The sequence below is a fragment of the Brachyistius frenatus genome, unplaced genomic scaffold (genome assembly GCF_029030835.1).
Source record: "Brachyistius frenatus isolate BFR_SWC_R1_liver_20210118 unplaced genomic scaffold, ASM2903083v1 Contig_22, whole genome shotgun sequence".
Taxonomy (NCBI): domain Eukaryota; kingdom Metazoa; phylum Chordata; class Actinopteri; family Embiotocidae; genus Brachyistius; species Brachyistius frenatus.
The window spans coordinates 2,419,418-2,556,787 of NW_027210621.1; the positions used below are offsets into that span (position 1 = coordinate 2,419,418).

Genomic DNA, 137,370 nt, shown 5'->3' on the forward strand with positions numbered 1-137,370 from the left:
AGGAATTATAAAAATGTCACGCCGAACCCACAAGTGAGGCCGGTGTTGATGCATATTAAGCGATTTAGTCAGTGAAGGAGTGGAGCAAAAATATGATGGTTAATTTAAGAGTCATTAAAATTGTATGAATGTGCATTGCGCTTGCTTAGAGTGGGATTTTCTCTGATCGGTAACGAAGAGAGAGAAAGAACAATACAAGCTGCCACACATTGTGGTCTATAAACTCACTGATTGATCATGGGAGAGGCAAGCAAACCTGAGAGAGAGGCCCAATCAATGTTTCCGACACTGGGGAGTGTGTGTGTGTGTGGGGGGGGGCATGTATGGGTGCAAGTATAAGTGTGTTTATGTGTACATGCAAGTGTGCACTATTTATATGTTTACAACCTTGTGTGTTTCATGCATATTGAAGTGCATGTGTGTGTGTGTGTGTGTGTGTGTGTGTGTGTGTGTGTGTGTGTGTGTGTGTGTGTGTGTGTGTGTGTGTGTGTGTGTGTGTGTGTGTGTGTGTGTGTGTGTGTGTGTGAGAGGTTGTGTGCCTCCCTCATTTGAGGAAAGACAATGTTCTACATTCCACAGGGGAACGGAGTCATTACCGAAGCAGGAACTCAAGCCTGGAGGCCACGGCTCTGCATGTAGTGTGAATAGATCGAGCTAGTTTCTTGCTGAGACGTGCTGTAGAACACTCGCTCCACCATTACCAGTGCCCTGCAGTTCAAACCTCACTCCCACCTTATTTCAACTGGGAAAAATAGGAAAAGTTGACAAACAAGTATCTCAGCATGGCAGTGCTCAGGTGAAGCCACCATTGCTCAATATGCAAAAACCTCAACTACCTAAATAAGTTTTACGGAGAGGGAGTGTTGAGTCAACATTTTTGAGGTGACATGCAGATCTACATGGTGTGGTTCTCTGGGAGTCCAAAGCAGAGCCTCTCGGTCTGGCCTCTGAGGGACCGTGTGAGCTCTGAAGCCCTCTGCTGCCCTCTGTTGGTGACTGAAATTGATCCACCGTTCCCACACTGCAGGTATGGACATATGGCAGCTGTCTATCACTAAATAGCAGGTGTGTGAACGATTCCTCCTTCTCCTACTCTCCTTTTGTCAGTTTCCCTCCTGGCATAAAGCAGACTGACTACAGCTTGGGTTAATTTCCCCTGTTGCTGATACACACATGTCGTTAGCATGACCCACAGGAAACTATTGTTCCATCATAATAGACGGCAATCAAAGGTGAGGTCTGATAACACCTGCTGTCACCTGATGCGCCGTCTGTTTGTTTGTCTCTTTCTGATTCTCTGTCACTACAGCTCTCCTTCCCTCTCAGTTTTCTCATGTGTTAAAGCACAAGTACACCTGCCGTGAGATGTACTCATACTTGCAGATATATCGTACATTTCACAGTAATTTGTACTTTTTTCTCCCCTTTTTCTCTTGTACTCTTAGCCACTAAATTAAGCGTGACATATCTGGGTTGCGATAGCCCTATAACACAATAGTTAATGCTTCTATAGAGCGCTGAATCTCTTTGATAACACAAATGCACACATATTGCGCGCGCACACACACACACACACACACACACACACACACACACACACACACACACACACACACACACACACACACACACACACACACACACACACACACACTAGCCACCAGCCCAAACCCAGCTACTTTCTTTTATAACATCCACGTGTGCGCCTTTTAAACAAAATCTCTCTTTCCTTCTGCAAACATCCATGAACTTTTCTTCATTCCATACAGTCAGTTTCGAGACTCTTTTATTCTTGGTCCAGATTTCTTTTTGCATTTCCTGAAATCCTTCTAGTACCAACAAAAGGTTTCCAGGACCTGCAGTCATAAACATTGTTACAGACTTCCAGCGTGCTCACAGTATGGCACAATATCGGTGATTTTGATTGACACCATGGGTGATGTGCAAAAAAATATGAATATTTACAGTATTAGTATTAGTCATGGTAAAAATTCCAGTCACATCACATACATACGCTTAAACCACCCTTGATCTATAAACAGACTGAGAATGAGGGACCTTGATTGGCTGAGAGAATGACTGACAGTTGAACGAGTGGAACCTTTGAGTGTGAAACTCAAAGGAAAGATGGGAAGCGTGTTTGTGCAGGTCCCAAGGGGGGAAAAGCCTGGGTTTCACACACACACACACACACACACACACACACACACACACACACACACACACACACACACACACACACACACACACACACACACACACACACACACACAGGCATACACGCACATTCACACACACGCAACACACACATTGTGATCTTGCTCTACTTTGGGCTGTGCTCCACATGAAAGCGTCGATGCTTCCTGCTGTTTGAGACGAGCTGTGTGTTGCACTGCAAAAGAACATACAGGTTGGTATATACATGTGCGGACAGGTCTGTGTGGAAACCAGAGCAGGTGAGATTGTGCCCATCGTGGCCTTTGTGGAATATCTCTCTCTTTCTTCGCCTCTTTGCCTCATTTCCTCTTTCTGCCATCCTATTTTTGTATCGTTCTCTTCTGTCTTTTTTTTTTAGTTTTTATTCTTTCTCTTTTCCTATCTCTTCCTCTTTTTCTTTTTCTTCTTGTCCCCAGAGCAAAATGAATGAATTTCATTCACAACTCACAGCAAAATAGCACTTTTACAGTTAGGGTTTCTAAAGGATTTCTTTTTAATCATTCAAACAAAAATGTGTCATGTGTTATCAGCACATTTAAATGACAGAAATATACTAAATTCCAAGCTTAATTACAATCATATTTCTTCATGTCAGCGAGCTCCTGACTCATCATTCCTTCAAAATGATATTTAATATAGAAAGTGAACGTATCATCGTGTTCTACAAATGAAACTCCACAAATGTGGAGGCACGGTGCCCTTGACTATCCCCCTGCTGAAAGTAAGTCTTAGCCAATTAACAACGTCTTCCACTAGGTCCACATGCACACACGCAAACACACATGCACATGCACTCACACACAAGCAAACCTCACAGCTCATGGGACTAAACCTCATTAACTGCTCTGAGACAGACACTCTCTCTTTAATCAATCCTTTTCTAAGACTGCGCGCACATGGAGGAACGTTGACAATACAACGCCGGTACACACACACACACACACACACACACACACACACACATATATGGGGAGAGTGAGAGAGGCTTAGATACATTCACACACCGGTCTCCCAGAGAGAAAAACATGGTCATTTGCCAGGGTGATTCAACTCTAAAACACCCTAATTACATCGACAAAGCCACTTTGTTTTGGTGCTGGATAAAATGTGAATGATTTAGCATATTATTATTATGCCTCTGAAATATTAACCAACCCCGAGGGACTTTATCTGCTCTTTTAAATATATGCAAATTACTTTATTTTGGTTTGGTTTGTTTCCAATGACTTTTGTGAATTGTGTTTGGATAATTAAATGAGTGCGTGCAGATGTAGAATCGCAGGCAGTACCTACATGATATGATGATCTGCCAGATTAGCATACAAATTAGGAATGTTGCACCTCGACTGCTAATCGACTAACTTTTGTTTTCACTTCAACCTTGACCTATTTGAAACATCCACCCAGTGTTTCGCCATGGAGTGTAAACACTGTTCCCTGGCTTTTAATTGATAAGGCTCATTTGATATTGTCCTTCGTTCCGAACACTTCTCATTTCGCCTGTGTCAGGCTCTTTCAATTACGGCTGTCGTCCTATCTCAGCCTGTGCTTATCCAGACAGTTCCACTGGATTGACGTCGCATTGGAGATTTAACACGGCCACCGGTACCGTGGTTCTGCATTGACATAGCTTTCAGATTGGATGAAACACTAACACAAACATTTCTGTGTGAACCAGGTGGACCTCTGTCCAAGGTTGAGAAGTTCTTTCAAATGACGTAGTGGACCTGGAAGAGTTGATGTGCAGAGCGCCAACATTTCAGCTCTGTCTTACTTCACTGATTGCCTTGTGAATCTCTGATGGGTTCCGCTTCGTACATAATCATTTCCCTAACATGGGATAATTTGATTCTATTACTCTAACAACAGCACAAACAAATTGCCTACGTAATTTATTGTGCCAATAATAGCAAAAACAGATGTGGTAATGGTGCTGTGGCTTTCCAGCCTCACATGTTTGTGGATTTAAACCAAAGTGGATGTAATTGTTAATATTCATTTATGAACACTAACCTAGCATTTTTAGTGTCCAAACATGCCTAATTATGGTTTGGCAAAGTGGTGATCTTCAGCCTTTATTTAATTCTTGCACTTGCACAGCTCTAGATCTTTTTTTTTCCAAAACCCCCTAGGTCTTTTTTCACAACTTCCCCTCAGCTTTTCCACAGCTTTCGCTCTGCTTATCGGGGTGATTTCCTGTGAGGATGTCCAGGACACAAACAGCACATATCTCTTCAGCTGTATTATCTTTACGAATACTGCATTTCACTCCTCTACAGTAGGCTATCTCTCTGGCTCTGCTGTGCTCTCCCCTGTGCGCTCTACCTCTCCGTTCACTGGTGTTCTTTATGCCCTCTAAAGCCCTCTGCTCTGTCCCATTTCTCCCATTGCCTCAGGTCCTTTTTGACACCCCTGGCATGTTAATGGGCCAATCAGAGACACTGTCCTTGAGAATCTCACTTTGGCTCATTTTCATACCCCCCTCCACCCCTCTCAGATTTATAACCTCTGCTGCTTACAGCTCCAGATGTTTTGTTCTGGTTTTTTACTCTCTGTAATTGCTAATTCAATCTGGCTGTAAAGGAGCAGATGCTCTCAGGACTTGAGCGTACCTGTGTGGGTTTCCCTGTGTGCATGTGAATCCTTTCTTTGCCCGTGTATAACGCAACAGGATTTGCTGTAACACCCTGGCTCATAAACATAACCCGTCACAATTACTCCAAGCTCACCTCCTCATGCAGGGGAATCAGACAACAGCGGGTGTAACTTGCAAAGTATTGCACGCTGGCATCAACTTCCATTATACACTGCATTACTGTCACTCTTAAATCACCACCCCCTGAGATTTGCTGGTTTAGCAGGACTGGCAGTTGGCTTTGGAGGTTTAAACTGTGGTAGAAGCCTTCTCATCAGCTTCCTCACTATTTTTTTTTTTTTATCATCTTCCATCCTTTTTCTCACCAGGGAAAAAGTGGCAATCCACTCTGGTTTAGAGAGCAAAACAAACAGACTGGTTATCCACAGGAATGTGAATGCTACTTTAGTCCCATTAGGAACATCTGTGTGTGTGGCTTGAGATCACAGCGGGTTGTCTGTGAGACTTTGAACATGTGACAAGTGGCCTCATTGTTTCAGCATATTCAATACCTACATACTGTGCCAGATATGCTCTGTACACTTGCACACGTATTTACAACACATTTACATGAAAGCAAACACACGCATAAAAGCACACGCCCATCGCTCCTTGCTTACGCGCACGCGCACATGCACACACACACACGCACACACACACACACACACACACACACACACACACACACACACACCAACCACAGTGGACCTGTCATGTGTCATACGGACAGGGGTCAGATACTGTGTGATGTGTGTGGGGGTTATATCGCTTGGGAAAAGGACTAAAGATCTTACCGGGGCTGCAAGAGGGCCAACAATAACAGCCTGAAATATAACAGCAGTGAAAGAACCCTCGTACTGACAGGAGGGAATCTGGGCCCCAGCGAGTGACTCCACACAAACTCCTCCATGGGCACAAAGATGGGCGGGTTTGCTAATTCATAGCTAATGTGCAAAACAAAGAACATTGTTTTGTAATGACATTGTAAAACGGCAAAGAGAAAGAGCACTGAGTGTTTGGAGATTGGAAGCACATGTTTGCAAAGAAAGAATAATAGCGGAGCTGTAGCAGCGCCGTCTTTTTTATGTGTGCACATTCCCAAATCGAGATGATGTTCTGACCACATTTGTCATGGGAACTTCAGCCATGTAAACACACATCTTTGACTCCCTGTGGTCTCTCAGACACACACACACACATGCGGACACACACACACACACACACACACACACACACACACGCACACACACACACACACACACACACGCACACACACACACACACACACACACACACACACACACACACACACACACACACACACACACACACACACACATGTACAGATGCTGAACACACTCACCCCTGCTTAACACTCAGCAGTCTCCAGTACCGGAGAAGTCAGAGTGCCCCCTAGTGCTGCCTGTGTTACCACTACATCATGTTTATCTTCACTATTTCATCTCCTGCTTCTGAAAAGTTGTTACTGACAACTTGGTCTCAGTAGACCAAATTGATGATCAACCGAAGAGCAAGATGATGAATGCAGAGCAGTTATAAAATATGAAATATCAAGGAAATGACTGACATTTTTTTTTTCCGAATCTAAAGAGAGAATGTGGGTCTACATGAATTCTTACGGAGAATGTTTTTGCCTTTTTCTTTTTGAAAATTAAATCTCTCCCAAGCTGGCTTTGACAGCATAATTTAACTGCATGAATATTGTTTGAGATCAGATTTCTACAATTAAACCTTCTGCCAGTTCACTTTTTCTTCCCCCGGACTGTATTTGAAACAAAACACGCAAACGTTCCGACACACATGTTCATCCTAAACATCAGTGTAGAATTCTGATCTTTAAGGACACAAGGGTTTTTCAATCAAAGCTTTGATTGAATACTTTGCCATCCTCAGCACTCACCCACTCACAAATACACACACGTTGTTGGCAGAGAGTGTCTTGAGCAACATCATTTACCACTTAGGCCCCTCCCCGAGGACCGTGCCATTGCTAATGCGTGGCAGATAGGTTGATAGCTCTGGTTTCTGTCGAGAAGTGCATGTCAATCAACAGCTCGTGTCAACGTCACTGAAGCAAAGTGTTTGTGAAAGATCTTTTTACTGAGTGCCTTTCTATCCATCCTCTTCCAACCCACACACACACACAAAAACACATCCACCCATGCACAAACACACACACAGCCATTTCCATCTCAGCAATCACTTCTCCTAGACTTCTCCTTTTCGGACGTGTAACAGTAATTGAGGTTGCTCCCTTGGGTGCAGTGCATTCTGGGCCGTTAAGTGCTGTTTCTTGTTGTTTTTTTCTCAAATGGGTTGTATTTTGGCTATTGTGTTGTTTCTTCCTGCCCTCCTATAGAAGTGTAAGCAATGGGCCGTATTTACATGTATCATTAGAGAATAGAAACCCTGTCGAATGTAGGGCATCTGACGGGTTATATTGCCCCCTGGAATATCAATCAATACGACAAAGAGTCTTAATACTTTTAGCACACGCCCAGTCACAGGAGAATCAAAGAAATGTTTCAAGGTGGATGAAATGACTTCTGCCGATCATTCACTTCATCTGTTACAAAAATTAACCATGAAGTACCAATTCATCTATATTTAAGGTGACACTCACTCAGTCAGTCAGTCAAGGGTGTTCACTTGCAACGCTGACCTCCCCGCTCGCCACATCAGGCCTGGCTTGAGTACACCCTGTGACCTTTCAGCGCGTTGATGACGTTGTCCGTCCAGAAGAGGGAGTGATTGATCTGGATTGACACAAACAGCCAGTGCCCTGCCTGGCCTGTCACACAGCATCACCGGGTCATTGTAGCATGCCTGAATGCCAGATGAGGAGGGATGGTGAACACACAGGGTGGCGACCTGCTGACTATGATGTAGACCAGAGTTTTGGGGAAGCTGGACACAGTTTGACAAAAAGGACAGGTTTTACAACAGTGCAAAAGTCTGTGTGAGGTGAAAGCCAAAGTAGGATATCACTTGGAATGAAATAATAAATTGAGAGTAAAATGTAATGGTGGTATTTCATATGATGGCCACTGATACTCCATTTTAAAGCACATAGGAATATCAACAAAAATAGCTGACATGATACATTTAAGGATCTCTAACATTTGTTTGTTTTCTAAGGAAGTGTTGCAGTTTGGAACGTAAACTTTGTCAGTGCTCTCTGATATAAAATATTGTGTCACTGCCATTTCAACACGAGGTCTCTTGCATTTCTTTACTGGATTGCCTTGTTACTGATCAGCTGTCATTTACACTACACTCATACACAGACCATATCAGACAATGGCCGAAATCCTACTGCAAATGGTCACCTATGTGCTCACAAACCTGGTGCTGGTTTACTGTCAAGGCCTATACCAGGGGTGTCAAACTCATTTTAGTTAAGGGGCCACATACTGCCCACTTTCACCTCAAGTGGGCCAGACCAGTAAATTCATAGCATAATAACGCATTCATAACGACAATATTTCTCTATGTTTAAATCATTGGTGAAGGTTTTTGGATGATAAATCCTATTTTAAGGTCTTTCTAGAATAAACTAGAAACATAAAGACCAAAAACTCAGACATCAGCCCACTGTTCATCTGCCTGGGCTCTCCTCTGCAGATTCCCTAGCAGCAAGCGCTGCTGCCTGTGGCAATGAGCGCTGCTGCCTCCGGAGCAGAAATCGCATTTACGCTGTTTTTGAAGCAATTACTGGATCGATTAAAAAAAAAAAAAAAAAATTCAAAATGTTTGTACTCATAAACCTCCATATTCTCATAGAAATGGAATTTATGTCTTTCTGTAATTTTCACACTTAGCAAAGTCATCCGGGGGGCCGAGCTGAGCTGGACCCCCTGGCGGGCCGGATCCGGCCCGCGGGCCGTATGTTTGACACCCCTGGCCTATACAAAACCACATTTTCGCTGTCTTGGCCTAAGTAGGCCACAGATACATTAAATGCTGCTCGACTATGTTTTCACCACCAGAGTCCACGGGATTAATTTTATTACAGCAGATTTTGTCATCGGGTCTCGGGAATATTTCACTTTTATTTTTATTTTTTTTATTATTAAAGTTTACCTTACGTGTTGTCTAAATTCAGTCAACCCCCCCCCCTCCCCCCAGAGGTCATTGATGAGATCCCAGCGGGTCCTAAGAAAAAAATGAATTACAATTTAATATCATTATTCCTCAGTCAGCTGGTTTCCTCTGTTGTTTTGATATTAAAAAAAAAAAAAAAAAAAAAAAAAAAAAAAGGTCAACGTACTTAAACAGGGCCACAGACACGGATTAGAAACTACAACTCCAATGCTGCTTCCGCGGTGTCGGTGACGTCACAGAGGCATTTCCCGTAGCAACCTTTCCGGTCGGCCCGGTGGTGCGCGCGCGCCTCCTGTCTTGAGAGGTGAACAACACTTCACTTTCCCGAGTTCAAGGATCGGTGTCGGTGTTCGTCCGGAGAGTTGAGGGGCTGTTGTTGGGTTGTTGTTTGTTTGTTTTTGTTGTTGTTGTCGCCGAGGCATTAAAGCCCCCCCTCCACTTTTTTTTTTTTTTTTTTTTTTTTCTTTCTTCCCGCAGAGCTCAAGATGCTGAACATGTGGAAGGTCAGAGAGTTGGTTGACAAAGCGTGAGTATGTCGGAGTACCTGGTTGTTGTTGGACTTCACCTGTTTCAGAGAGACACGTACCCAAAACTTTGACGTCACGTCGCTCCAACAAGTTAGCTCAAGCCCGTAAATGCTACTAGCGAGTTAGTTAGCTGACTTTTACACACACACACACACACACACAAAACACCGTTTGTCTTCGCTACGAGTGTCCCCGTCCTTGTCCCAGTTGTGTCCCCTGGTCGGTCTTTCACGGCCGTTTGCAAATGTTACGGATTAAACCGAGCGTGTCTCCCGACAGCACCGAGCTAACGAGCTAATTACGTAGCCTGTGTAGCTCGCTCGCTGAGCTAGCCAGCTCGGCTAGTTTGACAGCTCGTCGGCTGAACGATCAACCGGGAATGTTTAAGACTTTCTAACTTTAAAAGTTCCCAACATGTCTGGTTTACATCGGCCTTCACAGACAACTCACCTGTTGTGCTTTTCGTACGTCATAGCCTGCTTTTCTTTTCTTTTTTTCCCAAGCGCAGCTAACAAACATGACAACGACTCCAAAGTTTCCAAAAAAGTCTCAATATTATATCTTAATAGTACAAAATCATTAATATATTGAAGTAGTTCCTGACGTAGGTATCAACACGATAATCCTATTTTACATAACGCGCACTGTTAATAGTCGTGTTTATCACGTCACATTATAACACGTCACTGGATTATAATCCAGCAGAGTATTTATTAATCGGTGACCAGCCGTCTGCAGTGTTTTGCAACTTGTTGGTGGATGTCCAGCTGCGAGGGTGAAGAGCAGGACTTTGTTGATTTAAAGTTAAACCAGACGTGACCAGCTGCTGTTTATCCCTCCAAAGGTTTTTTTTACTTTAACTGATAATGATGTAAGTGTTGGGAAAACTGTACAGGAAGTAATAAAAAGAAAAAAAGCAAGCACCATAGGCACACTAAATCCTTGGCTGTTGTACTCCTCTGGAGAGTCTTTGTATAGTTTGATGGGTGTGGATGTTCGAGCTTGCACGGGGCGGTAATTTAGTACCTGAAATGATCCAGCAGCTTGAACTGAACTTGGGCAACACCTCGGCTGTGATGCACCATTTGATCCGTCTCAGACGACGGTTGACTTTCAGCTGCTGACGAAATGTCGGCACGCTGTCCTGCACTGTCGGGCTGTGTTTGGCAAATTGCACAATTTTTTTTTTGTTTGTTTTTCCTCCCTTCAAAGGTTTTAGTGGCTAAGTTTGCAAACCCAGACGAACGCTTGTTCTGAAGTCTGCCCAAAACTGCAATCCCGTGCGTGCACTTGTCTCCCTGAAGTGTGACCTCTTGTAACATCGGTTGTTTGTTAGAGAGTCAGAGGCAGACCAAGAGAGAAAACATTAAAGGTGTGATTTTTTTTTTTTTTTCTTCTTCTTCTGAATATAGGAAAGGAAGTTCCCATTGCCATTTGTCTCTGGGTGTATCTGCATTTGTGGGTAATGAAAGAGCTGGTGTTTTGAGATATTCAGAAACTGTCACCTTTTTGTGAAATAGATTAAAAAAAAAAAAATGAATTAAGTGGCTTCAAACTTTGAGTCGTTTACACTGACACTGAAGGTGGCATTATGCAACAATCTTGTGCAATTACACTGTGTTTTTTTTGCTAAGGTAGGAAATGCATGCAAAAATTTAGAAGGAATGACGCAACATAAGTTGTATGAAAAATATAATGCAGTTAGATTCATGAGAAACTGCAAGGGGAATGATTTGTAAGCACTAGCACGGCTAATCTGAGAGAATCGTCACTTCCGTTTTATCTGGTTGATATCTAGGACAGCAGCCACTTCTGTGAGCAGATAAGATGTTGCATCACTACATCATGTCCTCTTTTGTTTTGCTGTAATGTATCAACTAAGCAGCATCCTTAACACAGTTAGAGAAACTCAGGAGATATGTTAGTAGGATAGCATAAAAAAAATTGAGGCTCCTCGAAACTAAATACCTCGAAATGAATCTCGAACTAAAACTTATATTAACTCTTGGGGCTAAACCGAGTGTTATATGAAGATTGTTTCCATGACAATTGAGTTTGAGTTTTAACTCCATCTTGGACCCGTCTGGACCTGAAGTTCCTGTGAATCACTGTCCAGCGGATTTTCATCAGTTGGCATGGTTATAATTCAAATACTTTTCTTGGCATAGATCAAATTTTACAAAAGCGAGTAGGCTGTGTTGCCAGAGTGGTAAACATACCCTGCAGCTTCTCGTAGTTATACAGCCTGCCTGTCGAGCCACAGACAGGGTGTATCTCCGTTAACCCGACCATCAAATCAATGCAGCTCTTTCAGGCCCTTTACATTTTATTGCTGATGTGGCAGGAGAGAGGGGTGAGGCGGTGCAAGTTTCAAATTCCTTGTTTTCCTCGGCATGCTTTGGCCTAAGCTGTGACACGGCTTGCTTAATTATCTGAAATAAGATGCCTGTTTGCATATTGATTATACTTCTGTATTTCTCTAGGAAGCCATTCTTACGTAAGCTAATAGACGAAAAAATAAACATGTACCGAGGCCAGGGAAAGTGGCTTGGCTATATGTTACACCTACTTTTAGGACAAAGCATTGGAAGTTGATGCACTGCTCCATGTGCAGCAGACAAAGCTGACGGCGATAACCAGTATATCCAGTTATTGCTAAATAGATAACTTATTGATTAAATATCTATTCACAAATTCAGAATAGTGAAATTGGGATTGAAAAATTCTTCTACAGAAGGTGTCCTTGCCAAATAATGTAAAATAGTTGATGTAAACAGACAACAATGCAGCAATTTTTTTTTTTTTCTAGAATATTCTTTCCTTGTAAAAGCGCTTGTTTTACTCAACATCATGGCACACCTGTATAAACTGGGCATTTGATGCGTATTGATTTTCTGTCTTACTGGTCGTCACGGCGTTTATGAGCACATATTGTCGACCAATAAAAGAAAGTACAAAACTTTTTTTTTTGCAGTCGGATAGAACAGAAATAAGCCAACGCTCGATTCTTAGTTTGTTGAGTAATCATCACAATTCTGAATATATCTGCGCAGGCCGTATTGAGTACATGTTACACACATCGCTGCTGATTCTGGCAAGATTTGTGTTTTGCCATGAAACCCTATGAAATAAAGAATCCTATCAGTTTAGAAAACAGGCTCTCGGTTAGTCTGAAAGTATTAAAGAGCCACTGTTTGTTTTGTTGCTTTCTTCTCATTTAAGTTCCTTTTTTCTTGCGTACTTAGTTTTTAGTTTCTCCGAATGTCAGCAAGCAAAAGCTCACACATAGTACAATCCTGTTTTATTTTGGGCTTCATTCATGGGTTAATGTTGATGCAGATTTGCATTTGCCTATTTCGTACCCTGTCTTTGGATTTAACAAGCCTTTAGGTTCAGAGTGCACACACAAGCACTCCCTGTTGCCCTTTTAGCCTCTAAAAGGACAAGTGGGCGGGCGTGGCTGTCATGAGAGCACTATTTATCAATTATTTTCCATTTTGTTGGTCTAAATAGGCTGCGTATTTTGAACTGAAATACTAAATGCTTTGCAGAATATTGATTTGTGCAATGAAAATGGTCATGTTGCTGTTGTTGTTGTTGTATAGGACCAACGTGGTCATGAACTACTCAGAGGTGGAGTCTAAAGTCAGAGAGGCCACCAATGATGACCCTTGGGGACCATCAGGACAGCTGATGACTGAAATTTCCAGGTAAGTTTCTACAACCTGTCCTTCTGACAGGAACCAAGGGTACTCGTAGATTAAAAGCAAACCACTGAAAGATTAAAGCTGTTACCAGCTGCATTTAATGAAACCTTTTCTTTTTTTTGTATTATTATTATTATTATTAATTTTGAGCTTGGAAAACCTGCCTCCATTTTGACCACAGAAACCTATTTTAGGTTTTGGGCCATTCCCACAAAAGTCCCTGTTTCCCAGGTAGTATTGCCAGAAACTACTGTTCTACTTTTGGCTGAACTCATGACTGCTACATCATTCAAAATGCTACAAAAACTGGTTGCAATATCAGTATTCGGCCACAGACGGTCATTTTAAATAGTTGTGTTATTGATATTTTAAATATACATGTAGCTGACCACAGACAGAAAGACAGAAACTAAACAGATACTCAAATTTAACGTGATAATTGTTTCAATGTGAATTAATACTAAAAGTAAAACAGTAACTCGACAAAACACTGAGAATGTCGGTGCTATTTCTGAAGTACAGTTTTCCTGGGGAAATCCTCGTAAAGCGCACTTAAGGGCACATATTTTTAATTGAGAGCACAAATCATACAATAATTGGGCAGTTCTATAGCAGCAATTTAACCGAAAAATCCAACAATGATCCAGAAACCAGCTTGATTCACCGAAAAAAAATTGGTGTTGCTTTACATTTTGTAAACTGTCAGCTTAACAGTTTGATAAACCTTGATATCCAATGTTACTGGATTATTTTAACTTGTTTGTAAACCAGAGGATTTTTTTTTTAATGAACTATACATAAATTTAAAACTTTTCCTTCATAGTTGATTATTTCTGTATTTTTCCACAAAGCTTGCATCAGAATGCACGTTACCTGCAGTTTTTGACAGCAGCAATAAAGCGTAAACAAGAAAGTTACCTGAACCTCCCAAATTTGCAGTGAGGTACATAGTGACATCAGTAGAGATCATTGTTTCAGCCTGTATTGCTCTGATGAGCCTGATCCTTTCTGTTCCTGGTTTGCAGTGGATACACTTAAAGGAACCTGTATATCCTGAAATACTTGAGTTTGTCCGTGGAGCTCCACAGTTCAAGAGTGTGAGGCCAAAGGCTGTTAAAGGAAGAACCAGCTCTGTTGTTAGTTGTCATACATTGGAAATTACAACTTTTTCCAGTAAAAAGACAATCTCCCTCTTTTCTTTTTTTTTTCCTTTTGGGAAATGTTTTTGTAAACAGAGCCACCTTTATGTATGAGCAGTTCCCAGAAGTGATGAACATGCTGTGGGCCCGCATGCTGAGGGACAATAAGAAGAACTGGAGGAGAGTCTACAAGGTCTGCCACAGTACTGTTGCAACATCCCACAAACACACATGCTCTATTGTGATACAAGGCTGGAAGGCTTAAAATGCTGAGTACAGTTTTGATTAGGTCTAAAGCTTCTGACCTCAAATTAACATGGATTTATTTCTAATTTGGTTTTAACTTCAAAATTCCTGCTCTTTACTTAAAGACAAGAATCAGGTATCAGCAACAAACCTTAATATTTGGTGAGGTTATGCATTTTAAAGGAAAGGTTTTTTGTTCTGCTAATAAAACAACAAGGTTTTTTTTTCCACACACAAAAAAAACCCCAACCTTTAGAAGCCTCATGTTGTTTAACTTGCTCTGAATTAAGAGACAAAAATATTCCTCTCAGTGGGACAGAAATTACAGCTTGAGCAGGTTGGATTGTCTCCAACAAAATTCAAGTTAAGAATACAATCTTAGGCACTTTTCAGCCGTGACCAGAAGTATGAAGTTATTTGTCCGTCTGTCTGTCCTGTTGTCATGAACACAATATGGCAGAAATGCTTTGAAGGAATTTCTTCAAATGTGGCACGTTCACTCTGCCTTTAGAATTAACTCATTAGAAATTTGCCGTCAAAGGTCATCTCACAAAACACGTTTGTGGCCATAGAAGTCATTGACTTATTATGACAAAATTTCAAACAAACGTCTTAACAGGATGAAATAGTGAGGTGATGATATTGTATGTCCAAAAGGTCCAAGGTCACCTTCCCTGTGACATCATAATGTTCTGCAAAAACACTTTTCCGGCCTTTACACAATACCAAAACTCAAGAGCAGCTGCGGGGTTGAAGATGTGTGGATCTTCCACCTTTTAGAATCTGTGGCTTCTTTGCAGCAACATCCATATTTGAAGCTTTGTCTACTATCGTGGCAACAACTCTTCGTTCAATGAGTATCGGCTTTATTGGAGAAATTCCTTCAAAGTCTTCACTACGTATATAATAGGAGTCTGGCAACACACACGGTTGACATGGTTACTGTGTTTTTTCCTCAGTCCTTGCTACTGCTGGCCCATCTAATCAGGAATGGATCAGAGAGGGTTGTAACCAGTGCCAGAGAACATCTGTATGACCTGAGATCATTAGAAAGCTACCACTTTGTAGGTAAGGAATCATTCTGGTCTTTTTTTTCACCCTCTTTTAAACAGACTTGCTGAACAACTTTCTTTTAAAATTTTTACTTTGATTGGGTGAAGGTCTCTCTGCACATCAGGATTATAATGTTTAGTGTTTATTAACAATAGCTTTAGTGTGAGCTGTGATGAAAGGTCGGAAGCTCTAAGCTCTGCTTAGTCCACAAACCCTTACACACCACACACACACACACACACACACACACACACACACACACACACACACACACACACACACACACACACACTCTACCCTAAAGCTGCTTTCCCTCCTCCCAGCTAAGTGTGTATTCATGGTGTTGTTTAGAAGCAAGGACACTCAGTGTTCCCTGTATCCAGATGTTCGTATTTTATCTCCTGTGTATGCATGAGTGTGTGTTCAATATATTACAGTTCCTAATTAATGAATGATAAGAATTTGAGTTTTTCTGTCTTCTAATCTCTGTCCGTAGATGAGAATGGGAAGGACCAAGGTGTGAATGTGCGTCAGAAAGTGAAAGAGACGGTGGACTTTGTTCAGGACGATGACAGGCTGAGGGAAGAGCGGAAAAAGGCAAAGAAGAACAAAGACAAATACATTGGCGTTTCCTCTGACAGCATGGGATACCGAAGTTACAGTAAGTCCTCAGTTTAGCAAGTAATATAAACACACTGTTAATTAATTTAACAAAAACTTCTGATTTGTATTTAAGTTCATATCCCTGCACAATTCTGACTGCCCTGTTTGTAAATGTGTTGTCAATGAGGTGATGTTAAAAACAAGCAACTGTGTATTATATGCCCATATATTAATTCCCCATATATCTTGTTTCTATCTCCTTGTCCACCTAATTTGATTTGTCCTCGCTAGCGGGGGACAGGTACGACTCCGGTGACAGCCGGGGGAAGTGGGACGACGACTGGGACAGGAATAAAGGGCCATTCCCCTTCAGTGAAAAGTTGGGGGAGATCAGCGACAAAATCGGCAACACCATTGACGACACTATCAGCAGATTTAGGAAGAAGGAAAGAGACGATTCACCTGACCGATTCAGGTAGGAGAGAGCTGCCATATTATGTGTCTTCATATTAAACTTATATGTACTTTACCGAATCGGTTAAAGCTTCTTACATCATCACTTCTTATGATCACCTAGAACAACACAACAACATTTCAAGAACAGTGATTTACTTGTGTACCTTGATAGATTCAGTATCAGATTCTTTCTGTATCTTCACACAACTTGTCGTCTTACCCGACACGTTATTTTCTCTGCAGTGACAACGAGGAGGACCGAGGTCGCACGTCTCACAACGGCCAGCAGGGGAAAGAGTTCAAAGATGAAGAGGAGACTGTTACCACCAAGAGTGTACACATTGTCCAAGCAACAGAGACGACAGCCACCCGGAAGAGAGGAGTACCGTCCAAGAAAGTAGACCTGGGGGCCGCAGCCCACTACATAGGAGACAAGAGCCCGGATACCAGCACCAAACAGGTACCAAGACCACGATGAGCATAGAACATAACATGAGACTTTATTGATATGGGTCTGCTTATGTTTGAACTGTGTCCTGATGGATTCTTTGTTTCAGCCCCAGCCAGCAGCAGCAGCAGCAGCCCCTCAGCCCTCCAGTACTGCTCTAGCTGACCTACTGATGGTGGACACAACACCTCGTCAGCCTGCTGCTACAGGTATAATGGAACTAACTCGAAATAATACCCTGACATGTAGTGAGACGCATTTGTTAGCTGCCTCACCAGGAATTAGATGAGAAGATGGATCAGTTCCATTTCTCCGGATACTGAGAGAAACCACTGGTCTCTGGTCAAAAGGGAAAATGGACCTACCAGGAGCTGCAAATGTGCCAGACACCTGTAAATCCAGGAATAGCATATTCTAGTTCAGGGTCACAGTATCACAAACAAGAAGCTCCACAGTGGCTACAGGCAGATACTGGACTCTGCTGGAAGTGACGGTGCCCAGCTGCTGATACGAGCTTCAGATTTTGGGGACAGCATAGGGAGGGAGTTGATGTATAGGAACTAAGTGCACCAGATGTTTTTGGAAGAGTCCCCAGTGAACGGAGAGGGCGGGAGCGCTGAACAGATGTTTGGTCTCCTCCACCTATCCACTGCCTCCCCCTCCCCCCCATCCCTCCCTCCCACCCTCCCACACTTCTAACACTGAGGGAATGCTAACTATGGCAGAACGACACCTGGAGCTCACTTGTTTAAAACTGACGGGTTTATTTCTGTTCTTTCTCAATGCAGACCTGATCGCAGGATTCGCTGACTTCTCCTCGTCTGCTGCTTCTGCTGGACTGTCCTCTGCTTCTGGTTGGTTTTAAGAGCTTTTTTTTGTTAGTGTGTGCATGTGTATGCTGTCCTGTTGCAGCCGTACTGCTAGAATATTCAGAGGGATGCTGGGAGGGAGCCCTGGCCATATGGAGCCTGCTACCTGTTCTGCATAATAAGAACAGACACACATCAACTCCTGTTATGGATGACAAGGAGACAGGGACAGAGGAAGACGTCGGTGGGGGCGGAGGAAGCTGAGAGAGACTGAGAGAACAAGCCGGGCTGCTTCAATGAAAATTTAAAACGTGGCACTAGTGGTCACTGGATGAGTTAAACCAGCCTCACTGAAGATTCAGCTGTTTATTCTTTGTTGCTTTTACAGGTTCAAATGTTGCCCTTTTGTGCAATTATTTACACAGCTCAGTACAAATATCAGTGTTTGGATGTTGACTGCAGACATTCACGCGTCTCTTCTACCGTTCTTGTCGCAGCAGCACCAGCCTCGAACACCAATGGAGACTTTGGAAATTGGAACGCCTTTCCTGGAGGTCAGATGCCAGCATCTGCTCAGACTGTCGACATCGGTGGAAATGACCTCTTTGGAACGATGACAGCAGGTGCTGCCGCCGCCCCGGCCCCGGCCCCCGCCCCGGTCTCAGCTCTTAGCTCGGGTCCCGCCTCGGCAGACCTGTTTGACCTGATGGGGCCGACTCAGTCCCTCACCTCCTCTCAGAGCCTCAACTTTAGCATGAGCAGCACACAGAGCATGAGCAGCACAGTCCTGCCACAGTCTAGATCACAGGTATGCATGATCGCACTCATGCACACACGCATCCTTTTTAAATAATTCATTGATATACATGCACAACTAGCATACAGGTGGAAGCAAAATATCTGCTGATAATTAGTCAAACACTTTCAGGGTTCACTGACACAGTTTGACTGATGCATTTTCTAAAGCCACAGATAAATGTGTTATAAGTTGAACTGTATATGTAAAATACAAAATTTAGTTTAAATAATTTAAAAGGACTTCATGTAAAAAAATGATCTTACCTTATGAGTTGCTTTTACTATATTGTAGAGATCCTGCTAAATGATCATAATTAGCGGGTTCATTTGAATTTGCCCGTTTATAACTAGAAAAATGAGGTATTGCCAGATTTGTGTGTATTGTGAGTTACAATGCAAACATGATTTTCAAAGTGCTTATTATTATTATTATTATTATTATTATTATTTTGAATGGACTTAACTGATATTGTCAATCACGACAATAGTGACCCAAAAAGCCACGACAAGCCAGTGAATATAACTCCGTGGAAAATATACCAGTTTGTGTACCAGATGGTTTATTTATTATTTATTAGTAAAAAAAAAAACACACATCATGGTTCGGGGCTTTAGACATCAATCCTCTCTGCACTGTTTGAAGCTTACATGTTACGCCCAAATAACAGTATTTACCAAAGCAATGAGTGAAGTTTATATATATATGGATTTTCTTGCCATTTTCTTTTTGAGATGTTGTTAATGCCAACAGAAATGAGCGCGGTCGCAGACATTTGAATTTGTTTCTATTCTTCCAATCACACGCTTGCTTGCTCTCGGCCTTCATAGATAAATGCTATGCAGAATATTCGGGCACGTCAACTTGATGCTTATGTGTGAAGCGTGAAATAGTCGTGAAACAGCAATCGAATGCCAAACGGATGTGAAAAAGTACATAACTGACGTCAGTTACAAATGTTTTGACTCATTTATCCACTTGCTCACAGTTTACACTGCTCGTTGACCACATCAGTCAGTATTCCTGTGTGAGAGAGACATACCCTGCGCGACTGAAAGACGGGAGGACGAGCATGATGGTGGAGAGTTAACACGCAGCGGCCTCACCAGATGCTCCTCTCCCCCAGAGACCACCCGCTAACCACCCACTCCTCCTGTCACCGTCACAGAATGAGAAGAATGAGATTTGAGTTACAAAACCATTAAAAAGCCAACAAAAGCTCGCATATGTCGACTGTATTTCCATGTTAAAAGATTGTTGACCTACTTAAAAAAAAAAAAAAAAATGCATTCTTTGTTTCACTGAGAAGACACCTACATCTCCCTTTTTACGCGACTTACTTTATGTTTTTAATGAGTTCAGAAAGAGGCACCAGCAGATTCTTCTGACAGTATCAGGGTAAAGTGGGTCAGGTTAAAGGTTTGGGGTCTTGAATTATGATTTAAAACAAAAAAGCTTTTCATTGTGTTTTCCACTGTTTGGGCTTTTATTTGTCTTACTGTATATATCTGTAGAGTTTGGTTTGAATGCGCTCTCCCTCGTAACGCTGTCTGTGCACGTGTGCCTCGTCTTTCCCCAGCCCCTCCAGAACATGGGGGGTCCTCTACAACCGCAGGCTGTGCAGCAGGGAGCGGCCTCTCAAGGTGTAGGACCCAAAGCAGCCCTCCCATCCACCTGGTCAGATCACGCGGTTAACATCAGCCTGGACTTCCTGGGTCCTGGCATGCAGCCCCCCAAGCCTAGCCAGCCCACTCTCAACACCCTCCAACACGGTGAGATGATTAGAAGATTAGACACAGATGGCAGCCACCCTGTAAAGAAGTTTTCTTTTAAAAGCATCCTGTCCGTCAATTGTGACTTAAAACCCCGTTACTTTTATTCACCGAGTTTGTCGTGTTATTTTCAGGCAACCAGGCGCCGGCCAACATGCTCTCCCAGGGATTTTCCAGTATGAATCTTGGACCTTCAGCAGTCAGACCGCCTGCCCCTCCTATGATGCACCCCGGTGCAGGCATGGGCATGGCCCCCAACCAGGGCATGATGGGCATGGGGATGAACATGGGGATGCCACAGGGAGGTATGACCATGGGGATGCCCGGTGCTATGGGGATGGGGATGAACCCTGCCATGGTCCAGCAGCCCAAACATGATGCCTTCGCCGACTTCGGCAACTTTGGAAAGTGACGGAAGCGGCCGAGCGACGATGATCAGGAGGAGTGGCGGCAGTCTCTCTCTCCGTCCGCTGGCGAAGGATTATTATGAGCTGCAAACAAAGAGTACTTGAATAATGTCAACTATCATGATACCAACACCCTAAAATCTCCCCGTTTTTCAAATGGATCTAAATGAATGTGTGTGTTTGAACCAATGAACTGTCTGGCCTGGGATGGGATGGGATGGCGGTCAGACGGACACACTGATGAGAGTGTTCCTTGTTGGTTATGAATCAGTGAGAAGAAGGAAGAGAGTGACCGAGAGAATGTCGAGATTTGCTGTGTAACCTCAATCAATTGAAATCACCAGAATAGCAAAAAAACAAAAAAACAAAAACAAAACATATATCAGTAGCTGCATAATTTCTTTTGAGCTGTTTTCTCAATAACTTTACTGAATGATGAGTTTGGATAACGTGATCAGCCATTTAAACTTTCTAACGTACATTGAAGAATGTCAAGTTACCTCTTTATTTTTCTATTTTTCTCGTCCTCGCTCTTCCTTTGGTCTGTAAATAGAAATCTGGAGCCCATACAATAAGTTATGAAGAACATACGAGAGGCAGTGACGATGTGAAGAGTCCTATCATGCAGGCCAAATCTGATATGAATTAAGACCTATAAGAAAGCACATGCAAACCTTCTCTTTGTACATAAGTGTCCACAGTCCAGACTGTGAGCGTTGGAGTCATGGATTGTTTGCAGTGAAAGCTGTTGATTGATTTGAGGGATTTCTCCCGTCAGCATCATTTGTGGCCTTTCTTATTGCTATATATCTATATATTTTACTTATGAAGAATATTCTAATCTGTTTGCATCCAAATGAGATAATCAGTAGGTAGAAAGAGGCTCATCCAGGGTTGTGGGTTCTTCATTACCGCACAGAGTGCCTGAAAGACCTTTTGCCTTTTGTCTTCAGTTTAACCTCTTCAAGGGAGACAACGTGACTGTGCAGTGTTGAATCGAGCTGCCAGAATGGAGCTTCTGTACTATGTACAAACATAACGTACTGTGTGTTTGTACTTGTGCCTCAAGCCAAGCTTGCTGTCTGTACAGATATCGGATGCAATTATTATTTTGTTTGTCCCATGCACTTCTTCTTCTTCTTCTTCTTTTGTTTCCAACGTCTTCAGGCCAGTGACACCTTCAGAGCTCCAAAAACATCCAGATGAAAGACCATTTGAATTCAGCACCTCGTGTTGATTCAGACTGTTATTAGGATTGTGAAATGCATCCGTCTGTTCAGTGTTCGTCAGTGCATCTCGCTAAACGCTGCCTTCCATCTTCACTGTCATTGTTGTAACCGTCATCGGTCCAAGTCCGTGTGTTTTGTAACTTATCAGGTACAGAGGATTGTGTGAGAGGAAGCACTTTTACCAGCTCGGATGCAGTGAGGTTGTGTTGGATGAAGAGGAGTTGCGTGACAGCACTGCATGAACTGTCCCATTCAGCTGCGCACCAGCTACGTCATGCGCGTGATGTGCACGACGTTGCTCTTCAGTGGTTCAAGTGCCTGCCGATGGTTGCTTCCTGACCCATGTAAAAAGTGATTGATAATCAGGATTGAATGATGGCTGCCTGACACATTTGGTATGTCAACGATCAGATGAATAATTCACTGGCTTAGAGAAGGCAGTTTATTCTGCAGCCTCGCGAGGATTGAAGTTGGGCTCAAGAGGCTGAGCACACTAACACAGAGTAGCCTTGCATCGGTGTCAGAACCATTCAAATGACCAAAATCTGTTTGCTGTTTTGTTTTTCTAATATATATATCAGTAGGTTATTTTATGCATTTTGTTTTCTACTTAAATCATGTTGGTCTTCTCTGAAATGGGATTGTTACTGCAACACTAGTATATGCAAATGTCAACAACAACAACAAAAAATCCTTTGAGAAAATGAAATTTTGCATTATTCCCATTTTGATTTCCACATCGAGATTCTTTATCTACAACATTAAACAGTTGATTGAAATTTGCTAATGGGGTGTGTTATTTGGTGTGCTGTGTCATTAGCCTCATTCAAAAGTGCTTCAAGCAGCAGAAGTGAAGCCACTTGGCTTTGAAATGACATTTACTCGACGTGCGTTTAACTTCACTGTTCCCGGTAATAAAGGAGAGGCCCTCAATAAATCTACATGAAATCCGTGGATTCAAAGTTCTTCAAAGAGCAGGGAACATGCAGGACCTGAAACTAAATCAAATAAGCGAAGTTCAAGTGAAAAGAAACGGCACTACTTTAACAAGCAAGTGTCTGACAGCTACAGAACCTGAACGCAACCGAGGTTTCAAAATCTCAACTCAACAAATTTTCACTTAGCAAGCATAAGCTTGTGTGAATGCTTAAAAAGCGTCTGTTGGTACAGTTAAAGAAGTGTTGACACTTTGTTCAATAATTGTTGAAAAAGTTTCTCTTGGTGAGAGGGTTGGCCTGATTTCGGAGGTATAATACACACAAGAGACAGATTGTTTTAGTCTTTATAATCAGCGCTGTGCCCTTCTCTGATTGTATCAAGGTTTGTTGGAACACACTCGTGTGACAAACACGACTAAAACACAGCTTGCATTAAACACTTGACCCCGTTTTCCCTCTCTGGAGACGACTGTTAAATGGGCTATACTAATAATATTCTCATACATTATATGAAAAGTAACAGTATATACAGTAGATGGAGAAAAGCTCAGCTGCTGATAGGATATGCCCCACTTAGGACATCAAATGTATAAAAACAGGGTCAATTAATCTCTGCAGTCAAATTAAGACAAACTAAAATAAGAAAATAAAACTCTTGACGCAGACCTGGAGACATTGTTCTGTGGCTCACATCATCCAAAACTAACCTTTGTCATTTAAAAAAAAACAAAAACACATCTTTACAAGTTCCATAAGATGCAGTAAATTGTGCTTTTATGGGTAATGTGCCCATTAAAGAGTAAAAGCAATCTGAGACGTCAAGACAAATGACAGCTTTTGAGTGCCATCTGCAATCTCGAGCTTCACAAATTCAATTATTCATAATGCATTTATGAAGCCCGCTGAGACTGCGCTGTCAGTCTCGCTCAAACTAACGGGGAAATGCAACATAAAGGGACAAGCTCTGTGGGATGACAATAGCCTGGCAGATGGCTTTCATGTGTTTGTGCTGCCACCTGCTGGCCAATAACCAGAACACAGACTTCTCCTTCCGCTGGGTGACAAAAAGGGAAATCAAAACAACAAATTACAATAACTAGAAGCTTTTATTCCTCAACAGCAAACTAGAGAGAAGCCTCCATATCAATATGATATAACAGTTGCCTGTGTCTGATTCATCTGAATCTAATTAAACCATAGCGATGGCCGTTTCACAGCAGTCATTACAGATGCTCGGTATCACAGAAAATGTCAGACGGAAAACAGCAATCAGAGAGGCTGAGGGTTGACCAGGACCACGTTCTCACCGCGGATAAAAAGCTGGTTGACGTGGCGTGTGCAGACTCTGCCGTACGTCTGGGAGTCTTTCCTCTGATTGGCCCGCGGGCCCCGGGCCGTCAGCGGGCCTTTGTGTTTATCCCGCTTGGCTTCAACGGCCTCCGACAGCTCGGCCTCTGCTGCGCTGCTCCGCCCTGTCGCACCACCGGGCCGAGCAGGGTGGCTTTTTGGGGCGGTTTGAGGGTCTGCAGGCTGCTGCTCGCTGGCTTCCTGCTTCTTTAATGGCTCATCGCCTCCTGAGCTTTTCTGGAGATCGAGCTTCTCAAAGAGCTGCAGGAAGATTTCAATCAGATTAATATTTGAGCATAAAATTATCATCCTTTAGATTTGCATGTCATCAAACCCCATTTATGATACTACAGCAGATATGGTTTGCATTTTTCAGCAATTGCCATTCATTAATTACCTTTCCACATAGGTATTATTAATGCCCAATCCAAACTGGATTTTTTTTTTGGGGGAGGTTACCAATATTACGAAGTCAAAAAAAATAGGCACACATTGCAGGGAAAGAAAAGGTGCATTAATGACTACTCAGTTCCTTAAAGTGATCCATGAAGCCATGACGGTGGACTACGATCATCATTAATACACCCGAGCTCCCCCACAATGACAAGTCAAAATGTGTGCTGTGAAAAAGCTTTATTTGGATCGCGATAAATGAAGCAATATGTGGTTACCGAACACTTGTGACAAAGGCAGTCTACGTAATGAAGGCAGAATGTTTTTCAGCTTAAAGAAATCGGTCGGGATCGTTGTTACTGGTGGGGTCCAGCAATTCAGCACAGGATCCAAACGACTTTCCTACGCAGGAAAGATTCAAGGAGGCCGTGTATGCATGTAACCCAGAAATCCTGCTTCTTCAGACGCCCGATCGGAGCTGTATTTACAACTGCTGCTGCTCACATTCAAAATGCAAAAAGGAGAAAGTGTGACTTTTATTGTGAAACGGTCTCAGGAAATGCAATGTATTAGTTTGGTTTTTGCGCCGACAGAGATCCTTCATCAAAAATGCATCGACATAACAGACAGCAGCCCGGCGGCGCACCTCTAACCCATCAGCAAGGTAAACAACAGCTTTCACTGTGGCCTGCTAAAATCTAGCTGTGCTCCGTGCAGCGTAAACACCATCAAGCTTGTGATTACCTCGCACAAAAATCAACCAGATTTGATGTTCAAAGGATTGCAGCTATAATTATAAATCAGTAGGAAATATATTTTAGGTAAATATTCAATAAAAAAAAAAAAAACTGGTACGTACCCGTGAAATGGTCAGAGCTTTCTCGTGGTACAATGCCATCCCAAATAGAGGCTCCCTGTACGTCTCATCGACGTCCACCATCGCCTGCCACAGACAAATAAGAAACGACGGTGAAAGGTCAATAAAAAGGTATGAAGCTCATTCAGTATGTTATGGATCATTTGAGATTCCAAACACGTCACCTGTCAAAAGGAAAAGTACACTGAATAAAAAAATAAGAGTTGGATGCGTCACCATGTTCCAGAACTTGTCGAAGGCCACGACGAAGCCGGAGCAAACTCCCCTCAGTCCCTTAAAGGTCCGGATGTGAACTTTGACCCTTATCCTCTCCTGGACGCAGCGGTACAGCTCCCCCAAAGGACTGCCTTTACATACTGAAGACACATTGACGGGCAGGTTACGTAACTGTCTCCACAGCGGATGAATCACCTCAAACACAAAGATTTATTTATAAAGAGGAAAACCATTAAATAAATACAAAATGACAAACATAACACGCGTTGATGCTTCCGTTGGAGGCAAACTGGGTCATTGTTTTGATTTCCACATAAATGATCTGAATCACATTTACAATCACAACCTTGATATATCGCCCGGTGCAAGTTTCTTTCCTTGACCTTGCCGAACACTGCAGGTCACAGATTATTATGTGGCAGGTTTCAGTTTCACACCAGGCTGCAGGTCTCCAACTCACGTGATTCACCCTCTGAGAAACTCCCAACCTCTAATTAAGTACAGTTACTCAGAGTACAATTCAGAAGTACTTTTACTTAAGTATTTCCAGTTTCTGCTACTTCCCGACACAGGAGATCATTCCTGCCGACCGCAATAAGACTTTACAATAACTCACCTCTGGCAAAATAATACTGTTGACTGTGTTTCTTGGTTGTTTGTATATAATATATATAGATATATATTGTACTGTATAAACTGTGCATTTTATATTTTTACTGCTATTTTATTGCTTTTCTATTGTTCTATTGTTATCTTATTGCTTCTGTATGCTGCTGTAGCGAAAAACTTTCCCCTCGGGGATTAATAAAGTAACTACCCTAACCTAAGTCACTTTTCAGATTGATATCTTACAGTAAAATAAATGAGTTTGCTATATATGGATTGATATACCCAGATGAAACCATTGCACAGTATCAGGTGTTGAAATGAGCTCGACCATGATAACGTTAAAACGATGCTCACACGTCCAAACATAATGATATTCCAATCGTTCATAAGTGACAAATATAAAACTCGAAATTTGGGCCATTTTGCATGAGGAGTATGATTTACTTTCCATGCTTTAAGTACGTTATGCTGACAGTGCTTACGTCGTTTTACTTAGGTTAACATTTTGAATGCAGGACTTTTGTGCTATTGCTATTTTGTAAAAAAAAAAAAAAAAAAAAAAAAAACAAAGATCAGAGTGCCTCTTCTACCGGCGATCTATCAAAGCGTGAGAGAGTCGCGGTGAGTGTTGGACCTACGGGGCATCCTGGTCAGGACATTTTTCTGGGGCTTCTGCCTCCTTCTCCGGCGCGCTGCCCCGCTGCTCTCCCCCTCCTCGGTGTCCGTCACCGGGTTGTTCACCATGAGCTTCTTCAGCCTGTCGATGCGCTCCGGGTCCGCCGCCCCTTTCATCGCCTTCCGCTGCTTCCTCTCCACGTTGTGCGGCTTGGCTCGGCCCCGGCCGCCCTTCAGGAAGCTCTCGTACTCCGCCACGTTGTTGAAGCCCTTGATGTTCGGGAAAGGGAGCGACACGGCCGGCGAGTACAAGGCCAGAAGGGGGTCAAATCTCTCGGAGCAGACGTTTGTTGTCTCTGCGTCACCGTCGCCAGATTCACCGCGCGCCTCCGGTGTCTGCTCCGGTACCGATGCCCTGCTCGAACCGGGTACCGCTGCGGTCTCTTTACTGCCGGACTTTACACGTTTTCTTTCCCTCTCCTCCATGTTTGAAACAACCACCGAAGAAGAAGCGGGTGAAGCGAGGGATCATGGGGGGAGGTCTCCCTCCGACCGAACTACAAGCTCCAGAACCTCCGAGTTACCCACGAACTTTGGCTGCAGTCTAACTTTCCACCGGAAGATGGCGCTAACACGAATGGTGTTTGATAGATTCTGTAAAAAAAAAAAAAAAAATCAGCTTGCCATATATCGTGATAAAAAAAATTAAAAAAAAATTGCGCACGGGATGCTGGAGTTCTAACGAGGGCTGAGAATAAACTAGGAATAAATATCTGTATGTTTTAAATTAATTATGTCTCGCTCGTGCTACGGAACTTTTGTTCGGTGTGTCTGAGGTACCACTACGACAGAATTCGTTGACGGACTGTACACAGTCGAACGGGTGTGAGTCGGTCAGCCGGGAAGAACCTCTGGATAAATGTAGATATTCATTTCTCAATATTACGTTTTAATGCACTGGAGAGCATGTCGCTGCTTGTGTAACTAAATAGAGCGAAATCAGCACTCGCCAAGTACAAGGGCTTCCAACAAGATGGGTTGTTGATTATCGTGACATCCACAACTCGTGTTAACAGCGGACCGACGATATTGTGACACCGATTATTCCCCCAACGAGCCCCGTCATGACCTCGATTTATGTTTTAAATCTGACCTCACATGTTGGTTAATCACATTAAATCACATTGGTTAAACACAGTGTGTTTGTTTACACGTGTGTGTTTATTTCTCTCTTCAGGAGCATCTTCATGCTGATTGGAGACACCTGCAGATTCGGTCCCGGCCTCAGGTCTGGTGTCGTCCCACCGCTGGCCCGTCTTTTTGCAGCTTCCGGCAACAACATGGCCAAGAGCAAGTTTGAGTACGTGCGCACCTTTGAGACCGATGACACCTGTCTCAGGAACTGCTACATCGTTGTGAGACTGGACGGTCGCAACTTCCACAAGTGAGCTTCTTTTCCCGCCCGTCATTCCGCGTTTCTTTGCAGACAGCAGCAAACCAACGCGGTCGGCGCATCTTGTTTTGAGTTTCTTCTCGGCGTCTCGCTGTGTTTCAGGTTTGCAGAGCAGCACGAGTTCACAAAGCCCAACGACGACCGGGCGTTGGGACTGATGACCAGGAGTGCGCGCTGCGTCATGGAAGAACTGGAGGATGTTGCCATCGCGTATGGCCAAAGCGACGAGTTCAGCTTTGTTTTCAAGAGGACGTCCACCTGGTTCAAAAGACGAGCGAGGTACGGAGGTCGCTCCAGACAAACACGCTTCTGTCTTCGTCTGACTAAACGTCCTCCTCTGCTTTCCCGGCAGTAAACTCATGACCCACGTGGCCTCCCAGTTCTCCTCCTCGTACGTGTTTTACTGGAAGGAGTTCTTCGGGGAGCAGCCCCTCCTGTACCCCCCGGGATTTGATGGACGCGTGGTCTTGTATCCCAGCAACCGTAACCTGAGGGACTACCTCAGCTGGAGGCAGGCAGACTGTACGTACATACTGTCCTCTAACGGAGGTATAAATCACGCATTTGTCCCGGGGTAAAAGACATCAGACTGAATGTGTTTGTGCTTTTTTTTTTTTTTTTCAGGTCACATTAATAATTTGTACAACACAGTGTTTTGGACGTTAGTACAAAAAGGAGGACTCACCACAGCACAGGCAGAGGATCGCTTAAAGGTCAGAGCAAAACACAATTTCAAGTTGACCAGCATGTTTGTGTGCACAGTGGCAGATGCATTTGGTTACATAGATATGTTGTACAAGCGGTAATACTGCTACTTTTTTTTTTTACCTTTTAAATTTGTATAAATATCAGAATAAAGACAGGAGAAAAATAATAAAGATGTCAAAACACAGAAGACCCGTACGTTTAGAGATTATCAGGGGAAATTGAAGACTTCTTACTGTTAACAGCAGATACTGTGTGATGTTGCCAGTGAGTCTCCTACACAACACTGTCCAAATTATTTATAGCACATTATACGTTTGATTGTATTATTTATAAATTAAGACAGGTTTGTGCAGTTGGCCTCATCTGGAGAGCAATTCTCCACATAAATCCACCTGATGGTCATATTTGTTTAATATTTTGGATTTGGATTTTTAAAGTTACAAAACTATTACTCTGCGCACTGTGATTTTACTTACAAGCAACATAAAGGGTTTGAAGGATTGACATTTCCTCTCAAAGTTTCATGGTACTGATTGATCTGTCTCAGTTACTGATGAACAAATCAGTTGATTCATCAGTCAGACAATTTCTTTAATTTCAAGGAAATTAATCAGCGATAGGTGTTAATCACCGTCAATCGATTAAATGTCAGAGGCGTTCGTCACGTAAACAAACCACACATTTTCTGTTACAGCAACAAATATAAATTTAGAATATAAGCTTTTCTCCATTTCTTAACATTCAGCACTTTTAAGATACAACTTTCAGGTCCGATATGTTCTTCTGGACACTTTATTATTTGTGAAATTTCGGCAGAATGAACAATGTGGTTATTAATGGCAATACAGAGCAAAAAAATGTATTCCAGGTTTCACCTGGCTCTGTATGCATTATTTATTGTTGTGTATTAAAATAGTCGTATAGTTCATCAGGTCTGTCACTATTTGTAGCAGCTGCCTGCTGCAGCTGTTCTCTGGCAGTCACTTCGGTCTCCAGCGGGCTGCGAGGGAAACGGGCGACGAGTTGTGGAAATGTTCATTCAGGCTGGATGTTTGGGCAACATGAGTCATTCACAGCTCATAAACCTCTTATGGTTTCAAGTGCCATTATCGTGTTTAAAGAAAACATACAAAGTGAACAGCCAGAAACGGGGTTTCTATTTCTGTTTTATCCTTAGAATGATATCACTTTCCTTTTAGTTTTAAGTCTGAAATAAACAAAACGCAGCAGCAGTAATAGAAGCAGTGGGCAGTGTTGTCTTTTCAGTGATGTTGGTGGTGGAATGAACAATGAAGTGACTTTTAGAAAGTTGTACTCTCGACACCCGATAATATTATTTTTCATATTTGCATGCATATATCTTAACTATGTCTCTCTCTTTCCAGGGAACATTAGCTGCAGATAAGAACGAGATCCTGTTCTCTGAGTTTGACATTAACTACAACAATGAATCTGCCCTCCAAAGGAAAGGCACCACCCTCGTTTGGGAAAAGGTAAGTTCCTAAAAAGAGGTTAGCTTCGCACAACTGATCTGGAGGACTTCCTTTTGACATTCCTGCTCGATGTTAGAGTTTCAGGAAGTCATAATTGTTTTAAATCCTTCAAACTTTACTTCTGATTTTGTCTGTGATGTCATGCATTTTTCCGACATCGCTTACGTGCCCTGTAGGATATTAGAATGTTTTCCAGTTGTGTGAGATATATGGCCTGTTTGAAATTTGGGCTGCTATCTGTGGAGAAATGATCTCTCCGTCTGTGTACAGGTGTCGTTCTGTATGATTGGAAAATGTTCCGTCGAAAACAGTTTTGGGCACTTTATTCTTAACGGTTTCATTTTGGCCGTCACCAAAACTTATTAATCCCACAGTGGGGGAATTTAGTCGTCACAGGAGCATAGAAACGCAAAAAGGTGCACACAATAAGAAAACATTTACAAATACATATACACACAATAATAAATATAATTATAAAATAATTATTTTAGAAAAAAATAAGAGCAATAAATAAATAAACACACACACAAACTATATACACGAAAAAATAAAATAAAATAAATAAATATAGCTTGGGATGGATGGAAAGTGTCAGGTGCTATGAAATTAAATACAGTGCAACATTATTTACTGGGACTGTGTGTGTGTGTGTGTGTGTGTGTGTGTGTGTGTGTGTGTGTGTGTGTGTGTGTGTGTGTGTGTGTGTGTGTGTGTGTGTGTGTGTGTGTGTGTGTGTGTGTGTGTGTTTTATTACTCCAAAACTGCTGTTTCTTATGTGATTTTGCATGTCGGGCAACCATACATGGAGAGAAACAGTTTTAAAACAAGATTTAAGCATCTTTTATAACATTTTATAGAGGAGCAGTTTGTTGTGAGCTGTCAGGCTCTGTATTTACCAGCAGCTCTAAATTTCATTAACACTTTATAGCTTGTTTGTTCAGACTATTGTAAAGTTCTGTTGTGTGCTGAGCTTTTTCTTTCTCCAGTGGCGTATCCATATAAAAGTGGTCATAGTGCCATAACTTGCAATACCACTGAGGACTGCCACGAGCTTGCTCAAAAACACTCTGGCTCCCTCGACTCCCGTTCAACTTTTCCAACTCGAGGCCTCAGAATGGCAGTTTACAAACTAATGAGTGACGTCAGTGTTGGGTGGTGCTCGATCCAGATAGATAATTGTAGTGTTTCCCAAAATGTTGGTTGAACTATTCCTTTAAATTACCTTTAACCGTATTCATTTTATTTCTTTAATCCAGCGAGATGAGACTGTCACAAAGCGCATGAAGGTACAAAACGAAGAGGAGAAGAAGGTGTCTGTTACACGCAGCAGGAGGAGGGTGGAAGCCTTCCACTGTGACATCATAGGAGACCAGTTCTGGGAGGAACATCGAAACATCCTGGAAGATGACAACTGCTAACAGCTCCTCTCCTGCTGTTGGGGAACGACTCTGAACTCATCTGACCAAAAGTGGATTGATTTAAGCCGTGATTCTGTGCACAGGCACAGCTTGACATTGACTTTGTGTCATACAACATGTTACCAGGGAAGATAAATGCCTGTGAAAGACGTTTTTCTGACACTGCAGCCTTTGATGATTGACTCTGTACGATAACTCTCTCACAGCTGGAACAGACACTTTGATGTATTTAACGTCTGTCATAACGTTCCCACCAAGTAGGAACTTCTCTGCTCCAATTGCATGATGATGTCTGTCATGTTCAAAAGGAAACAGATCACTTCATAATGTTTTGTAGCAATGGGTATTGGACATGCGCATGCAGTGTGATTAGTTTATAGACCGACCCAGGAATCTGCTCACTCCTCTCTGGCCTCATCCGGTGCATCTAACTCTCCTGAGGTTGCTTTTCCAAAAATATATCCTCATTTGATATCATGAATAGCATTCAGAATACTACCAACACCTGATCTTTCATCTTGGCCACTGCTTTCTTTGCTGAGGAGTTTTCGACAATTATATTTTGAATCTCACCCATTCTCATTTCAGACTTCCAAATGCTTAAAATTAAATTTTGAAGGAAGTGTTTCTGCAAAGTGTTCGATAACTCTGGCAGTGTGTAGTAAGAAATACTTTATCCGAACAGCAGAACCCAACACCTCGACAGGAACGAGTGGCCTTGACGTGCAGCCAGGACACCATTTAGAGATGTGAATGGATTGGCCGGCCTGTACTGTCATCAACGCTAAGAATACCTCACACACCCTGCATACACGCTATCCTTCTGACATGTGCTCTGCAGCATATTTATCATCACACTTGGAAATGACCGGCCCAGTATGAATGGCTGCTAGAAGCTTGGAGCGGTCGAAGCCTTCTGTATTTTGTTACTTTACTGGGCTCGGTTACTGTCGGGTGTTACGGCTGTATTTTTGGTCCTGTGACCTTGTTAAAGGCATGCAGCTACTGTACTGTACTTTATGTAACCACAGGGTGACTCTCCTTTTACTCATTTATCTTTCACTGATGAATGCTATAATTACATTCCAGTAATTCTCTATAACGAGCAAATCAACAATTATACACTGATTAGATCGATAGATAGATAGATACTTTATTAATCCTCAAGGGGAAATAAAAAACAAAAAAAATGTCCCCTATATATTAATATAGTAATATAGTTTTTTTTTCTCTTAATAACAAAGTAGCTGAGTGCTCGTTTGTCATCCATTCATTTGGGTCATTGACTATCGTTGCATACAGTGACTCAACATGTCGCCTCATAGAAGAGTGGAAATCCTAGAAACCTGAACGTGTTGAGGCAAGCAGTGCAGCTATTTAAAGACGGTATATATTTACATGCTGGGCTTAAACATACTGGAAAAAAAAAAAAAAGAAACACTGAGGAGAGAGTACACAAATTAAAAGTTGTGGATCTTTTGAAAAATGTCCTTCTCTTAGTTCTTAGCCAGACTGCAATTTTACTTCACATAAGCCTGGAAGATGACACGACATTTCGACAGCAACAATATCAGTAGTAAAAAACAAACTGGTGAGAACATGCAAAAGCATCCCTTGTTTAAAATTACAGTAAAAAATGTGTAATATATCTGATTCGGCTAATTTAAAAGATGATATGCTCGCTGTTGGTATCTGTTTTCACATTTTAATGGGGGCTTCAAGTACTGAACACAATAATAGTAGCTAATTAAAACAGTTTATTGGTGTGACTACAATATCTTCAGCTGGGATAACCATCTCGGAAAAATGCATGCAAAAATTTAAAGATGAAAGTTTCCCTGTTTCTGCCAACATTGTGAACGCAGCATCACCGTTTATTAAGTGTGTACAGTTTTACTCATAAAGAAGGATCAGAAGTCATGTTTGTGAAAAGTAGCCCAATTAAACATCTCCAGTGGCTCTTGAGGAGCTTGAATGTTGAGATATTAACCCTGATGGCGTTACAAAGATGTCATCAGTTACCTCAACCTGAGTTTCAAGAGTATGAATGTATAACAGACAGCCTTACAAATAGATTGCTGTGTGCATTTAAGGTTGGGACTATCTTACTAGAACAAAATATATTCATTGCATGATGGGACTTGTAGGATTTTCCAACTGCTTAAATATCTGTTGCTTGTGAGTTCCCCTTACATTATGTCCAGCACCAAATTAGATTGCCGGAGTATCCCTTTAAGAAATTACCCTGAACCACCCACTCTATGTAACTGATTCATTTTACAACGAATAATCTACAGTGATTTACACAACATCCTAATTAGGAATTCAATTTTGATTACAGTTCGGTGCACACCACGAGTTTACGTTTACATTTCGCATTTAACAGACTGCTGTAATGGTGATGTCGGTGTCTTGTTGCTCACTCGTACATCTTTTCATCATATCCCGGCTTGCTTCAACTCGGTGTCGCGCTCTGTGTATGTAACGACGGGGAGGGGTTGGTAATGAAAGAGCTTTGCGGTCTGAAAGCATCTCATTCCGACTAACGGCAGCGGGAAGGATGCCACACCGGCGGCGGTCTGTCCATCCCATCTGAACCCCCTCCAGGCTGCTTCGCTGCACATTTATGTCTCACTTCAGCGCGTTCATTTGGAGCCGTGTGTTTTTAGAATGCGTCCTGGAGCGCGTCTTCCTCCCCGCGATGCTGTGCAGTCCTCTCTGTGCCTCTGTCTCCTAGTTTTCCTCCGCTGTGTTCAGGCTGCTGCTCTCTCCGAGGAAGGTGCTTACGATGGTGAGTCTGATTGTTTCTCGGAGCGATGACTAAAACGGCATGTCTGCTTGGAACTGATCAATATTGCGTTGCACCGGAATGCATTTTCTGTTCAAAATGCAGTGTTACACCACGTGGTTGTTGGCCACGCTTGGTTCCAATATCTGTATTTATCTATTTTAAAAGATGATAAAGTCACTGATGTAACCTACATCGTGAGGTATTTTGCCACGTTCTCCTCCATTTCTTCTTTTATTATCAGGAGAAAACACACAGAGTTCACTGAAGAGCATCCTTGACCAGGTACAGAGTTATGAGATTATTTCTCCCATATGGCTGCATCCTCTCCGACACAAGAGGTCTGCCAACCTGGAGGTGAGTAACTCTGTCCACCTGACTGACACAATGATGAAAAAACACACTGACAGACATTTCATCTTGATATTTTGCGTAATATTTAGCTGTCAGTGATTATTTGGTGGTTTTCCTTCCAGCACCCAGCAGAGGCGCATGTTGTGATCTCAGCTGAGGGACAGGAGCTCAGACTACACTTAGAGAAAAATGAGTGAGTAACTCCAGTGCACCACACCTTCTTTATGCAAATAAAGTAACGTGTTCAATGAGGCAAATTTTGCAGTTTAGAGGGACTTCTTCATAGTATTGGGTACCAAAATGAGATAAATCATGAACATCTGATTAAAAGTTACATGTAGGTCATCAGCATTGTCCTGTGTATCTTTAGACTTGCACAAGACGCCCTGGCTGTAGCCCTGTTTATTTGACCAGATGTTAGGTGTCACATAGATGCATTTATAAGGTCAGTTCCCCTGTGGGTGCGTCGAGGGGGATGAAGGGAAGAAAGGAGTTTGACGGCTTTGGACAACAGAGGGATGACACCCGATCTTGTGTGCCTTGGGCAAACAGGAAGTGAGTCTGTGTCTCTGTACCTAACATCCTGTAATCTGATGGAGCGGTTCCTGTCCAGTAACAATGAGATGGTGATAGAAAGGGAGCGGAGAATCTCACCCGGTTAATAGACAGTGTGATCACAGGGAGGACTGCAGCTCTTGAGATATGAGTGGTGACAAAGGAGCTGTAGTTTATCACTTCTGGATTTGAGCCAGCACACGAGTGGACTCGGAAAGCTTTTATGAACATTAGAAATGAAGTCCATTTTCCCCCTCCAGTGTATGCCGTGTCTGTCATTTATTCACTCGCAGGCACACACACACATAACAAACCCTGACTCCACCGTGTCTGACTGAGTGTCCCCTGAGGGATTTGCTCTCCTGCTCTCGCTGCCCAGCCAGTGGTCATGCTGTTAGATTTCCTCCTGGACGAGGAATTTTCATCAATCACAGACTGTCTGTACAAGGTCTGTGTGGTTAGACAGAACAAAGAAAGGGAGTTACAGAAAGTTGATCTCTCAGGTCTAACATAGCTTTCATAAAAACCTTTTATTTTTTTTATTTTAATAAAACTAAAAGGTCAGAAAAGGTATTAACTGGTACAAGAACTGGTACCTTTTTACTATTAGACATGAAAACTATATTTTGAAACCCTCTTTGTGCAACTTCTCATCTTTGCTTAAACAGGAAAGCTGTGAAAATATCTTCATCGGTGCCAATTGCTACAGTTACAGTTGAATACGTGTGTACACTGTTGTGAAAGATGTTTCGAAAAGTTGACTCAGAAATTAAAAGCACCAGAGAATTGTTAAGTTGATAATATTGTGGAACAAAAATGGAGGTTTCCAATTAATGAAACTCACCACATATCTTTAGTATTGATTCTTTAATGTACTGTGTCTGAGAGCTATATCGATCAGGGGAAATCATGTTTCTGTGATTTTGTTTTGTTTCATTCACTTATAGGTTCAGTGTGTAGGATTTAGGGGAAATCTATTGGTAGAAATGGAATGTAATATTGATAAATATGTTAACATTAATTAATTAAACAATAATCCACCAAAACTCAAAATCATGTTTTTGTTACATGAGAATGAGCCCTTAATATCTTCATAGGAGGTGGGTCCTCTTCCACGGAGCCTGCCATGTTGCACTGCCACAGTTACTGTAAACAAAGTCAAACTACATTCTCTTACATGCTTGAAAGAGGAGGGTAAGATGAGGGTTGTTCAGTGTCACTCGATGTCATTAGATCCTACACACTGCTCTTGTAGGCCACAATTGACTCAGGGGCTTTATAAAAACTATCGGGTGGATGTCATGGCGTTCAGCCCATTATTCAGGTGTCTGGCACACAACTTTACTGTTCTGGTTTACTCTCACTGCTGTCACCATGTAGTTCTCCATCACAGCAGGCAGCTCCTTTTAGTAACACATCCCTTTAAACCCACTGTACACTGTCTGTTCAGCACCAAACAGCTGACAGACGCAGTGACATCACAGTTAGCTGGTGAACACATATTTCCTTCAGGCATTGGTAGACACCAATATCAGTTTTAATGATTAAAAAAGTTGTAGCAGTTCAACTCAGTAATGTTTTTTATAAGCGTCAGTCCTCCTTCCCATCTCCATAATTTCACATGCACAAGACGTTTTGCAGCTTTCAAAGAAAGAGCGTTCTCGCTCTCTTTGTAGACCCATTATTTAGTCTGAGGTTTACCACCTCCCTGTTTCACCCTGCAGTGTTTCCCCACAGACTCCGGTCCTAAACAGAGTCCCATACTGGGTTACGACATTTTGATTTGTTCTCTGTTCACCTAATGTGGATACACAACTTGTTATATGAGACTACAAGCTGGGCTGAGGAAGAAGGCAGTTTGTGTCAGGGAAGATTAATGTCTCCATTTTGGAGAGAAGCCAGAGAAATTGCTGCCAGCGTCCACTCCTGTGTCCCGGTTACTCCCTCATGTCCTCGTTGCACCTACAACTGTGATAGCGGGACAGTCAGCAGATAAGGGAGAACCCTGAGTAGCTGTGAGACGGTCTTGATCTTGTCTTCGTGTTTACCCCCCCTGCAACAATTCACTATTTCAATCCAGCTGTCCTCCTTTTAATGGCAGTTCACTTCATCTACTCTTCACTTAATGTAAACATAGCTGTGAATTTTTGAGGGCATCATACTCCCAGTGGCTGCAGTCCAGACTCAATCCATTTATGTCCTCCCCAGTCATGCTTGCCAGTGTGTGTGTGTGTGTGTGTGTGTGTGTGTGTGTGTGTGTGTGTGTGTGTGTGTGTGTGTGTGTGTGTGTGTGTGTGTGTGCACACGTGCGCGTGCACATGGGTCTTTTTTAGGTTCGCGCTTCATTGATGTGGGTGTGCATGTGTGTCTGACTGAGCTTTTATCTTAATGAAAGGCTGAGGTGCACCCAGAGAAGGTTGATTTGGTTAAGAGCCAGGCAGAGGCCATAGAGTGTGCTGAGTCAGAGAGCAGGAAGAGGGATGTAAAAACAGAGCAAGCTGTCGGAAACCATGGAGGAAAGTGAGTGATGGAGCGGAGGAGAAGGGTTGAGGTGAGAAAAGTCATGGAAAGAGGAAAGTAGAGATTGTCGCGGTCAGTTTGGGTGTGAGTTATATCCCTGTGCTTCGGATATGAATCGCGTGGATGTTCTTGCTTCCTCCTCTGCATGACTTTCTCTGTTCTCCCGTTTAATGCCCTTCCTGCACACCCTTAAGTGCATGAACCTGAATTAAGCACTCCCTCGGGAAAAGCACACAGTATTGTTTCTCCTCTCCTTTCCTTCTCCTCTTGTCTCCTCTCATCTTGTCCCCACCTCATAAGTCTTCCTCTGTCCGGCGTAAAAATGACCACCCCATTCTTTCTCGTTTCTTTCCTTCTCTCGCCTCGTCTGATGTTCCCCAGGGCCGCAGGACAAATATACATCTCCCACGCTGCTCTCTGCGGCCAGGGTTTGAGAGACTGCGGCCACACGCAGACTGATGACACAGACAGACACACTCGTACACACACACACACATAGCACCCCAAAAGAACACAAACAGGACTTAAAGCGCAGACCTGATGGATTGCAGGTCTCGGGAGCAGAGAGCATGGGATGCATTTGCTTGTCCTGGTTTCCCTCGTGTGTATGTTTAGTCTCAGTGCGGCGCGGTCCCGTCTGCTTATATGTCTTTATCTAGGCCTCTGTGTTAGCCTGTGTGTTCACACGGGGAGTCACACATCAGAGCGTTAGCCTCCCTTCGCAATAAAAGCCTCTTCATCATCTGTTTCTGAGTGTTACTTTGACTTTGCGTCAACCTCCTCCCTCCCGCCCGGCACCCACGTGTGGTGATGTCATCTGATACCATGAGAGAATGCGACCCACTGACCCTGATCCATTACCCCACATCCCCTCCACTATCTCCCAAGTACATTAGCATTACTCTCCCACCCCATCTTTCTCTTCCTGAAGCTGAACCAAGCCTTTGTCTCAGACTCGCTGCCGGACGGTCCTGATTCAGCCAGTGTTGCGCTCCTCAATCACAGCATCTGTCTGCACGCTGGACGACTTCCAAACATTGTTGTCCCGCCATCACATAGAGGTTTTTCCAGTCTTGATTTGAAAGCTGTCACAGTATTTACCAGAATACAATTCGGCATAAAGCTTTCGACAGACGTGATGGACATTTTTGAGTTCATATACCGACATGGATACATACGCAACTTCTACTCTCTAGTTCAATTCCATATCAGGCATGGACACTGCAGTCAGAAGCAAACATAAGTTTGTTTGAAACAAACATTTTAAACTTCCACCTAATGTGTTTGCGACAATCCAAAGTCCTCTGCGGTGCAAGTTGGCTTTTCCTTGCAAAGACTCACATGGCTTTAAAATACAAACGGGTCACAGAGAAACCATTATCTTTGTCATCATTCTTGCTTTACACTTGTTCTAGTACTTTCACCACACAGATAATGATCCATTTACTTGAACTATGCATTTTTTCTGTTACCTATACCAACGACTGGTGAAACTGATGAGTCAAAATGAAACTTATCAGTTTGATCACACCTGCAAGTTGGCTCTTGTTTCGTGTTGGTGGTTGTTTCTTTACGCATTATTCACCTTTAACACAGGTCTCTGCCGTTTAAATGAACTGATTTAAAATTCAAAGTTGATTTCAATGCATTCGATCAAATAGGTAAGGTGTAATAATTACGTGTATTGAACCATCAGCGGAACCGACCGTAGACGCAGCAGGATGTGGCAAGTTTATTGTTAGCATTAGACTTCATTAAAAGTCATGGTGGCATAGTGACCCTTTAAGTGGTGACTTAACAACTGTGTTAATAGCATGTTGTGTCTACATGTCACACAGTGGCAGCTTCCATAGCCATCAGTCTACATGTGTATACACACTGTTATCCCCAAAGACCAGTAAGTCAGCAGGGCTCAGCTCAGAAACAGAGGTGCTGACTGGCGCGTGAGAATAAAGAAGAATGGAGAAGGAGTCGTTACGCATTTGTGTCACGGAAGAAGTGATTTCCTTTCTTGCATAATGACTGTTGGACAGCAGCAGAGTAAAGTTCAGTCAATCATCAGCTATTCTGCCATTAATTCTGCCTGTCACAGTCACAGAGATGAGAAGAGAGCATGTTGGGAAAATTTAGAAAGTTAGAGAGGCTGGAAAAGTAGAGGAAGGCCAGATATAAATGAGGTTAGAAGGTCAAATCACAACATGATGGACTTCATCATATTTAGGTGACATAAGCCGGATATATTACCACCGACTGATCATTTAGAAGAGGTGGATGTACTGTAGATGTGCATCCCCGGCCCCTCCTCCCCCCCCGAGTCCTCATCTGTTAAAGGATGAAGTAGCTGTTCTCTGTCTTTGACTCGCTTTGTTGCAGATTGCATCAACAGACTGTCATTGTTTAAAGAGGCTTGTGTCCCTGGGGGCATCTGATGGAGGAGAAAAGAAAAATCCCCATCTTCCCTTCACTTGTCTTCATCATCCTTTAAAGGAACAGTTTGACATCTTGGGAAATGTGCTCATTTGTGTGCCTAAAGATAGATGCCACTCTCATGTCTGTAAGCTAAATGTGAAGCTACAGCTAGCAGTGGGTTAGCTTAGCATAAAGACTGGAAACGAGGGGAAACAGTTAGCCTGTGTGATGGTTAATTAAAGCGTTTTATGTCATTTAGTTAATACCGACAATAATTTGTGGAATCTAAAAACTAGTTCTGCACACAACCCCCAATAAAACCATAGTTTTTCAGGTTTACGTTTCATTTTCGTTCAGATTAACCAAACGACTTGCAATGTTTTATCAAGAGAGCTCCAGAGATGCTGGTAAAAGGATTTTTTTTTTTTAGACCAAATTTGGACCGAGCCAAGCTAAAACATGTTCTACCTTTTAATGCTGTATGAGATATGAGAGTTGTAAATATCTTCTCATTTAATTTTCACAGAGAAATCTAATAGCTGCATTCCCCTCAATTTAAAAATATATATATATTTTAAGATGTGCATATTAATTACCCTAAGGTATAAATAACGAATTCTTTGTGAGAACTGATCAGATTGGAAGATGTTAGGTCTGGCTCATGTTTGACTTAAATCCTCAGCTTGAGTACCAGAGCATCAGTCGATACGTGCTCGTTTCTCTATTTGATGGATCTGACTTCGACCCTGTGAGGAGTGATGAGAGGAGTTTTAGAAGGACAGAGCAAAAGAAAAACCAGCTGCAAGGAAGACAAACTTTATAACAGAAAGCAAGAGGAATGGATTGGACAAAATGTCCCGTCTTTGGACTCAGTCCAAAGATATGCAATCACACAAACACAGATGGCGAGTAAGAGGAATGTAATGTATTACCCAAATAAAATGAATGTTTCTGTAGATCTGTACTTGTTTCCCTGATTTATCATCCATTCCTGTGTTGTTGTCCTACTTACCAGCTGAGAAATTTCAGTATAGAGAAAGAAAAAACTGGAGAGCATTTGCAAATAATAACTCGGTCAAACAAATGCGGTCTGGACATAGCAATTACTTTAACTCAAAAAAGCTCTCGTCTCCGGTTTTAGCTTCACTCTCCAGGAAGTAAAACGGATCTTTTGGGAAAGGTACATATGGGTTTTATTACAACACTTGTCCACAGTCTTCTGTGTGTTTTCTTATCCCTGACAGGATCTTTGTCTAAATCTTTAAAGCAGTTTGGTTTGGTGGAGTCTCTGTCGGAATGAATGTTTTATGAGCTGTGAGCTGCTGGAGAGAATCTGTCTTCTGTTGTCTCTTCAGTTTCCTGCAGCTTTTACTCTTTCGCCCTTTGTTTACCATATATATACAGAATATTTAACCATTATGCCACCATTGCGTTGCTGTTTCTGTAGGTTGAATGTGTGACACTACATATATTCTGTGGTCCCTGTGTTGAATTTCACCAGGCAGCTGTTGGCCCCTGGATATCAGGAAATATGGTACACTTCTGATGGATCGCGCAAGTCCTCTTCTCCTGCCAACACTGTAAGTCTATGAGAGACAGTTTGATGTTCTTAAACTGTAGGAGGGAGTTGTATATGATCCTCGACCACCAGCACAGTTGATCAAATCTAATGGCGGGAGGATAACAGACGGTCAATGAAAGAATGGATATTCAATAATAACAATTTCTACTCACAATAAAACGTATTATGGTTGAATTTCAGACTCTTTCACCAATGAATCTCCTTGTTTTCCTACACTGAGAGCTCATTATTGAATTATTTTGTCTTGCAGGGACACTGTTTCTACCATGGCGAGGTTCTGGGTGTGGAAGGATCCAGCGTTGCTGTCAGCACTTGTTCTGGACTCAGGTAAGTAAATCTTTACAAGTATTCATAAAGCTGACTATATGAGTTGTTCCCAGTGGTGAAAGAAATGTCCTAGAATTCTCCACAGTCTCCCTTAAGACCAACTCCATCCAAAAATGTTAAAAAAAAAAAAAAAAAAAACTCCTTGAGTTAAGAACACGGAGGAGGACTTTTCTGTGGTCTTCTCCTTCAAAAGAGTGAAGAACTGCAAGTGAAGTGAAGATTGAAGAACATTTTTTGGATGACTAATAACAGGAAGTTGGGAGTTGTTTGTGATTGATCTTATTACAGATGTGTTTGCATCTCTCACTCAACGAAGTAAAGCTATTATCCAATTAATGCTAATTTTACAGCCTCAGTTCTTTTGTTTTCTAGTAACTGACAAACATTCTGGGACAATAAATAATATCAATAGATAGAGAGTAATTGTCCCAAACTGTTTGATAAAATATCTGACTATATATGTATTGTACCTTTCCCATTCTGGTTAACATGCCAACAATCAGAAGAGAATTAGGCAATCGTACAAGTCTGAACATTATTACTTTTCATGGCTTTGTCATACTCAAGCATATATGTAAAAAGGGTTGAAAAAGTCTGTGCATTCATTCCCTATAAGTTGCCTATCCTAAGGAGAAATCTAACTGGTGAAAGGAGCTTTCACTAATCTCCAGTCCTGCTTTTCAAAAGTCAGGTAGAAGTCAGGTTGTTGCAGAAAGCTAACTGTAGCTCAGGTGTGTGTAGTAAATGTACTCACATAGTAACTGTATGTAGTCATATAAAGATCAAAACAAAAAAATGTCATGCATCTGTCTGTCGGGACTATTTGAGATTCCATAGAGAACTCTGCTGAGATTTTAACCACTGACCAGTACGTCAGTGAGTCTGTGTGTGATCATGATTTTGTAGGTGAGAATAAGTTGTAACTGAAGGCTGCACACCCGTTGAGCCTGTAATCAAACTGTGGCTGAATAAATAAGATGACAGAAAGCAGTCATGTGTCATGTGTTGTGCAGTTCATTAGGTTAGTAGGTCACCGGCTCCAGAGTTGGTTCATTGAGTCCAGCTCAGTATAGAGATCCTGTGTTTTCTCCAGAGCAGCTGATGTTTCCTGCAGGACACACTCAGAGAGGAGAGGCCGGCAAAAGAGGAGGAACTAGAGACCACGGACAGAAATCGTAGCCGTATGTGTTTCTTTGCGGGGTCATCGCTCTGCATCTGGAGGACGAGTGCTTCGATACATCTTCAACTAATGTAGATTCTCTGGAGGAATGCAAACACAGCATAGAGAGACGCTGACATGTGGGCGGCTGACTTCTCCAGATGTTTTCTACAGCTGCGTGACCTGCTGCTGTGCGCACGCTCGTGTGTTTGTGTATAAGACCTCTGTGCTCATCATAAGCGGTTTTGTGAAGAACTCAAAACTCATTTTGTATGTTGTTTGTCCCAGTGGATCTTCATTTACAAACAGCAGTAAATCACCTGTGACAAGAGTCCCTCTGCTCCACCCATCCATAAAATCACAGCTGCCGAGTTTTTCATGTCTCAAATTGAAAATGTAGTTAACGATTACTTGTGAAAATTGCATTTAATGTTATATTTTAAGACTCAAAAGGACGAGGGTTATTATGGATTCAAGAATAATTTGCCACAGCACGCTGACAGAAATACTGCAAGATCAGTAATGCACATTGATTTCTTGAAGCTTGAGTAGATGGAACCATCAGTTGTGCCTTGTTTCCCCAGGGGACTGATTTCTCTGAACACCAGCGTCAGCTACCTGATAGAGCCTCTTCCTGCTTCCACGGATGCTCAGCAGCATGCGGTTTTCAGAGCCGACAGTCTCCATCTGCCCCAGGGTAGCTGCCTGCATTACCATGGTGACAAGGAGGATGAGGCTGGGCTTAACGACTTCATCCAAGGAATGATGTCACCGCGGAGCGTGAGGGTGTGTTCAGGCAGCACAAACATTAACCACCTCCCTGAAGTCCTTTTGCGAGTGTCACACAGACTATGACAATATTATCTCTGCATCTTTTCTATTTAACTGTTCTGCCTCGTATTTCAGGAAAAAAGGGAACTGAACCAGAATATGAAGTATGTAGAGCTCCTGATAGTGGCTGACAAGGCCGAGGTGAGGATGCAGTTGTGAATATGCTCATATTTGGTCACTTTGGAACCAGACGTAATGTTTTTGGATCAAACCATTAAATGTGGGAGTGGGGGATGTGGCTGTCTGTGGGCAGAAATATTTGTCACAAGACCACAATGACTGTTATGACCCATACTATAGACAGGATAAATAGTTATATATCATGTTTTTCTACCCTTTACAGTTGCTAAGAAACCTAAATATAAAGAACAGTCTGCAGATTGCATCCATTACTCTGTTTAGAGCCAGTTGACTCAAATGTAAAGCTCTGACTCACGTCCTGTTGATCATTTGATGTGTGAGAAGTCCCTCTAATCTGTCTTATTTCGGTGTACATTGTGGTTTATGTTGCAGTTTGAGAAGCATGGGAGTATTCTCGAGAAAACCAAACTGAAATTACTGGAAGCCGCCAACTTGGTTGACAAGGTAACATCTGATGTGAAACCATCATTAAAACCACAAACAAACACTTATGTTCACCACACCTTTATTCATTCATGACGAATGAAGTTCGTCTCCGTCTCTGTCCACATCAACAGTACTACAAGGCTTTGAGTATCCGTGTGGCATTAATCGGCCTGGAAGTGTGGACAAGTCAGGACATGATCAGCATGTCTGATAACCCGCACAGCACTCTGGCAGCATTCCTGTCCTGGAGACGCAAACAGCTCCACGCTCTCCCCAACGACAACGCTCAGCTCATCACGTCAGTGTCTCTCTCTCTTTCACCTTCCTATTTGTCCAGCCTCCCTCTCCCTCGTCCCGTGGGGAAGATCTTTCAGTTGATTTCATCTTCATTGTGTGAGACAATAATCAACACCAGTTGTATCCCAGTGGGCTGCTGTCCAGTTGGAACTAATTACCGGTGGCGTTTTTGTCTCCAGGGGGAGGCCTTTTCAGGGCACCACCATCGGGCTGGCACCTCTCAAAGCCATGTGCTCCGACTACCAGTCTGGTGGAGTGAACACGGTGAGAGACAAGAGTGTAAACAAACATTAATCCTCTACAGGTACAGCTCTGCTCCACAGGAATTATACACGTGCTGGTTTTTTGTAATTATTTCATGTTATTGAGCCACATACATCAAGCGATGATGACATTATGCACTGATTTCTGCAGTTCTTAAAATCTTAAAAGAGTCAGCTCTGTCCTCTGTTGAACAGGACCACTCCGAGTCAGCCGTTGGTGTTGCCGCCACCATGGCGCATGAGATGGGCCACAACTTCGGTATGAGTCACGATAGTGCAGGCTGCTGCCAGGCCAAAGCAGAAGACGGAGGCTGCATCATGGCAGCCGCCACTGGGTATAATGCACAAACTGCCAACATAATTTATTTTTTTTATAGCTGTTAAAACTAACAGAAAGGAGGGAAGCAATGAATTTGAAAGGTGGAATTTAATTACTCCCTTCATCTCGGCTCAGGCATCCATTCCCACGTGTGTTTAATGGTTGCAACCTGAAGGAGCTGAAGAATTATCTGAGTTCTGGAGGAGGGAAGTGTCTCTTCAACTTGCCAAACACCAGATCGATGTATGGAGGCCAGCGCTGCGGTAACGGTTACCTGGAGGACGGAGAAGAATGTGACTGTGGAGACGAAGAGGTCAGTGGGTGTCCGTATGCAGTTGATATTTTCCCAGGATGTCTTTGCCCGGGCGTCATGACTTTACACTCTGCTACACTTTCTGTGTAGGAGTGCACCAGTCCCTGCTGTAACGCCAACAACTGCACCCTGAAGGCTGAAGCTGAGTGCGCCCATGGGGTCTGCTGTCATAACTGCAAGGTACAAATATCAGAAGACAAATAAACACAATATTTCTTCCTCCCATAAATGACAAATCCCCCGTGGATATTTTTTTCTGGTATAAAGGTACAACTGTTCCTCTTTTTTTTTTCACATTTCTCTCCTTCTCTTCGTGTCTCACTGAAGCTGAAGAGCCCAGGCGTGCTCTGCCGCGCTCCCTCGGGGCCGTGTGACCTGCCAGAGTACTGCGATGGAAAGGAAGAGTCTTGTCCTGCTAATTTTTACTTAGTGGACGGGGCGTCGTGTGCAGGTGGGATGGCCTACTGTTACACTGGCATGTGTCTGACCCTGGAGCAGCAGTGTCAGTCACTCTGGGGACGAGGTGGGTAAACTGGATGCATACCATCTGTAGATCTTTTGTTTCAAAGTGGGATATAGCCTCCATTTTAATCACATTTAGCATCTATTGTATGAGTAGAATACTGTTTATATTGTACATACACTTAATTTCCAGTTTATAGTTGCCAGTTTATTGGGTATAACGACTACTTAACTAAAAGCAGAGTTATCATTACTGTAGTTAATAACACTGTTCTTTTCCCTTTGACTGTCTGCTGTAAAACGACTGTAGACATGTTTTCTCCTAACTGACTTCGTTTAGACAAATTTCTAATGCATTGTTTCAAAATTATAAATGATCAATTGTAATGATAATAATTGAGTACAAATCAATTTTTTTTATTTAAGGCCTAGTGGGGGGGGATGGAAAAAAATATTTAACAAAAAAAGTGTTTATTTGTGTTAACTGTTGGTGGTAAAGACTTTAAATGTTAACATGTAAGACTGCAATTAAATGATCTATTTTAGGTTATGATGAATTACAAAAGGAAAATATGTGCCTACAGTGTATCTAATCCTAAAAAAAAAAAAAGTCTTTATTCTTAAAGATATGATGGGATGATAAAAGTTAAGAAAGATTTAGTATGACTGTAGCCAAACTCATTTTCATTATCTTTAATGGTTATAATGTGTGTAAAAATTTGATGATCAAACAATTTCACATCCATTTTCAAAGCTCTTGAACACTCACCGGCTGACTTAAAACTCAGGCATCAGCCCATCTTTGAAAGCACAAAGCCTCCCGATCAAAGTGGAATAAACCATTTAAGATACAGAGACCACAGCAACAATAGTTATATTCTTTGTAATAAGAGTGCCTACACAGAAAAGTGTTTGCTTTTTACCTTTTCTGTCATCTATAGGGGCACATCATTGTTGGATCAGTGTGTGCAGCAAAGAAATTTACAGTCCAGCAACCAAAATGGCTCCAAGATTGTTTCATTTAAAAAAGGTGATGAATGTTAAGTGGGTTAATATCCCGTGTTTGAAGCAGAGAGGCTCGATGGAGTTAAAGATGGGTCCTCTGTAGGTCACAGGATTAGGGATTGTTATTGGACATTGTCCATATTCATGTTGTGACTGAGCCTTCCTGGAGAGCCTTTGTAGTACCACAGGAGCCACAAAGAACCATGAGGGGGTGCCATCTGGTCTCCATCAGGTGGTCACATAACACACTGTGCATGCATTTATGCGTGTGTGTTATTGTGTTTGTGTGTGCAGTAGTATTCATACATTTATGTGCGTTGTCTCTCTTTGAACCACAGATGGTCGTCCAGCCCCTGACCTGTGTTTTAAGAGGGTGAATGCAGCTGGGGACATGTACGGCAACTGTGGCAAAGACCTCTTCGGGAAATACAGGAGCTGTAAAGACAGGTGAGGATTAAAACACTCAGCTACACACTCAGTACACTGTACGCTTACTTCTCCCTCATTTTAAGTGTATCTATATTTTCTTACGTTTCAGAGATGCTAAATGTGGGAAAATCCAGTGTTCAACTTCAGCCTCCAAGCCCATCGAGAACAATGCTGTTCGCATAGAAACCACAGTCAGCGTGGGCAACAAGAAAATTCAGTGCATGGGAACACATGTGTACAAGCTTGGCCAGGGGGATGAGGAGCCACCGGGGGACACTCTGGACCCAGGTCTGGTCATGACAGGCACCAAGTGTGGTGATGACTCGGTGAGACTCGTGAAGATATGCAGTGCTAAACAGAATTGACAGCAGGCTTTACATCTCTTTCTGAGATTTGTGTAACACTTTTACACAAAGCCACATTATTGTTAGTTACAGTCCTTGTAGCTGTAATATTTGTTGTTGTCATCAAGCAAATTCTATCGCTCCTCTAAAATCACCCTAAAAATAATTTTCTAGAGGATTAATTTTCACTGTCTAGTAAAAGCTGTTTTTCTCTAACCACTTCTCTATAATTGCTCCTCACACCCTTCCGTATTTTAACAGATGTGCTTTAATGGAGAATGCCGCAATGCATCTTTCCTCAGAGCTGATGAATGCAATGCCAAGTGCAACGATCATGGAGTAAGTTTCTGTGTGTCACTGCAGGGGGGCTGGTGTGAGGGATGTCTCTGGACTCACAGGGAAGATTTGGCTGCCAGCCTACTATTATGGAAAGCTGGCAACCTAGGCAGCGGTGCAAAAGCTATTCAGATCCCTTATCTAATTAAAAGTAGCCTCAAAGCAATGTAGAAATATTCCAGCACAAATAAAAGTCAGGTATTATACTGTATAAAATAAATATAATAACAAAAACTAAATATCATTAAAATAACAAAAGTAGATGCTTGTTATGCAGCAGGAGGATCTTTGTCGGTGTAAAGTCTTTAACTACAAAGTCAGAAATCTGTCAGGTACATGTAGTTGAGTTAAACGTAAACAGATTTGCACTGTAATGTAAGTACAAAATATGTTACCAAATTAAAAAGCAAGTACCTTAAAACTTTACCCAAGTACACTGTATTTTAACATACTTTCCATTATCTAACTTTGGTTTTATGTCCACTTGAAATTAATTTAAAGTACCTCTATAGTCTTAAAATGTCATGTTGTCATATAACTGCATGTCAATGTGATGAATGAAAACATACATTTTGTAACTTTAATGGTCATATATGCAAAATGACAATCAGCTCTGTTGTTCTGTTCCCAGCTGTGCAACAACAACCATAACTGCCACTGCCACCCGGGCTGGGCTCCTCCTCTGTGTGACCAGAAGGGGTCAGGAGGGAGCATGGACAGTGGACCTGTCATCAGCCACAGTGAGACACATGCTGATGTTTTATGTGCAACAAATTAAAACTTGAGATGTTTCTTTTAGATTTCTCAATTTTCTGACCATATTTCATTCTGCAACAGGCAGTCTCCTTCCAGCCCTGCTTGTCCTCCCTCTGGCTCTCTTTGTGGTTTTGGCTGCTGTTGGACTTTGGTGCTGCTACAAACATAAGCTCCACCCACTGAAAGCCTCTGCTCCACCACCAGTGCCAAAGTATGTAATTTTTGAAGTGTGTCATTACATCAACAGCTGTTTGTAGGTGATGTTTTTTGCTTTCCCAATATCTTGATGTTGTGTGGATGTCCAGTATGAATTATAACTATTTAATTCTGTTTCTAACTCTGTGTTAATCTCCAGTATTTCAGACCCTGCTGAGGTCAAACCTCTGAATGCTGACGGTCATGTCGCGGGTCATACCAACCCAACATTCTTGCTAAAGAAGCAGGACTCGGTAGAGAAATCCACTCATGCACGACATGATGACGTGGCTGAAATGTAATTTTTTGAATTCAAGAAAGTCATTCTGCAATGTTTGGTACTCTTTCACACAGGGGACGTCTTCTCCTCGTCCCAGCCCGTCTTGCCCAGCTCGGCCCACACATCCTATTGTGCGTCCAGCAGTGAAACCTCCTCCCGTACCAGCATATGCTGCAGAGCAGAGAGAACAGACGCCACAGCCTGCAGCTTCTCCTCAGAGTCGATCCTCTCCTCAGGATTCCACTCCCCCTCCTTTAAAGTCTGCCCAGAGGACAAACCAGGCTTCTCCACCACTTTCAGGACCTTCACCTGTACCTTCTCTGGATCATAAAAAGCAATCACAGCCTTCATCAAAACCCAAACCTCGCCCAGGACCCCCAAACAGACCTCCACCGCCTTGTCCTCTCAACAGACCACCAGTGGTGAATGCAGTTTGTATATACTTTTATGTAAATAGATACTTTGCTTTACTGTACTGAATGTGAAATGACTAACATGTCCTTGTTTTGTAGAAACAGCATCACGTGAAAGGCCTGCAGGTGACCACTAACGCCCTGCAGAGAGGAAAAGCTGCATTGGCTCCATCTGCTGGACAGAAAAAGCCAAACAGGTAATTCATGGTGGTTTTTTTTTTTTCCTAGTAGCTGGCCCAATCCCAATGTCCACCCTCACAGACTTTGAGGCACTTCCCGGTAAATCCGCGAGGGTTTAGGGTTGTCCCACTGTCAGCTCATCGAGTCTGTGAGCGACCCCTGGAGGACATTTTGAGCCCTTTAAGCACCTTTTCCATAAATTTGCATTTCTGCAGACTTTGCCAACCCTTCTAGTTGTCCTGCCCTTAGTCTGTCGCCCACAAAATGTAAACAAACAAAGCATGGAGGGTGTTAGAATGACAGCACTTGGCTGCTCTCTGCTGTGGTTATTTATTGCATATTTGTAAAAAAAAAAAAAAAAAAAATTGTAAGTTAAATGTCTGCATTTGATTTACTAACATTAATGCCTTTTCTGGTAATTAGCTAAAACAAATAAACATTATATAGGCCTAAATATAGCCAACATATAGGCTTCTATCTATCTATCGATCTATCGATACATCTATAGATCTATCTATCTATCTATCTATCTATCTATCTATCTATCTATCTATCTATCTATCTATCTATCTATCTATCTATCTATCTATCTATCTATCTATCGATACATCTATAGATCTATCTATCTAATATTTTTTATTATTAACGACGGAGTGTCCCATTTTGCCTTTTATACCATTTCAGCCCTCATGGACTCGAACACCGAACACTCAAACACTACAGCTGTGACATCAGCTAAGTCAATGAGGGTTTAAGGTTTAGGGTGGACATTGGGATTGGGTCTGTGACTATCTAAAAAGACCCCTCAATAACCTCTTATTATTTTCCACTTCTTCTCTAGAGCCTAAACTCAGAGCTCAGGGAGGTGATGTGGACCACCACTTATATCCAATAACGGACTGCCTCAAACTGTCTTCAATGGCTACCTGGAAAAAATGTGCGCTGTGGGATAAGATGAATACTTGACATTGTATTCACTGATGTACATTGAGGGTAAAATGATATAATTGCAGCAAGTCTTTTTCAAGTCTAAGATTTAGGTTTAATCAGTGTATTGTAAATTAGCCCTACATGTGTCTGTTTTATCCACTTAAAACAACCCACGCTGTGACTTTGAGTATTTTTTTAGTTTATTATTTGATCGTCCCAGATGTCAATGGAAATATGAAAATGTTTCATGTGTGTCAGCAGCATCAAAACACTGTTCCAGGGGTATTTATTCGCAAAGCAAAGAAAAATTCATGTTTACAACCTATGTACCAAACACGGTGCCTCTTAAAGCGCATCAGCTATAAAGGCATATCTTATATTAAGAAAAGATGCCAATAATGAAGCTCTTACACTTCTTATGTGTGAATAATAATGGGATAATGATGGGTTTTAACTGGATTAATGGTAACCAGTGACAATCCTACATGCATGCTGTAAGTATATATGCTTATGATGAGAGATACGTGTCTGATATGTAGCAGGAAATGTGAGGGATTTTTTTTTTTAATTTTTATGATTTTTATTTTCATTATCATTATTTTTATTGTTGTGGTGTTGCACTTCTAACAGTCACCCCTGAAAGGCATTCAAGGTGGCTGTTAAAAACAATCACTGTATATCCTCTCGCAAATTACCAACAAGTACTGTAATTGTAATTTTTTTATACTTTCAGTCGGTAAGTACTAACGTGTTACTTTAAGGCATCCATTCAGACTCCACATGAACTTGCTTTAGTTTTATCACTGACAATCAGTGATGAAGTTGTCTTAGTTCATGGCAACTTTTCATATAATTTCATGTTTGGAAAATGAGCCATAGTTTTGTTTACATGTATCAGTTCAACAGCTCAAAATTATTACAGCAGCTCCCTTTTGACCAAAATGGTGTGATGCTACTTTTCTATCTGAGATGGCTGTGTTATACGACAAAAGGCGATTTAACAGTAATGAATTTGGCATTATTATTAGGTACTTTTTGATATTATGTTATATTTGACTGCTTTGGGAACTGTAATCTGGATAATGGAATCTGTAATATGAAAAATCTGTCAGTCGGTCAGCTGCTATGATCGACCTTATTATCGAAACTATGCAAACACAGGGGCGGTGCAACCCTGTGTCTGAAACTGGGATTCAAATGAACACATGGAGAAATAAAAATACATGTTTAGACATGCTTTTCAACTTGTATTTTGTCAATACATGATGTTGTTCATGCAAGCATTTTTACTTTCTGGACTTAGGAGTTTTGTCAGTAGTAGTAGGTCAATGTGGCAATTCTGAATATAATTGGAAATAACTTGTCAGAGATTTCATTTAATTTATTGCTGAATTGTATACAGCCAGGTGTGTGGTGATGGCTCACAGTTAGGCAAGATTTTTACTGTCTTACATTATAACTCATAGTTAGTCAGATATTGTATCTAATTCCAACCACTCTTAAGTCAAGCTACAGGCTTTTAATTTAAAAACAAATTTGCTTTGAGATAGACTATATACTTCTAAGGTGCTTAAAACAAGTGTAAAATGTCAATTTATCTGGAGTCTAATTTTATTCGTGACTGAACTGTGACACTGAGGAATTTATTAATGTAGTTGTATTTTCACACTGATAGAGTAGTTAGACTGAAAATAATCATGAACAGCCATTATTGAATCATCCTAAAGCGAGTCTTTTTGTCACAGTTGGTGAATATTGGATCAGGATGAGGGAGGAAATTATCCCTTTTTAGTTTTAGTTTGATTTTTGGCCAGTCAGTGGCAGCACAATAAACATTTATACTGTCACTTTATCATATTGCATTAAGTTAAGCCCTTTAGTTACTCACCTTTCAGAGCTTGTTTCTTTGTCCACTCCGAAGGGAAATGTCTGGCTCTGTCACTGATAAATTACTCACTGTGTTCAGTGATCACCAGCTGAGAGACAACTTTAGAGTTTATGATTCTTTGTGCGTTTGTCAATACAAGTGACACCTTTCAAATGAAATGTATTTTTTTATGGCAATTAATTGATACAACTATTGATTAGAGCAGTATTTTAACCATAACCTTAATATATACATGTATAAAATGTGTTTGTGTTTAAATGACCTAACTTGGGAAAGGAATTAACATCAGCAAACCCAATGCATACATTTGAATGTAAATACAAACAACTTTACAAACGTGCAATAAATAATCACAGCAGAGAGTAGCAAGGTGATGTTACTACTTCTGAGTGGAATTCTGCTCCACCATGCATGCTTGGTTTGCTCCATATATGGGAAAGTCCCCCAGGAAAGTCTGCAGATATGCGGACTCAGAAAGGGCGAGAAAGTGCACTTCAGCGCCCTCACAGACTTGACGATTTGACATTGGGACAGGCCGAGCCCGCGCGGACTCACCGGGGATGCGCCTCAAAGTCCGTGAGTACATGAGTGTGCTGTTTGGGATTGTCAGAAAGATGTTGACAGTAAATGCAACAAAGACTGAAACTCTTGCCAAAATAGAAGCAAAAAAGAGTTAACAGTGGCATTGCTTTCCACTGCTGGAGACAGATTGTGAGCAAAGGAATGAAGTTTGATGCTGAACCCACAACATTTATTCTAGACTGGCAAGTAGAAAGCTGTGTAGTTTATATAGCTAACTAAATGAAATTACAGTGTCAATATATTAAATCAGCTGCTTGTTGATACGCGGTTCAGAATGTGAGTAGTTCAACTAGCTCGTCATCTAGCTATCTACCAAACTGAGGCAAATTTATGGAGCAAACAAACCAGGCATACTGACCTTGTTTGGACAATTTAAAACAAGCGAGTAATGGTAACTGGTGTCAATAAGCACATTGATTGTATTGATTTGTTTCTTTTTTCTTTCTTTATGGCCTTGCTAAAAACAAGACTTGCAAGCTCTAAATTATATAGGCTTATTTGATCCACCACTGGGTCCATAGGCTACAATCTAACTTTAAAAAAAAAAAACAGCCAAATAATGACAAACGATTCTGCCAGAATACACAAAATTATACCAAACTGCCAAAAATATGAGAGTCAAACTGAGGGCAGACTGGGTGCTCCACACTATCACCTCTAATTATATAAAGTGGTGTTACAAGACAGGATTTAAATCTTACATATTGCACCACAAGAATTTGTTTTGGTCTTTTGGGTTATGTTGTTACTGGAGGCCCTTGATGCACAGGTAACACAGTTCCCATTGTGTGGTTTGTTCAGCTACAGTGAGTTACCTCTCAACAGAGTATATATAGGTTTAATGACATCTCCTCTGAGTTGCTGGAAATGCTGAAAGGTGAGTGCCCTTTAAATCTCCACATCCTTCAGCGAGATGAAAGCTCTGTGATTCATTCTAATCAAAAGACTGTTAAATACCAGAACAAGACCCCCTGAACTAACCTATCTCCAACACAAAAACACCCCCTACACACACACACACACACACACACACACACACACACACACACACACACACACACACACACACACACACACACACACACACACACACACACACACACACACACACACACACACACTCTCTCTCCCTAATGCACTCTCTGCGGACTGAAGAGCCAGGAGATCTTCCACAGGACCAAAGGGAGGTGAAGGTAACTGTGACTCAGAGGGAGATGAGCCATTGGCAGGCAAAGGTTTTAGCAAGTGGCTTAATTGCAGCCTCTCCTGCTGAGCATAATTAGTGTTAGCTAGCATGTCACTTCCTATGGAGTTTCATTTATTAGAGATGATTATTGGCTGAGGGATAAAACGCCAGGCTGACACCCCCACCTCCCCTCACAGTGGGAGGGGGAGCAGCCAGGAGGCCAGTAAAGGGAGGATCTCACCTGCTGAACGCTCCCCTGCCTTGTATAATGACCTAATTAAGCCCAAGTTGTTTTTTTCACTTGTAATGTTGATTATTTCACTATTTTTTTTCCCATCAGTTTTCTTCAATCAGTCCTGTTTTGTTTTTTTTGCAAAGATATTAGTCCTTATTCAAGCTGACTATTATCAGACTGTTCATGATTACTTTTGGTTTTAATTGTGAAATATTCTGCAGAAGTTTTACACTTTACTACTTCTGTAGAAAGAAAATCTGCATGTTGTACTAACACATTATCATATAGACTTGAGTTGATTTATTATTATGAGGTGAAAGGTGAACACCTGACTGAGGACATGAAGTCAGACACAGCCATGAATGTAAGTTATCCTGTCTTCATAGGTGCAACCAAACCAAGAAGTGTGAGGGAGATTTCAGGGAGGCAGTCACCGTCTCGTCGGGGGCAGTAAGTGAAAACCCAGGGACAGTGTACTCTGGGGGTGCAGGGACCTTAAAAAAAAAACATAGGCCACTGTACATAATTAAGGTTTTACTACAGTGATATGACACAATTGAGTTGACTGAAAATACTGTTTAAATGCTAATGCATTAAATTCTCCTTTTTAGAGTGTGCTGATGATGTATATTATTGTCCCACATTGAAATGTATGGAGGAAGTAGATGAGCTCCTCACATCAGTGAAAATGCTATATTTTTATGAAGTTTAAATGGCAGTATGAGTCCTAAACTGCAGTCTGGTCTTCATCCACATGTTGGAAGTCATTACAGCAATCAGTGATGATGCAAAGTGAGCAAGGAAGATGAAAGTGAACTGTTTGCCCACACATCCCTGGTGTAGTCAGGCAAGACAAGTGGAAACACCTGGGCTGGTGGTGTGCCATGTAGGAGCTTTAAAACGCATTTAATTTGTCCCAGATATTACGCTGTCTGGTTTGGACAACATCCCTGCCTGTGATTCACATTCAGCTTGAGGGCGTTCTGCTGAAATTGGATAAAATCCCACTACTACAGATTTACTGGCTCATTTACCAGAGTAAATACCAGAGCCATTGGTGTCAACAGTTAAGGCTGGAAATAATGGTCACATAGTGTATTTAAAAATAGTGCAACAACTATCACTAATGTTCAGCCACTGTTTGTTTTATTCTGGTGAAACAGTGAAGGTTAAAATTTCAGTCCAGTAATGAGTGTGTGGCTTATTGCCTTCAGTGTTTATGGCCAGGTCACTACCCTGGGCACTCACGGTGGGTTATATAGTTAAGTGTTGCTCTGATGGAGATACTTGCCTCTGGCAATAAAAGGTCAACATAAATGATTAATGAGAGGAAAATGTCATAAGGGAGGGGAGAGAGAAAAAAGAGGTGTTAGGCAACTCTTGAAGGACTATACATCCTACATTTTCTTCTGCTCTCCTTTTACATTTTATGCTGATTTTTTTGGTGCAACGTTTATACATTTAACCACATGCAGGTCTGTCATTGGAGAGAAAAGGAGCATTATTTACAATGAGCTTGAGTGTTTATAACAGCCGGGTTGCTTTTACAGCAAACAGACAAATAAATCTCAGATCAGCTGAGACACAGTTTGTACTTGTGATGTTTATCCCTTAAACTATGAGGATTTGACCTATCATATGCATTCAGATCAATGAAGAGAAAATTCCTAATGAGACCCCCACAGAGGTGAGTCCACTGAAACTGCATGCGAGTTCAGACCAAGGCTCCTTTCCTCTAATTAAAACCCTCAGCAGTTCTAATGGATTCCTTATGAAAATGTCTTTATTCACCTGATATCAGCAGGAGACAAGTCTGATCTATCTCATTAAGGTTTTGCTGCATGTGTGTGTGGGTGTGTCATTGATTCATGACTGACCTGAACACTCGACTGTTGTTGTTCTTCTATATTTTTCTTCTCATCCAAACAACTTTGACACCACGAGACAATCACACTCAATCTGCATTTTGACAGTTGTCTTTATTGGAAACACAAATCATTGAGATGCACAATGATTACAAAATAATCTCTCACACTGAAAGAGGACAACAAACACAGACTTCTTCACCGTCACTTAAAAAAGCTGTCGCCTTCCACATCACTCTCGAACATGCACAGGATATGTTCAAACAATAAGTGCAAAATATGGTGTTAGTATCAGATTCCTATAGTTAAACTTTAAGTTAACGGAAGTATTACATCCAAATACAAAAATCTGTTGCTTATCATATTGATTTACGTTGTTATACTGAATATATGTATAGAGAAAGAGATGTCTTTTACAAGCTTCAATGCACAGCTACCAACAATCACCGTTATCATCTAGTTCTTCTTTATCAGGAGATTAAAAAAAAACTTTATACCAAATGATTTACACAGATGATGCTGCTATATTTTCATGCCACACTCACATCGATTGTACTTCTTAGCTTTGAATAATATCTTAAGCACAGTTATACAGAATACCAATGATTTACGGTGCAGCCCTCAGTCATTGGAGCAGAGAGGTCCGTTGATGATCAGCTGGTCGGTGCTTGTTATTTTCTTTCCTCTTTGCTCTGGTTCTCCCACGGCACAGGGTTGTTTTCATCTGTTTGCGATCCAGTCTCCCTCTCTTGCCAGAACTGCTCCACATCAGGCAAGACAATCCCATCTTTGAGGCTCACACCATCTGCCTCTCTCTCTCCTCTACCCCCGTCTTGCTCCGGCTGGGGCTGAGCCTCTCTGCTGGGTTCCTGGCTCAAGCTCGATTGAAGGCTCCTTTCCCCTCTCAGCTGGCCGGAGGTCTCTGGTCTGGGGCAAGGGGACTGGAGAGTGGTCGGGTTGTGGGGTCTGGGCTTAGGTGGAGGTTGTTTGCGCAGGGTGAGCCGTCTCCACAGCCCCCTGTAACCCTCTCTGAACTCGTCAGAGAGGGAGAGGACGATGAGAGGGTTCACCAACGACAGGGAGAAGGTGAGCAGCTGAGCCGAGAGGGTCAGAAGAAGAGGAGGAGAGGAGATGAGGGGCTTAGCTCCTTCAATTTCTTTCTCTGCTACATGACGCTCCCAAACCCACACCACCCACTGAGGCAGCCAGAGGATAGCCATGGCCACAGTGAGGCTAAAAAGCATTAAAGTGAGCTTCCTGGATCTGATCTGTGTGCGCAGATTCGGAGTCTTGCTGGAGCGACGCTGGCATTGGCCGTAAGCCTTCGCGAAATACATCAAGGCAAAGCTGAGAGGTGCACAGTAGACCCCCAGAGGATATGCTTTGATGTACACAGACATGAAATCCCGGGCTTCAGGAGGAACCACCAGCACACACACCAGCCCGCGGATCTCTCTCTGCAACGTAGCAAACAGCCAGTGAGGGATGGTGACAGAGCAGGCGGACAGCCAGATGAAGAAGAGCACCACCAGGATGGAGCCCAGGTGGATGCTCACCTGCTTGGTGGGGTTGGACACGTAGCGGTAGCAGGCTTTGGCCATGAAAGCCACTGTGAAGCTCTTGGCTGCCATGCAGGACTGGAGGAACCAGTCGGCCGTCTTGCACACCACCCAGCCCAGATTCCAGCTGGCCTTGGAGAAGGAGGCAGCCCTGAAAGGCACCGTGAACATCAGCACCAGCCCGTCTGCAAATATCAGGTTGAAGATTAAGGAGTTGATGAGAGACAGTTTGCCTTTATGTGCGTTTGAGAACAGGATGACCATTGCAGTGAGATTGCAAGCCACACCCAAGACACAGATGAACCCCAGAATAGCCGGCACCAGGACCCTGAGCTCGCCGTGGTCCAGATGCTGGAAAGAGCCGTGCTCAGTGAATGACCATTTGTCCATGGAGCTGTTCACCACGGTCGCATTGTTCCCACTCAACTTGTCCATCTTGTGGTGCTCTGGTATGTGAGGAAAGTCTATGAAAAGTCAAAGGCAGCCAGGAGATAAAAAAAAAAAAAAAAAAAAAAGCCTCTGGGTTGAAGAACTTCCAGAAACAGAAGAGCTGTGAAGAATGACGTGGAAAAATATGTCTTGAATTCTGAACCTGTTAAAATAATCGCATCAGAGAAGGTATTGATCGACGATCAATGATCACAGTGGAGCTCCTGTGTGTCCCCGGGTTTATCCTGAGACGCAATGATACAGCTTCTGCGACTAGTTATAAAGATGCTGTTTGATTGACAGCTGCTGTCCCCAGCTGGCAAAATGTGCGTAGACGATACCCTCATGGGGCCAATTAGGAGAAACTCTGCATGATATGCACAGATGAATATATTAGATTTCTAATTTGTGTGAGTGATTGTGAATTAATGGTCATTAAATTAAGGTTTTCTGAGCACTACTTCTATTTTTTTTTTTAAATGAGAATTAAGTGGTAGTATTGCCTACCTAAAGATGAAAGATTTTGGATCTTGGCACAAATTCAGTGTCATTACAGCGAAGTCATTTTAGCATGTGTTACAGAACAGAACATTAAATTTAACATCCACCAGTGATCCAGATGGATTTTGTCATTTGTGTTTTTTGTATGAGCTGGGTCGGACCCTTGCCTTTATTTAAATGCTTTATTATGTTCTTTGAAAATGACAAATTAGGACAATATGAATAAACATGTGTAATCAGAAGAAATGATGACAGTGGTTAGTGATTTCAAATCAGCCACCAACCATCTCCAGTTGATGAATATCAGGCTTCTGCTCTTTTTTTGTAACAGCCAAGCTGTCTCTGCTTAGCTTACTTTGTCCACATGAGGGCGTCCTTAAACCAGAAGCAGCAATAATCATAGTCTCACGTCTTACATTTGATTCAGTAGTAGTTAACAGAGGAGGTCCACCAAAGCAGGATTTGAACTTGCACATCTTTATTCTTTTTTTTATTCAAAGAAAGTCCAGTAAGCATAAAGACTGCATGGTAATTCATTGCATTTCAATACATTCTGAGCTATAAAAGTTTTTTTTTTTTTTTTTTTTTGTTTCAATTAGAAGTGTCACAAAGGAGGTTGTTTAGAAGACATTACTATTTAAAGGAGTCACACTTAATTATTCCCTGATTTCACAGAGTTCAGTTAGACCTTTGACTGCTTTGCTTTATGGGATTGGTTCTGAGGACGAATCTGAAACTAGTGACCATCTCCAAACTGATCGAAGCCGTGTGCTGAAAGACAACCTGCTACTGTTCCATGTTACCCATCATCAGCAAGACAACCAAGTATTTTTAATTGCATAGTGCTTCAGATGATCTGTAGATGTTCGAATAACTAAACGCAGGCTTTCAGTTTCATCAGAATCAGATCCAACGCATGCAAAAAGAGCTGTGCTAGCATTGTTACGCCAAGAAAATCTCAAGTCCAATATTTTAACATAAGTTTACGCTTTAACCATCTACAGATCATTTTTCAGCACTATCCAAGTAATATAAAAATGTGGTGAGCAGTTCAGATTTTTTTCAAAAATTTAGAAACCAAAAAATAAAAAGAATTTAACGTGGCTTTGTCATGTCTTTTGCAAACTGATGACATCCGTTTGACAGCAATGTGAGAGCAACAATTACTTTGTACATACCACAGCGTCCTCTCCTGAGCTCACACTGGTGCTATAATGTACTCTTGACTACATTGCTTCAAGCACTTTTTCCCAATTGAAACCTGCATGGAGATTTTTTTTGTTTTTGTTTATAGAGAAAGAAAAAAAAAAAAGAAAAGAAAAAGTCGTAAATTACCATTTCATTTGAAACATTCACACTCCCGCCTTGTACTCTGTCCCCTCCCCCTCCCGCACCCACTACATCAAACCCCCACATACCAAAAGAAGGCACCACAGCTTCTAAACAGACTCATTGACCAAGAGAAGGACTCAACAAAACAACAGCATTAAATAAAACCATTGACACGGCCTGGAAGGGCTTCATTCACATTACAGACTACAGCAGTCCCACCAAGGAGACACAAAATTGGTACCAGAAAGACTGTGTTGTGTCACAGGCAGAGAAAACTCTCAGTTTCTGGGGTCAGAGATTAACAGTCTCTTCCTCTTTTGCAGTAGTATGCACTGTCCAAAACTTCACCTCAGCTGGAAGCCGCAGGGTGGATCACATGCACTGGAGCATGAGCAGATTGAAAGAGAGGGGCACTGTTGCTACATGACAACGAGCCACCATCATGTAAGCCTGGTGTCTGTCTGTGTGCTCTATTTTCTGTTCAGTGTACCCACATCCACCCTTTTTTTCCAGGTTCCAGAGGGCTGCTACATCCAGTTCTTCATGCAGCAATCCTCTTGTTGCATAAATGCACAGGATTCGATTCTTCAGTTGCCCGCATGGCTAAATAAATTAAATTAGAAGTCAAATTGAAGAATGAAAGTCCATTCTTGATTTTAAAGGACAATTTTCCTCATGTCGTATCCAGGTTGGCGCTTCCCATAAATTCATACTGTCCACTTCCCCACTTCAGTCACTGGATACTCAACTCTGCACTGCCTCAGCAGAGCGGGGGAATTTAAGACAGGAGCCCCTCACATGTGGTGGGGTCAGGGGTCAGCAGGGGCAGGCTGCCCTTTAGTTGACTTTGTCTTGGAAGATGTAGAGGTTGTTGGTGGCCGCTACAGCGATGATGTTCTCGTGTGGGTGCCACGTAGTGTGAAGGATCTTCTTGCTGAAGTCAAGGCTGTCTACGCTGATCTCATCCTTGCGGCGTTTCCCACCGACACACACCTGGAGGACAACAACAGGGACAAAGAAGTGTTTCAGTGTGGGAGTGTTTACAAAGTTTCAATCATAAATTAAAATTGATTTCAGTGATGTTAATGAAGGGTTGACAGATTTTGTAGGACCTTGAGGGACAGTGAAAACAACGTAAAAGCCTCTTACAACATTGATAAAATAATCAGTTTGGAAAAAAAGTATTTACACATGAAGGTACGCTGGCATTCATCTGGAGTCTTTTATGGCCACTCGGCAAATCAATTCCAATATTTCTCTACTTTTAGGTCTGTCTTCACTAAGTCTTTGGGGAATTATTTGGCCTCCTAGTTCCTAAATGCTCCCATATATTCACCAGTTAGTTGCATACATCATCTGACTTTGGTGAAAACATCTGCCTGCAACTGCTATCAACAACGACAGTGAGAGTGGTGAAAATGAACCAAAACGGCTGCAAGTTGTACAACAACAGTTGCAAAACCAAAACAAAGAGCTGAAAGACGCCAACATACTTTGTATAGAAGAACCGTTAAGTCCAGTTATAATTCTATGTGAATGCACTACGTTGAGTGACAAGTTGTCATGTGACACATTAAGGTATTTATTACTGCAGCTTAGCACTCAGAAAACAAGTAATTACGCAGTTAGCTTACTGTGCAGCGTCTGCTGATATTTATTGGCAAGAGGAAGAGAACGGAAAAGAGGTGAAACATCTAAGACTCATCGATAAGATTTTCTACAAATTGAACAACTGCTGGCTCATGTCACTCCCCTGCTAGTAGTCACATCTAGTACATAAATTCCACACATATCTTCTTTGTTGGAATTGTGCTGTGTGTGTGCTACTGTTAAAACAGGTGCATTTTGATATGCAATGTTTGGATGATATAATTAATCATACAGTAGTTTATCAGTGAGATTTTTCACTCATCACAGTTAAAGGATGCCAAGAAGAACTAATTTGAAGGGATGCTTAAGGCTTCATTTGTGTCATACATGAGTATAAACTGAATATCTTCACAACACTGTTGGACAAACCAATGATACTTGAAGGTGTCAAATTGATTAAAAAAAAAAATAGTAATAATAGCAGGCATTTTCACTATTTTATGACATTTTATAGAAAAATTAACTTATCAGTTAACATTGAAAATAATTGGCTGGTTAAAGCAGAATGAAAATTACATTCATGATCAATTAGTCAGCCAATTATTTCCTAAAATAATGCTTGGTGTGCAAAATGCCAGAAAATAGTGAAAAGTCTTGAGTTCCCAAAGCACAAATTGACACATTTAATAGTTTTTATTGCTTAATTTTGACAGCTGTGGCCCTTTGTGTATTAATCCGCCTTTATTTGTACTGAACAGTGGGAAGTCTAAAGCATTATAAAACTAAATGAACTGACGAAGGATAACTTGTATTGAGGTGATTTACCTTGCGAGGCTTCAGAATCGCTCTGGGTTTGCTGTTCTCTCGGGATGCTTCCAGTGTGACGTCCCGTTTGGTGTTCCGGTCAAACATTCGGAAGAAGTTGTTGTAGGAGCCCGTCATTATGACACTGAGGGGGAGGAGAGGAGAGTGGAGGGTTATTGAGAAAGATGGATGGATTGATTGAGGGATTTGATTGATGAATGGATTGAAGAGAAGTCTCACCTGTCCGATCCATTCCAGACACACTCAAACTTGTCAAAGATGCAGTCATTCTCATACAGAGAACAAAGTTTGCCCCGTAAATAGTCATGAACCTGAAAAACAAACAAGAGCATGAATATCTGAAGCGGTGGCAGGATTATGATTAGTCATCTAAAGTTCATCGCGTTGTTGTTCAGTGGAAAACCATGCAACCATAAGCTTCCATATGCTCTACTTTCAGTAATCCCTCCAGATCTGGTGGCCTACGCTAACATTATCGGTAGCAGGTGGAGATGGAGGTGGATTGGAAAGAGAATCCCCTGAGCCCGGCTGATGGTCTTATCAATCATGACCTCCCCCTAAGATAGCTTCCCCTGATCAGACAGTGTGGATCTGACCCCGGTGACCACACAGTGGGAGATTTTGCCCTTCAGGTTGTATCAGCACCAACACTATCTGTCTTCTTATGGACACTCGGCTCAATAAAACCTCCTGGGGTAATTGCTAAAGATGACACGGTTACAGATTGGCAGGATAACAGTGAAACAGGATTATGTTGAGTGATTAGCCTGAAATCAATACGTTTTGATTTGATCCAGGCCCAAATGTTATTTACTGACTTCCCAAGCTGAGACTCAACTGTCCAACAGGCAAATAAAAGCATCATGAAGCGTACCTGGTATGTCTCGAGCGGTTTGTTCTCCATTTGAAGGTCCCACACCTTGACAGTGAGGTAGTCCCTTGTCATCAGGTAGCGTCCGTTGTGGCTGAACTTCACGTCAGAGATGGATGAGATGATTTCAGAGAAAAAGGAGCGAGTGGATGGATCCTCTGGCTCCTCAAAGTCTACAAGAAAAAATAAAAAGCAGTTGTCATATGACAGAGAATTTTAAGCATTTTACACAAGAGGTCGCTGCTTAGAAAGGATGTTTTTCCTCCCGCAAGTCTTTCAGTCATTTACAGCAAAAAATACCACAAAGCAGATTTGGTTTTAGTGGTGGGGGCCGTCATTAGCACACAGTAACAGCCACAACAATGCCTGGATGCCGGGTTTGATGCAGCAGCTGCATCTCTCACAGCATCATTTGTGTGTTTAGGGAGATAGTGGTGGGTCAGCATGGTGGGTAAATATTGGTTATGATTCATATTGATTTTGGCAGCTGCTGATCTGTGTGCAGGCCAGCACGCTGGGGATAAGAGCCAGGCATTCCATCGTTAGCTGTCAAGTTATTGTTCCTCCTCCTACTCCTCTTTCCCTCCCACCCTTCCTCCCCTCTCTCTTTTCCATCTCTCCAAAAAAAAAGCCTCCTCCCTCCCTCCACCATTCACCCCCTCCACTCAATCCTCAGCTGAGGCCTAGAGAATAGCTCTGTGAAGTGTCAATGGGGAGTCTAACTAGGGATGCAGCGTGAGAGATGAAAAATGGAGGGGGGGATGAGGAAGGGATAAGAAAAACAAATCAATGTCAAAGTGCTGGGCCCATATGAGCCCCACTGGATTTGTGAGTGTGTGTGTGTCTGTGTGTGCCAGTGAATAAGAGTTTGTGAATAAGTGGGAGTGCAATGTGTGCATGTATTTATGGATGTGTGTGCGTCCCTGCCCCACCTCCCGTCCCGCTCCGGGGGCGTATAATAGGGTCCCTGGGGAGTCGGCAGGGGGGCTGTTTTAGTCCCTCTCTATCTGTCCTGGGGCTCAGGAGTTTGGCAATCCCCTCTTATCCCTGCATCCATCCCTCACCCATCCATCCATCCATCCATCCTCACTATAACACTGATTGATACCAGCAGCGCCCCGGATTTATAGGTATGGAGGGAGATACAGTATGCTTGTAGGTTAGGTGTGTGTGTGTGTGTGTGTGTGTGTGTGTGTGTGTGTGTGTGTGTGTGTGTGTGTGTGTGTGTGTGTGTGTGTGTGTGTGTGTGTGTGTGTGTGTGTGTGTGTGTGTGTGTGTAAGCAGTTTAAGACGTTATGTGTGTGTGGATGTTTCTGAGAGGAGGTGCGTGGGAGGGAAGGCATTAAACATCGCTCTGAGTCATACATGTTCATGCAGGGAGACAGTAGGTTGGTATGAACACACCGATCCTGAGGCTATGGAGAGCACCTGCCTGATCCGTGTGTGTGTGTGTGTGTGTGTGTGTGTGTGTGTGTGTGTGTGTGTGTGTGTGTGTGTGCGTGCGTGCGTGCGTGCGTGCGTGCGTGCGTGCGTGCGTGTGCGTGTGCGAGTGCGAGTGCGAGTGCACTGTGAGCACCTGTCGAACGTGTTCGTATCAAACCATCAGAAGGCAGCTGTAAATACAACAACTCCAAATCCACTCCCAAAAATCCTCCAATTCCAAACACTTTTTCTTCCTCCACCCTCCGTTGCTCATGTGAAATTCAACAGGCTGTGTTAGCGCACGGTCCAGTGGACACATCAATACGTCTGAGGAAATGAGTGACATTATTGAACAACAAGGTGTGTCCATGAGGGACTAACGCGATTGCTCTTAAGCCATCGATTTCCCAGCCAAAATGTCAATGTATTCATTATTCATTCAACCAAAATGTATACATGTGGATGTTAAGCTTTAGAGAAGGCCATTCATTGTTTGAGACACTATGAGATTTATTGATGGGTCATCAATCATGGCGTATTGAGCAGGGGGAAGCCTACAATTCACAGCCACACAAAGGTACAGCTGAAGCGCAAAAATTGAGTGTGAATTTGTAACCAGGATGTTCATGTTGGATGCATTTAAGTGTTCGGTTTTCCCAGTTCTGTTAGTGTTTGTTTTGTCAGAGATATTTACAATTTTCAAGGAATTTGTGTGATTTAATGGCCTGGAAAGAGGTTTAAATTATATAAATACATATAAATGACACAGACTGGGTTTTAGATTGCATTAGAGTATATAAATTGGACTGCTTTAAAGAATTAATGGAATAAAATAAAATGTATTAAGAATTCCAGTTTACTTCAGTTTAATTCATGACAACTACTAATTGCATGGAAGCTTACTTGACAGAAGACTTTTCAGCAACATTTAGTTGGAAAAAATTACAGAATATACAATAGTTATATCAATAAAAACACTGAAAAGAAAACTATAAATCATAAAGATCAGAAACAAGTGGTGGTTGTGTTTCTGGTGGGATATAAAATCTGATATCTTGGTAAAAATAACAGTAAACTCAAGATAATAAGAGGCATCACATAAAGATAACTGTTCTACGATATCTAGTATGACACTGAAATCATTTCTTCCCATGATGCACTCCCCTGGTACTCACATTTGCAGTGCTTGTCGCAGAGTGCAGCCTGTCTCATGTCACAGAGGCGTATTGAACCCTTGCTGCTGCTGTAGGCAAAGGTTTGACAGTGCTGGGGATGAAACTCTGCTGAGGTGATTACTTCCGTCAGCTCCTCCATGTTGGCTGGTTTGATGTCCACAATGTCTGAAAGAAAACCACTAAGGAACAACTTTTTAACTAATGTACAAAGGGCATCTGGTGATATTACTACTGTTTTGAACTGTAGCTTTGAACAGATGGGGGATTTTCTGTTCAAACTGGTAATAGTACAATGATACCAAGAAACAATACTTGTTTTGATGTATTTATCCCCTTTTGTGATCACTTTTTCACATTATGAAAACAATGATAAACATAAGTAAGAGGATACTGAAGCTGCGGTCAGTGATCTCCAGGTTCCACAGGTTCACCCGGAGGTCATCGGTGGAGATGAAGGTCTGAAGGTCGGAGTTGACAGAGATGGAGTTGATGTGGTAGGTGTGGGCATTGCTGAATACACGTCTGGCTGTGGCCTCGACCATCAAATCCATCGGCTGCAGCACTGGTACCTGCGGGTGAAGACGGGTGATTTAAAAGGAAACGTAGTAAATACAGAAAAATATGCACAAAAAAAAAGGGGGAACCATCTCGTAGCCTTTGATGTGTTCAGTAGCACTGATACATTATTTACTTTGAAGCTGGGATTATGGGGGCCTTCTTAGATATTCATCTGTGTATGTGTGAATGTGAAGGCTTGTATGCATGGACTTTGTGTGTGTGTGTGTGTGTGTGTGTGTGTGTGTGTGTGTGTGTGTGTGTGTGTGTGTGTGTGTGTGTGTGTGTGTGTGTGTGTGTGTGTGTGTGTGTGTGTGTGTGTGTGTGTGTGTGTGTGTGTGTGTGTGTGTGTGTGTGTGTGTGTGTCTGTGTGTGAGTGAGACTCCAGGGATTCATTTGACATTTACTCCACAAATCTTAATGAAACAGAGGCAGCGACTGAAGGGCTCTAGGGCTGTTTGATGAGCTGGTTCAATCAGACTGTGAATATCTGTTTGCTACACAGCTACTCACTGATCACCCCTCCCTAACTCTCCCTCTTTCTGGTGTAAGTGCTGAACAAGTCACTTCTGTTCTCTTGTTTGTGTGTGTCAGAGAGAAAGAGAGGAAAAAGAGAGAAAGCGGAGGAGGTAAAAAAAAAAAGAAAGAAAAGAGATGGCCCGAGGGCATCGCTTGGCCCTGCTGAGGAATGATAACTGAACTCTACAGAATTAAGACGAGCTCACACACAAACACACACACAGACACACACGGTAACACAGTGTAGCTCAGGCTTCAAAGACGCCCAGCACCAGTCTGCATGCAGCCCCCCGTTGGCCAGATAAAACCCAGACAAAGAGAGAAGAGAGGGGAGGGAGTGAGGAGAACAAATCGACTGCTTCTTCCCTTTTTCTCTCGTCCGTCGCTGGCACCGACAGAGAGACATGGCAGCCCAGCAGGCTGCTGTATCTCCATGGGTGTCACTTCATTTCCATGTCTTTCACTGGCTGTCCAGAGAGACATGGACCGTATTAACCCATAACCCCCAAACACTGACAGTTACACTGTTCTGCTTGCCCCTGCACCTTCACATTGATCGAATAGATTGTCTCTAGCATGTAAAAACAGAATATGTTCAACTGAGATAATCCTGCTTTAAAAAAAAAAAGAAGAAATACTCTAAAGTTGGTTCCCATTTTAAAGCAGTCACAGAAAACACAAAAACATGTTTTAAGGAGATACTGAATGATAATCCTCACATCATAAGTTGATGTTTAATATGCACATATTTTTAGGCCCCATTTGGACTAATATTTCTAAGTTTTTCCCTCTCCTCCTCGTCTCTTTCCCCGTGTGCAGATTTCACAGCCTCTAAACAGGATTGCCACAGTCCCGGCCTGTCCTCCAGGTTGCTATGATCCCCTGGCCAGCCAGACAAAGAGGGACAGACACGCTGAACACAGCACTAATCTGCTATGGCAGACACACACACACTGTCCTATGTGTGTGCCCTCCTTTGTGTGAAAATTAGGTAGTGGAGTGATAAGAATAAGCGAGAGGGAGAGGATGATCCCTTCATGGTGTTCATCTCAGTGCACATATTGATTGCTCGTTCTCACTTTCTTCTGCCAGTCTAAGTTCAGAAGTGTCAAATGAGGGCTGGATGGTGTCAGACTCTCATTTATCAGTATTGAAACGGAGCGTATAATATTCAGCGGGTATTAAAATGAAAAAAAATAACTGTGACAGATACTGACATACAGCGTGTGATGCTAAGAAGTTTATGCAGGATTAAAGGCTATCATAGAATAAAGGATGAATGCTAAATTTTGATTTAATCAGCTTATCTGGACTCTTCTTATTTAGACTCTCGAGTAGCCAGTGTGCACGCCTTTCCAGAAATACTGGTTCATTCAAAACTTTAGCCTCTACAGCCTTCAATCAATGTATCTAAACTGAAAGAGTGACCTATAAAGGGGCACTCTACCAGTCCTGCCATTATCTTGGCTCAGGCTTCAGACAAATTTTAAACAGAAAAGCCAGTGTTACACACTGAAGGTGTAATTTCTTTGGCATTTTCACATTTATTGGATAGCTGATGGCAAAGAAGCAGAAAGCATACAATAAAGATGAGGGGTGTATGACATGCAACAAAGACCCTTGGCTGGAGGTCTGTAAAATGTGACAAGAAAAATGCTATTGCAACATGAATATGTATAACAACATAAAATACACATTATCCTCTTACTACTGACAGGAATATTTAATCGCTCCAAAATCATTCCCTCCTATTTAGTAGGAAAGAAAAGTGACAGCAAGAGGCCATGTTTAACCTTTATAATATATCATATTGTACATTATCTTCTGTCTTTTGTGGCAGAAACTGAGTTCAACTCAAAGATAAAATAGGCATGGAGAGATCCGATACATCCTGACTTTAAATATTTTATTTCCATTTCCATTCGTGATTAATCTGAGTTGTGTTTGACTTCACAGCCTCGTTTATTCACTCAGTCCCCCCTACAGCAGACAATAGTCAGCAGTTTATTCTACAGTGATCGGAATTAAAATTTCCATCATCACTGACAGATGCTGCCCTGTCATTTTCAAATCCATAAAATGTGATGTGTCACATTGTGGGATTGTTAGTTAAAACCTTTTTATTCCTTTGTGGATATTTTTGTGCATGAATTTTATACAAACAGTTTGGACGCTCTATTAAAAAGGCAAAAGGAAAATGTAGTGCTGTATAGTAAATAGGATGATATTTTGGAAACAGACTTTTTTGTTGTCCTTTAATTTTCCCAGGAGCCAAACAGTGAAATGTTAACACACCAGTCATCATAACACCATTTTGCAGAATGTATGTGACATTTTGGGTGATGTAAGGCTTGATAGTTTTTTGTGACCTCTTACCCGTAGCGATGTGATGGTTGACGGGTCTCTGATCCGTCCATCCTCATCCTTCAGGTTGTAGCCCTCCGGACGCTTGTCCCTTTCACTGATCTTCCACAGCTTTACTGTCTTGTCTGTGATATACATATACATACACACACACACACACACACACACACACACACACACACACACACACACACACACACACACACACACACACACACACACACACACACACACAAACACAAAATATAGTTAGATCATGGCTCACCACAGTGAATCTCAGACAGAAGATGGATGTGGGGGGTTGGGTAGCCAATCTGGCATGTAGCTGGGCAGGAGCCAGCACGGATGATGAATGGCGGCTCCTGTGTAAATTCTGATGTCACTGATATCAATCTACAAGTTGACTACATTTCCCCGCTGCCGTACACGTTGCCCAGAAAAAGCCATTTGGGCGCTTTTCAATTCTGCATCACATAAACACCAGTTACATCTCATCTCCTCGGTCTACCGAGGTGGATAGCAGCCACAGTCAGGTTGTTGATTTTTTTTTTTTCTCTTTTAATTTCCGCTGTGAATATTGGTGTCAGAGCATCGAGGCCATCGCCACAGGACCCTCCACCATCTGCTGCAGCCACCGCTAGCACTTCTGTAGCAGCCATGCATGAAGCCCGCAATCTGCAACACGTCTGTCTGCTGATGTGTGTGTGTGTCAGTTCGAGCTGCCGTGCATGTGTGTTGTGTGGTAGCACATGCTTTGATATATGTGTGCGCGCGTGCGTGTGTGCATGCGTGTGTGCGTGCGTGCGTGCATGCGCGCGTGCGTGAGTGTGCGTGTGTGTGTGCGCGTGTGTGTGCGTGTGTGTGTGTGTGCTCCTGCTGTGGCAGCCATGCATGAAGTCCTTAATCTGAAACTCTTCTGCTGGTGGCACTTGTTCAGCAGAGCAAAACAGCAAATGATCAAAAAGATATTTTCACGTTATATTAATGACACTTCCTTTTACATCAACTGTATATCTGACCGTTCTGCAAAGACAGGAATTAATCAAACCTTCAGCTGATACTTTCATTGACTATACCACATGTAAACACACTCCGATAATGAAGTATGGGATCTTTTCGCCAGGTGTTTCTTTTACACCACCTCAGCTAACTGACTGACCGTTGGTGGAAAGCAGGAAGTACGCTGCGTTCTGCTGAGGAAGCCATTTGATCTTGTTGATCTTCTCCTCAATCTCCAAACTCTTCAGGTAGTCAAACTCGGGCTCGTGGCTCTGGAATGTGCTGTAAACATTGTACTCCCCTCGACGTTGGGGCTGGCTCTTACTCTGCCAAAGAAGGAGAAAAGAAAGTGAGACATTGACCTACTTGATGCAAAAAATTACACAAATGTATCCTGCAATATAGGTAACTTAAGAAAATGTCATAACATTTTAGAAAGAGTATAAATGAAAAATCTAGTAGCTAAATAAAACATAACGACATGGCCCTCTGCTCTTTAGCTCTTTTGTTCATGTGCTATCATTAGGTCAAAACTTTAATGTCTCTAATACTGGTTTATGATCAGATACATGATCACTGAGGCTGATGGGAATATCATTAGTGAACATACTTGCTGAACACCATGACGTTGTCACTGTGAACCTTATCATTTGGCTAACATCGCTGCTGTGTCTCAGTACAACCTCACAGAGCTGCTAGACTAACTAAAGCCATGTTAGCAGCACGTCAGCTTTAATGTGTCGTACATTTATGCTGAACGTTCAATTCTCAGATGTTGTATTGATATGGCTGCTCTGCTGCTCTACATTCGCACAACAATTTGCACCATTTGCACATATTTCTTTGTTATAATCTGAGTCAGTGATGTCTGTCCATGTAGCTTTAGTTTACCTTATAATCTAACAGATGCTTGTGCTTTTACAAACTCTAAATTCCCAGATACCAGTCCTCCTCAAATACGCCCATTAGCTTGCTGGTTATCTCAAACAAAACAACCCACTTTGAATGTTTCAAGGCTGCTAAATCCTTTAGAGCAGAAGGGCGGCATATTTAAGTGTTGCATTGTTGGCATTTCTTACCTCCTGCTCCCTCTGGAAGACAACCACTCTGCCTCCTTTATCCCCAGTGGCCAACAGCTCCCCCGATGAGTTAAACTCCACCGTTGAGATAATGTCAGCTGCAACACAGGGAGCAGAGCAGAGAGGGAGGGAAAATGTCAGTGCAGACGAGAACAAACCTGTCAAAGTATCAGACAGGCAAAAAAAGGAAGACCTTTCAGCGAGATCTAGTAGAGTGACTTCTAGAAAACACATCGGGAGAAGGGAAGGGAACCCACAGAGGACTCTTCGGCACAGTTTGTTGAAATATGGGTTCGGAGAAACCACTGGATGAGTCAACTGCATGATAATTCAGCCTCTCATCTCACTAAAGTGACACAATCTGTGTCACTTGATTGCACTCCTTTTTTTAAAGGGGCTGCCGCCACACTAATAATGTCATTCATCTCTCTACTCCTGGCTGAGACCCCATGCTGCTCAGTGACTCTCCTGCTCCATCACAAACCACATTCATAAAGCTTTTCAACCATTTGCTTTTCACAGCCGATATCTCTGTGCCTGTGTGGCATACTTTTCTACAACTGTAAATTCAATCTGTGTAGAACAACAGCATAATAAGAAAACACACTAAGATGTAACTGATTCATTGCAAATCTTTATCATTTCTGAGTGGCTCTGCATAGCTACAGTTTCACCAGAAAACAAATAACAGACACCTACCCTTAAGGTAGCTTCTCCTCTCCTCCTCAAAGACATACATCTGCCTGGATTTAGGAGAGGCTAATGGTGACTGTAATTATTATACAGCCCCGGGCTAAAAAGCCATAGCATAATGTGTGTCTAACAAACACACACACACACACACACACACACACACACACACACACACACACACACACACACACACACACACACACACACACACGCACGCACGCACACACACGCACACGCACACATGCACAGAACAGGAGAGGCTAGCCCTCTGTTTAACAGTTACAATAATATTAGACAGAGAGGGAGAGAAAAAGAGAGAGCTTGTTGTTTTGTACCCCCCCACGCCCTCTGTGGACCTGCTACTGGCGGAGCTCTGAACAGGAGAGGGGAATGTTGCTATGGAGACCATTTCCATCTCTAGCGGCAGTCAGAGTATATGTGTGAGTGAGTGTGTGTGTGTGTGTGCCAATAGCTCTCAGACTTAGTTGCTGATGCTAGCTGTAATTCAGCAGACAGAGAGAGTGCTGCAATCGAGTGAAAACCTGCTACTGCATCTGAGGGAGTGAGCGCAGTTCAATGCAGCACACAACTTCAGACAAAAGACTCCCTGTGGATGCGCTCATCACCCCATATAAAGCTGTTGTGCATGGTGGAAATGACTAAGCGTCATGTCTTTGTATATATATGTGTGTGTGTGTGTGTGTGTGTGTGTGTGTGTGTGTGTGTGTGTGTGTGTGTGTGTGTGTGTGTGTGTGTGTGTGTGTGTGTGTGTGTGTGTGTGTGTGTGTGTGTGTGTGTGTGTGTGTGTGTTTCCTCCCCTTGTGTTAATTGTAGGAGAGAAAGTCACATTCACAGATGAGACTAGAGGGACTCTTACGACCATGTGTTGTTAAGGAAACGAGCTGGGTGCTGCCACTAATCATATTTAAATGAAGAAACTAATAACCCTAGAAAGAGAAGACAAAGTCTGACCTAATTCCAGCCTGGGAGAATCCCTCTGACATGCAATATTGTTGTCGCATGCATTCTTGCAAGTGCACACACATGCAAAAAACACTTTCAGTGTTTATAGACCTCGTTCATGCACAGAGATGTGCAGTGCAACCCCCAACACACCGTCATCTACACACACAATAGTGTCTTTCCCAACACTATCAGGCCAAAGCCGCTGGTGTGAATCGGGTGGAATCGGCTTAGCAGTCCACATTCTTGAATCAAAGCGGTTTTCTCTCTTTTTGTCCTTCATACTCTTTTTTTTTGTCCCCCACTCTCTCTCCTTCCTTCATCATCAACACATTAGCTCACCGAGGAGTAACAGTAATTGATGGATGCCATTGAACAAGTTTGCACACGGATACATCCTTCAATCATCTCTCAGAATGATGAGCCAGGCAGACGCAGTGAAGCAGAGACTCACGGTAACGTGATGGAATGCTTTCCTAAATGAGTTTTTCCTCATGCAAATTAATTCAAACCAGACAAGACAATCTATTCAACCTCAGCCACTGATGGAATCATGGTTAAATGGCAACATTTTATTCAAGTGAAATTTCATTTTAGTGAAACACGTTGATTAGCAGCAGAGGTGGGCGGGGTCTCCTGAATGATTTCCATCTGCATTAGATTTAGTTTTTACTACGTGATCATCAGCAGGGTCAAGATGGACATGAATTAGAGGCAGGCCAGAGATTCGACTGATCAGATATGTACTTACACACACACACACACACACACACACTCTCCATCTGTCTCTCTCTCTCACACACACACTCTCCGTCTCTCTCCCTTTCTTTCTCTCTCACACACTCACACTCTCACACGCACACACACACACACACACACACACACGCACACACACACACACACACACACACACACACACACACACACACACACACACACACACACACACACACACACACACACACGGCTTCATCACCAGACCATAACCAGATGAAGCCCATAAATCCCATGGCCAGCCAGGTCTGACAAAGACAGGTCAGCACTTCTTGATTTATCATAGGGATGCTTGAGATAACACACATCCATCACCAGTAATAACACAGACCAGCCTGTTGGCCTGTGTGTTTGTACGCCTGAATTAAAGCAGGCACAGCACAGCTTTTTATCTGTTTCTTTTCACTAATCTGATCCTCAACAACCCCCTTCAGCATGCAATATAGAATTGGGCGTCCAATCAATTGGATGGAAACATAGATATGTATTGATTCTGGAATGAAAACCGTGTACGTGGAGCCACAAACACAGTAACACCAGAAAGGGAGTGAGAATATTGAATGTATTTATAGACGCCAGAGCATAACAGAGCACGCATAGCAGAGAGGGCCACTAAAAGCAATGATAGAGAGTGAAAAGGTCTGGGGAGGGACGTTTGTTGCTGTAAATATCTCAATAAAAAACTGTACAGCGAGACTCGTCGGTTCAGACACAAGCAATCACCAAAACAGGAGTACCTTGGCTAACCCCGAGACACCACATAATCCTGTCAGGGGTGAAAACAAAAAAACACAAACTGAGGCCTGATCCGGTGGCAGGGAAGGGTTGTGTAAGACACACAGACCCAAAACTGGTGCACGGGCATGGAAAGCTAGTTGCATAAGTGGTGTGCAGTAATTCCAGGTAGTGGGAGGGACGTGACCAACATGCTGTCGTTCAATTGCTCTGTTAGCGTTTCGACGTGGAGAGCAAAGGATTACAGCACTTGTGCTGACCTGCCTGCGTCAAAGGATCAGGCCGGTGGATAATTCAAGACCGTTCTCTTTTACCTGCCAATCTTCCTTGTTATTCTACAATAATCAACAAAATGTATCAGTCTGCATCTCTTTTCTTCCAGGAACAAGAACACACACATACAAGTATTATAAATTCTTCACATAAAGAGAATTTCTGTGCTGAATAAGCAGCTGATAACGACTTCAATTCACACCAGCAACAATGGAGATCAATCAAAATTTTGAATAAACCTTCCTGGTCTGGTACCCAGCCATATGATTAAGGGTTTATTAGGCTTTATTAGCTGCACACAAAGCAACAGAGCACAATGTAGCTCTCTTCATCTGAAGAGCATGACTCTTTGTAAGATCTGGAGTGAACAAGCTAATTAACCTGGTTTCTCCAGGATCAGCCCCTTGAGACCGAGACACGGTGTGTGCGTATTGCGTATGTGTGTGCACTCTCTTTCTTTTGCATGTATCTTTGTGTGTGTGTGATTTTTCTGTATCCCCACACTCCAGGGAGTTGAAGGTGAAATGGGCGAGACGTGTTACTGCCTCACTTCTCACACTTCATTAACACATCGCCGTGGCACAGATCTGACTACAGACACAACACAGGACAGGACGAAGCACAAAGAAATGAAGTGAGGTGGTGAAAAGAGTGAAATCAATGTTCAACTCCTCCAACCACTAAGCGAAATACCAAACGAGTCATTTCAAATGCTTGTTATTTGGTATTCTCTTAGAAATTGAGGGGGATGGTGGGAGAGCGGTACGCATAGAATTATAATCCACCACCAAAACAAAAGCTGACACTCTCTATCTGCCTGTCTGTCAGTCTGTCTGTCCGCGTTGCTTTGGTGCAATCCCTTTCATCTTCCCGTTTTCAAGGCTGCAGCGTATCAAAGATTAGATGGTGGCTGTATAAACTGAAAAATCTTGTATTTATAGTGACCTTAACAGCAAAATAATGAAGGATTTCGAGTGACGCTGCTTCCTCGACAGGACGCAGGAATTAGCTATCAAAATTTACAAATGTATCCCATTATAAAGTCCACAAAGGTCAAACCCTGCTTAGCCTTCAGGCTATAGCAGCGCACCAAATGACTCACATACAGTACATCCATCACTGCTTTAACTCATCTACTGACCAGGGAGCCATATCAGTGGAGAAATAGGATATTTTTTTGTAATCACCCTACAGTAGCAACACCACGGGTATTCTTTTATAAATTCTCATTAAATTTTCATGGAGCTGCAGACTTAATAAGAAGCTAATCAGGGGATGAAAGCAGCTGCTGAACAAGGAGTGTGACTCGCCCCAACTTCACAGCTTGCCATTAAGAACCCCCCGCCCCCACCTGACACACACACACACACACACACAATCTTTCTTGCACTATATGGTGAGGCGGGGCTCAGCGTTTTGAGTGTTTCATAGTGAATAATGGATGGGACCTGAGGGTACGGTGGGCTAAGTCTTTTTTATGCCGGGGTCCTAAAGTGTGGCCCCAGGCCGTTTGCCTTGGCACAGGCGACCGGGCTCGTCTCTGCGCTCATCAAGCGGCGGCAATAAAGGCCGGGAGCTCTCTGTTACGGGACTGCATCAGTATTCAGAGGGGTTTAGAGAGGTCACATCACACACAAGCTTGTACTCGCATCAGACAGTTGTACTACAGGAGAGCAGAGAGATGGAAGGTGAAGAAGAGGGGGGTAGGGGAGAGAAGGAGGAAGGGATTACATGTCCTGCCAATAGATCTTTAGGTCATTGTTCCGGTGACTAAATTGTCAAGGACCAGAAATCAATACGGCAGGCGTTAGGTGCTAGGTCCTGCCTCACAGCAAGAAAGCTATTTACATTTTAAAACCCAGTGTGGTGCTATTTGACAATTTCATCCATTATAGAAACATCCAAGGTGGAGATGAACTGAGACCAGCGCTGTAGGAGAATAACAGTCCACTCACACTTATACACAGCTACAGCGAGAAACAAATCAGCCATGCTACCACCATTAGTAATGTGTCATCTGCAGGCGGCTGCTGAATGCAAATCAGTCTGTAATGTAATTTTCTTCCATCTAGATAATAATGATGTCTCTGGAAACTTTGAGGCTGTGGAAGCTTGAAAATTTCACTCCTGACTGTATGGATGACCAGCACCAGTGTTGCTCACATCAGTGTGTGCACATGTGGCGATGTAACCGTCCACATACCCACTGTGGTGTGGGATTGGTGCGAGGCAAAGGCCAGCATCAGTGACATCATTAAAATGTGACATCATTAAAGTGTCCTGCTGTTGTGGGCAAGCAGGTCCTGAAGGGAAATCCCTACCAGCTCGCCGCCGCGCATCAAGGAGCTGTGTGTGCGTGAATGGTGAATGTGTGTGAATGTGTGTGTGTGTGTGGTCTGAATGGACTGGGCATGGTGGAACATGTGCACTTTAGTGAATTTATGGGCACCGGCGATGGACCCCAACACCAGCCTGTGTATGATCTTTGGCTGCAGACTGACTTCATAGCACTTAGACAAGGAGTGACAGAGTGAAAGGACACACACACACACACACACACACACACACACACACACACACACACACACACACACACACACACACACACACACACACATACGCGCGCCCACACGCGCACATACACGCACGCACACACACACACACAGGCAGACACACACTCTTTTTCATGATATATGAAGTGTGACCAGTCATAAATTAAAGCAATAAAATATAACAAAAGTAGTCGTTTGAAAAGCACAGATGGGCCTCAGACGAGACAGTCCTTTGCTTTACAGAGACACATTTTACAATCTGTGGAACTCTCCCCCACTTTCTCCGGATCTGATGAATGACACCGTGAAAGAGTGAGACAGTGAGAGGAGAGGCAGCGCGAAGAAGATTCCCTCCTGTTTTTCATCTTGGCGAACACATCAAACAAAGATATCCATCACACCCACTCCCACCCCCACTGCACTTTTCTCTCGCTGTGAACCAGAGACTGTGTGTTTGTCAGTGACAGGGAATCATCTATGTGTTGGAGCTGAGCAAATGATGCTGCTCTCTTGCATTTCAATGGAGGAAAAAAAAACATGGAACGCAGCAGAAAATCATGTAAGAAGGAGACTTCTGCCCTCTGAGCCTTGACTTTGTCTCTCCTCCAGCCTGCAGTGGCATCTGTAACCTGAGCTCATGGCAAATGGAAGAAGCTGTGGTGGCTCACCCACCCTGCCACCCCTCCAACAACCTCTATTCTAGTCTAGTATCCCACTCATCATTCACATACTATGTTATCATTGCATTATGTGAAGATCCTTCATATTTCAAATCAAATTTGTCACTCTTTCTTTTTGTGTGATTTTGTCTTTTGTTAAACCTGAAGGTAAGTGGGTGGTAACAATGTGTTTGGAGTGAAAGAATTAAAAGCTTTCCCAGTACTGCAGAGGCTATTTATACAGTGTGAAAATAAAACCGTGCTTTAAACTGAACCATGAAGTGAACAAACAGTAGCTATTTATCCCAAATGTCTGCATAATAATAATGATTATTTGTTAAGGACAGAATAATCAATGACTAGATGGTAAATGTCAACTAATGCACATTGAAGTTGGTTGAAATCTGTTTTAATATTAGATAATGTGCGTTTAAACATTTAGAAGCAATACATTGCCATTCACAATTGCATGATGGCATTATGGCATGTTTAGTCTGTATACAAGCAGCCTGAGTGTGTTTAGTTCCAGATGCTGCAATAAAAAGCCATCAGCCCCTAAATATTTTATGATCTCACTGATATTAGTGCAACAGTTAATATCCATATAAGAAAACTACATAATTAGTGAATGGGGGCTGAGGTGGTGATGACATAAACGATCATTTTTACCTGAAAATCAATGCTTTATCTGTGATCTAAGGAGCTCGCAGAGGACAGGTGGAGCTAATTGGTGGAACATAAGGGAATTATTAAGCATCAAACGGTCAATAGGTTGATAATCAAGAGGCTGATGTGTGGTCAGTTAGGAGGAAACACATGCAGCATTTAGAGCTGCAGAAACCAGCCATTGTTCAGTGCTCGGTTATGAGCATGTACAGTAAAAATGTGTGTGTGTGTGTGTGTGTGTGTGTGTGTGTGTGTGTGTGTGTGTGTGTGTGTGTGTGTGTGTGTGTGTGTGTGTGTGTGTGTGTGTGTGTGTGTGTGTGTGTGTGTGTGTGTGTGCAAGAGAGAGGAGATCCATATTTCATTGTGCTGTCTCCAAGAATTAGGGCACCTTCCCTGTCCCTGTCTCTTTCCTTCAACAAGTGAACACAGAATGAAAAAAAAAAAAGGAAAAAAAATTGTATCACATTAATTACATCACATGTTCCCTACACATACTGCAACAGAAGTGCAAGAGGCTTTATTCCCCTGTTGGCCTGCAGTCCAAACAGATTAAAGCCCTGATTCCCCTGATCGGGTTGGTCATTCTAAAATAGCAGGTATGACCGGAAGCCACCTCATCACGTCCAGTCATTGACACCACATAATAACCTACCAGCTGTATCTTCACGACATATTATCAGACCTATTTCCTTAATAGCTTTTAGTATGTCTAAATGTGCTTTAAATGACCATTATGCACTTTATGGTGAGCAAATAGCATCATTTTAGAGCCTTAAATTATTTTTTATCATCGCCCAAGCTATTTATAGGAACATCAGCTATGATATTTACCCAATAGTGACTTCTTTTTGCTGTGATATTAGCATCCCTCTGGCTACAGCCTCAGGTTATTTACTAAACCCGTCAAACAGCTTGAAATTACTCTTTTTTTCCACCCCAACATCGCCGGGTTAAATACCTTCGGTTGCATAGTTGTGGTCGCGAAGGAAGCTGTTGTTGATTTTCCGGGTGTCACTCTCCTCCTCCATTGATAAATCGGCTGGTTCGGGATCTTGAAAGCGGCAGACCTGCTCCCATCCTGCCCCGGTACCGTCAGCAGGCGGGCCGTGGGACCAGCGGGGGGCCTGTCATGGCTCCAGATCTCCGGTGTAATCAACACAATCACGATCAAATACCTGTGATGACGAGGATGCTCGGGCAAGTTCCTGTCCACACCTCGAGACGTATCCAACAACCCACCGTCCGCGACGCAGTGACAGTGCCGATTCCAACAGTGGATTTAATCGCCTAATTATTATAGCGCATTAGGTCCTCTGCTTCAGGCTAAATAATCGAGGCATGTATCTCCCCCCAAAAAAATTTAAATAATCACCACAATAAACAGTAGAAATGGTCAAAAATAAAATAAATGTTACGTCTTCGTGACCCGCAGCAGCAGCGCACTCCGTAAATCTCTTTTGGAGGATTTGAGTTTAGGCAGGCTAGATTTTCCCCCTCCCAGTGCCAGCGGGGCGGGCGGGATTATGCGTCAACAAGCTTGCTCCGATCACCTCAGCATTTCCATGTCAGACTCTCCAGAGTTGCACCTTCGTCTTTCTGTCTCTAGATCCTGCAGGATGCCCAAGCTCTCTCTCGCTCTCTCCGTCATTCATTCATTCATTCAACCATCGGGAGCGGACCGGCGCCTGTGATCCCAGCCGCTCAGCTGACTCACTGTACCGGACTGTAGTGCAGAGCTGTACTGTGGCTACCCACTGTGCCGCTGCTGCTGCGCTTCAGCAGAGGAGGGCCCCTCCCTGCTGCCTCTTGCTGGCTCTTTAAAAAAAAAAAAAAAAAAAAGCAGCAAATGTGACGCTCAGTCGAACCACCACCACCAGAGAAGAACTCCAAAATCTGTTCACTCTCTGCCTGGTGATCACCAACCAGGTTCGTGCGTGTAAAGCCTAGAGCTGCCTTATGGCCTGGTAGCAGGTTGCCTTCTAAACTGGGCAGATTCTGCATCACCATCCCTCCATCTTTCTGCAGAGGCATCTATACATTGTAACAGCAGATTGAGCAGTGAGCCTATACTTTCTATGCCGTCTTCTCTGCATCTACCAGCAGCTCTTCATGCCAGGAGAAAACAACAGAGGCTTTATATGTTATAAGAAGCACATGACATCGCATATTTCTGTCTAAACACTAGACAGAGGTTGTCAAATTGAGATTGTAAGAAATGAGGGCAGGAATGGACACAAATGAGAGCGCCAGAGTGGCATAGGGAGAGATTGGTGAAGGAGACTGAGAGCAAAGAGGGCCAGAAAGAAGATGAAAATGAAAAAAAAAACAGACGCTGATTAATTAGATTAGTAAAGCTACCGTCTGCCTCTCTTTCAGGAAAGATCTCATTTCCATGCTGGGTTTAATAACACCACACTCAACCAGCCTTCCTCTGGTCAAACCATAATCTTTGATGAGTGTGTGTGTGTGCGCTGCATCAGTGTGCAGTGCATCTCTGCCCTTATCTACTCACTTTACCCTAAATCTCCCTGGTTCCACAAAGGGACTGGGTATCTTCCCTATACGAGTCTCAACACACATAGCAGCAGCAGCAATAAAGAGATTGTGGAGCCCCCTCTCCTAAATGCATTAGCTCTCTAATCCACAGGACCATTTGCACAACCAATCCTCTGCTTCTCGACTAATGGGGATCTGGCTGTGAGGGAGGTGGCCCTGCTCATAGTAAAAAAAAAAACAGGGCCTTCCTACACATGCCTATTTTACACCCCATCACTCTCCAACCTCCATCTCTATCGGAATACATTACGGGGCATTATCCATGCAGGGGGATAATGAAGGCTGCTGGAGCGTCAGCGAGGGCCCGTGATTCACATGTTTCCATATTTGCGGTCCTTTGCTCCTCTAATGAAATCTGCAGAGAAATGCTGCCATCCTTGACCCTCTTAGATCTAACTGAGTGGTCAGCGGTGCTTCCCATCTCTATCAATATTTAAACAGGATCTACGGAGACAAAAGAAACAGAGCGTTCCTCTTCCGCAAAGAGTATGGCTAAGTTACAGCTGAGCAGAGCGAATGAAATTGAAATGGAATCAGTGAAACAATGGGTTTAGTAGCATGAAGCCGTATGGATGAGGGGTTCGGTTTTGTCTGACTCTCTCTCTCTCTCTCTCTCTCTCTCTCTCTCTCTCTCTCTCTCTCTCTCTCTCTCTCTCTCTCTCTCTCTCTCTCTCTCTCTCTTTTGTTGGGGGGGTGAGGGGGGGGGGGAATTATGACACAGAAACAGACAGATGAAGGGCAGGAGTGGCAGTTAAAAGAACAGAGAAATTTGACTGTACAATGAAGGAATGAGAGAATGCTGCTCAGAGCCACCATCTCCCTCCCATTCTCTTCCCTGTACAGAAGCCCTTACCCATTTCATTTTCACTGTCCCACTTCCCCTTCTTAGTCTTCAAAATGTGACCTTATGTGACTTAATAAGTGATCACAGGTCGATATACACATGTACTTTACTTAAAAGGCCTCAAGGTTTTTGCATCCCATGGCTCATTGAACGCTGCCCTGCTCCTCGAGAACCTCCAGCTTCTTGTTCTCCTGTGCTTCCTCACTTCTCTCGCTCATTACATCCCATCTCCCACTCCACTGGGTAAGAGACCAGTGACAGCGCATCTACAGCCCAGCTGCTACGTGTCAGACTTGCAGGAAATGCTCGGGAGGCCACCAGAATTGGAGAGCATGTCCTCAATTCTCCTCGATGGTATGGACAAAGTGGGTTAAATTAGGCTTGAGCAGCACCATACATAGGGACACAATCACATGGCAATGATATTTTAGTCATGCCCAATTGCTTTCCTTGATGTGTGGTAATTGCTTGACCTGGGGATGCCAGTGTGGGGCTACAGGCAGCCAAGACGCTGTCTGCATACCGAGCAACACATACATGCACCCACACGTACACACATTTATAGAGTATAGATATTTGAGTGAACAGCAGCTGTGCAGCATGATTGTACTTCTATACCTTCACTGCAATTACCTCATATCTCAAGACTACAGTCAATAGTGTATTGATCACTGGATAATGTCAGGTTTAAATAGGCTACGATATTGACTGTTTTAATCTAGTTAATCCAACTAATATTAGGTTATGGTATATAAATCTAAAATCGAATTAAGGCCCAGGTTGTTAATCATATTTAGAGATAAATACGTATAAATAAAGGAACAACAAACAATGGAAAACCACGAATGACATAAAAAAGGTTCGGGAAAATTTATGTATGAGATTGTATCAAATATAGGTATAACATTGCCCAAAGACATCTACACTGCAATGTGGTAATTTCATGTAAAAATATATATTTTTATTGTGTCTTTGTGTGTTTGGTCGGGGGTGGGGATATAGAAAATATATATATAGAAAGAATGTAATTTCAACCTGCAATATCAATGCACAGTATATTGTGATGAAGTCACCATCTGTGTTGTTTATCGATGAAATAAGAGGAGATGAATGTCTGTTGTTGGCTTATCCAGTGAATGATGTGCACGACAGTGCATCATCACAAAGATGAAAAAAATCTTATAACAAAAGTAAGTGTACAGTTATGCTAGCTGCTCTGTAAGGCAGTACTTTGCCACTAACATGTCCACATATTGATGAAGATATTAATGTATTTTTACCATATTAAAAATTTTGTTTTTGTGTGTCAACATTTGTGAATCAATAGCAGTCAAAGTACAGCACAGGGCGATGGGGATGTTGTTAGTTTTCAGGATTTGGGTTCAAAAACAAAAGTATTGAGTAACCTAAACTTTTTCTCATTGGGTTGAGAAGAAAAAATGAGGGATCATTGAAGTTCTTTCAAGGAATTCTTGAGGGACCATGAACGTCTGTGCCAAATTTAATGGTAAACCATTTAGTCGTTGTTGAGACATCAACCTCATGGTTTCACAAGAGGAAAAGTAATTAGATAAATAGAGCCATGAGGAAACACCACCATCATGTCACGATTATGAAATATTAGTTGATGATTAATGGTCATACAAATAAACAGTGAATAATGATTTAATTTACTTTTTTTTATTCATTTTATGCCATGATTGTCTAATCATAGAAGAAGATGAGCCATTTACTGGCTGTGGTGTTTGGATTTGCAACCAAATCCATGATGTTAATGTCAATAGATGTTCAGCGAAATGCAGTCGATCGAACAGTAGTTGAGTGCCTCAATGCTAGCAGTTGGTGGTGTTAACGCTCCACTCTTGAGCCATTAAACCATAACAGAAGAAGGGGGCATAAAAAAAGACTGGATATAAAAGTGGACGTATCTTTCAGGTCTGAAAAGTGAACCCAATGCGAAAGTGCCTCAAAGTGAAATACCATTGAGGGCCATTAGAGGCAGAAAGCCTCTGGCTCCTTAGACTGCCATTGCACTTTTCTCATGAAATAGGTGGCCGTGTGAAGTGTCGTCAGATTCCCAGTCAGATTGAATCAGATCCACCTCTTGCAACCTTCCCAGCTCATCCAATTATGGTCACTGGTGGCTCTGAAAAAACAATATGGCGACGGGCAAAATGGCAAACTCAACACTTCAAATTGAGAAACCAATTGGGTGACGTCACGGTTGGTTTCTGCTTGGTTGCAACAAGACGACGCAAGTCAAACGTGAAATGGTGGAAGAAGACTTGATGATGGAAATATGACATTTCTGTTGGATTCATTCAGCTTTTTTTTTACACAGAATAATGGAAACGATTCTGAAATGATGCAAAATGATTATGGCGGGCTGAAATAAGTTTTATTAGGTGATTATGTAATTATTGTAGCAGGTTTACTCATGACGAAAGAAATCATCCCAATCCATTTAGTAGATTTTGAGATATTTCATAGGATGTGTCAAATCTTTATTGTGCTGGTGGCACGAGACTAAAAGTCAGGATATTACCAAAGTCAGGGAGATTGATCCCCTGGACACCATGAATATTGTGCAAAATGTTTTTATAGCAATCCAATAGTTGCTATAAAATGAAATAGGCTTCATTCTCTGGGGGGTCATTGCAATTTTTCTTGGCAATTCATTTAACAGTTGAGATATTTGAGTCGAGACAAAGTGATGGACTGACTGACCAACAGTGATCAACATGACTATCCTCCCTGCAAGTGTGGCTAAAATCCAATATTGCCATAATTGCTAAATGATTTACAGGATTAGCCTCAATGGTTTAATACAGGCAGATAAGTCAAATGAAAAATGCCATGCACTTAACAGCATAATGCAAAATCTATGACAGTGGACATATCTATACCACCTTGAATTATATTGTCATGGCAACCAACTTCATGTGGGAAGGACATAAAGTGTAATGAAATGGTGGAATATTTTCTCTTAAGAGCACAGGGGTTTTATAAACATAAAGTCTTGTTGTGACCAAAATTCAATAATTAGACCAGAATTTAGGATGCTTTGTATGTAAAAAGTATTATACAATTCAGGGGTTTAAAGGCCATAAGAAAATATAAAAACACAATTTAAAAGGCCAGTTTCTTCGTCTTTCCTGTACACAGGTGAAGCTTCTGTTTGAAATCCATAGTAAAGCCTACTTAGAAGATGAGCTGATTTGATGACATCCCTCAGTGAGAAAAGCTGTATCAGAACACACCAGCTGACGATGTTGTCATGGTCATATAATGTTCACTGGCTGTTCACTGTTTTCTAGATTCCCTCTATGTTATCAAACAAATCAGGATGATAATCGTTCAATAGCATGAATTTCTCCATCCAAACATTCATTGCCTTCCATTAGCCAACCCACCCTGGCATTAAGAGCAGCTAAAAACATGGGAGTAATAGGATTGCCCTGGCAGTCCATCTGTCAGGGGGCTGAGCAGCAGCAAACCCTGGGGAAGCAGCACCCTGGCCGGGATACACCTTCTCAGTCTGCCCTTTCTTTGTACTTTTCTCTGGAGATATTTATTCAGCATTAAAACATTATCTCTGTGTAGTTAAAACACAGCTGTTCAAGCATGTAAAAGCCATAAGGAGTGAGTAAAATGCTGTAAAATACACACTGTACTGGGAGTGCATAACCTTCTGGCTTTAAATATTATAAAATGCTGGTACTGCTCTGTTAATGGAGTACAGATGGAGATGCATGGCAGTAGCTGGTGAATGAATGGAGTGCAAGACACGGTGGGGGAGGGATACAGAGGAGAGCGCAGGGCCTGGAAGAGGGAAGGAGAGAAAGATAAAAAGATGGATGTATAGTTTTGGTAGAGGGCATTAAATCAAGCCTAGAGGCTGTCCCTAAATCAGCGGGCTTTACTCTTGGTGTCATTCCAATTACATCAGGATGAGACTAATGCTCCATTGCTCTGAGACTTTGGACCAGCAGGATTGGATTTTCTGTTTCCCCTGGACTCTCCTTTCCCCTCCCCCAACCCCCTCCCCCCCCCCCCCCCCCCCACACACACACACACACCCGCTCTCAGCCTCCCTTGATAATAAATTAATTGAAAAGAATGCATGTACAATGATTAGCTCAGGACGGAGCATTTTGGATGAAAATTAATCAACTGAAACAATTTTGTTTGCAGCAGTGCAGCGATTTCATTTGTACACCTCGAGGATACACAGATGTGAAACATAGGGATGCACATAAGTGGCTGCCATATCATAAAACACACACATTTGTTATTTTGTCTGTTGTATTGTAATTTCATGAGCAATAAAGCAACATACACACTGGCCTAAAGGTACAGAAACATATACACATTGTGGATTTTGATCTGTTTTGTGAACATACAGTCTAGTCTTGCTGAGAGGAAATGATGCCACTTAACAGAAAATCATTGAATTGTACCTCTGGTTGCTAGGAAACTGCAATTGAACTGGCATTGCAATGCAACACAACAGCTGTCCACGTAATTGGACAATTAAGATCTTAAAATGTCATTATTTTGGTCATATTCATCTCCATAAAGGTTCAAGCACATCCCTACACATTTTCTACCAGTTGGGTTAATGGGACGAACATGGGGAGTTCATGTTCGGAGTGAGGCTGGATTTCATTAGTGAAGTGATCAGCGGCGCATTAAGGGGGAGGATACAGGAGCACAGCAAAGCAAAGTACTGTTTGTGCTGTTCGGAAAGCTTGGATGGACACTGCATGTGTCGTAAGTATGCTATATTTATCCTACAGCACTTTCCTCTGTGGACAGACGAACAGCCAGTGGAAAGTAGGTTAAGCAGGTTAGTGAGTGACTACAAAGCCACCTCCCCATACTTGACCAGGGATCCATGCACAGCTTATGTTCAGGACCGTGGACAGCTCCGCGCAGAGCAGACGCTGAGGCAAACAGAAAATGACTCTAATAGAAGGCTAAGGGGGAAATCCGGCAGAAAAACTGAATTCATGTGAACTTCTCAAATACAGCTCAGATTTCAAACAAGTCAGAGTGAAAAAGACATTGCATCTAGTGCAGCTGGCCCCGTTTCATATACAAATTAACTATTCAGTGTATGTACTAATTATTATTGTCATTGTCAATCAATCTGCAGATTAATTCCCTAATCAGTCAACTAATTTTGTATTGCTTGCTAACAGTACAAAAACGAAAGATATAGTGATATAAAACAAACAAAAGCTACAAGCTAAACAATGCACACATTTAAGAAGATACAATGATTGCCATTTTGTGATAAAACAATCAAATTAAATGCCAATTAATATTCTGTCAACCAATTAATTGACTTCAGCTATCAGGGAATCATCTGTTGCCCTGGTATCTGTGCTCACATGGAGAAAATTGCAACAGCACACTGTATGTTTTTGTAATCACAAAGAAACGTAAGCGTTAAACAGCTGACACACCCTGTCATGTAGCAGCCATGTGTATGTAACCATCCGATTGGACAGCCAGTGTTTATTCAACTTGAGTTAATGTTGCTAATAAGAACTGCAGTGTGGAAAAAGTCTGACCCCACATCTGAACGCCTTCCCTCCCCTTTCTCGGTACAGCTTGCCAGGGAGAGTTCCCTGCAGCCATTCAGTCATGTTTCAACCAGCCCCATGTGACAACACAACATGTTCTCGGTGCACCTCGGCTCAAGAGCCTCCACACACACACACACACACACACACACACACACACACACACACACACACACACACACACACACACACACACACACACACACACACACACACACACACAAAAGAATCACACATTACTTTATTACAATAGTCCACACATGCACTCCGTCAACAACAAAGACAAACACATGCAAGCGTGTCACACTTAGAGGCTGTAATCTCCAGGAAAATCCCATTTGGCAGAGCAGCTGCCAGCGTGGATCACAGATAGACTGTAGTTGTGGTGCCCACAGGGTGGCAAGCTGTCCATCCACACTTTTCTATCAAGTAACACACAAACCCACAGACCCACCCACATGCACACGCACGCACACACACACACACACACACACACACACACACACACACACACACACACACACACACACACACACACACACACACACACACACACACACACACGTAAAGATGAGCTAGGATCAGCCCCTACCACTGAGATAATAAATTCTTGCCACTTGCCACTTTAATAGAAACATGTCAATAAGCTCAACTAGCCAGTTTCTCATTTGAACAGGGCTTAATTTGTATTACTCAATTTATTGATCTGGTATGAGAGGATCTTTGTTGCAAACTAGCCTCGGGGATTCGCCATTTCTGATGTAGCAGGGTGTGAGGACACTTGCTGGCAAAAGTGGTCTGCCCATCTGTCTGTTTATCGTCCTGGCTGCCTGTCAAAAACACTTTCTTCTGGTGATGTGAAATGAGACTTAGATAATGAAATAACAAAATAAATCTTCTAAAATCTTTACTATGTATTATATGCAGAGAATAAAGTAAAATGTCTGTCTGTCTGTCTGTCTGTCTGTCTATCTATCTATCTATCTATCTATCTATCTATCTATCTATCTATCTATCTATCTATCTATCTATCTATCTATCTATCTATCTATCTATCTATCTATCTATCTATCTATCTATCTATCTATCTATCTATCTATCTATCTACTTTACACACACTGATATAGAAATCAACTAGAGCGTGCCATGAGCAAGCATTAAAGGAGATAATCTTAGAGCACCACCACCTGGCAAAAGTAAATATTACATGCTTAGATCTGGGAAGTACCATCAACACAGTTCAAAGATTGTGCGCCTGTGGTCAGTCATAGATTAAAGTTTTAGTATTTTTCACACACATGCACACAATTGCAGCTGCATGAGTTTGGTTCCTGTCTTTGTTAGGATTAGAATAACATCAGATTTAAGAGTAAGGCCTGCGTTGTTTTGAGTGTACTCAGGAGAATTAATGAGTCAAAGTAAAGGCAATGGAAAGTAGAGATTAAACAATGGTGGAATTTTAAGGCAAATACTAATATTACAAGGCAAGAATAGAAAAACATAATGTATTGTATGCCATTGAAACATATAACCTCTATAAACATTTGGCAATGATCCCTTACAACTGGTTATCAGACAGTTTCGACAGATATGTACAGAGGTAGGATCTTGCTCATTTGACCAATTAACTTTATTATCACAGAACTTGAGGTTACTTTGCAGATTTAAAGAGTAGGTTCGCACTTTTTTAAGTCTGTCAATATGTATTGAACAAGTTTCTGTCAATGTAAATGTTCTGACAGGTGTCATTTCCAGTCTGTTTCCACTGTTAACTAACTAACTCGATATTACACACAGCAAGAAAAATAAAGTAAATGGTAAAGCATAACAACAACAAAAAATGGCTTATAAAACGATTCCTTCTTATACATATATATATATATATATCATATTACATACTGTACATAACACTGGTGTGATAAACAAATATCCGCTGAGGGTGTCTGCCCTCTGATATTGGTTATAATTTAATGGAAAGTCCTCAGAGTGTGTGTGTGTGTGTGTGTGTGTGTGTGTGTGTGTGTGTGTGTGTGTGTGTGTGTGTGTGTGTGTGTGTGTGTGTGTGTGTGTGTGTGTGTGTGTGTGTGTGTGTGTGTGTGTGTACACAAGGCTCAGTTCACATTTCAATCAATGCATGAAGTGTGTTTTTCTGCATTCCATCTGCAAAGAGGAGTTTACATATTTATGTAGATGTGTTAGGTCTGTTCCTGCGTCCTGGGTGCAGCACCGTCAACGAGCTTTGCCTGCAAGTGATGTGACAGCATGTGTTTATGGGATCCATATTTTGTCCACCCCTGGCCTCAGAAACCGAGCAGAACAAATTACTCTGGCAACACAGTGGCTGCAACCTGCTAGCTGAGGGCCTGTAGGAGAGCTCTGAGCTGAACAAGCTGAGAGAGGTGGAGATGTGGGAGCAGCCCTGCCATTTGTGTATTCACCACAGATGCATGAGGTCGTACACATGGGCGTACAAGCACGCCGATAAACACACTTGTGCTTTTTGTGTGGGGAGTGGCGCTAAGAGGACGTCCATCTCCTCAGACAGACGAGCCAGTGAAACAGCCAGAGGAATGAGCAGCGAGACAGGGAGTCGGGCTGGGAGTTGTGCTCGACAGATACGCTTCACTAATCATACAGTGAGCATGCAGACAGAGGGGGTGTTTCTGCGTGAAACAGTCATTTCCACTGTGCGAAGCCTCTCCCAGCTCCTGGAACCTGAGCATGCTGCTTTACACTAAGAGCTTTTACATCAGACAATCAATATTGTCATCTGAATGTAAAACAGTAATATTTAGACTGACAGAATTATGTCACACATGCACAGATGCACATAAGTCTCGCAGTGAATGGCTTAAGTTTGGGGTAAACAGCAAACAGCCCGTGTGCCAGGACAGCTTGGCCGAGCTGCACATCATCAATACTAATGACATCAGGACACAAAGTATCACTATGGAAACCTGGAGGCCCTGTCCGATCCCACACCTCTGTGTACTACCGGAAGGCTGGAGAAAAAGCCCAACTGGGGTGGAGAAAGAGAGAGTGAAGGTAAGAAAAATTGAAAAACAGAGAGCCAAAGGAAGGACAGAGTGAATGAGAGTCAGAGAGATGAAGATGGGGAAGAGAAGGGTGAGCCAAAATGTCAGAGAGAAGGAATAAGAAAAGGGAGCAGAAGGATGGGTGGGTTGTGGGGTACAGAGGCATTGGTTGGTTGAAGCTGGTTAGGAGCCAGAGCCGAGCGCTGGGTATGAAAACAGGCAGAGCAGTGTGTCACAGCCAAGACTAAGAATCAACTCTGCCGGAAGAGAGCTCCTTTTTCCCCCCAAAATCTGCACTCTCATCTTCTCCCCTCCCCGTGCACCCATCACGCCATCCATCACCCACTCTCTTCTACCGCCTGACCGCCTCTCCTATACTCAGCAACACTTTCAAATAGACCAGATGGGCTCAGTGAAATAGATCCCACTGCTTGCAGCCATCTACATCAATGTAATGCTCTCCTGAGCTGCTTTATTTCCAAGTACAGTTTTGGCAAAGTGGCTGCTACAAAACCAGCTTAGCACAATGTCACTTTGATCAGGTCTGGTATGAGGCAACGTGTAGGTCATTACAGACCAAAGGAAAAAAAAAAACGAATGCCTCTCAGGATAGATCGGTCTGCTGGGTCCTGGCCCTCAAAAATATTTACAGCAAGTCATTTCCAAGCGTAAAATTGGCTGCTGGTGGGAAACCTAATTTAGGCTCAGTGTTGTACTTTGTCACACACCAGGCCTCCAAACACATTTTATGTTAGATGGGTCACAGAGCCATTTGGTCCGATCAATGTGAACCAATCAAAGAACAAAGTGAACAAAGCTCATTGTAACTGAATGGATACAAACCTCCTCCCATTGGCACATTTTAGAGTTCAAGTCAAACTACGGCAGCCAGGAGGGACAAAAAGGCAATTTATATACAGGGTAACGTCAGGTTAAAAATTAGATCAAAGGTTTATATACAGTGCATCCGGAAAGTATTCACAGCGCTTCACTTTTTCCACATTTTGTTATGCTACAGCCTTATTCCAAAATGGATTAAATTCATTTTTTCCCCCTCAAAATTCTACACACAATACCCCATAATGATAACGTCAAAAAAGTGTGTTTAAAATTTTTGCAAATCTATTAAAAATAAAGAACGGAAATGTAATACGTACATAAGTATTCACAGCCTTTGCTCAATACTTTGTTGAAGCACTTTTGGCAGCAATTACAGCCTCAAGTCTTTTTGAGTATGATGCTACAAGCTTAGCACACCTATTCTTGGGCAGTTTCTCCCGTTCTTCTTTGCAGGACCTCTCAAGCTCCATCAGGTTGGATGGGGAGCGTCGGTGCACAGCCATTTTCAGATCTCTCCAGAGATGTTCAATCGGGTTCAAGTCTGGGCTCTGGCTGGGCCTCTCAAAGACATTCACAGAGTTGTCCCGAAGCCACTCCTTTGTTATCTTGGCTGTGTGCTTCGGGTCGTTGTCCTGTTAGAAGATGAACCTTCGCCCCAGTCTGAGGTCCAGAGCGCTCTGGAGCAGGTTTTCATCAAGGATGTCTCTGTACATTGCTGCATTCATCTTTCCCTCCATCCTGACTAGTCTCCCAGTTCCTGCTGCTGAAAAACATCCCCACAGCATGATGCTGCCACCACCATGCTTCACCGTAGAGATGGTGTTGGCCAGGTGATGAGCGGTGCTTGGTTTCCTCCAGACATGACGCTTGGCATTCAGGCCAAAGAGTTCAATCTCTGTTTCACCAACCAGAGAATTTAGTTTCTCATGGTCTGAGAGTCCTTCAGGTGCCTTTTGGTAAACTCCAGGTGGGCTGTCATGTGCCTTTTACTGAGGAGTAGCTTCTGTCTGGCCACTCTACCATACAGGCCTGCTTGGTGGAGTGCTGCAGAGATGGTTGTCCTTCTGGAAGGTTCTCCTCTCTTCACAGAGCAACGTTGGAGCTCTGTCAGAGTGACCATCTGGTTCTTGGTCACCTCCCTGACTAAGGCCCTTCTCCCCCGATCGCTCAGTTTGGCCAGGTGGCCGACTCTAGGAAGAGTCCTGGTGGTTCCAAACTTCTTCCATTTAAGGATGATGGAGGCCACTGTGCTCATTGGGACCTTCAATGCTGCAGACATTTTTCTGTACCCCTCCCAGATCTGTGCTTCGATACAATCCTGTCTCAGAGGTCTACAGACAATTCCTTGGACTTCATGGCTTGGTTTGTGCTCTGACATGCACTGTCCACTGTGGGATCTTATATAGACGGTGTGTGTCTTTCCAAATCATGTCCAATCAACTGAATTTACCAGGTGGACTCAAATCAAGTTGTAGAAATATATCAAGGATGATCAGTGGAAACATGATGCACCTGAGCTCAATTTTGAGTGTCATGGCAAAGGCTGTGAATACTTATGTACATGTGATTTTTTTTTTTTTTTTTTTTTTTTTTTTTTTAATAGATTTGCAGAAATTTCAAAAAAAAGTTTTTTACATTGTCATTATGGGGTATTGTGTGTAGAATTTTGTGGAAAAAAATGAATTTAATCAATTTTGGAATAAGGCTGTAACATAAAATGGAGAAAAAGTAAAGCGCTGTGAATACTTTCCGGATGCACTGTATGACTGTGTCTTATCTGCTCTATGTATCAAATCATAAATTGGTATTCTGAAGGGCTGAGTAATATGTCCATATTTTATCATATCATAATATGAGAATAGATATTGTCTTAGATTTTGGATAAGGTAAAATCATGATATGACGGAAGTGTTTCCTGGTTTAAAGGCTAATATCCAGTAAAGAGATGTCATTTTCTGAACTTAACCGACTGTTCTATTGTTTGCTTTTACCCACCCAGTCATAATATCCACATTACTGATGATTATTTATCAAAAATCTCCTTGTGTAGATATTTGGGAAAAGCACTAACAACCATCGCTGCAGTATTGATATCAAGGTATTTGTTCAAATATAATGGGATATTTAATTTTGTCCATGTCACCCACCGTGATATTCTTTACACGATCTTGCATTTTAATTTTAATTTTTTTTTTTTTTTAATTTAAAAACAATAATATTTAAGATTGAAACATTTTTATTCTATAATTGTATTTTAACATTTATGAACGATAAAGTCCAAATCTATATATATGATATGAATGATATTTAATGGTTAAAACAGAAAAACTAATGACAACTAATCACGCAAAGTGTTGATTCAACTGAGATTTAATATGTGATGGGAAATGGCAAAATTGTGACTTATTTTTCTTTTGGAGTCCTTGTCCTCTGACTGTCTCTCGAGCCTGCTTGTGAATATGTCGAGCAAATGAGATAACAAGCGCTGATCCCACAGACTGTCATTCAGTCACGTCTGCATAATCCCATAGTACGGTACTGGTGTCATGTTAGGATTTAAAATCTGGTCAAATTCCAGTGAGACTTAGCTGGTCAACAGGGCTTTGTGCCAAAACAGTTTAATGACAAACAGCAGAGATCCTAATTTAATTCGGGTAAAATATTTAACTCTCTAAAAAATATAAGAAAGAGAGCACACATTAAGCAATGGTGGGCTATGAACTAACACGTTAACACTATATTTATTTTTATACTCGCAGCTTGTAAAATTCAACATGCTGAAAGAGTTCAGCAAAACCCTAAATGAACAGATATGCTAAATTATGCTGTCATTCCTTGGAGATCATCAGTTGACATGTCTTGGCAATCCTGTGTCGGTCCACGGGAAGCCACACAGTCGATCCGACCCGCGGTCCTGGGTCAGTCCATGGAGATCACCATGTATCCAGCCCCCCCTGCTCACCGTCAGTCTTTAGAGACCACCTGCCTGCTGCCGCTGCGGTTCTGCCCGAACCCACGCTGCCCGTTGTGGAGCGGGGACAGTCCTGTGTTTTTGCACATTCTGTTTATTTTACCCCTGCTCTATTGGAAAATAAAACTACCTGTTTTCAAGTCACCTGCTGTGTGTTTGCATTTGGGTCCGTTCACCAACACCACTACATAACAAAGGTGACTGGAACTTGCTGAGGCTTAATTGACAATTTCATAAAAAATGTTAAGGTTATATGATCACTAAGTCATATAGATGTATTAAAGTTGTACTGATGTCGGGCGTCACTATGTAAGCACTTGGGTAGGAAATATTTCCTGAATCTTACAAGTAGTTGGAGGCTTAAATGGGCCTGGCTGATAACTAATAAGGTTCACACAGGGTGATTCAAGCTTTCTATTCTGCATAACAATAACGGCTATAAATAAGGTGTGTGGATCAGTATAAATGTACAGCAGATAGATGCTGTGTATAATAATTTGGAAATATCAAATGCATAAAAATATATAAATAAAAAGTCTGAGGCAGACAGTGACAGACTACAGAACCGGTTTGCTGATTTATGACTCATCATGTGACAACATGCGCCATCCATTCGGCGAGTTGTGTGTTTTGTATATTTTGTGTATGTGTGTTTGTGTGTGCAGGGCTGGGGGTGTTGGGTGGTGGAGCAAGTGAATAGACACAGTATGGGAGAGGTAGACTGGTACTTCATGTACTGCTGCCGTCTGCTGTCTCATACAGTTACATCGGGGTACATTATTTATCCAGTGCCATGTCTTGTGTGTAGAACACCATTCAGAAAGAACAATAAAAGCTTTCAGTACAGTAGGGCATGAGGAGTAGGGTCTCACTCACTCACCCACTCACTCACTTGTGCACACTTACTTACACACACAAACACATACTGTATCCAAACAACAAATGCCTCATAAACAGCTTTCTCTCCTCAGCCACCTGCGCTCTACACTATGTTTTGATGTCTGCTACATATCGACCGTATCACTCAGGTTATTTTGTACAAATAGGACTGATGACTCTGCAATTGTGGGTGGCTATTTTCAGAAGGATATCGAAAAACTATGCTGGGAAACAATGAAAGGGCCCCTAAACTGAGATCTAGCTGGATCAGATCCATTGCTCCTGCGGGTATGGCTGGGTTTGGGTTTCTACAGGCAACCAATATAAAAACCTAGCTGTGTGTCAGACCCAAAAACCTGCTGCCTGTGTAGATGTGAGGGGCTTGCCTTCGGGTAAGAAAAACTTTTTTTTTTTAAATCCTTAGTTTCAGGTAATTTAACACTAATGAAAACATAATTCTGAACACTAAATTCAATTTCTCCCAGGAGATTCCCTAAACACACTGATACTTTAGTGTATTATTGATTATAAATGCTATTAACTATTAATTATATAAAAGTGGATATTGTCCTCAGTCTATTTTTCAGCCAGTTTGGTCCAGTTTGCATTTATACAACTCCATATTTCACTTCTCCATTTGCTTGCTAAGTACTTTTAAGCACTTTTAAAATCTTAATGTGGTGTTGAATCTAAGTCAGGTTGAAGGGGAAGGCATGTGTAGCTGATCTATAATACGTAGTCAAGTGTTGATTATTAATTAATGCACTAAAGATCATTCTAACACCAACTTGTCATTTTATTTGTGTGCTTATTTCCTCCTAAAAGCTGTGGCTTCAAATTGTGTGTTTTTTTTGGTTTTTTTAGCTAAACCATTGTTTTAAATTTGTTGAGACCCTCTATGATCTTTTTATGTATTAACTGTATAAATGACAACTAGGGTAAGTACCCTTTACAGTATTTATTTCTTCCATAGACTGTATATAAAAGTGGACATAATGTAGTTTCAAATACAGCAGCAACGAACTCATATTCAGTACATCTGCTTAAAGTTTAAAAAAACGTTTGGTTTTACTTTTTCTGTTACATAGTTTCAAATATGTGTAACAGCTTTGTTTTACTATCTCCTGTACACCTTTGTTCTTCTTATCAGCTGTATATCCTCCTCTCTGCAGCTGCACAGTCTCATTAAAGTTTTATTCAAGCTAGTCTATTCTTCTAGTCTAACTTCACTCAACTTTAAAAGGCTGCAGTGCAAACAGGAAAAACCTGTCATCCATGTGTGTCACCTGGGTACAGTGAACGCTTGTAATACCAGTCTAATTTTAAATTGTATTATTTGTATATCACAATCTAAAACATTTTTTTTTTTTTTTTTTTTTTTTTTTAAAGAGCAGAGATCAATACTGAAATCATTTTAACTACTCTGGGACAGCGTTAAAATAATATTGCCTCTAAAAGCCGGTTCACTACATCTAAAAATAACAGTAAAATCATATGCTGTTAGCTACTGCATATTTTAATGCCATGTTTGCCCCCAAACAGAAATTTAACATTATTATTATTCAAGGACAACCCATTCAAGATGTAGGAGCATTGCCATACATGAGGGTTCAATGAAATGAATTGATTTTATTGCAGCACTGTGAATTTGTTTCGCATTAACCTGTCTCACTCAGCCCATCAGGACCTTTTACAAAACCGCAGAGACAGACGGGCTGAGAAGGAGACCGAGGGAAAGAGGAAGCCCGTCCTGATGTTCTATATATACCTCAATCCCAATAGTAGCTGTGTCTCTGCTGCAGCCTGTCAGTCGGAGCAAAGGCCCAGCAGTCCTGTTTGATAAGGAGCCTCTTTGTCTGGCTCTATACGGCTCCCAACAGGGGCATAGTCGATGCTGTGTAACAGAGGGGGCCCAGGCCCCAGAAGGAACTCTTATTCTGGTTCCACATATTAAGAAAGAGTGATAAAGAGAGGAGACAATAAGGCTTGCGTCACTGTGTTTGCTGTAATGATAACGCTGCCTCCTGTTAGGCTGTAAACTGTGAGGGGAGTCTTGGTGATACTGTAATTGCTCATGTCTTTCCTTGTTTTCCTATTGGCTTTCTTGGGAAACCTAGCAGGAAGTGTTTGTGGTAAAGTGATATTGCGGGCGAGTGCTGTGTGAGAAAGACACTGATATGTTATGGTGTTTTCGTCTCACTGTGCCGGAGAATGTCATGTTCATTTCAGCTCCCATTGGCTCCTGAGATCCACCTCAGTGGGAAGAAAAAGACAGGTTTTAGCCCTCAATGTTACTTCTAACATACTCAACTTTTTCCAAAGTGTTTTTATGTTGACTCCCTTCCTTCCTGGTATCCATTTGTTTCCTTTCATTCAATTCAGTATGAAAATAATTGTTGTATAGCCCTTAGGAATGTGCTCCATCACTTCAAACACAGTTTTTCCTTTGTCAAACTGCCCTATTACTGAATAAATTGGAGAAACTTCCAGGAATACAGTTTACATATAATTTACCATCTAAAATGCTGAATATGACATGTTGTTTGTGTTTCTCTCCAATTTGTTAGTTTGGCCTCTTCACTTATACACTGTATCACAAGTTTGTAATACTGTCATCAGTGAGGAGCTTCACAACAAGGGCACACCAAGGGCCAAAGTACAAACAGAGTTTAGAAAATGTCTTTGTTATAGAAACCCTATTTCGCTTGGATTCCACCAATCATAGTTTATATAATCTGTTTATGAAGGTCAGTAATGGCACAAATTAAATCCCAGTGGATTCGGGCATCACTTTTTTTCACAACATGAATATCTTGCAAGTCCTTTAAACATGCATTAATTGATGTCTTGACAACACAACAAGCTAAGCTGTTATGGCAACATTAGATTGAGAAAACTATCTGGCTCCTCAGCTCCTTAATGCTCCTCTGTGTTCACCAGCTAGTCACTCAGTGTCTTTCTGTTGTGATTCTTCGATGACATTTATTTGAGCTTTTACATGTACGATTGTTGTCTGCTGGCAGCACTACTGATGAGAGTGGTGAGAGTGAACTGAACCAATAAAGGTATGGGTCATGAAACCAAAACAATGAACTAAAAGACAAACATCACTCTGATGATAATTCTTCAGTAATCCTTCATGGGTTCAGCAACACCTTTCATAATACACATGATCATTTGGTCCCTTGTCAAAAAGTTTAAAACTTTACATGACAACGACAGCACAGTTTCATTCACATGAAAACTTCAAGAGCAACCAATACACTTTCCTTGACTCCATGACAATCTTTGTAGTAATGCCTCTGTTTCTCTGCTGCAAAACAGAAATACATCTAAGAGAAACAAATTAAAAAATGTCACAATCCAGTACCAAAATAGTACTGCTTCCATCACGTGTTTCCAAAAAAATAAACAAATCTCTTGTTTTGTAATTCTAATCTTTTCCAAGGGAAATTCTCTTTACTTATAATGACATCACAAGATCTGCTGCAGGAGAGCACCCGTCACTGGAGTTTGTGCGTGTGTATCCTAATTTAAAGGGGCAATCCAACCATTTTTGAATGTCAAGTTCAGTTTATGCGTTATTTAGAAAGCTATTCAGACTGTGAAAACCACTATATGAATAGCGGTTTTCACACTTTGTATTATACTGTATATTATCTTCTGTGTCTCTGGATATGCTTTCCAATGTCCGTGGAAATAAGCCTAATGATGTCGCAGTGATGCCACCATGACTATCCCAGCCTCAGCTTGAGCTTGGAGACAAAAAACCTTTTACAGAAACTTACATGTTACAAACTTGAGGTGTGGAATTTAAAGGACACCACTGTGGGGATATGTGACATGTAGCATCCAAAGTTTTATAGCTTGATATGTACCAAAAAAAAAAATTTAAAAAAAATCTGGCTAAATTATTTTAATATATCTCTTGCAAGTCAACACTCAACTTTGTGGGAGTATAATGTGAATTTCTGGAGTAGCCTACCCCTTTAAGGACAGTCTCCTGTTTGAAAAGCTGAACAAACTGAAACAGAACAGTCACGTGTACAAGTGTGTGAATTATGTGATTTGTGTATGTAGGGTGTTTGTCCCCAGCGGGATGCAAAGGGCAGGACGATTACGCGGAGTGTGTTCTGAGCTGTGAACTGGGTGTTTGTCAGGATAACAGCGACACAGCAGGATGTATGATAACGGAACAAATACACACCAACATACGCTCTGCGTGTGTGCGTGTGCGTGTGTGTGTGTGTGTGTGTGTGTGTGTGTGTGTGTGTGTGTGTGTGTGTGTGTGTGTGTGTGTGTGTGTGTGTGTGCCTTCCTCACCCACAAAACTCAGACTCAGTGTCACGCTTTGTCAAAGTGCCGACAGAAGTCCCCCCTCAGGCACTGCCACGAGAAGCACACTGCTCTTCTTGTGAATAAAACACCCTATGCAAAAATGCGAAGTACACAAATATACAAACGTGCAAACATAACACAAGACACGTTTCAGCTGTAGTCATTAATCAAAAAGAGTTGTCACAGATCTAATCTAAAAAAAATGCACTTCTCTTTTCTGCTTCTCTATTCACACTCCCACAAATAATGTATCAGAGTTTTCCTCAGACACGAAACCAGCTAGAAGGACGAAGCTGATGCAGGACTGGCTCTGTTGACTGATGGCAGCGTCAGAGATGCCGTGAGGTGTCAGTTGGGGACGCACGTTTTTTTTTCCTGACTCAAACACAAAACAGCAGCAAGGAGATGCACACACACATATACACACCCATCAGAAAACTTGAACACTTAATCCATCACAGCAGAACTGACAGACTGATGTGAAACTGGTGAAAAAAGAACATCAGGGGACAAAAAAAAGAATAGATAAGAGCCACAGAGAGACTCATACAACCTTACATAGGGGCCAAAACAGAGGCAGACAAAAGCTGGCTGTGGATCCCTCAGAGACGGGACTCAGGTGAGTCCAAGTTGATGTTAGCACACTACCCTCCACATTGGCCCAGATAAACAAACTAAACACACACACACTGTGGTACAGGGCTTATATAATGTATTTTCCACTAACATGGTAACTGCACACTCATCCTCCCTGGGGTGAACTCTGCTCAGCTGGCGCGGACAGGAAGGAGGGCCACAGTGACTCACCACCCAGCCTCTTCAAGACCAGCAGGCCTAATGGAAGGGCAAACCTCGGTAACAAGGTCACGACAGGCCAGAGCTCTCTCGACACGCTAAACACACGCATCATGCATTGATCAGTGCATGGAAACATCTACTTTTTCTTTTCTTTTCAAACACACAGATAGCGTGCAGAGGAGATGGTCTGTGTCTCCTTTTTTTTTTTTTTCGACACATCACAATCTCCAAGGTCATCTGCTGTGTCATCGTACCCTGCTGGCCTCCAGCGCAGAAGAGTCAACATCTCTGAGTCCTGCTTTCATATAACTGTTCCATATTTCTCCACGCAGAGAGCAGCACAGGATCACGTATCATATTACTGTGGCAGAGCAATGCAGCTCCATGTTTTGTGATCTATCACTTCCTCTATTATATCGTTCCATTATCTCAGGCAGAGGTAGAACGTGTGCTGAGACAATGAGAGTGGGTGTGAAGACAGAGAAAAAGATGGTGTCTGGTGGCCTCACCTCTTATCATCTAGGAGTTCAAATTTAATCTTTATGTTGTGATTTAGTGGTACTTGAGCTGCTTTAAGATCATGTTTTGCTTTTGCTATGATGGTTACGCCAATTCATTGCAACAATGATGACTTTCATAAATCTTGGTTTTGTGCTGCTGTAATTTTCCAAGTGTAATATTTCTTTGAATTTTTGTTGGTACATTTTACATTCACAAACTTAAAACTCTGTAGATTCATGACAAGTTTCATATTTCTTGCACCCTTAGAGCCATATCAGGAAACAAAAAAGTTTATATTTACTTTTCATTCAATTGCATTTCTATACTGCTTCGAAAGAGACATTTTCTACATGTTTTCTCAGAATGTAAAACCTGTATGTAATATTTGATAAATGCATCTGTACTCTTAAAATGTGTTTAAATGTTACATTTATTAATTCAATCACAAGAATTAAATTTAAAAGGCTAATCAAACAGGTAGTGGATAGTAGAAAACCAGCAGTAAAAGTTTGGACAAGGGAAAAGTAATGGATGTGATGGAGCATAACTGATTGAGTAAGTGACTGACATACGCTTCGATAGCTTGCATGTCTTTCGCTTCCTTTATTAATATATAGTTACAGTAGGCCTATATAGGTCAAGTCTACAGGCTGTGAAGGGACCTGGCTATGACCACCACATACTGTACTGTATCCTTCTTCCTGTGCCAGAGGGCTGAGGGCGCACAGGAAGGAGGGCAACCATGCAAAGCTAAATAATGCAATGCCTCAGTCTCCACATTATGACCTAGTAAATGGCTGGTTATACAAACACTCAGACCCACTTGGGCTGCGTCTGACAGCGCAATCAGCACGATGAATTGACCAGCCAGCATATGAAGTCAAGTGTTTACTGTCATGGGGAGTCCACTCAACATTTTAACTCCAGGCAACTCCAGGGGAACAAGTCTGTCTGGACTGGCTGCACCTATTACATGGGAAAGGTTAGCATTTTGAGAAGATCCCCTGCTCTGAATTGAGTGAATTAAGGCAGGTGTTGTCTGAGGGGCATCTGTGACTCTGTTAAAGGAACCAGAAGCAGGAATAAGGGGCGATGGGGGTAGGGTACTTGTCATGCAACTCCACAAACTGACTTTCTCTTCTTGGCATGCTGTAGGCCTGAGTGTTGACAGCATTAAAGGAAGCAAAATGAGTGAGACTACTCTTTCCATCAGACAGGCACACAATCACACACAGAGCGGATGACTGATTTCTGTCTTGTGCATCAGAAATCGTTAGGTCTGCCCCACATCTACATTTAAGAACGGCTTCAACAACTTCATGCACCGTGGCAAATCTGCAATGGGCTATGCAGGCTAGCACTGCAATTGGCCCGTCTAACTTCTGCACATGAATGTGTCAGGGAGCCTGAAAACATTCATGTCACACGCACAAAGTGAGCAACTCACAGACCCGTGAAAGCCCCCTCGGCGTCCCACCCTACCTTCGGTGTGGCAAGTGGAGGACAGGATGGTGCTCGGTGGGCGGAAGAGGTACGGGAGGTAACGGGAAAAACATTTCATCTTCTTCTCCGGTGCTTGCCGACGGATGAAGAGCGCTGCGTTGCGGGCTCCACATCCGCACTGCTGCCGCGACAGCCAGCCAGAGAGGATCCAGGGAGGTGCGGGAGGGGAGAGAGGCTCGATGTCCGCCGCGCAGGGGGGCTATGACAGCATCACTTTTCGCAGGCAGGCAGCAGGCTCCGGTACAACTGCACGCCCCCCGGGGAGCAAAACATCGCACGGTGTCAGAGCGCCTCCGCCTCCCTGTCGGTAGTTCACTCCGCGTATGTGGGCGAGTTGTTTGAGCAGGACAGGGGGTCGCTTCTGTCCTCACAGATGGGAGGTCAGTGTATGTGTGGTCTGCCGGTGTAAACACCCCCCTCCCCTCCCCTCTCGTGTGTATGTCAGCTGATTTGCGTAAAAAGAGCCATTAAAGCGGATGATGATGTATATTAAGTTGTTCTGATGAAGTTCACGTCGGTTATGATTTCGATAGGATGTTGAATATAACGTTTTAAAAAGCTTCCCTAGAATTTGGCTCGCATATTTTACAGGCTTTACTGATCATGTTCTGTTTTGTCCTATTGGTAACGATAGTGGTAGAAAAGTTATGACAGCAGGTTCATGTGTGTGCTGAACAGAGGGCAGATTAATCATAAAACTTGTTTGATGAAGTTTATCGATTAATTGGGTTTGGCGTCATCTTGTGGTGATATCTCATAATGATTGAAATCTAGTCAGGCTTTAGGCCTAATGTCGAAAAAATAAAAATAAAATAAAAACGTTACAAATATGTATGTATGTATGTATGTATTTACTTTATTAATCCCCGAGGGGAAATTTTTTCGCTACAGCAGCATACAGAAGCAATAAGATAATAATAGAAATAATAGAATATAATAATAGAAAAGCAATAAAATAGCAGTAAATAGCAGTAAAAAATATAAAATATAAAATGCACAGTATATACAGTACATTATATATCTATATATATTATATACAAACAAACCAAGAAACACAGTCAACATATATATATATATACAGCACAGTATATACCTATATATATATATTATACAAACAAACCAAGAAACACAGTCAAATATTTATTTTGTTTTGTAAGGATTGTACAAATTCGAACTCTATGAACTTTAACTTGCTGCAACAATAGAGAATAAAAAAATAAATAAACAAAAAGCCTTGAAAATAACCTCATCATATCGTATTCTATTACTCAAACCACACGCACAGATGTGAAATGTGCTAATAAAAATCAAAGTATTTCATGTTTGCAGCGGCGTTTCTCTGCTTTTATATGCTCTTTCCCCGGAGATCTCGCGAGACTTGAGTGTGAACTAATGCCAGCGGAAGTACTTTGAGAGTCTCTTTTCCGCCGGCCATAGAGGAGCAGACGGCAGGGTAAGAATTCTGGCGGATATTTTCACCAAAGTTATCGCCATCCATCCGCCATATGATCTGTCTGCGTGTCCCTGAACGAGTCCGAGCACCACTTAAACACCTGTACAATTCAAAGGAAGTCTGTATTGACCCCGTTTTGATAATAGATGATTAAATAAACGCGACCATCTTACGGTTCTCCCTCGAAGGTCCGGCACCATCCGCATGTCTGCTACCGGTAGTGAAGCTGCTCGCGACTACTCGTCCCCGTCCTTTACAGTTAATGCGTTTTAATGTCTCGTCTGTAACTTGTTCAATGATTTCACCGAGTTAATGTCGGAACAGAAAAACTACCACCTCGGTCTGTCCGCTGTATAATGCTCGCTTCTTAGCGGGTTTAGCTTAGCATTCAGCTTTGAAGCCCTACCATGCCCGAGACAAAGTAGTGGACTTTTTAAAAGTCTCGGTCCAGGTCGGACACGGTGTCTCTCGTGTTTCCGGTGAGCTGGCTTGCAGGAGAAGTCAAATAAGTGGTGTCGACGGTCTTCACGTGCTCGGTTGTTTTTCTCGTGGATCTATTGGTGATTATTGTTAACCGGTTACTGCGCTGCTGTTTCCTTCCAGCATCATGAAGCTGAATCCATTTGTAACATCCTCCCGCCGTAAGAACCGCAAGAGGCATTTCAATGCCCCCTCACACATCAGGAGGAAGATCATGTCTTCGCCCTTGTCCAAGGAGCTCCGCCAGAAGTACAACGTGAGGTCCATGCCCATCCGCAAAGACGACGAAGTCCAGGTACTGTAGTTTGGGTGGTTACAGTTTTGTCATAATTAATATACTATGTGTAAGTTTAGCTGCGTTTGTCTGACCTGCTCCTGTCAATAACAGGTTGTCCGTGGACACTACAAAGGCCAGCAGATCGGCAAAGTAGTGCAGGTCTACAGGAAGAAGTACGTCATCTACATCGAGCGCGTTCAGAGAGAGAAGGCCAACGGAACCACGGTCCATGTCGGCATCCACCCCAGCAAGGTGAGACACACTGGTACATCCTCCTCACTGTGGTACATCCTCACTGTGGTACATTCTCACTGGTACATCCTCACTGTGGTACATTCTCACTGGTACATCCTCACTGTGGTAGATCATCACTGTGGTAGATCCTCACTGTGGTACATTCTCACTGGAAACAAGGCAGGTGTGAATGTGACTTGTTCAACAACAGTCACACATTGGTGGTCACATACTTCTGTTAAACTTAAAGTCAAGAGTTACATCTAAGACGTGGTCTTATTCCCTCTGGGTATCTTCTTGTAGTTAAGTGAAAATTGTCACACAATCTCTTAATTAGTGTCTAAAGCGATTAAATAATGTCCACATACCTGCTTTTCTTTTACTGTGCTCTTGAAGTCCAGAGAACTGTTGGTGTTGGTTTAAAAATGATATGGCAGACCAGAAGAGTGGTGTTTCATGTTCAGTGTCCTTTTGTCGTGTGCACCTGACAAGAGTTGTTACGCAGTTAAGTTTTAATTTCTTGTTAGCAGTTTGTGAGAGGTGTTGAATCCACTTTGAGGCTGTAGTCAGTACGTGTTGGATTGCGTTATGATGAAGTGTTTCTGATGTCCAAAATTGAACACGGATGTAAGAGAGGGTTTCTTTGAGGCTTACACGTTTTCTAAAACTGCAAGACGGTACATCTTGTACCATTAACCGTAGTTGCCACGATGTCATCATATAAACAAGGCGGGAGCCCTTTTCCCTCATTGCCTCATATTTTCCAAGTTCCCGCATCAAACCTGTGCAACTTCCCTATTGGACCTCTTAGTTAGCTTCCAAACGAGCTGTGAGAATATCTTAAATGTCGCTCACAGGTTTGCCTGAAGTCAGATTTCAGGTGAGCTCAGAGATACTTCCTTCTCACAGCGGAAGAATTTGGACACCGTCTCTAAAGTCTCAGTCTTTAACATGCAGCCGTCTGCACAGACACCCACACTAGAAAAACAACAAATTATTTTTACATTATTTTGGTTGAAGGGTTGCAGTTTAGTGCTGTATCCTTTTCTCATCTAAATATGTTAATAGGATCAAACCAAATTACAAATGTGTAGTTTAAAGCAGTCATTGAAACTACTAAAGGCTTGACATGGCCTATTTTGTTTAGCCTTATGATTTAATGTTGTTGCATGTCTTTAGTAGACGACTAGTAGAGGTGGTTTTACTGAATCTGTCTTAATTGGATGTCCTGACAGTTGTTTGACATCTATTGAGCTCTTGTGTTGGCTTTGCTGCCCCAAACACGACAGGCCAACTTACACTAGTATAAGGACTCGAGAAACATTTTATGTACCATCACATGGTACTGGAAAAAGCAGCAAAACTTAATAAATTACAAGCTGGAGCAGGGTTGATATTTCTAGTTTGAAAGTGACTTACACAATTAATCAAGATAGTTGCTGAATATTTTTGTCAATAATTGTTGCAGCTCCAATAACATTTTCTTGTGTTCAGTCATCTGGTACACTAAGCAGGTGTTATTTGTGTTCCTGTAGCTCAGGTAGTGTTGTGTGTAAGATCTTAGTGACGGTCACTGAGGTGAGATTGATCATTCGACATGGTCATTATGCTGGTTTTTTTTTTTCAGTGCTTTTGATCCTGCCAATGGAGATTGGACTCAGCTAGTCGGCCATATTCACGTTTTGACATTTCGTAGCAGAAAAAGACAGATGTAATAGCAGTGAGGGCTTTCATTCAGTTTTAGTGCAGTAAGACGTACTGTTGAATCAGCTTGCACTGCACCTTGTGACCTGGAATTGGCTCATCGACATGGAACGCAGCCATGACTATTAATTACACCTCCACTTTCTTGCTAAATCAGCAGGAAAGCACGGGTGGCTTTGTTTGTTTTGCATTTGTAAAAGACTGTTTTGAAGATTTAGATAGCAGTGGGTTATTTTTCAACAGACAACAAACTGCATATTTTGTACACTGCTGTGAAATCAGTGCACAGAACGAGCGTATTAACCAGCTTTCTGGTTGTAATCTCATCCGTTTTGGAAACGCTGGCTGTGTAATCGATGTTCGGTTGCCAGAATTTCAGTTCTGGCTTATTTCTACCACTGTGTTAAAATTGTGTCTTTTTCTTAGTTTGTTGACCAAGCCAATATTTTTGTCATCCTCAGGTGGTCATCACCAGGCTAAAGCTGGACAAGGACCGCAAGAAGATCCTGGAGCGTAAGGCCAAGTCTCGCGCTGACGGAAAGGAGAAGGGCAAATACAAGGAGGAGACAATTGAGAAGATGCAGGAGTGAAAATAATCTTTTGCTATCAATAAATTGTGTAAATGGAATCTCACGTTGTCTGTCATGTTGTATAGATTACAAACTTTCTTATAGGGACACCGGGAATGTATTTAAAACATGGATGCTTGATTTGAGGTACTCGAAAACAAATTTATATGCAACATCACCTGTCATAAAATATAGTTACAGATCTGGAGAAGAAATCACAAACGTACTCAATGAATGTGCTGGATTTGCCAAATTGTTTAGGAAAGTTGTGAAATTTGAATATTCTATCACACCAGCGGGAAGTCGCCCTCTTTAGCAAATTATACATTTGGATACTGATTTTGTCAATTTGCATGCTACAAAGTAGAGATGTACGAGTCCTGGTGTGTAAAAAAAACATGTCCTTTGATCCTTGACGGTGGTATGGATGTAAAAACTGAGCTGGCAAGATGTCAGAAGAGCCCCGATATGCACACGATATCAGCGTGTGATATTTGCATAGAAATGACAGGCTCTTGGTTGAAGTACACTGTTCAGAAAAATGAAGGGAACACTTGAACAACACATCCTAGATCTCAATGAATGAAATATTCCAGTTGAAAATCTTTATTCATTACATAGTGGAATGTTGAGAACAAAATAACATAAGAATGATCAATGGGAATCAAAATCATTATCCCATGGAGGTCTGGATTCAGAATCATACTCAAAATAAAAGTGGAAAAATCAGATCACAGGCTGATCCAACTTCTGTGGAAACTCCTGAAGACAAGTCCAGATGAGTCTCAGTAGTGTGTGTGTCCTCCACGTGCCTGTATCACTCCCTACAACGCCTGGCCATGCTCCTGATGAGACCACGGATGTTCTCCTGAGGGATCTCCTCCCAGACCTGGATCAAAGCATCAGTCAACTCCTGGACAGTGTGGTAGACGGAACGAGACACGAGGCCGGTACACCAGGAGACGAGGGGGACGTAGGAGGACAACAACCCAGCACCAGGACCGCTATCTGCTCCTTTGTGCAAGGAGGAACAGGAGGAGCGCTGCCAGAGCCCTACAAAATGACCTCCAGCAGGCCACTAATGTGCATGTTTCTGCTCAAACTGTCAGAAACAGACTCCATGAGGGCGGTACGAGGGCCCGACGTCCACAAGTGGGGCCCGTGCTTACAGCCCAACACCGTGCGGGGCGATCGGCATTTGCCAGAGAACACCAAGATTGGCAGCTTCTCCGTCGGCGCCCTGCGCTCTTCACGGTGGGTCAGCGATGGTCTGGGGAGGCATTTCTTTGGAGGGCCGCACAGCCCTCCGTGTGCTAGCCAGAGGTACCCTGACTGCCATCAGGTCCCGGGATGAGATCCTCAGACCCATTGAAGACCATCTGCTGCTGCAGTGGGCCCCGGGTTCCTTCTGATGCAGGACAATGCTCGGCCTCATGTGGCTGGAGTGTGTCAGCAGTTCCTGCATGATGAAGGCATCGATGCTACGGACCGGCCTGCCCGTTCCCCAGACCTGAATCCAATCCAGCACATCTGGGACATCGTGTCTCGTTCTGTCCACCGACGCCACGTCTGAGGAGATCCCTCAGGAGAACATCCGTGGTCTCATCAGGAGCATGGCCAGGCGTTGTAGGGAGTGATACAGGCACGTGGAGGCCACACACACTACTGAGACTCATCTGGACTTGTCTTCAGGAGTTTCCACAGAAGTTGGATCAGCCTGTGATCTGATTCTTCCACTTTTATTTTGAGTATGATTCTGAATCCAGACCTCCATGGGATAATGATTTTGATTTCCATTGATCATTCTTATGTTATTTTGTTCTCAACACATTCCACTTTGTAATGAATAAAGATTTTCAACAGGAATATTTCATTCATTCATGTGTTGTTCAAGTGTTCCCTTTATTTTTTTTTGAGCAGTGTATATCAGAACATACACAATATATACAAAAATATTGCTGACATTTTAAGATTTTGGGGTCTACATTAACCATCTTCCAAGCGCTCTTAAACATATTTAAAATACATCTTACATTTCAAGCAGAAGTAAATCAGAAAGTGGAGCCCGGCGTTGCTTGGATGTTCTGTAATATTGCAAAATGACCAGTAGGTGTCGCAATATCCCCATAAAAGATACTCTGAGAGACAAACGTAGACACGTAAAGTGTTCCGGCAGAGTTACTCAGGTTTAAGTTACTTTTCTAAGAAAAATTGAAACAATCCCAATATTTTGCGACCAAATTTCCCGAATTTTTCAACCTGTTAAACTATTTAAAATAGCGCACGTCTCCTCAGAAAGAAAGGCCCTCCACTTCCTCTTCGGTGGTCATGTGATACGTGCTGCCTCTTGCGTCGTCGGCTGCTCGGTCGTGTGTGGCAGCTGGACGGTACTTAAAAGTTGTCTCAAGTCAAAAGTTTGTCGCTGTTTTTGGATTATTTTGTTGTTGTGGTTTTCGACAAAAAAACAAAAACAAAAGCCCCAGACATGGCGGAGCTGGCGTTTACGATCACCATCTCCGTGATGACCCTGTTTTGGGGTATTATTGGCGGAGTGGTGCCGTGGTTTATCCCCAAAGGACCCAACAGAGGGTGAGTTTGTTAGCTTCACTTTTAGCCCTCAGCTGGCTTTAGTTAGTCACGTTATTGCTTTGTTTTTGTCCCATGCTGTCCACCTTGTCCTCATTTGATACCAGCTGATGCTCGGTGCGTAAGTTGAAGTTGACTTGTTAACAAGTTTGTAAACGTCGCTGGTGAAGAAGTTTAAACGCGGTGAACTAACGTCGCTCGTTAGTCAGTCACAGTTTGGTTGAAGCTGATTTGACCTTTTTTTTTTTTTTTTACTGTGTGAAGGAAGTATTTTTGCAGGAGTGGCTCAGTTTTTTGTATTTAGATACAAGACTCAAACATATTCCGCTTCTGAAAAAAAAAATATGACGGTAATAATGCAACTTCCTGTATTTGTGTGTTTGTCACTCGCATCACGAGATCGAGCTGACCGACACGACATTATGTGAATGAAGTTTATTTGATGTCGAGTATCTCTTCTTTTAATATTTCCTCCTCTTCCCACAGAGTGATCGTCACGATGCTGGTGTTAACCGCAGTCTGCTGCTACCTCTTGTAAGTATGATCATCCTGGTCTCTCAGCATTGTGTCGTCATACTTACACACACACCTATAACACCACATGTGTGCAGGTGAGTGGAGGGTCAAACAGAATCAGGGCTGGGATATAACAAGATGAAACGAATAAAACTAACATTTCCACAAGTGGTCGTTCATCGGTAATGCTGAGCCTGAGGATGGATTTCTTTGTTTCAGTGACTCCATATTCATTTGTGTACACTACTGTTATAATACAACCAAGCCTCTTGATGGAGATAGTATTTCTATGATAAATTATTTACAGTCACAGTTTGTGTGCAGCTGGTGTTATGTTGCGTGCCGGTGGGCAAAAGAGGGCAGTAGAGACAAAGGAGTGTTACAGCCAACCACAGTGGTTTGCCGAAGGGCCGCAGTGTTGCAGTGAAATGTTGGTGTGTGGAGTCAAAATTATGTTTTACTACAGAATAGAAAAGGACCCACATCACTGAGCTTTGAGGGATTGATCAACTATTTTTTTTAAATAATTGGATCTTTTTGAGTTATTATTTCTTATGGATTAAATTCTCTTATTCCTTGTTAAATGTGGATATTCCCTGATTGCTATAGTCCTCCATGATTATAAACTGAATATATTTTGTTTGTGGACTGTCGGTCTGGACACAACAAGAAATGGCAGGCTGCGCCTTTAGCTTTGGGTAACACTGGAGGCCATTTTACACCTTTTTTTTCTCACGGACTGAACAGCTAATCCATGAATGGAGAAAGTAATCAACATCTTAATCAATAATCCCGAAAAATAATTATTTGTATATTTTCCAAAGTCAGTTCAAAGTGCTTAACATAAAAACAAAAAAGCTCAAAAGTGACCGTGAAAATAATGATTTGCAGCCCTCTTGCTTTATTAACACATATGAATATCTTTCCTGTCCATCAGCTGGCTGATAGCAATTCTGGCCCAGCTGAACCCACTGATGGGGCCTTCCCTATCCACTGATGTCATCTGGTACCTCAACTATCACTGGCCTTAATCTGTCCTTCCAGGATTCCTGAACTTGCAGGTAAACTTCTCCCTCTAAAAGAGGAAAGCATCTTATCAATCCTGTATCTACCTGCAGCTAATTTTTATGTCACTTTGTTAAGTTTCCTCTAAAGTTTTGTGTTGTATTGTAGTTTCTCTCAGCAGCGGAAGACCTGCCACTGCTGAATACCAGTGGATGTTTGCAACTGCCAAGATCATTTCCTCTGAATCGCCTGATAACTCTGATCCCTGCGTGATTATTGAGTGCTGTCCACACTAGTGCCTTGTGCAATGCGATTCCCAAAGGACTAAGGTCTCACTGGATGTGCTTTACTTTCAATTAAAACAACCTTCACTTGTTGTTGGGTTTATATATGATGTACATTGTGTTTAATGTTGTTCTTAATATGAATGATGTTTAATGAAATAGTTGTGAAATAGTGTTTGATGTATTTTTTTTTGGTCTGTTTATGTTGGTAACGGATGTAATCCATTCAATAAGTAATAAACTAATTATTAACTCCATTGGTCCATAACTTTTGTATTTTGTTCTGACTAATTTATGAACCCATGGCCTTTGCCAGAAGTGTAATAATATATTATCCTAGTAAATAACGTCATATGTTTGTCATTGCTGAATGTAAACAAAATACACATTTAGTTTTTTGATATATTTAGCTGTCACATTATGTTCTTATTTATTTATTTATTTTTTGTCGTCTCCAAAGTTCCTTTTTTTCGTTTTTTTTCATAGACTTTATATTTAATGTATTACGTATCATCTCGAAATGCGTCATGTAGTGCGGGTGACGTCATCAGTCGAAGTTCAGAACCGGCTTCCTGCGTTCCGTAGTTTCAGTTGATACGTTGGCAACATGGCGTCCTCAGACGTCAACGTCCGAATATGTGAACAAGAAATACTGAAATATGACTTGGAAATTAAGGCTCTCATCCAGGTGCGAATGTTTCTTTGGTAAGACGACTCGGTGCTGCGTTAGGACACGCTGGTTCTCGGGCCTGTCACGGCAGGGGATCGTGTGTTTTTACCCCGCTACCCTGTGCGACATGGAGTCGGTGTTTGGCAGCGACCGTTGGAGCTGAAGTGATGGAGAGTTTCTATTTGAGTGGAAATTTATGGTGAATTATGTAAAACAAAATAAGTTATCGATGTCTATTCCGGTTTCTTAATTGTAACATTTTGTTCTCGTCTCATTGGAAATTAAATATCTTTCTCACAAAGTGATTGACGTGCTGTAGTTGGTCGTTAAGGGCTTTGTGTAGAAAGAGATTGATTTTATATTTGTATACTTGATTTGACACTGAAGAGAAGTCACGGTGGTCAAAATATGATCTCTCTTACTAACTCCTGTCTCACCAGGATATCACAGAGTGCACAGGTCCTCAAGGCAAGCTGACAGAAATAAACGCAGACGTGAAAAAGAGCTTTCACAACCTGCGGTTACGAATCCAGGTGAGAAATGTGATTTAATCTCAGTTTAAGGCTTTAAGTACGACTTGTTTGTGGTAAAACACGTGACGGAGACAGCTTTGCCTTTGTGTTAGGACTTGGAGCAGACGGCAATGGAGCAGGACAAAGAGTCAGACAAGCAAGCTTTGATCAGGCAGGTCCAGGGACACAGAAAACAGATGCTGAGGTAAAGTCTCTGAGAATAAATGACATGACCATAACATCCTCATTTCCGTGTTACTTTTTCTGCCTCAACCTGTTGGGAGATGCATTTAGAAATGTGACCTGCTTGACCGTGCTTACTTCATTTTGAATGCTATTGTATTCCCGTGTTTGTATGTTTTGCAGTAACCAGACAGCCTGGAGGAAAGCAAACCTGGCCAGCAAGCTGTCCATCGACAAAATGGAAAAACAGGCACTTCTGAATGGAGCCGACTGTGCTGTGAGAGAGCGGTGAGCAGGCGGTGTGTCATACATTTTACAGACAGTCCGACATCAGCCTTATCTTTCGAATATGGTGTTCAGAAGAATGCATTGTTTTAGCATCTTTCCAGTCCTTTTATACGAGACCTTGGTTTGCTTGAGCACAGGTCTCTGTCTCTCTCTTTTAAATCAGGAAGATGACCAAGGAGGGCCTATCACAGACAAACAGTGACATTACAGAGAATCTTATGAGTATCAGCCGGATGATGGCGCAGCAAGTTCAGCAGAGTGAAGAGTCCATAACGTCACTAGGTCTGTGAAGGAAACACCTGTTATCAAGAAATGTGTTCCTAAGAAACCTGTTTGTACTGTTTGTCATATGCTCAATCAATCCCTCCAGGAGGGTTTTTGTGAATGTTGCAATCAAAGATGTTTGATTTTTGCAGCAGCAGCTTTTCTCGGGAATTTGTGAACTTTGGGTCATTTACGTTTTAAACAGTAAAGTTAGAGGAATTGGTGCTTTATTTGAACTGTTGTTCAATGAAGAAAGAGTCATATGTGATCACTGTGATAGTAAGCCAAGGCCTACTGCACATCACAGAAATATGTGGAAATATTTTAGTTCTCATCTTTTTTTATTTTCATTTCTGAATTTAAAGAACCATGGGCTCAAAGTTACAAAACATCTCGAGACTAAATAGTCTGTGACTGCAATATAGACTACATAGGCTCCATCTGTGAAAATAAGTGCTTTAAGTATTTAACTATTCGACACAGTGTAAGCACGAAAACAAAAGGCAATCTTACAGCTGACAGGCTGCATGAACTTAACAAGTACTGTGTGATTAGACTGATGCAGGGAAGCACGACCAGTTCGCTTGACAAAACCACATTTCCTATAAACTCTGTCGTTCCAGTTTTGCCATTTTTTTCTCATTCACGTAGCATTTTGTTTGTTTTGATGGTGAGAGCAGAGGTTGAGGAACCTTGTTGACTGTCGATGAGTTATTCTTAATAAAGGGAGTTTTGTCTGGAAAGGCTTTCTGTGTGCCGCAGTGTCTTCTGCAGAGTTTGTATTAAGAGCATTTACTGCAGTGAAATCTCAGAAAATTTGCGAAATTGCAAGCTCCCACAGATGTTGCAAAGGTTGGTTGAATTTGCAAGATTTCCCGCACGGACTTCTAAATACTTCCAATATTACTGTTAACGGTTAGGTTGAACAGGTTTGATTCACATTTAAAAGGCATCGAAAGGTGGCGGCTTCTGTTTGTTGACTGAACGTAATTCAACTTTAACAGTATTTTTAGTTGGACTGTTGCAGTGCCCATTGTCTGAAAATGATTATCCATTTATATTAATGATGAAAGAAGGGCTTTGTGTTGAAAACTTTTTTCTCTTCTGCTCCAAGCAACTTCCTCGAGAACAATCCAGGAGACGAATGAGGAGTTTAAGACCATGACGGGGACCATTCAGCTCGGGAGAAAACTCATCACCAAGTACAACCGCAGGGAGCTCACTGATAAACTGCTCATCTTCCTGGCGCTGGCGCTCTTCCTCGCCACAGTTCTCTACATCCTCAAGAAGAGACTGTTCCCCTTCCTGTAGACCAGGTACCTTTTGAGGAGCTCTCACATAACCACATACAGTACTTTCCATAGTCAACGCAAATGATTTAAACTGCTCTGTTTGAGCTGCGTCTCATGTTACACACATTACAAATGAATGTCTGCTCAGTGGAATGTGGACTGCAGTCTTGACTAAACCGTGATGCTGCTGAGGTTGAAATATTGTCAGCAAAGAGGGAGATAAACCTGCACACCCGTAGCTACAAGCAATGTTTAATTTGTTGACAAGATTTCATTTGTTTAATTTCACCCATGTAGAATACACGAGAAAAGCTCAGTGACACTGATGAGATTTACTCCTGCATAAACGTAGCAACAGTTATGTGGTCATATTAGTGTGGATGCAGCCTACGTATCAAAAGTTGCTCCCGAATCATTAGGGAACTTTCAATAATAGACGTAATTGTAGCAGTTTGGTTGTTGCCATAATACTATCAAACTTTGGTACTCAACCCTACATATGACACAAAAATAAGTTCTGAGAGGACTTTTTTTTTTTTTTTTTAAGATGCCTAAAATAATTCCGAAAAATAATAGAAAGAGAGTTTTAGGAAAATTTGATCATTACAAACAAGAGACACCCTTTATTAGCAGGTCTGTTATTAAACATTCTTATAGCACAACACTGTTAATTGCTGTTATTCAATAGCAGTATGAAATGACACCCTACTAAGGACATGTAGCTTTGGGAACAATAGGACTGAACATGTATGTGTAACAGGGTGACCAAACCATTTTTCATCATCACTGTGCAAATGAACTTCAAACTTTTTGTGTAAATTCTATTTATAGCAAAATAACGGTATAATTACTGTAAGGTCTAATTTATAACTGCATAATAATTACTTATTGCTATTTTTGGGGAATAGAATATTAGAATGCTTTTGAACATCACTCTCAGTTTGTGTGTCAGTAGCTGGACAGCACTTGGTGTGCATGCACTTCAAATAATCCCCATGTTTTATTCAGTTGGCATGCAAACCAAAGAAAAAAACAACTTTATTAAGTGTGAGTCGGGTCAGCACACTCTGCTCCTTCTCCGCTTGCGTAAGCTTCGGCTTCTGGCGCTGCAGCTGAGCAGAAAAGCTCAGAAAAGGAGTAGCAGTGTTCACACTGACCGAGATGGAGCCGCATGCATCCCTGCCTTTCTTCAGATAAGACCCGGAAAAGCAGATTATTCCAACCCGTTTCCCTCTCCCTTTCCAGTGTAGGTGGAGGGCGAGGGGGGATATTTTTAGGGCTGTGTGGCGCTGTTATCTGACGTTGCCTTTTCAACACCACGGAGGAGAGGGTGGCCAGAGAAGCTACATGACCTTGCTACCCTTTCTGCAATTGCCTGGCATTGCCATTCTGTTTAATACATGTAATTGTCAGTATTTAGTATTAATAAACACAAAAGCTTCTGGCTTGGTATTTAAAATGTGTCTGAAATGTGGATTTGTGCCTTGCTTGTTGTTTAAAGTAAGATAGCAGCCAACAGAATACGTGTGGAGAGACCTGAGAGATGGCCTAAGCATCTCTTACTCATGTAAAGTGGAGGCAGTTGGGCAGAGCCAGCCTGTTCATATAACTGCATACTTAGACGAGGCCTTGGGCTCTCTGTCAAGCAAATTGGACTATTCTTGCATATAGCACTGAGATACTGTCAATCAAGTGTTTGGGTTTGTATCTGGACAAGTGGGCTGCTGTCTCGGGAAGCATACGCAGCACCAAGCCAGCGGTGTAAACACGTGAACCAGACGGCTAACAGGCATCTCAGCAACTACACATTCATTGTAGTATGTTAAACTATCATATACAACAATTTAGTTAAATATTTGAACTAAACTTAGTCTTTTAAAATGTTCAAACTCAACAGCAAGACAGAGAAGGGTTTAGAAAGGTAATCTACAGTAGTCAGGGCTACTGTCCAAAAATGGTTCAATATCTTGGTCCAGGTTGCACCTTGAATTTGTCCCCATGTTAAAAGGTTGGTCACCTTCGAGGTAGCTTTTGACCAATTATTTGTGTGGAGAAATGTCTTCTTCACACAATTAAATTAATGTAAATAAGCATTTGAATACTGAAAAAAATTGTTTCAGCATTTCCTTATTACAACCCAATTTTCAACAGTTAATACGGGTCAAGGTCATGGCGAGCAGCCATCTCTCTTCACTTACAGCCTTCTCTGTCCCAGCAACCTTTAAACACATGTACAGAGAGTACAGCAGGCTGTAAAAAGTGTAAACTTTTAACAACCTTTTAACCTTGTTTAAGTACATTGAAGGAAGCTTCCTAATAGCCACTTGAACATTTTAACCAGACACAAAGCATGTGAGGGTTGTACAGATGTTACTTGCTCCAGTATGTGACCCACCAAGCATGGATTTATATACATATATATATATATGCATATATATATTTATTTATTTATTTATTTATTTATTTTTTGATATAATTACAGTTCATTCTGACATACTATTTACATACTGTGGTCTTCCAAGTTATTTTAATGTTATCTATTTAGTTTGTTTTTAACAATTTAGAAATGTATAACAGAGCTTAACTATTATTATTATTATTATTATAATACCTTTTATTATTATTATTATTATTATTATTATTATTATTATAGACTATTTTTTATAGTTTGTTATAATTACAGTTGTCCCAAATGAAAATGAGTTTTGAAGGAAAAATATTTAAATAAAAGATAGTAAAAGAAATATAAATTGGCCCGGTAAATTTAAAATTCAGTAACATTTAAAGAACTGTGTTTGCAACTTGTTTATTTTTGCTTAACTTACATGTGTTGAAAATAAATGAAAATGTTGGCTATTCAGACAAAAAATGGTGCTGAAAACGAAAAGTAATGCATTAAATATAAGAGAAGGTACACAAACTCCGCAACGTTTTGACATTTAAAATGCATGCAGTCATAAAATCCCGTTAAAGATAATTAGTAGTATTTGTCTTTCTTTCTTTTTTTTTTTTTTTTTTTTTGGGGGGGGGGGGCGTTATTGTCCCTTGTTCACCATGTCCTAATGCCGTGTAATGAAGACACCCCATTACTGGAGGAAAAGGTGCTCTGGACATTATTCAGGTCTCCGACCCCAAAGTTCATGTAATTCCCGTTGTTGGAAGGTGCCTGCATAGTCTGCATTGTGGCCGCGGGGTAGTTGCATGCATAGTTTGTGTTGCAGCCGGGGCTGCTGTAGTTGCTGAAAGCCGGATAGTTGTTGTAAGTGAAGTGGTTGATGTGACCCATACTGTAGGACGGGTTGTAGGTGGCTGTGTCTGCCGCGAGACAAGGCTTTCCATCCCGCACCAGCACCGGCACCGACACCCTCCTGGGTGGCGGCAGGGACACCATCTCCAGGCTCTGGTCCTGCCTCTGCCGCTTGCACTTGTACCTCCGGTTCTGGAACCAGATCTTGACCTGGGTCGGGGTGAGTTTGAGCACCCCGGACAGGTGGTCTCTCTCCGGGGCGGACAGGTACCGCTGCTGCTTGAAGCGGCGCTCCAGCTCATACACCTGCGCCTGGGAGAAGAGGACCCGTGGCTTCCTGCGCCTCCGGGTCTTGGGTCGGTCCGGATCCTCGGGCTTCATGTCCTCCACAGGTTCGGCCGGAACACTGAACTCCTCTGATTAAACCAAACAAGTAAATTATAGCAGAAAGTCTTTATTTTCATTTATTTGAGCTTTTAACTCCAAATAATTATTGCTGTGGTTGGTGCAGTTCTCTTGGCCTTTCATGATGTGAGCTTTTAAAAATTGACACAATTTACGCACATCATATGAGTAATGACTTCATGTGGAACCTGTGTGTTATTGGCACAGATTTAATTTTTTTTAAATTTTTTTTTTTTTTAATTTTCAGAAATCCAGCATGCCAACGAACTCAAACTTTTGTGTTTGTTTAAACTTAAAGTTTCAAGGCCTTTGTCCAGTAAATCTGTTTTTTTGTATCGATGCTTATTTCTTTAGTGGATTTGTTTTTTGGAGCATCCGTTGCGTTTTTGACAAGTCAAACCATGTAGGCCTCATTTTGTATACATGCCTACAAAATTAAATCTCTTCTTCTCACCTTTTCTTCGTTTCCCCGCAAAGGCGTCTGATTTCCCATCCTTATCCAAATCCATTTCTAGGAGGGATTTGCCATAAAAGGTAGAAGCAAAGTTGAGCCCGTTGCCTCTGGCGGCTTTGGAGTCGTGGACGTCTTCTCCAAACAGCGTGACGGTGGCGGACATATCCCGGAGAGGCTCCTGCTTTAGGCGGGCCAGCATGCAGGTGGAGGACGTCGGCGTGGCGCAGCAGTTCATGCGCGAAGAGACGTCCAGAGAAGACACCAGAACGTCATGAGTCTGCTCCAAGTTTAATATATCCTTTACAGAGAAGGGAGTGGACGTGCTGGGGCTGAGAAACATTGCCAAGAACTAAAAAAAAAAAAAAAAAAAAAAACTATTAATCTGTCATATGGAAGCAACAAAAAGACGTCAACAACCCCCCTTCCCTTCCTGGTATTTACTGGATGTAAGTATTAGTTTGGTATACCTGACTGATCTTGAGTGAAGTGTGCATTTTGAATGTCAACTCTGTCTCCAAACTTTTTCCTCGGCCTCCCTCTCTTCTCGGTGACGCAAGGAGGAGGAGGGAGAGGGGAGCCAGTGGGACCCTGAGCCACTGGTACTCCCACTCAATGACGTGTAGTGATGTCTGGGACATGTTAGGCCTGATGTTGTAGGCATAAGATTATCAGTTTATTTACCGCAAATATACACCCTAATAGGCCTTATTACTCTCTAAATAAAGTAAATTAGATTGTTAAAAGTGTTTTTCTTAAATCATTATTCCCTCCTCATACAAACGTTGTTATGCTTTGGTTTAGGGTAGCATTCATATATAAACTTGATAAATTAAATGAAACTGACTTGTTGGATAGTTTTTAGTATTGCAGTTTGTCATTACGCACAATGCAATCGCATTTCAAGTTCTAGCCCTCCATTTAGACGGATGTTTACACAAGTTTTCAAGTACGAGCCTAAGAGAAATAATTTATCTAACGGGCTACATAAAGATTTTACAGCAACTAAAAAGCCAAATATGATTTTTACCGAGAGGAATTAGGGTGTTTGAATGTGTCTGATCGTGTGTGTGTGTGTGTGTGTGTGTGTGTGCGTGTGTGCGTGCATGTGTTTGGGGTGTCTACCCGTCCCTTATTAGAGAGGAAACAGAGCAGACAAGCGTCGAGAAAGAGGGGAGCACACAACAGGTTGGGTCCCTGAACACGGAACCTGAAACCAGGAGTGTCACACTGCTGTCTGCCTCCAAGAGAATCTGGAGCCGCTGTCTGCCTTATCGGGACGTGATAACAGATGACAACAAATCTGCACACACACGCTCCCACCCACGCCGCAGGCCATGTTATCCTTAGGAAGTGTCATGTGTGACACATTTTTTGTTACGCAATAAAATAGTCCAAATTTATTGCGCCGAGGTTTATAATTTTTCTTCCAGGTGCGTTTAAATCTAAATTCAGATGTAGCCTGTTAGCTTGTAGCACACAGGCCAATGAGATGACATCCATTCAGCATAGGATCAGTAATTTGTAAAAAAATTTTTTTATAACATTTGATATCAGTATGGCAGCACTAAAATGGAAACAACTGTGTAATGACGCATAACCTCCGTGCGTTTCCCCTCGCACCGTTGGCCCTAAACCTGCTATTAATGCCTGTGGAGACGGTCACAGGAGACAGACAGTATTATCGTTTGTTTTATCTTCAGCGTTGAGCGCAGCCACGGGGTAAATGGGTCCCCCTGTCTCCGACTCAGAGATTGTGTTTATAGTTTTAAAGACTTTATGTGCGCCTCACGAGCTGATGAATGGTCGTAAAATCTTTCTTCGGCGCAGTGAGCGTCAACACTGGCCCGGCTCTGCCTGTAATAATTGGCGAAATAAAGTAAACGCACAGTGGGGAAACACAAGACAAGAGAACATGTCTTCATCATGATTGATGTCCACTGGCCTCGCGCAGTTTTGATGTAGGGTTTTCTCCATGTTCTGTTATTAATGTCAAAAAGAAATTCAAAGAAACGGGCCGTATGAACTGCATCCAAAATTAAATGGAAGCCTACTGGACACTAACTTATTCTGTCAACTGTAAATTGAACATGACAGGTCTGGCATGTGTTTCATATCCCTAATGCTCCGTCCTGCAGCCCTGCGCTCTCCTTTGACCCGTCTTTCTGCAGCACATCTCCAACTCAGATAAAGCTTCAGATAAGGTTGCTTAAAAACTTCCGCTGCACGAACGTGTGGGTATTTTTAAGGGTTGTACGGAGTCAGGAGCCTCACTGTGTCTGAGTCCGTGTGTGTGTGTGTGTGTGTGTGTGTGTGTGTGTGTGTGTGTGTGTGTGTGTGTGTGTGTGTGTGTGTGTGTGTGTGTGTGTGTGTGTGTGTGTGTGTGTGTGTGTGTGTGTGTGTGTGTGTCAGACAGAAGGAGGGGGTTGGTGGCGGAGACGCCGCACTATTGTCTGTCCTGGAGGCCTTCGGGTGATTTAGATTTACTGACTGTTCGATGATTTGACTAATTAAGATAAAACAGCCTCTTTATAATCCGGTTAAGAATGACATAACACACATTTTATACTTTCCCAACGAAATAGATTGTAGATTATCTTTATTGTTCAAAATGTCCAAACGTTTCCGAGGTGGACAAATTAGGCCGAGCGATATCAATCAATAAATTAATTACCGCTTTTAAAACTTCTTATGTGCAATTATGAGTTGTTTAACGTTAAAGTATCATTCTGAAGAATGGCCTTCGTTGAATTAGGGATGCTTTAACTGCATGTTAACTTATTTTTCCTTTCGTTGGCGTTAGTTATATAACTGCATAATGGTTTTTTTATGAATTATGTATGCTATATTTGATCATTTAGTCTGTAATAAAATAGAGACAGATAAATATATGTACTGAGAGAAAAGCGGAGGTCTAAGTATGAAGAAATGTTCAAGTAAGGTAAATGCCTCAAAATGTTATTATAGAACAATGTGAGCACAGTTACTTTCAGTCTTTGATTTTGTTGAAAAGAATATTTTAAAAAAAACATAGGCAACATAGGGCCAATAATCCAGTGATTAAATTATAAGGATAATATTGACAGCTTTATTCAAGAATTCTGATATAAGTGCAGAAAATATGTCAATATTTTAATTGAAATTAACATGCAAGAACATATCAAGACATTTTTAGGATATACACACAAGAGATACACAACTTGTGCGTGCATATAAACACATGCACACAATATCTATTTTTATTGTTTAACTCCTTTTATGCACATATACATACAGACAAAAATGTTATACTGTGCAAAACTATTTTGCACTTCAGGTGTTTAGGTTATGATCAAGGAGGCGTCTGATTTCAGTCCGAGTCTCTGATGAATTCAGTCTGCAGCATGACAATGATCCCAAAAATACAGTCAAAAAGAAAATAGCTTCAGTAACAGCGACAGCATAGATGTCATGGCCCCCACAGGGCCCCGGGGCCAACAGCAGGGAGTCAGTCTGATTCTACGTGAAGAGACAGAAGACACTTAGAGAGCCTAAATCCGTCGAACCGTGACAAGTTCCCCAATGCTTAGACCAGCATAGCTGCTGAGTACCTTTAAAATGTATGCTCAAGTGATTCCAACAGAACTGGTGCTGTTTTACAGGGGAAATTAAATAGTGATTTGATTTATTATTTATTTTCTTTTTTGTTTACTACACTTTGTATTAAGGTAATTGACAAAGAGAATCTATTCATTTCATTATTTTTCTAAACATTCTCACTTTACTTTTAGTGCGTGAAGCCTTTGCACAGTATATAGAAATCCAACATAGACACATACATGAGAAAAACTTTTGTATTATTTTCTGCAAAAGAGGAAAGAGGAAAATGAGTTTGAGAAGTTAGACATTATTATTATTTTGTTTTTAATGTAGAAGCCGGTGCAGTCTGAAAGGTCTGTTGGAGGATCTCACAACCCCAGTTCATACACAGTTATGAGATGTATGATGTTCTACTCTAATATACTTTGGCAATCACTAAAATCACTGATGTGCTTTATTCTTTTGGATATACCCGTCTGGTGGCTGCTGTTTGATGAGAGGTTTTCTTTCAAAGAAAAGTACAGTAGACAGTAAATAACACTGTTTTAGTGTTTCTAATTCTACAAATCATTAAGGCTACTTTAGAAAGTTTTAAAAGACAAGTTTCCTCAATTATATTTCAGTCTATTTAAAAAAAAAAAAAGACATCAGACAGACTTTTTAGACATAAAAATGTTCTGCTAAATGCAATGGCTTTCAAAAATAACATCTTACTCCACAAAGTTCTAATGCCTTCAAAAGAAGAATTTTATGAGAAGATTATTTTCAACAAACATCCATTAATGTCTCAAACGGTAATGCAGACTTGTGGACTGGTAAAATGCTTTAGATTTTTTTTAATTTTTAATTTTAATTTTTTTTATGCTCTAGGGTCAAAAATAAAAACTATGCTGAAATTCAGCATCCATAACAAATACAATATAAATATCCCATTCTAAAATAGTCTTTTTAAAAGTAAATTCAAAACGCCTACCTTTGCTCTGAGAGTAAATTATTAGAATAAGTACACAATTTGCAGGATGTACATTTTATTTCCTGTACAGAAATATTATTAATTTTGGTGTAAAAAAAGAAAAGAAATGATTAAACCCTCTCTGTTCAGCTGCTCCAGCCTGACCAATCCTCACAACAATACAATTTACAAGTTAATATATCTAATGTGTTGATCTGAAATGGAGAGGTTGTTAGCCTCATTATATTTCAAATTACAGATAAACCTTTGATTGCCATTATAGTCAAATTATAACATCAGACATCAATTATTGAGTGGCTCATTTGACCACTGCCTGATGTAGTGGAAAGTCATATCACCACCTGTTTTTCCATCTTTCTTTTCAAGGGTTCCTCACATATTATATTTCCCAGTGTACTTTCTAATCCCCCCATGTACCCATTAATGCGTAATCCAGTCCAATTTGCTTCCAGTCCAAGGTCACATCCTGGCAACTGCACTCTCACGCTGTGTCTCCATCTCTGCTGCGCCCTCCATGTTTCTCACATTATTAGAGGTGGAGATGACTTGAACTGACTATTAAGATTTGACTGATGGGGTGTACTGACCAGTGAGTTGAATTCATGGCTATTTCCCCCTGTTTTCTGTCCACCACTCACTTTTGTTCGAGCTGCAGTGCCCCCTCTTGTGGCCGCTGGAGGAAAACACCTAAACTTTATCTCCATCTTTTGTCCACTTGCTTTCTTCTTTATGACAATTAGGTTTTTTAATTTTTATTTTTTTTTTTTTTATTATTGCAGAATTGGAGAGACAGAAGTCCTGTTATGGGTAACAACAAGTTCCTTCAGGGGTCAGCGCTGTCTCATTCATCAAGTGACATGACTGTAACCATAAGCATCCGCTGAGCCGGAGTCATATTATTGTAACTGGAAACTAGCTGAATATGGCAGCAATGTCAAGTGCCATCTGTCTGTGCATCATTTGTCTTGTCTGTGATGGAGGGAGCAGCATCCCCATCCTTCATCTACCATACCATGTTCATAGGCTTGGCAAGGCTTCACACAGTCTTCTGCTGGGCTCAAGGTGATGCTAGGGTCCCCAGGGGACCTAAGAGAATGGCTCTTACTCTGCACCTAATTTAGTTTTGTCTACGGCCGTTCACAGCTGATGTTTGAGGTCAGGAGGAGGATACTGTGTTGTAGTTCATGAGCTGATGAATGGACCTCAACGGACAGATTGTGCTATGCTGACATATAGTATATGCAGCAGGGATTTGAAAGGGTGAATCCAGCAATTTAGTTGTGCACTTCCACAAAGATTTGAAAAAAGACAAATAGAGCCAGTAGGATTGAGTAGGATCCCAACTAACTCATCCACCAATGGACTATTCCCCTAAATAACCCTGTAGCCAAATCCAACACAGAATCTCACAAAAAGCTTCTCCTTTAAATTTGTCCAATTACATGATTAGATTTCACTTTTGTTGTGTCTTTTGATTGGACTAAAAAGCTGTTTAATATTTAGTCCTGTTGTAGTCTTTACAGCTGATCTCCAGCTGTTAACTCTTTATAGTTACACTTCTCACCCATGCAGCAAAACAACACTATTGCACCGTGACCTTCTGTATCAGTATGCATAATGACTTTGTGATGGGTTAGTATGGAAATTGGCCACATGGGGGCAGCATCACACAGTACTATACTAATTTACCTCCATTAATACCTGCTGTCATTTGGATTAGAGACACATCATGAGACGTGTTGTCATATCCTCAAGTCATATTCAGATTATAGAAAACATGGGATGGTTTCCATGTTTCCTTTTCCAGCCCAAGTTCTCTTGAATTATGCTTCCAGGTTGGACCAGCCTACTCGTGTACAAATGATTCCAAGTGTGTTTCTGTGATTTGTTCATGGCACTTTTCCAGCTCTAAATTACACTTGCATGGTGTAATATGGTCTATAAAATGTCCCTTAATGCTTCGCCTTCTTGTAAATATACATTATAACTCGGTGTCCTCCTTTGTCCCCTCTTTAGATATTAGTTTTCATGCTGGTGAAGTCATCACGCTAGAGTCCTCCAGTGACCCGGGACAGACTATGTGCCCTGAGGTTTGCAGTGTCTCACTGCGAGCCTGCTTGTGCTGTATCAGCTGCCGTTGCTTTATGGCCCTTAATTTACCCTGCCTTCCCTGAGCCCATCGAACATGCTGACTGCTCTGTTTTCCACGCAATTGGAGTTGACCAAGAAATGAGGTAAGAGCATTGCTAATAGGCTAAATCACCAACATGGTAATAAGGCTAGATTTTATACACTCCATGTGGAGACAAAGACGGCGTGGAAAGAGAAGTTGTCTCTGTGCACGTCTGTGGTCAAGGATGAGCCCTCTGCTAGCCATCAGGTCCTGACACACACACACACACACACACACACACACACACACACACACACACACACACACACACACACACACACACACACACACACACACACACACACACACACACACACACACACACACACACACACACACACAATCAGCTGTGATGTATTGCCAGGGAGACCACCAAGTCCTTGGCATCCTCATGACTGCTTCCTGTGCAAAAACACCTAAGCACATCACTCACTTACTCTGAATCCACTTTCATCACCTCTAATTGTCTGGCAGGTTCTGCAGCGTTCAGAGCTTCCATCACTGTGTCGTCATCTTGGCTCGCAGGTCCTGGCTGGACAGGCCGGGATTTTCAGTATTTGACAGTGGACCTGAGGGACACCAACGTGAGGGCTTGACCCATATCTCGGCTCCTCAATGACGAGTTTGTAGAGCAGGTAAAAACACTGCAGACAAACTGAGGGGGGAAAAAAAGACTAATTATAACACGCTGCACTGCTTCTGTGTGTCCTGAGAAGTCAAGTACACTGCTGCATAAGTTTACAGTACGCCCACTGTGTATGTGTGTGTCTGTGTGTGAGAGAGAGACCGTTATTGTGCGTCCTCTTGCTGCCTGTCCTCACTGCCCGTCTCTCCCTCTCTAATGGGGACAGTATGAGAAGAGAGCCTGTGCTCCGTCTGGACCTTTCTAATTGCCCCTGCCACAGAGGCCTGATACAGCAAGACCCTGTGTTCCCAGCAGGTCAGGCATGTGTGTGTGTGTGTGTGTGTGTGTGTGTGTGTGTGTGTGTGTGTGTGTGTGTGTGTGTGTGTGTGTGTGTGTGTGTGTGTGTGTGTGTGTGTGTGTGTGTGTGTGTGTGTGTGTGAGCGTGAGAGAGAGAGAGAGGAGAGAGAGAGAGGCAGGGGAGAGAGACTTGGGAAGACAGAATCATCACTCAGGTGGTGCTCCCTTGGGTCCACCACACATATTCAGGCCCTACATAGAGAACACCATTCATTATAAATATCAGAGCTTACAGGAGCAGAGCAGGAGTGGTTGGAGGAGACATGAGAGGGGGAGGAGAAGGTGAAGGAGGACAGAAAGATGAGCAGAGAAAGAGAGCAGAGGAGTACAGGCAGAGGTTAAAGCTCAATGAATTCTATAGAAGCAAACCTGAGAGCGTCATCATCAGCCTGACGCACGACCCACTTGAGCAAAAGCTTCATGGGATGCACTCGCACGTAGACACACAGATGTAGCAGCTCCATAATATCCTAAAGCCTAGAGCCCTGAGGCTCGCTGCTACTGCCAGGCCAGGTTATGAAATCCAACCAGGGCCAGGTTACAAAAATCCTCTCTGTGGCATCTGGCAGGGAAGGCAGCTCCGTGTTGACAGATGGGCACAGCATTCCTGGGCCCGGGCCTCACCAGTGCACTGCCAGTAGCTGGACTGAGGGAGCAATGGAGAGTCTGACTGGCATTTCTTTACACCTATGTGCTTAATTTCTGTGGCAACCTCGAAGCACGTACAACATGAGTTACATTCCCCGAATGTTGCGCCTTCAAACCGACACGTAGGGGCAGTGATGGGTGTTACTGAGAAATGAATGGGTTGTAGTGGGTGTGGATTCAGGCATGTGTCTGTTTTTTATTAAAATGGCACTAAACTGGATTGTATACTATGAGTGTCATCTTGATATGACTACGTTTCCTTGTTAAGTCCTGATGATTTTCTGTCATAAAGCATCAGTTCGGCCACACAACCGGTAGCCTCTTCTCTCTTGTTTGACTCGCATGCAGTGCCAATCTTTACCTCCACAGCTGAGGCAGGCTCAGTTCCACGCTGGCCCAGTTATGTGATCTATGTCCAGGCAGGGAAGAAAAGTTCGACCCCTTCCCCCATGCCTCAAGCTGCTTCCACAGGGATAGTGTTTTACATGCTCAAGGTGAGTGGAATACCAGTGCAGCTCACTTAGCTCGGTGCTTTACTCACTCAGAGGCCCTACCTCTCTGCCCTTTGCGTCACTGACCACCTGCTTCAACACGACTCCCGAACCCGGTCTAGTAAAACCACCTAGCAGCACAACTCAGAGAATTATGAGGAAAATATGTTTTTCAGTGTCTTTGCAAAGTCAGGCTATGTCATGTGTTTTCATGTGAAAAAAATGTACAGTACATTGTACTTTGCAACTTAGCAGAGCGTTTGGAACACAAATATAGCTTTGGCATTGCTGAACTTAATAGGCTGGCATTCTGCAAAACCATGCCACATTCTCTGCAATCACCACTCTTTAACATCTCACACTGCATGGACACAATGTTCCAAGATGCAGTGTGCGGAGGGTGCCCTGCCAACTCCTCCGACAGTGAGAGATTACAGCGATTACTCCTAAAGCAGTCTCAGTATGGACTGATGTATGGACGGGGGGATGGAGGGCTGGCAGTACAAAAACAAAAATGACCAGCAAACGTGAGCGAGTCGTTGACCTCGAAATCACTGTTAAAACACAGTGTCCCCATTTGGTAATTATCCTCCTCCAGAGATGAGGTCAGGCTGCAAATCAGCTGAAAACAAAGTGGGATGATAATGGCAGCAGTGACGACGGAAGCGAGAGAATGAAAAGGAGTGGAGGAGAGGACATGACAGGGTGAAAATGAGAGAGAGGAGTGAGAGAGTGTGGTGGAACTCGCTGCTTGGTGTGAGTGAGCATGGGAAATGCGTGGGACTTATGGTCCATCACCGGCTCCAAGGACATTTGTGTGGTGACTGACGCACAAGGACGTAAATATAGTGTACGTATGGATACACGCAAACGTAGTTGTGTTTCCATCACTTTATAGGGTACTAATGGCTTCCATTAATTATCTTGAGATTTACCCTAAACCTAACCATAACCACTGCTTGCCTCAGCCTTACTCTAAACAAACTCTTCCTACAACAGTTTAATGACTTACCTTACGGGGACTTACTTTCTATCCCCAAAAGAGGAGGCAGGTTCCCGCAATACGACTGGGTAAACAGATTTATACACACACACACACACACACACACACACACACACACACACACACACACACACACACACACACACACACACACACACACACACACACACACACACACACACACACACACACACACACACACACACACACACACACACACAGAGGTGACGATCTACTCACTCACTTTTTCTTAGTCCCCATAAAAACTCTCCATCTAATGCTCAGCTGCTGCAGGCGTTCACCTGCTCACCTGGTGTTCCATGAAATTTGCAAAGTCATGTAAAAGTTTTAATGTGGAAAAACAATTTCTTTCTTCATTTGAACTCATTGTTCATTCATGGGTCACACTTGATAGTTTTCACTTGTCGATGAGGTGATGCAGAACCAGTGCTGCCTGACTTGCACCACTAGAGGGCAAAATCTGGTCAGAATGTAGAGCCTCCAGAGCTCACGTGCATGTACACAAAGATACACAAACACACACATAGACACACATGTGTGTATACATGCACAGATGCACACTCCCCTCTAGTCTGCACACATGTGAGGCTCGGGTACGATGTCAGCACTACATTCTTCCATAATCAATACAGGATATTCAATCCAGAGCATTAACCTTTCACATTACACAGTCTGTTGAATGTGTAGTTCACAGAATAACCGTCGTCACATGAAATAGCCAAATCACAGTTGAATAAATTCTTCTTTCAAGAAAAACAGTGTGATTTGTTGAACCCCAAATTGCTTTTACTGCTCAGACCTCCACACAGGCAGCTGTCCCGTTTGAGCTGTGAGGTCTTGAGGCTGACTCCCCCATGAGCTCACCTCACGGTAGATTATGGGCCACTGTATGTCTACGTTTAAGCCAAACTCTGGCAGGATTCATCATGATGCGATGTTCTCTCATGTCTAGGTTATTTTTATGGCTGAGGTGGTGGTGGAGCCATTGGGAGGTCTGATTACACCTCGAAATAAGCCAATACAATCAAAGCTGCCTGCAGTGGCACAGAGCGCTGCACTGTGGATCCAGCTTTGATGAAACAAGAGTGCAGAAGGCGGCTGTGAGCAGCAGCGGCAGCAGCATGTTATTACACTGCGTTCACTGTGTGCTTCATGTTCAGGTCCATCAATGCAAGCCACACCGGCCCCATGCCGGTGCTGCTTTTTCTCCTGCTACGTTTTTATGTTTCTTATATATCTGTGCAGAGATGTTAGCCATCGGTGGTTTAGGTCAGCTGTTGTCAAACCCATGCTGAGGGCTGAAGAAAACAGAGCCGCTGAGGGCCATGACGTTTGCTGTTACTGCATGCGTGTGCAATTTTATACGGCTTTAATTACAGACTGTGAACACAGACAGACTTGTTTATTCTGCTGCATAGTATACACTGAGGCCTGGTTGGCACCACAAACACACGTGCCACACACACTCACACACTCGCGCGCGCGCGCACACACACACACACACACACACACACACACACACACACACACACACACGCCTTTGTAGTAGTAAAAGTTGTGTGCCAGTTGAGTGAGTCACTTCTGTTTTATGTCCATTAATTCAGTTATTTATGGATATCTGAGCATCATCACAAACAGGCACGGTCCTCTGACATTAAAACCTTCTTTTCATAATTTTTTGGGGATAAGTATGTCACATCTTTTTCTACTTTGCAGGTATCGAGCAAGTTTTCCAGAATTATAGTAAGCTATCACCACCATAGAGTTGTATTCTAATTCCCTTAGCTTAAACAAACAGGCTATTTAAAGGGCATCAGTCTAACATAGGCTGCTTTATTTTGAGTAGACGAAGAAGGTATAAATAGACTTTGAGGAGCGCAACAAGCGAATGCTTCATATGAAATGGCTGGCGTTACATCATTGCCTGTGAGAGTGAAGTTCTGGAGAGGCACCAGGCTCTCAGGGCCAGCCATTATGGTTTGTACTAATGTTCTGGTTTCACAATCCAAACATTCTAAGAGCTGTTATTTGCTCTCTTTTTCCCTTTTACTCAGTAATTCTGCTTCTTTTTTTTTCAGCTGAGCAAAGCTGTCAACAGAAACGGAGAAGCCGCTTTAAGTGAGAGACAGAGAGGGGATGGAGGAAGATGAGGAGACTGACAAGAAGAAGAAGAAGAAGAAGAAGAAGAAAGTAGAAGGGAAAGTAAAGCAGCGCAACCAGAATCAACTTTCAAGTTAGTATCACCTGTGGGATAAAGTTATATCATGTGCATAAACATCTTCCCACAAATGCATCATGGGCATAACAGAGAAGAGAAAGCATAGTTTGTAAACATTTGAACAGCAAGGTGTATCTCTGTACTGAGAGCTGGTGAGGCAGCGTCCTCCATGTGGTTGTACTGAAAGTCTTCATTACTGTTGGCTTTGGTTGGTGCTACTGAAATGACTAGTATAAGCCAATCAGTGCCGCTGTGAGCAGTTCCAATTGGTAGCAGAAGTCACAGGACAAACCAACATCCCCCATCATGCATCTCTCCTGCAGTTGTCTCCTGTCAGCATCAGAGCCTGCTCTTTTTCAAACCCAGGAAAATGAAGTAAAGCTGAGTCAGCATTTTCTCATACCAGACTTGTGTCTCTAAGTTGGCTCAAACCTATGTCATTCTGTACAATGTCTGCTGTCGGAAAAGAGAGAAAAAAAAACTTTTAGGTCTGAAGTGCAGAGATAATGAGATGAGAAACTAATTTGTGGTGGGGACATTTATGATGGCTGCCTCTGTGTGCCATATACATACCCGGACTGGAATGTGTCGCTGTTGCATTTTATCTTTGTTTGTTTGTTTGTTGTTGTTTTCTGTATGGCTGCTGTCAAAACAGAAAAACACGCAAGGACAATTAAATTCATTACATTTATGAATGTGGACAGCCAGTATCACTGGACACAATCATCCCACAATGCAATGCACCATTAAAAAGAGAAGCTCAAACAAACAGTCAGGAAACAAGAAAAGGCAATGAATCATTGGCTCTGCATGAAAATTGAGGTGCCTTAGATTTAGCCACCAAAAATCACATGGCTATGTTAAAGAAAAAAAATACTTCATTCAAGTTGTGCACAAAAATTACCTGGTTAGGGTCCGGAAAAGATCAAAGTTGGGTTGAAATAATTAATTTAACGTACGTTACACAAGATAAATATGTCACATTATGTAAGTAACTTACTTACGCGACTTAAAAGAAATCCACATCAGTTTCTTGTGAACTCAAACCCTGGTGTCTTTGGGAAAGTCCTTGGTTTGATCCATCCAACCATCCTCAACCTGCCTCCTATTAACACTCTTTGTACTTAATCACATGAACGTCTTCAACCCTAGCCATACACGCGTCTGCTTTTCATGCTCAGGCAAGGCAAAACGTGACACCGACACGGTATCCTCTTGAGGGCTGACGGGTTGCTTTGGCGTGATACCAGGCTGCAATCACATATCATGTATCACATCCTGTGCAATATGAATTCATCTCTCATAGGTTATACTAGCCACCCAACACTGCATGGTCATCCTATTTGCATAGTATATATAAAGTGTTTTTTTTTTTTAGCATGTGGCATTGACACATTGTGTTGGATCTTCTGCCATTTTGGAAAATACTTTTGTTTACTGTCTTGCCAAGATTTAGATGAAAGAATGATAAGATTTCTGTTTCTATTATGTGTTCATTGGTAAACTTAGGAGCAGGTTTCTCCTCAGCCAAGCTAAAATAGCTTCATCTACAGGGTATGCATGGCTTTTGCTGAAATTCATGAAAATGTTTCACCTCTCATCCAAAAGACTTCATCAGTTCTGAACTCAACAAACTGAGACGACTTTCGAATGAAGTGAAATGTCTTCAAGAACCTCAATCAAGTCCAGTTATCTTCGGAGAACACTTTGATCGACCACAACCTGGATGACTGAGAAGCTTCACAGACATGTATGGCATTGATGTTCAGATTTAGCTCTCAGCACTAAAGTAAATAAATGTTCTTCCCAAAAAGTCCAACTATTGCTTTCAGATCTCTCAGTGTTGGTGATTTGCCATCCCACCTGTATAGTAGTCACACAGACTTACTACTGTGTTAAGAAATCTAATGGGGCAGATGATAGCATGGTGCACGATCAGCGAGAGAAAAAAAACATATGCTGTACTATTAAGTTGAGGCCACCATCAGTCAAGTCAGCGACTCGGCTGGACACTCAGTGATTCCACATGCAGTCGTCCCAGAGCAAATAAAAATGTGATATTTTGACTAATAATGTGCGAGTTGAAGAAAAGTAAAATCACCTCCGGGTCATTGAAAACGTTATTGGAATATAATTTGTTTAAGCTTCATACAAATGGCAGGTCCCAAAGAAAAATGTTGGTTCATTACAAAGACAAATGTTGGGAAAATGAACCCAGTGTTCCCACTGTGTTCTTTTCAAGCTGGCATGCAGTTAAACCCAACAACTGGTCTTTCACCAGGTGTTGGGCTGCTAAAGGCATATTTGTCAATGGACTGCCATTATTTCATTGACACAAGTCATGTTTTCTTAATCTGTAATTACTCTGCAATTGCAAACCAGCTGTAAAATCACAAGTGTGGCTCCTCTCTACATGCTGCTGCTCTGAGCTGCTAAACTGTCCCAGCATTTTCTTTTTATATACATATATAATTAAAGTAAAACTGCTGGAGGTCACTGGGAACATTGGCCTGGCATATCCATTTTATGGTCATACTATTGTGAATAAAAATCTTTATCTTGGCTCCAAGTCCTTACATAACATTCTTGATGAAATCCATACCTTAACAAAGAATCTGCTCGACAACAATGAATATATAAACTGTCTCAATAGAAAATAGTACAGCTCTGGCAGGGAGCTTGATTGTGGATGGCTGAGTTTTCCAGGTGCTTGATTGCAGTTCCAGTAAAAACAGCTCTTTGGATAATTGTCCTGCCTTCTGAGTACCTTCCCAGTGATCCATTTTATGAGAGGACTGAATCCTGAAAAAAAAAAAAAAAAAAAAAAAAGCGGGTATCAGACTGCCTTCCTTCATCTAATTTGAGTTAGACTAAAACTGTACGACCTATTCAGGACAGAAAGAGCGGTACAGACAGAAAACAAGAGCTGAGAGCTTGGTGTTTGTGAAGTAAAGTGCTATGGTTTAGCACATCCAACACAGGTCGCATGCTGCAGGAGGCTTTGAGGGAGTGCCTGGCATGGTTGGCATGGTGCCGTGGTCTGTGCTGCCTGGTGCATGCTGATCATTTCTGCGTGAAGCTGAAGCTGTCGCCACATGGACAGCTGGTTGTGAGCTGCACAGCCCTGAAAGAGCACAAACCGTAACATCCTTTTACGCCGTCAACAACTTATAATGCATAATGCCCATAGAACGTCTGCATCAGTTTACCCCCTTTAAATCACTACCAAAGATGTTTGTCTGGAGACTATGAAACTGACCTTAGACCAGTGCCTGGAAACAAAATGACACCCTCCGGCGTTCCACAGCAGTGCAACAGGACCCTGTCCTGAGTTAGATGAGCCTGCTTTCAATCAGCACACATCAGGCTGTATATCAGGTCTAATTAGTGAATGTGGGCCTGCAGCACAGAGCTTGGTGTGAGACATGAGCTTTCCGTGCACTGCAAGCTCTCCCCCGCACGGCACAACCAGACCTCGTGCCTATACGACTCGTATTGCGTGGGATGTGACGCACAACTTTTATGGGCTCGCTATTTCTCATCTTAACAGCACATGTGTCACAGTCTGAATAAGATTCCACAACAACTGGATCAAAAACATGAAACACAGACATCCACATCCGTGCCGACCTCGCACACACACAGTGGTGCTCATCAGTGCCAAACGTCTTAGAAGTCTTACAAGTGGTTGGACTTAGGCCTCAAAAAGATAACAAGGAAGGAAGTTTTAGAAAATGCCTGCGTCATACATTATATTCGGGGGCATTAATGGGGATTAAAGTATGAGTCTGGAAGAAAGAACAGAAATACAGGGAATTCCAAAATGTTTGAAATGTTTGGCTTTCTGTAAGTGAGAATAAACTGAATGCAATTGATCATAATAAAGTAAAATCAGTATCTAAATGCAATTGCTGATTACCCAATTGACCATGACGATGACAATCACAAGTCTTTTCAGTTCGATGGCTGACCGTATTAATGCTAAATGACATGGAAGACGAGACTCGGAGGACGGAGGCAGAGGCAGAAAGGCAATAGGACCGTCCTAAAAGACAACGTACCTCAGGAAATTGATGGTGTTCCTGCACTCACTGCCCTGCTGCCGACTGTGGAGGAAAACTTCTTCTGCAAAGAGTGGAATCTGTTAATGGCAGACTTGGAAAATCTTGATGTGTCCATGGATGAGAGTGATCCCAGCTGTTGAACTATGACTAATGAATCTGTGGCTTTGATAAACATCGCTGTCCTGAACATGGTGCGTCCCCAAAATAAACTGGAAGAAAGAACCCAGACCGGCCGGACCCAGCTCTCCATACAGGAGGTAAAAGCTGTTACAACATGAAGACAGTTTTAAGTGTTGCATATCTTGTTTGCTACAACCCTTTTTTTTTTTTTTTTTTTTTTGCAAAAACACATGCTAAACAGATAGCTCTTAAGTTTTCTTTTCCTATTATTGTTTACAACAAAACACACCCTAAAAGCTGCACTCATCAATATTTTTAGATAAACAATGGATGCAATTTAATGTAAAATGAGTCGTTCATATAGTGATAAATGCAGCAAACAATTACCTAACGCTACTGTCCCCCTTAGCTCTGTAGAGCGATTTACTGTCTTTCAGCTCATTGTTTTGTTTTCACAACATTACTGTTTTGCCACAATGTCACTTCTGCCGTGATCTCATTAGAGTTCTTTTAAAGAAGTTGGAGGGGATTGAAAACACACTGCTGCTATGGTGCGCAATATGACGCCCGCCGAGCACAGCACCAATAGGAAGCGTCATGCGTGAAGAACTTTTTTAAATTCTGAAGTGGATCGTGAAAATGTTTTAAACAACGTTCAGATGTTAGCTGAAATTAATGCGT

General features: G+C 42.2%; 10 protein-coding genes across 19 annotated transcripts; 6 read left to right on the top strand and 4 right to left on the bottom strand.

The window, feature by feature from the left end:
* The first annotated feature begins 9,259 nt into the window (after positions 1-9,259).
* Positions 9,260-22,951, top strand: clint1a (clathrin interactor 1a). Of its 2 annotated transcripts, none has more exons than XM_069696884.1 (12): positions 9,260-9,503; positions 13,110-13,214; positions 14,447-14,543; positions 15,556-15,664; positions 16,146-16,310; positions 16,544-16,727; positions 16,952-17,168; positions 17,266-17,365; positions 17,945-18,010; positions 18,463-18,773; positions 20,341-20,533; positions 20,668-22,951. In XM_069696884.1, exons 1-12 carry the CDS (start codon positions 9,463-9,465, stop codon positions 20,943-20,945), a joined length of 1,866 nt encoding a protein of 621 aa, XP_069552985.1. In that variant the 5' UTR covers positions 9,260-9,462; the 3' UTR covers positions 20,946-22,951. The 2 variants fall into 2 exon arrangements, with proteins under 2 accessions (XP_069552985.1, XP_069552986.1); XM_069696885.1 differs by having other exon boundaries at positions 18,466-18,773.
* Positions 22,952-24,194: 1,243 nt separating this feature from the next.
* Positions 24,195-27,699, bottom strand: lsm11 (LSM11, U7 small nuclear RNA associated). Its single transcript, XM_069696879.1, has 4 exons — positions 27,188-27,699; positions 25,941-26,080; positions 25,707-25,790; positions 24,195-24,715 (listed from the first exon to the last, which is right to left on the bottom strand). The coding sequence occupies exons 1-4, from the start codon at positions 27,648-27,650 to the stop codon at positions 24,377-24,379; spliced, it is 1,026 nt and encodes a 341-aa protein (XP_069552980.1). The 5' UTR covers positions 27,651-27,699; the 3' UTR covers positions 24,195-24,376.
* Positions 27,144-34,175, top strand: thg1l (tRNA-histidine guanylyltransferase 1-like). Of its 3 annotated transcripts, none has more exons than XM_069696883.1 (7): positions 27,144-27,170; positions 28,402-28,608; positions 28,720-28,896; positions 28,970-29,139; positions 29,242-29,330; positions 30,711-30,818; positions 32,075-34,175. In XM_069696883.1, the coding sequence occupies exons 2-7, from the start codon at positions 28,412-28,414 to the stop codon at positions 32,234-32,236; spliced, it is 903 nt and encodes a 300-aa protein (XP_069552984.1). In that variant the 5' UTR covers positions 27,144-27,170; positions 28,402-28,411; the 3' UTR covers positions 32,237-34,175. The 3 variants fall into 3 exon arrangements, with proteins under 3 accessions (XP_069552984.1, XP_069552983.1, XP_069552981.1); XM_069696882.1 differs by lacking the exon at positions 27,144-27,170 and adding an exon at positions 27,545-27,592; XM_069696880.1 differs by lacking the exon at positions 27,144-27,170 and adding an exon at positions 27,712-28,085.
* A 543-nt stretch (positions 34,176-34,718) lies between these two features.
* Positions 34,719-53,082, top strand: adam19b (ADAM metallopeptidase domain 19b). Its single transcript, XM_069696877.1, has 23 exons — positions 34,719-35,027; positions 35,269-35,381; positions 35,501-35,571; positions 42,364-42,442; positions 42,695-42,771; positions 44,515-44,716; positions 44,837-44,902; positions 45,275-45,346; positions 45,460-45,626; positions 45,805-45,889; positions 46,084-46,223; positions 46,343-46,520; positions 46,611-46,700; positions 46,848-47,043; positions 48,326-48,434; positions 48,526-48,742; positions 49,022-49,099; positions 49,728-49,836; positions 49,934-50,063; positions 50,208-50,301; positions 50,402-50,749; positions 50,840-50,937; positions 51,762-53,082. Exons 1-23 carry the CDS (start codon positions 34,907-34,909, stop codon positions 51,766-51,768), a joined length of 2,847 nt encoding a protein of 948 aa, XP_069552978.1. The 5' UTR covers positions 34,719-34,906; the 3' UTR covers positions 51,769-53,082.
* Positions 53,083-57,707: 4,625 nt separating this feature from the next.
* gpr151 (G protein-coupled receptor 151) lies at positions 57,708-59,785 on the bottom strand. The gene has a single exon (XM_069696878.1). It carries the CDS (start codon positions 59,598-59,600, stop codon positions 58,278-58,280), a length of 1,323 nt encoding a protein of 440 aa, XP_069552979.1. The 5' UTR covers positions 59,601-59,785; the 3' UTR covers positions 57,708-58,277.
* Positions 59,786-60,556: 771 nt separating this feature from the next.
* On the bottom strand, positions 60,557-104,353 carry ppp2r2ba (protein phosphatase 2, regulatory subunit B, beta a). Of its 3 annotated transcripts, none has more exons than XM_069696887.1 (10): positions 103,977-104,353; positions 72,827-72,924; positions 71,908-72,073; positions 70,761-70,873; positions 67,702-67,879; positions 67,311-67,475; positions 64,717-64,886; positions 64,062-64,153; positions 63,843-63,966; positions 60,557-62,420 (listed from the first exon to the last, which is right to left on the bottom strand). In XM_069696887.1, exons 1-10 carry the CDS (start codon positions 104,053-104,055, stop codon positions 62,265-62,267), a joined length of 1,341 nt encoding a protein of 446 aa, XP_069552988.1. In that variant the 5' UTR covers positions 104,056-104,353; the 3' UTR covers positions 60,557-62,264. The 3 variants fall into 3 exon arrangements, with proteins under 3 accessions (XP_069552988.1, XP_069552989.1, XP_069552990.1); XM_069696888.1 differs by lacking the exon at positions 103,977-104,353 and adding an exon at positions 81,100-81,873; XM_069696889.1 differs by lacking the exon at positions 103,977-104,353 and adding an exon at positions 73,526-73,609.
* Positions 104,354-105,362: 1,009 nt separating this feature from the next.
* On the top strand, positions 105,363-108,773 carry rpl26 (ribosomal protein L26). Its single transcript, XM_069696891.1, has 4 exons — positions 105,363-105,450; positions 106,054-106,225; positions 106,319-106,459; positions 108,607-108,773. The coding sequence occupies exons 2-4, from the start codon at positions 106,058-106,060 to the stop codon at positions 108,733-108,735; spliced, it is 438 nt and encodes a 145-aa protein (XP_069552992.1). The 5' UTR covers positions 105,363-105,450; positions 106,054-106,057; the 3' UTR covers positions 108,736-108,773.
* A 2,278-nt stretch (positions 108,774-111,051) lies between these two features.
* On the top strand, positions 111,052-113,362 carry atp6v0e1 (ATPase H+ transporting V0 subunit e1). Of its 2 annotated transcripts, none has more exons than XM_069696708.1 (4): positions 111,052-111,303; positions 111,787-111,834; positions 112,754-112,877; positions 112,972-113,362. In XM_069696708.1, the coding sequence occupies exons 1-3, from the start codon at positions 111,200-111,202 to the stop codon at positions 112,845-112,847; spliced, it is 246 nt and encodes an 81-aa protein (XP_069552809.1). In that variant the 5' UTR covers positions 111,052-111,199; the 3' UTR covers positions 112,848-112,877; positions 112,972-113,362. The 2 variants fall into 2 exon arrangements, with proteins under 2 accessions (XP_069552809.1, XP_069552808.1); XM_069696707.1 differs by having other exon boundaries at positions 111,055-111,303; positions 112,990-113,362.
* A 328-nt stretch (positions 113,363-113,690) lies between these two features.
* LOC138620012 (vesicle transport protein SEC20-like) lies at positions 113,691-118,704 on the top strand. 4 transcript variants are annotated; one of them, XM_069696893.1, is made up of 7 exons: positions 113,691-113,793; positions 114,216-114,308; positions 114,401-114,492; positions 114,654-114,758; positions 114,922-115,040; positions 116,137-116,338; positions 117,560-118,704. In XM_069696893.1, exons 1-6 carry the CDS (start codon positions 113,713-113,715, stop codon positions 116,331-116,333), a joined length of 687 nt encoding a protein of 228 aa, XP_069552994.1. In that variant the 5' UTR covers positions 113,691-113,712; the 3' UTR covers positions 116,334-116,338; positions 117,560-118,704. The 4 variants fall into 4 exon arrangements, with proteins under 4 accessions (XP_069552994.1, XP_069552993.1, XP_069552995.1 ...); XM_069696892.1 differs by having other exon boundaries at positions 116,137-118,704; XM_069696894.1 differs by having other exon boundaries at positions 113,697-113,810; positions 114,226-114,308; positions 116,137-118,704.
* Positions 118,705-119,363: 659 nt separating this feature from the next.
* nkx2.5 (NK2 homeobox 5) lies at positions 119,364-120,760 on the bottom strand. The gene is made up of 2 exons (XM_069696710.1): positions 120,421-120,760; positions 119,364-119,977 (listed from the first exon to the last, which is right to left on the bottom strand). The coding sequence occupies exons 1-2, from the start codon at positions 120,758-120,760 to the stop codon at positions 119,364-119,366; spliced, it is 954 nt and encodes a 317-aa protein (XP_069552811.1).
* Between the last annotated feature and the right edge of the window lie 16,610 nt (positions 120,761-137,370).

Bases quoted from the DNA above. Each gene is read 5' to 3' on its own strand.
- nkx2.5 (XM_069696710.1), bottom strand. From the start codon at position 120,760: ATGTTTCTCAGCCCCAGCACGTCCACTCCCTTCTCTGTAAAGGATATA. The intron at 119,978-120,420 runs GTGAGAAGAAGA...TGGTTTAATCAG, and splicing joins TGCGGGGAAACGAAGAAAAG to AGGAGTTCAGTGTTCCGGCC.
- ppp2r2ba (XM_069696887.1), bottom strand. From the start codon at position 104,055: ATGAAATGTTTTTCCCGTTACCTCCCGTACCTCTTCCGCCCACCGAGC. The intron at 72,925-103,976 runs GTAGGGTGGGAC...CCTGTGTTGCAG, and splicing joins CTCCACTTGCCACACCGAAG to CTGACATTATCTCAACGGTG. The intron at 64,154-64,716 runs GTACGCTTCATG...TTTGTTTTTCAG, and splicing joins AACCGCTCGAGACATACCAG to GTTCATGACTATTTACGGGG.
- LOC138620012 (XM_069696892.1), top strand. From the start codon at position 113,713: ATGGCGTCCTCAGACGTCAACGTCCGAATATGTGAACAAGAAATACTG. The intron at 113,794-114,215 runs GTGCGAATGTTT...CTGTCTCACCAG, and splicing joins AAATTAAGGCTCTCATCCAG to GATATCACAGAGTGCACAGG. The intron at 114,493-114,653 runs GTAAAGTCTCTG...TATGTTTTGCAG, and splicing joins CACAGAAAACAGATGCTGAG to TAACCAGACAGCCTGGAGGA.
- adam19b (XM_069696877.1), top strand. From the start codon at position 34,907: ATGCGTCCTGGAGCGCGTCTTCCTCCCCGCGATGCTGTGCAGTCCTCT. The intron at 35,572-42,363 runs GTGAGTAACTCC...GAATTTCACCAG, and splicing joins CTACACTTAGAGAAAAATGA to GCAGCTGTTGGCCCCTGGAT. The intron at 46,224-46,342 runs GTATAATGCACA...ATCTCGGCTCAG, and splicing joins ATCATGGCAGCCGCCACTGG to GCATCCATTCCCACGTGTGT.
- rpl26 (XM_069696891.1), top strand. From the start codon at position 106,058: ATGAAGCTGAATCCATTTGTAACATCCTCCCGCCGTAAGAACCGCAAG. The intron at 106,226-106,318 runs GTACTGTAGTTT...TGTCAATAACAG, and splicing joins GCAAAGACGACGAAGTCCAG to GTTGTCCGTGGACACTACAA. The intron at 106,460-108,606 runs GTGAGACACACT...TGTCATCCTCAG, and splicing joins TCGGCATCCACCCCAGCAAG to GTGGTCATCACCAGGCTAAA.
- lsm11 (XM_069696879.1), bottom strand. From the start codon at position 27,650: ATGGAGGAGAGGGAAAGAAAACGTGTAAAGTCCGGCAGTAAAGAGACC. The intron at 26,081-27,187 runs GTAGGTCCAACA...ATGTGTCTTCAG, and splicing joins TGTCCTGACCAGGATGCCCC to TATGTAAAGGCAGTCCTTTG. The intron at 24,716-25,706 runs GTACGTACCAGT...ATCTTCCTGCAG, and splicing joins AAGCTCTGACCATTTCACGG to CTCTTTGAGAAGCTCGATCT.
- thg1l (XM_069696880.1), top strand. The intron at 29,140-29,241 runs GTACGTACATAC...TTTTTTTTTCAG, and splicing joins CAGCTGGAGGCAGGCAGACT to GTCACATTAATAATTTGTAC. The intron at 29,331-30,710 runs GTCAGAGCAAAA...CTCTCTTTCCAG, and splicing joins AGGCAGAGGATCGCTTAAAG to GGAACATTAGCTGCAGATAA.
- gpr151 (XM_069696878.1), bottom strand. From the start codon at position 59,600: ATGGACAAGTTGAGTGGGAACAATGCGACCGTGGTGAACAGCTCCATG.
- atp6v0e1 (XM_069696708.1), top strand. From the start codon at position 111,200: ATGGCGGAGCTGGCGTTTACGATCACCATCTCCGTGATGACCCTGTTT. The intron at 111,304-111,786 runs GTGAGTTTGTTA...CTCTTCCCACAG, and splicing joins CCCAAAGGACCCAACAGAGG to AGTGATCGTCACGATGCTGG. The intron at 111,835-112,753 runs GTAAGTATGATC...CCTGTCCATCAG, and splicing joins GCAGTCTGCTGCTACCTCTT to CTGGCTGATAGCAATTCTGG.
- clint1a (XM_069696884.1), top strand. From the start codon at position 9,463: ATGCTGAACATGTGGAAGGTCAGAGAGTTGGTTGACAAAGC. The intron at 17,169-17,265 runs GTACCAAGACCA...TCTTTGTTTCAG, and splicing joins CGGATACCAGCACCAAACAG to CCCCAGCCAGCAGCAGCAGC. The intron at 18,774-20,340 runs GTATGCATGATC...GTCTTTCCCCAG, and splicing joins TGCCACAGTCTAGATCACAG to CCCCTCCAGAACATGGGGGG.